Source organism: Anastrepha obliqua, chromosome 5 (genome assembly GCF_027943255.1).
Source record: "Anastrepha obliqua isolate idAnaObli1 chromosome 5, idAnaObli1_1.0, whole genome shotgun sequence".
NCBI lineage: Eukaryota > Metazoa > Arthropoda > Insecta > Diptera > Tephritidae > Anastrepha > Anastrepha obliqua.
The window spans coordinates 3,344,930-3,488,587 of record NC_072896.1 but is presented as its reverse complement, the minus strand read 5'-3'; the positions used below and the strand labels follow the sequence as shown (position 1 = coordinate 3,488,587).

Sequence of the window (143,658 nt, the reverse complement as noted above, 5' to 3'; positions counted from 1 at the left end):
AAGAGGAAACGAGAAAACGAAACTAGATACGATGGAGTCAAGCACTACGTAAATTACTCAAGAACTCAACGCCGGCAAGTGTACAAAATTTATATGCATGAAAGGTAATTTCGGATTGCACCCAGATAACTGTTTTTACAAGTATCATGTAACTGACTCATCAAATAACTAATAAATTTAAAAATATATAGATGTATAATATGTCACTTTATAAATAAAATGTTGATTTGAGTTCAAAACCTATGTATATATTGTAAATTTATTTTCATAGAAGTAGCTCTCCGAATACGCTTATGTATGATATATCATACGCTTTGCCACGCCCACATCTTTTGAGATATTTTTTTGAAAAAAATGGAAATGAACGGTTTAACATCAACACAAATATTTGGTGAAAATTTCAGTCATCTATCTTAACCCGTTTTCTGTGTGAGCATTAATGGGTTAAGATGTGCCACAAAAAAATTTCTCGTTAAATTCGTAATATTTTACAATTATATTAATATACAATATTATACCTATATTCATTGTAAACAAAATATTTTTTATAAATTTTACGCATTTTCACCAAGAGGTTTAAAAGCCACCTTAAGAAACTTAAACCTTCTGGATTCCTTAGTACTGTCTTAGGCAAAGTTGGTCCTCTCCCTTAATTATTAGCGTGTGTTCATATTGAATTACAACTGTTGGGGAAAAAAAATAAAAAACGTTGAAAACCTTTTACCTCACCCATTATAAGCTGATATGCATTTTGATAAAACTTCCCACAAATACTCGTATGTGTGTGTGCGCACAAGATTTTATTTAATTCATTCTCGATAGTGAAAACGGCTTAGTCGTCAATTGTTTACTTACGCGAAAGCAACAGCCCCAATAACGTGGCAAAACAAAATCTTGACGATGCATAGCTTAGTGAAAATTGTTTTCTTGTTAACAGTACTTGCCACAATAGCAACAATCGAAGTTTCGGGGTATTTGCAAGCCTGGTGCACGAGACACGAAAGTGTGGGTTCCAAATAAAAATTGGAGACTTTGAAAGTGAATGCAATAACAACAAAATTTTTACATTTTCTCCTTAGAATGGCGAAATAATCAATTTTTGTTGTCCCGGTTTCAAACATAACGGTGTCAATTGCACATTTCGCTGTCACAACGAGTGTGTCAATGGTAGATGTGTTGGACCACTCCTGTGCGAATGTAATGAAGGATTTGCTAAACTGCATGGGCACAGCTCGCCTTGTGAACCTATTCCGGATAACTTCACCAGCTCCACCCCACCAACATGCGCTGAACGCTGCAGCAATGGTACCTGTGTGGAAGAGTTGTGTATTTGTGACCAAGGTTGGATGTTGCAGAAACAAGACAAAGTAGACATTTGTGTGCCCCAGTGTGGAGAACCCTCCGCCAATGGTAGTCTCCGTTGTGTAAATGGCTTTTGCAGTGCACCGGGTATTTGCGCCTGCTACGAGGGCTTCGTGCCGCTGACTGATAATGAATTCGAGTGTGTGCGTTCGGCCAATCGGGGTCTCTGGAAACAACTGACGCAGGAATTTTGGTATTTAACTTTGGCGTGCATATTCCTGCATATTCCTGCTTATTCTCATATTATCACGACGATTTGTACAACGTCCTTTTAGAAGCATTTAAAACCTACAAACACTGGCAAGTGTGAAATGTGCAGAAATTCCTGAAAAAAATACTACTAGGAGAATAAAAGAAATACTTTTTACTTAATTTTTAAGACTAGATTAATAATTCATAACTAGAATATAGCAAAGCAAAGATGGATGTTTTATATATCGCTCTTGGTTTCACACATTCGGTAAAGAGATGACTTTTATAAATTCAGTTTCGCTAAGCGCTTATTCGAGGAAGGGATTCTAACAATATAAAAAAAAATCTAAAAATCAGTAAATAATCAGTCGGTTTTTGAAAAAGTCTTGCATTTTCGGCCAGAAGGATGATCGCACTCAATCTAAAAAGCTAAACGTAGCAAGTTGCTTCATGCCATTTTTGCTGCCCGCCAAAATAACTTTAGAGAGAACAGGGTACAGCAATTGGAAGGTGAGTAATGTAAACATAGCACGAAAAACTCGTAGTAGGACGGAAGCGTTGGCGGAGGAGTGTTATGCGTGGAGCTCCCGATAAACTCAAAGGCTACCAGACCACTGTAGGGTTTTCCAACCGTAAGTAACCGCAATCAAAGAAGCAGTGAATTGGTTACTTAGTTGTGTAACTACTTTCTGGCAGGTTAAATTTACTCCAACAGCCAATCGACAATTAAAGGCTTGAGCTCGATGTTTGTGCGCTCGAAATGAGTTGAGGAATGCCTGACATCTCTCCCGACTGTACCCAAATGCTTCCATATTAGGCTCAATAGAATTGCTGGTCACAGGAGCATACTGGAAAGCTGCTGGGTGAACGAGCTGGCTAGAAGTTGTTCTTAGTGTGAGAAAAATCGTTTATATTTGAATACTGATAAATGCTTTCAAATATTTTTTTTCCAGAAAAGTTAATACCATATCACAATTCCGGCTCTAAACTGAAAACTGTAGACGAAATCTAACTGGTTTTTTTCGACTCCCAACTCACATTCAGTAAACCTATAGATTAGTAAATTCCATATGCGTACGCTATGTTAGTTTTAGTATGGCGTAAAATCACACATTTCGCAGATCCCTGTGCTCTCAAAAAGTTGTGCATGGCATTTGTTAGGGGAGGCTTAGAATATGCCGCTTTTATTTGGAGACCCTTCCAAGAAACTCACATAAAAAGCCTTGAACGCATAAAATGCTACAAGTAAATTTGAACGTACTGATATTTTTAGATACTAAATAACTCTTTATATACATATCTGCCAGGAACTTGCGGAATTTTGACACCTTTCACTGGCAACTGAACAAATTTAATTATGCTACGAATGCAATCATTGCGCCAAACTTGAGTGTTTTTGGACAATTTTTTCATTTGCTGAAGGTGCTACCCATTTTTATACATAAAAAAATATTGAACTTACTTTCTGAGCCGAAACTGCGTGGTTGAATCATTTAAAAATTTCAAACATTGCAAATTGCTTGCTTTAAAATAAAAGCCTTGACGTATATTATACACCCCACACAGCCTCTGTTACTTTTACAGTCTCTGGTAATAAGCACGACTGCTGTCGGGCACATATCAATTTACCCTCTACACAAACTTCAAAAGCGCCTAAAAAAGTTTTCACTGGAAAAATGTTGAATAGACATTATCGGCAAGGCTTCCAAAAATTATGTGATTATACGCAAGCACTTTGCAAAATATTTATGAAACATAAGTTTATTAAAAATTTGTGATAACTTATTTGACAACTTAAATTTTAAAAGTATCATTACTTAGCCACATTGCACGAAAATATTTATTTAATAGACCAATATCTGACTCCGATCCATATAGTAGGGTGTGCTGCAGAAGATCCTCGCATTTTCAGCTAAAAAAGCAAATAGCGGAAAAGAATTTTTTAGTAGAAAATGTAATTATGGGCTATGGAAAATAAACCAATTCAAATATAAAGCCAGAAATTGAAGAAAATAATTGTATATAAGTTGGCAATAAGTTAAGACACAAAGGCACTTTTAAAATGCAATTGAGAAAACTTTTTCCATCATTTGGTGTTTCATGGCCACAGTAAGTTTTGAACTAAATGTTGATCAGGAGGAGAATTATTATTTTTCTAAATCTTTGAAAGTTTTGTAAAAACATTTGCTCATAAACGTTTTGAATAATTAAATATATATACGCCATGGAAATCTTAAGCGACTACCAATGCAGATTTCGCCGAAATAGATCTGCGATTGGATCAGTATTTCACTATCTTGCAAATTATAGAAAAACAGAATGAGTTTGAACAAGAGTTGCACTGTATATTTCTTGACTGTAAACAAACCTTCGATTGAATATACAGACACCGAATGAAAGATGATTTGTTAATGCACGGAATCTCAAAAAAAAAAAATCATAAATTTGATTATTATGACATTGTCCAACACAAATGTAAAGGTAGCTATCAATGGCGTAGCATCCAGGGAGTTCAGGATATATTCTGGAGTTAAGCAAGTTAAGCAACTTACTACTTCATGATAAAGGAGAAAAACTTGGCTGTAGGTAGAGTTGGGTTTCGGGAATTTCCCGACGGGAATTCTCGAGAAATTCTCGATATTTTTCCATCCCGAATCTCGAGAATTGAAATTTTTGGCATTTCGGGAAATCCCGAATCTCGAGAATGTTTCAAGATTTCTCGAGAAATCCATTTTTTTTTTAATTTTTGTTGTCAAATATTAAGAGAAAAAACAATTCTTTCAAAAGTAAAAGAATACACATACATACGATTAATACCTCGAAACACCAAACTGTAACGGCCATTATGTTACAAAGAATCGCACACTACATACTAATTCGCAGAATCACATACAATTCACACCATAGTTTCAATGCTATGCGAAAAGCCACAACAGTATAACTGTTCCATTTGTTTGTTTGTTTGTATTTTTTTGTTTTAGGGTGACTACAGAGTAAATGCTAGATGCGTTGTTATGCTATGTCGAGGGAAAGCACTGTAATATCAAGCTAATGAAGTTTAGTTTTATGTGTTTCTTATATGTAGCAGCAGTTAAGCAATTAGAAATGCTTTGAAAATAGTCAAGCAATTTCAATTTGTTCGCAGACTGCACAGACGACGTTTGTAAATTTATTTTTTGTAGTGAGCGGGTGCATTTCATTTTGTGGTACCTGATTAAGTATAAATTATACACCGTATAATAAAATATTTTGTGGTCCAAATATTACTTATTTTTAAGTTTTGAATCGATGTATCGTTGACTGTGAGTACCGGTTAGTTACTTCCTTTAAAAATCAAAATTTAAAACAAATTTTGAATTTTTAGCATTAAAAATCATGAGTTCAGAATACGAATACGACCAAGTGTGGCAGCTTTTCAAGCGATTTGACGACGAAGCAACATGTTTGAAATGCAATAAAATCATTACATGCAAGTCATCGTCAACATCTGGACTTCACCGTCACATGGAGAGGATACACAACATGAAGCGAAGGGAACATGAGGCTCCAAAAGAACAGCCACCAGCCAAGAAGACCCGAACTCTTCACAACTTTTTCAATACTTCTTCCTCGCCTGAATCGCTTGAACAAATTGTTGCGAAATTGGCTGCAAAAGATGGAATTCCAATAAACGCGATAACAAAAAGTGAGTTCATTCGTAATAGTATCAGCCGCTTAGGATTTCATCTTCCAAAGTGTCACAAAGCTGTTCTGGGTTTGGTTATGAAGTACTGCACGAAAATAAAAAGCGATTTGAAGATCAAAATTGAAAATTTTAAATCTGCACAGCGTAAGTTCAGCTTGAGCATCGACGAGTGGACAAGCGTGCGAAACCGACGTTACATGAACATCCATATATATTATGGCGATGGACAATCTGACAACCTTGGCCTGGTTCGCATTCAGGAATCATGTCCCGCTGAAAAAGTATATGAGCTCGTAAATGCAAAGCTTTCAGACTTCAATATAAAACTACAGTCCGACATCGTGGCTATTACAAGTGATGGGGCCAGTGTCATGATCAAATTTTGTGTCCAAAAAGCGTACGCGATTGTCAGACGAAGCCATTGACAGTCTGTGTTTTTTATAATAAAACACCATTTTGGGAAATAATGTTTACAATCACTTTTTTCCCCTATTTTAATAAGTATAATCTTGAATTATTTTTGTTTTGAATTTTTTTGTAATTATTTTTGTTTCACTTTTTTGTTTGCAATAATTGAGATAGTAAGTAATATTTTCAAATATTTTTTTATGTAATTTATACTTTAATAAAAATAAATAAAAATAATATTTTATGAAATTCATTGCTCTTACACTGGTTTTAGATTTTTTTTTTTAATTTTTTGGAATTTTTCCCGAATTTTCGAGAATTCTCGAGAAATCTCAAAAATTATTTTCGGGAAATCCCGCATCTCGAGAATTGAAATTTTCGTTATTTCGGGAAATCCCGATTCTCGAGATTGGGATTTTCTCGGGAAATACCCAACTCTAGCTGTAGGGAATCAATTTTCAACAACAAATCTCAGGTACTAGCGTATGCTGATGGCACTAACCTTATGGCACAAAGTGAAACTGAACTTAAAAGAGCATACAAAAAATGAAAAAACCAAGCATTAGATGCAGGGCTCCGCATGAACATAGAGAAAACTTAACAATGAATCCAACGCCGAGAAATTACTTAACTATAAAGAACGAATGCATCAAGAGGGTGGATTAATTCAAATACCTAAGTATAATCTTCAACAGAAATGTCGATACATCTGAGGCCGATCGAATATAGGTACTTTGCGAACAAGGCATTTACCTACATATGAAAATTTTTACGGTTGCGAGGCTTGGAGACTAAAAGCATCAGACGTTACACAAATATTAACTTTCGAAAGGAAAATACTCAGAAAAATATATGGTCCGCTCTACATTACAGATGGACGCACCATCGAGTAAGATAAAACGAAGGCCTCGATGTACTTTTAGAAAGAAAAAAAAACAGTAAGATCTATAAATAGTCAACGAAAAAGATGGCTGGGTCATATTAGCAGAATACTAAAAAATAGAGCTATAAGCATAGCTTACCAAACACCGTTGGGGGGAAAAAACAGAGCAAGACCGCAGAATGGGTGGCTAGATTCTGTCGTAAATGGTCTAAGGATAGATAAGTAAATATCAAAATCAGGTTAGGGGGAAAACGATATTCATCTATTTGGGTTAGCGATTTTGAAAAATATATGTATGTATGTGCATATGTATGTATGTGCATATGTACATATGTATTCAGCTTTAAAACGATATACACATTACGCAGCGAATAAAGATACAGTGGAAGCGTTGACTGGGTCATGTCGTCCGAAAAGATACAAACGCTCCGGCTCTGAAAGTATTCGATGCGGTAACAGTTGATGGTAGCAAAAGAATAGAAAAGCCTCCTCTGCGTCGGAAAGATCAGAGTAGAATGGCTTGGCTTCCCATGTTGTCTTTAACTGGCGCCGGTTAGCACGAGAAAGAAACGACTGGCGCGCTTTGTTAATCTCGGCCAAAATCGCGTAAGCGGTTATCGCGCCAATTAAGAAGAAGAACATAGATATTGATATCGATAGAGGTATTCACGGAAATTTTTCCAAAATATTTGCATTATATTATAGTATTTTTTTCCAACTCGTATCTTTCCTCTTTACTAAATTTGAGCAACCTATGCGCAATTTTAATTTAAAAAGATTTATTTTAGATGAGAGAGGAATATTTCTTAACGAATTCGTCTGATTAAAATCACAACCTTTCCTATACCACCTATAGCTCTCCACTACTCAAGCCCCAAATTAGGTAGCGTCATATCGAATTGTATTCTAAAAGCCAGTTATGTATATCTTTCGCTGGATATTTGACCATGCTCCTCTTCCAATTTGGGGTATGTGTCTTGATGTTGCTCCACAAATGGCTTTACCAATATTTTGTGCTCCCTCCGAACGGCAGATAGTATTTTTATGAGAAGCTCTGTGGGACTTGGTAGAAATACGCTCGAGGGCTGCATTTGCCTGCTGAGGGGGCGCTGCTTTTACTTTCAACTGGTGTTTTGGGCCCACAGTAGATTTCGAGCTGAATGTTGATAGGGCGCAGACCTACTCATCTATGAAAACTAAAGTGACAATTCCGTTTTTAGACGAATCAGTAGCAGAAGTGTATCCTTGGGACGACTGAAAGTGGCTTGCAGTTTGAAATTGAAATTGAAATCTGAATTGGTCGAGCCAAGGAGCACTAAGAGATTTGGTCAGGCTAAAAAGCCCATTGTATTTAGAGCTCTGGAAAGAGGGTAGATAGTCAAAGGGGAAAGGAGAAAAGTATCAGAGAAAGAGATAGGAAAGAAATGGCTTACAGCTTACTTGACTGCCTGGCCTATGTTTGGAGGGAAGCAAGATATGTTTCAGCAAATTTTAGTAAATGTCCGGTCTTGGATTCAGATTCTTTAAGAAATGTGGCTAGAAAGATCTTTTACTCTTCATTTGGCTTCTAGATGGCTTGCATTAAGTATGGGATGCAAAATACGTTTGGTCTTTAGAATGACTCCGAGCTTTCGATAGCCAAATACCTGTACTTTTCCTTAACTCATATGCTAAAGCATTAGTAACGGTATATTAGCGCATATATTATAATACCAACAAATCTACTTCCAACGTATACAGTGGCGATCGAAACTGAGTGCATGATATATTTTCTTATCATTAATTACAGAAGTTTTAGAAAATTGACAACTATATAGTAACCCGGCTCCTAAATTTTAATATGGCATTAAATTAAATTTTAAGTGGCTATAAAATCGTATTATTTTGAACACACTTTTTTTTCTGTTTTGTTTTTGTGACGATTTGTTTTATATAACAAAAATTTATAAAAACTTGTGTTGATTTTTTTCTATTTATCTATTTTTTGCCACGTTCTTGCGCATTTACTTCCACAAGAAACTCATTTTTAAATTAAAATAACTGGAAAAAATGTCACCAAAAAAATTATTAAAAATTTAGCAGCTTAAGCCTAAACTTGTTTTATTAAAATTCCATGAGCCATGTCACTACATACCCGATATTTTCCAAAAAATTAAATTAAAGAGGCCAAAATGTAGATAAAAATTCGTGAATTATTTCTAAATCTTTTATAAAGTTTGACTTACATGGTTTTAGTTAAGGAGCGAAAAATATAAAAAAAGTATTCTAAATAGAAAAATACTCTAAATTAAAAAGAAAATCATCACGCACGCAGTTGTGATCGTCATTGTAAATGGTGCAATCATTTCTCGTGAAATGCTTCGCCCAGTTTCTCTTTAATTCTTAGTAATCGACTTGTTGTTTCTGCACAAATCATTGAATCCATGCAGTTGATTACCACAGTCACCTTCAAATAATAAATAGCTTTTATGAGAAGCTTTTTTAGAGCACAAACACATTCAGCGGATTATAACAGTCGGTCCAAAGACTGACCGCTATTAAAAAATCGATATTTGCTAAGTTGCCGATGTCGACTAAATGACAGCCACATAAGAAAAACAAAAAAAAAAAAAACAATCAGCTACGGTGGAAATTTTTCATATAACATCGAATCGTATAGTTCAACGGGTCCACCCACAATTATCAGTAGTTTGCAAAAAAAGTAAGTATTTCATTTCTGATTAGCCCACCTTCCCATTCCTCCGCACGCCGCTCTATGTGCCGCCGCCAAATGCAGTGGCTGAGCAAGACCATCACCAGCAGCATTACAATCATGCCAAGCGCCACCAGCAAAGCATCGTAAGTATGCCACCAATTTGGCGCTGGATTATTACCGCCCTTACCCTGCGTATTGGCGTTGCCCGGTGAAGGAGTCACATCAGCGATACCAGCAATAGCATCCGTGAACTCGATGGGAGGCATTAAAATATCCAATTCGCTGGCTAAGTGATATGAGAAATATTAATTGGTTGTAGTAGTTCAGTAAATCAGTTGTTTATACCTGCAGCAGCTGAGTTGTTTGAGTTGCCATTCGTTGTGGTTGTTGTATTGTCAACCACTGCACCCGTTGCCTCAAGATAGCCAACGTCCGTTGCAGAAAGTGCAGCAATTTTTCCGCCGTTTCTATTGAAAAACGCTGGATAGCAAACAAATGTGATGGACAATAAGAGAAGTTGAATCGAAAGCATTTTAGATAGTGTCATCTAAAAGAAAAATATAGAGGACTTTTCTTTCAACACTTTACGTCGTTCTTGCAGCGATGTTGGAAACTGAATGCATTCTTGTTCCTTCCTTGCATTGTGGCTCTGCCTCAACTCGCACTTCAACTTACATCTGTATCTCTGACCATTTATCTTTCCCCTTGTCGTGTACAATTTTTGTACATTTATTTTTGTTTTCTATATGACTACTTACAGTTATAAAAACAAAAAAAAAAAACAAGTATATATTAAAAATAAAGAGCTACTACGTTGGCATAGGAAAATGAAGCAATTAAAATAAAATGAATGAAATATTCACATTGATTTTGCTATTCGCGATTACGGTTGAAGGACTGAGCCGATGCATAAACTCTTGCCTTCTTGCCATGGCTACACTGTGAAAACACTCGAAACCGATTGCAGCGCACAAGTTTATACCTTTAAATTGCTGCTAGATTTTTATTTTTATTTCTTCTCAGTAGTTTGTAATTTTCTCTTTATTTTTTTCTAATTGTTAGTATTCATCAAAGTAGTGCACCTATCGAAAATATATATGTACAATTGATGTCTCTGATCAAATCCGAGAGGCTTACAGACCATTATTTTTCCCACCTGTTTATATGCCACCTTGATTGTAAAGTTCCCGGAACAACCGCCAGTGGTAAAAGGGAGTATTGGCGTTGGATCCCACACAAACAAAAAACACTGGATACCCGGCTGGACAAAGTGCTTCGAAAATTAGTTCAAGCTAAAGCAAATTACCGTTATATGGCATGTGGGCGTGGTTATTCACCGACTTCGCCTATTTTCAATATCAACCTATCGTGGATAAAGAATAACATGAGCAGATGCGCAACCAAGATTTCTTCGAAGGGAGTTTCGAATAACATCCCATTAATTTTCAAAAACAAAAAGACTTAATATGAGAACCAAAACAAACAATTTTTATTTAAAACAATTTCAATTTAAGTTACTACGAAACAAGCAAATTTAGTCGCGCAAAAGTAGCAAACCCATACTTTTATGGCAACACGTACCTTGTTTTCAGCAAATTTTTTGAGCTTGCATAGAATGCGTTGACCGCAGCCGCATGCATTTACGGATGAATACCATTTATAATCTGGAATCATGAAACACCAATTGATAGAAACAGTTTTTTCTTATAGCGGTCCCTCCTCGTCAGGCAATGGCAAGCCTCCGAGTATACTTCTGCCTTGAAAAAACTCCACAGAAAAAGTTCCTCTATTTGCCTTTCGTAGTCGGCTTAGAACTGTAGGCCCCTCTATCATCGAGACACCCAGGAAGACCTCAGTGAAACAACCAAAAAGGTTAAGTGTGATAATTAGACTTTTAGAACTTAAAAAATAATGCAACACAGAAATATTGTTGGAATGCATTTTTTTATTATAATCTGGTAGGTAATTTCATGGCATTTATTTTTGTAATATGATGTTCGGCATGTGCCCACCACGGAAACGGGTTGCGTAGTCCATTCGATCAGTCCAATTTTTGATTAATTTTTATAATAAATCTGGCTGTATGGCTTCAATGATGGCTTGCGTATTTCAATAAATCGATTGTTAAGCGCGCTGTATGGCAAGTTGCGTCTTGTTGGGACCAATGTTTAGCTGATTAACCCATTAAATCCCAACCTTATATAAAACAATTTTTTTTAAATGTGTTTATAAAACGTTTATTGAAATAGTGTAATTAAGCTCCTTAAAAAAAAACACGAAAAAAATCAAAGAAATGCATTTTTTGGGCTGTACCCAATCGAGTACAATGGGATAGTACAGGGTGGCGCACGAATCGTGCTACAAAAACAAAACGTAATAACTTTTTTTCTAATCAATGTATTTAACTTTTTGTTTTTTTATTGTATAGATAATTCAATTTTATTTTATGTAACTAATTAGTTTTGAAAATAATAGAACGTAAATAACCTCCATGCTCATTCACGCATATGCGACACCTAATGAGAAAATTGTTCATTGCGCACTGAAGGGTTGAAGTCGGGATCGCCTCAATTATTGTTGTGATGGACTGCTTCAATTCAGTCAAATTACTTGGTTTTGTTTTATACACCTCTTGTTTGAGATAACCCCATAAAAAAAGAATCTGGTGCAGTGAGGTCAGGTGACCTTGGGGGCCAGCGGAAAGTGGAATTTCTGGATATCAATTTATTTCTAAATTTTCGTTGGAGCTCCTCCATAACCGGTCTGGCTATATGTGCAGTTGCTCCATCTTGCTGGAACCAAATGCTGTTAAAAAGGATACGTCTTCGCCGCAGTTCTGGATAAAAAAACTCCTTCAACATGTTTAAATAACGGTCCCCATTTACAGTCGCTGTTACACCGTTTTCTTCGAAGAAGTATGGCCCGACAATGCACCTTGATGAAACTGCGCACCACACTGTGACTCGTTCTGGGTGCAGTTCCATCTCATGGAGTATTTGCGGATTTGATTGACTCCATATACGGCAATTTTGCTTGTTTACATTGCCGTTTAGATCAAAATGGGCCTCATCAGACATAAACAAGCAATTTATGAAGTTGTTGTCTTCTTCGACCATTTCAATAATTTTTTGGCAAAATTCCAGGCGAATAGGCAAATCCAGAGGGTTTAATTTGCTTGTGATTTGAACTTTGTACGGAAACAAGTTTAAGTCATCATGAACTATCCGCTGCAATGACCGTCTGCTAACTCCAATTTGCGCCGACAAGTTACGAGTCGAAACTCTTGGATTTGCCTGAATTGACGATGCTACAGCCGCAATTGTGGCTTCGACCCGAACATGGAGATCTCGATGGTACGGTCTGCGTGCGATGCTTCCAGATTCAGCAAACATGTTCACCAGCCTCATAATGGTCCATCTGCTCGGGGGAGTGCCGCCAAACTCCCGCCTAAATTCCCTTTGGACGGAAATGATGGACTGCAAAGCATGGTACCGCTGCACTATCCAAATCCTCTTTTCGGTATCCCAAGCCTCCATTTTTTGTAAATCTAAATACTAATCTGCAAAATAAAAAAAAAAGCCGATTACTCACACAGAAAAAAAGTTATTACGTTTTGTTTTTGTAGCACGATTCGTGCGCCACCCTGTATGTATATACATTGCCTGTATATGAAAATATGGAGTATTAAATAAAAAGACACTTTCAAAGACTTCCTTGGTTATTAGTTCGGTTAACAGTATGGAAGTTTTTGAAACATTCTCTCTCCACGCAAAGGGCTACATTGCATAACTCGCAAATCCATCGAATTCTTTGGTGACACTCCCTGCACCTCAGCTGATTCGATATCCTTTTGGGAAAATGGTTATATGAGGAACCAGCTATTGATGCCGTTGTCGATCGTTTTGAAGATATGTCCCGGATATTATAATTGCGTAAATAAAATCGCACAATTTCACGTTGGTATTGCAACAAGTCGCATTGACTCTTACTTGCCATTTTATAAAGCTTCCATGCGTTTACTACGCACGAGCTTATCATTGTGGTGAAAAGAGGTCACCACCATTTCTTTCCTCTAAACTTTATATTGTAAGTATTCAAAGCTTGGTCGTGAAGGTCAACTCCTCCCATTCCTGAGTTGTATTCCGCTATCAACTTCGGCTGATGGGCATTCACCTTGCGCCTCTCTTGTCTTGACCATCGTTAGACGGTATGTAAAGGTTCAATTCTATCAAAGTTTGTTCCCACTGTCACAACGCTATTGTCATTCCACTTCACAAAAAGTATTCCTGAGTCAGAACATCTACAAAATTTGATACAAAACAACTATTCAAATAAATCATTATGGTAAACTTACATAAAATCAAACTCTTCCTGTTGTTTCTTTTGTAGTTCTTTGTTCGTTTTCAGAGGACATTTTTTGGTCCGCCGTTCACGAACAGTCCCAGTAGCCTTAAATCCTTGTTCTTTCAAAATTCTAAGAAGATCATATGAAGTAAAGAAGTTGTCGAAAAATACGATTCCAAGGTTGGAGTATCATCACGCAATATATAATATTATCCTCTTCAATGTCCTCCTCATCTGTGTCACAGTGGGTATTTGGCGGTATAATAGCGAAGTCGAAGTGATTACGGTCGCTTGATTCAATATAGTCGGTGGAAGCAGAAAGGTTGTGAAACCTCTTTCCGTAAAATTTTTTTACATCCATTACCAAATCTACATGAAATATGCACACAAAATATATATTAATGTTCCCACTGTACCCATGCGAGTACACTAGATTTTAAACCTACCGAAATGCACTTTTCCACAACTTTTTTCGTATTTTTGTTTTAAAGTATACAAATTATATGTAAAGGGTGTTTTTTTTAGAGGTTAGGTTTTCAAGATGAAATAAAACGTATATAATTTAATGTTATGACCAAGAATTTAGCTTTATTATAAAGATAAGGGTTTGCCATTATGTTTTAAAAATGATTTCGGGCAAGTGGCCGCCGCGGCTGGCTCGAATAAATTCCAGCCGAGAGGCCCAATTTTCGACCACTTTTTGCAGCAATTGGGGCCGTATGTCAGCAATAACGCGCCGAATATTCTCTTCCAAGACGTCAATCGTCTCGGGCTTATCTGCGTAGACAAGCGACTTCACATAGCCCCACAAGAAATAGTCCAGCGGTGTTATATCGCACGATCTTGGAGGCCACGCCACAGGTCCACGGCGCGAGATAATGCGCTCACCAAAAGTTTCCTTCAATAAATCGATTGTTGCGTTGGCTGTATGGCATGTAGCGCCGTCTTGTTGGAACCAAAGGTCGTCCACATCAACATCGTCTAATTCAGGCACGAAAAAGTCATTAATCATGGCTCTATAGCGCTCTCCATTGACTGTAACATTATGGCCGGCTTCATTTTTAAAGAAATATGGACCAATGATTCCATCTGCCCATAGAGCACACCAAACAGTGACTTTTTGAGGATGTAACGGCGTCTCAGCAATGGCTTGTGGATTATGTTCACTCCAAATGCGACAATTTTGCTTATTGACATATCCATTCAACCAAAAGTGAGCTTCATTGCTGAACAAAATTTTCTTCGATGCGTCGCGCGAACCGAACCATTATTTTCGTAATAAATTTGCACGATTTGCAAACGTTGTTCAGGTGTAAGTCTACTCATTACGAAATGGCAAACCAAACTGAGCATAAATTAAGTGACAGCTGTCAAAAAGACCATCTACGAAAAAAGTAGTGCCAACTTGAAAACCTAACCTCTAAAAGAAACACCCTTTATTATGAATATTTCAACACTGAACTTTTTCCGTGATAACTTAGATTTTGTCAAACAGAGAGCTTATTGCAAACTAAACCATGAAAAGAAGAAAAAAAGCAAACGTGCACGCAAAGACAAGTGAATAACGGATAACGGCACTCAAAAAAAAGAAGGAGAAACATGTGTATTTCTTTTCCACATTGCTCTGTATTATAAGGTGGCGAGTACATTTAAAAATTTGTAAGCGTTGGCTTTTGACGTCGTTTCGAAAAAGATGCTTTTTCTGTACTCAAGCGAGTACAATGGGATCAAATGGGTTAATGTTTGCTCTTCAAAACCAAACTTCAGTCAGCATGGCTCGATAGCGCTCGCCATTCACCGTAACGGCAGTTCCTTCCTCATTTCGAAATAAATAAGAGCCGATGATGCCACCAGTGCTCGATAAACTTTGCGAACGGAATTATTTTTTTGTAAAGTAAATTTTCTCAACTTGAAAGCGTTAATTTGACGTTAAACGGTTCATGATGGCTTGCCAAACAGAACTACTGAACAGAAATATCAACACAATTTGCCATTCTCAGCTGGCAACCTATAGTTATCGATATCGATAGCTCTCATGCAACTAAACAAAACACCCTATGTGCATAAGCGTGTATGAGTATGTGTCATCAAAGCTTCTTGCTTGTTCATAAAATGTGCGAATTTTTCCAACAGCAAAGAATTCGCATGCCGGATGTGACTACTTATTAAGGAAAAACTTAACTTAAACTTAAAACTTAGAAATTTATAAAATTCATTCTTTGAAACCGAAAAGTCAAGCGGAATAGAACTCGAGATCTCATTGAATTCTCTTAAAACGCGGGGAATGGGAGCATTACGCGCATAATTCGTGTTAAGAAATTTAAGATGAAATGGGTAAGTATTGCGTTGCGATCTAGTAGGAATATGGAAGTAAATGCAACGTAATAGGGATGAACAGTCCACTTCTCCTTTAATTACACTAAAAACAAAAGACAGTGAGAGTATGACCTTCTACTCTCTAGAGACTTTAAGTTAATTAAAATTAAACGAGAATGATAGGAAGGAATAGGATTTGAGAATTTTAACGACTTGAGAGCATATTTAAGGCACACCTTCTGTACACGTTCAATTCTCTCAATAACAAATTGGTGGCAAGGCCTCCAGATAAAAGTTGCATATTCTAATCTAGAGCGAACGAAAGAAGTGAAAGTAGTTTGTGAGTGTAAGGGTCTGAGAACATCGAGCTATTACGCCGTATAAAGCCTAAGACTGAGTAAGAAGTGGACACAATATAGTTAATGGGACTGTTGAAAGAAAAATGTGAGTCAAAGATCACCCCTAGATCTTTGAATTCAAGAACAGATTGAAGTAAAGTATTATCAATGCTGTAAGATGACTGGAAAACCTTTTGAGTTTTAGCGAAAGTGGGATGAAAACATTTCTTAATATTTAGAGAGATGCCAGAGTTACTGCAACGAGCGCATTAATTTCCGTTTGCAACATAGGAACGTCCTCATTTTTTCTAATGGCCGAAAATATTTTCAAATCATCAGCACACAAAAGAAAGTTGGCAAATGGAAAACAGCTACAAATATCATTAATAAATAGAACGAAGAGAAGAGGCCCTAAAATACTGCCTTGTGGCACCCCCGAAGGCGCAATGAAAGGTTCCGTACATTCACCCTCAATCGTTACCACACATCGTCTATCGGATAAATAAGATTTCAACCATTGAAAGAAAACGGAATGGAAACCAAGCGAGGCTAATTTACGTAAAATAATTGCATGAGAAACTCTATCAAATGCTTTAGAAAAGTCCGTGTACACACAATCGACTTGAAAACCTTCAGCAAAAGTTCCAAAGCAGTATTCACCAAAAGCAGCGAGGTTGGAAACTGTAGACCTACCCGAGATAAATCCATGCTGATTGGGCGAGATTAAGCTCTTAGTTGCAAAGTACATTTTTTCTTTTACAATTCCTTCAAAAAGTTTGGAAATAATAGAAAGCTTCGAGATCGGCCTATAGTTGCGCACATCATTCTTTTTGCCACTCTTGAAAGTAGGGGTGATAGTTGTGATTTTCCAATCGTTGATAAAAACTCCCGAAGATAGAGATTTATTAAAAACTAATTTTAGAGGAATGAAAAAAATTGTAGGAAGCGAGTATTCTTGGCCAAAACCCAAGATGAACCTTGCCGTATTACGTACCATTTCTCTTATATGTACTACTCGTATATATAAACAAAACTCAAAGTTTATTTCTTCGCTTAAACAGAATGCCTTGCATATCATCGTTCATTGGATACGCGGAAGGTTTTCATTTATTTCACAAACCAGTTCAAATATAACGAAATCAGCAGATACATTTTTTCAGCTATTTGAAACATATTAAATAAAAATTAAAAAAGACTTTTAATTAGCGAACTTTTGCAACACACCGATTTAAGGAAGCTGGCAAAATATATGAAATCGAATCATTTGAGTTCGCTTTCCTCAAGCAGAGTGAACTCATTTCCTTTTCGAAATATAACACAAAGATGCCAGAAATACTAAAAGAGCAGTGCCCGTTAACGCCACTCCGATCCATATATAAAAAGATTTGCTGTTGTCCAACTCTGTTGGCACTTCGTTCGAGTTATTCCCATCACTTGTTGTAGTGTTGCCTGCGTTATTCTCATATTTTGTTGTGGTTTTATCAACGCCCACAAAGCTCGTAGTTGTCGTATTCGATAGCTCATCTCTGAATCTGTCAACGAAGTCATCAATGCGGTTATTCATCGGAAAACACTTTGTTCGGTCGACATTGAACTTATATCCTTTTTTGCATTCACAAACCTTGGGCGAAAGTCGTACGGCGAATTCCATGCATTTTTCGGTGCTATCTGTGGCGCAGTACTTGAGACCTGGAACGAGGGTTGCCTCGTGGGTGCCTGGCAGACAATTACAAGTATCCCTGGTGCAAGTCGAATAGACAGAGTTGGCGGCAGTTGTTGTTGATGTGTAGGTGGTTGCACATAAAAATGAAAGTGCTAATTTTAGTAGAAACATGTTTTTTCTATTTTTTATATAATATTATAACTTTTTTGGAACTGGAATATTTTGATAGAGAGTGATCTAAACTCTTTGAAGGCTTAAGCTACACTGCTATATTAAAGTTTTTGCACATCATGAATCATTTCTCATAGCTACTGAGTGTGTATGTGGAATAAACTCACAACATACATACATAGATTCTTCTTTCTTATCGCTTCTCGAGGTCCCAAGCCACAGCGAGCAATTCCATATGTGCATATGCATGTGTGTATATGCATGTACACTTGAACAATTCATTTCGACTTGCAATAAAATTTAAATAAAAAGTGCACCACAATTACCCGAAACTCGCGGGAAGAAGCTCGCTAATCGTTGATATTAATTTCCAAATTCCTGAAATGTGCCATCACCGATTGATTGTTTTTGTATAAATCGTATACACCCACACATTCGCATTTTTCGCAGAATTTATAAATATTTTTTGTATAATTTCTTATCTTTTTAGCCAAATTTGTTTGCGAATTTATAAAATATTTTCATGAATTTAATATAGGAGCATTCCATGGTTCGTACGGGACAGATCGTACGAATTTTTACAGTTTACAACCTTAATTATAGACAAGCCATAACTTTTTAAAACGTGCACTAATACTCTGTGGTAGTTTCCTAAACGAAACCTATAAACGTGCTTTAAAATATTCGCATATCTTTGCAAAATCAAAAAAAAATTATATGTTCGTACGGGACAGCTTCAGTCTACCAATACTCTGAGTTATAGTGAATTAAGTGAAATTTCAGCGAAACTAATAATATTAACAAGAAAACGAAAATGACATTTGATTGTGATTGTATTAGAGTTTATTAACACAACAAACACATTTAAAACATATTTAGTTTAAATGACTTATAGTGTAAAAAAGGAAAATGTTCGTACGGGACGCGTACGAAATTCAGCTCTTAAATTTTGATTTTAACGTTCTCTAAAGGAAAAATTTGATGCTGTTGTTATCTTGAGCATGGCTTTTACATGTAACTTCGCGCCCATTTGCTAATATTTCAGGGACGAACATCCCGAATTTTGTCAGCTATTTCAGATGCAGAAATATAAAAAATGGATGTTGAAGGAACTAATCGTCCCCTTAGTATAAGAATAGCCTATGTGCTCATAGGCTATTATTTTTTTATTGAATTTTTGGATTCTCCATCGTCGATTTTATATGTGGTCAAAATTTTGTCAGATTCTAGTTCCACAAAGTGGGTCAAAATGTCAGTCAAAGAATAATAAATATTTGAAGACATAACGAGATTTGAGTGAGAGCTACTTTCGACAAAAAGTTTGAAATTCATTTTCTCAAAACATCAAAAAATTTATAGGCTATTTTAATACTAAGGGGACGTAATGTGGCAGCAACTTTTGCGAAATTATTCGCGTTTTGTATTACAGTATTGCTTCCTTGGCTACGGGCTTTTTGATTAACAAGTCTTTTTATATTGCCACCGACTCCGTCTACAACTCCCTTACCATGGGAAGTGGCAAAATACTTCCATTCAAATTGTTTGCTATATCGTTCAGAGAGATATACCAATAACGAGACCATATAAGGATTTTTGAATTCAGAAGAAGGACCATCACTCCATATAACTTCTTTAATTCTTTCGCCATGATCTGCTGCAAAAATTTTATCATACAAATATGTCACGAAGGCGAATATACTGTCTTTATCTTTTTGCTTTGGATCAAAGCATATCACAAAAGTTTTACATTGTGCCATGAAAAATGAAGCAGCGGTAAAAAGAGTAACACTTTCCCTGCTCCATAAAGCTGACCGCACCTTGTTTTGATATGCGCAAGAATAAGACATAGCAAAATCAATTTGAAGTATTCTTGCATGTTCATTATTTTTATCGCTTTTGAATGCTTGTACTCTTTTTATATTTATGTGATACATGACATATGGTAAGTCGGATATAAGGTTTTCGTGTAACTCTCCACAACTGATTTCTTCTGTCTTCAGTTTTACTCGTTGATCGTCTCCTTTTTTCCATTGTTTATAAATTATATTTTTTCCTGGGTCATAAGGTATTACTATTTTACTTCCATTTTTACATGTATCGCACACATTTCTCCAACAGCTTGAATCAAGGGCCGTATCACGTATTATTTTCAAACACTTCAATTTTAGAATAAAATTCTCGTGAATCATACATTTGCACTGTTCTGATGGCGTGTCTTTTAATAACAAAACATTTTTCGGTCGTAGTGCACAAAATCTAGAAAACTCTATTTTTATGTTCGGAACTTTCTTAAATATATAAAAAGCTTCTTTTAAAAATAAGGTGAGGTAGTGCTTTTGTATTGTAAGTTTTTTACCGTTAGTCCAACGGACCATTGTGTAGTTCATGCCCGGGCATGTATAAACAATGTCTGGACGAAAGTAAAAGTCTTTCACCATTTTGGTGGTTTCGTCATCGTTAATTGGTTCATTTATAGATTTATTCCTAACGTTATCAATACTAAGTCCAAGTTTTTTTACCACACCCGCCACAACAGCCTTTTTTTTAGTGGGTGAACTGGGTAGACTTCGCATATATTTCTGTACAGCCTTAGCATACGTTTGCTTACATTTGTATGGGAAACATTCAGATTCGCAATCACCAACAATATTTGAACCAGCCTCCCTGTTTTGCGTTTGGATTAACTTTTTGGCTCTTTGGGCTCTCTTTTTTTCTTTTTCGTACTTCTTCCTCTTCTGCATTTCTTCCTGGGTCATGGCTTCAGTTTTTCTTCTCATCCACTGTTTCACTATTTCTTTTTCGTTGTTTTTGAAATCTGGACCTTTGTTTCGTTTCTCGTCTCTCCATTTTTTATAACGTGACACTCTATGGCTGTTATTATTTTCACTAATTTTCTCCATTTTTTAGTTAAAAGAAAAACTTATATGCCGTGTTCGTACGGGACAAAATTTAATGACTGAATATTGAACTTATTCGCGATGCAAACTGAAATCAGTGCTTTACAAGTAAAAAGAGCACCAGTAGTTTGTTCTTTTAACACCAATTATCAGTTTCACGCTATCTGTCACACAAAATGAGAACTAAGCGCTTAAACTTTACCAAATTTCGATAGAAGAAAATAAAATTTTTATGAGTTGTTTTTGTTGTAAAAAAAGATACTTCAAACGGTCAAGTAAAAGTTCGATGTTTATAATGAAGATTGATATATTTTAAATACATTAACACTAATATAATCATCCAGAAATGCAATTTGTTCGGCGGTCGAAATTTACCATTTTCCATGGAATGCTCCTATATCTAACTTAAATATCTCAGTCCCTCCGTAGAAAGTTAGAGAGCACACAATATTCTTAGTCAGTTTAGGTTGGGTCCACCAGCTGTAGTGACGTGTAGAAGTGCTGACTGGCGGCAATAGATTTCAGTGCCTCAACGTGTTACTGAAGTATTCATATATATGTATGCACCTACTAGAGTGGCTCACAAAATGTCGGGTTACTAAATATGATTTGTATTTTTTGTTTCTCACTCGGTTTATTTTTAATGGCGCCGCAAAAGGAAAATAACTAAACAGGTGGAAAAAGGACGAAGAGGCTTCAACCTTCTGATGAAATTCACTAGGTGTGTAATGCTTAATCCCGGAATATCCGCAGGTATAGCAAAAAAGGGAGAGCCCAAATGTAAAGAAGAAGGTGCTGCGGTGTTTCCACCTCATCCTCCAGGCAGCTTCTGCAGAAAAAACTTGAAGCAATCCGAAGTCTTGCCGCATGGACATGGACATGGACACGCAACGGACATTATCTGGTAAGAACGCCTACCAGATAAGAGAGCTATGGCTTTGTTAGTCTTAGAAGTTCGCTCGAGCGCCCCCAATCTACCCGTGGCTAGAAGGACATCGCGAATTTGCGCGTTTGCACATTATCCCAGCGCTTGCTGAGTTGAGGCCAGGCCCTTCTTTTCAGGAGTAGACCACAGGTTCTCAAGGGAAACCTAATTCTCTCGTTTTGTGATAAACCCGTTTCCAGGATCCTCTGTCTAGCCAGCTCATCAGTCTAGCGGTTCTCCTCTATGCTGCTGCTACCAGGAACCCAGATTAGCCTAATATCGAAGTATTCGGACGCAGTCGAGATAAGAAGTCAGGCATTCTCCGACTAATTTCGAACGCCCAAAAAACGAGTTCAAGGCCCTCATTGTCGAAGTAAATATTTAAGTCCTTGACAGTAGTTGCAGAAGTAAGCAACCTACTGCTTCCTTATTCCACATTCAGTATAGCAATAAGCGTTAAAGTAAGGATGAATAGAATGTCGATGAGTAGCTCTCCGAACACTGCTCAAGCGGAGCTATATGCAGAGTCTGTGTGCAGGGGTAAATGTACAGATATACCAATGAAATGAAACACGTGGCTACTCTAAGTTACACTTAGTTTGCTTATTCGTGGTAATCGAGGTTCCAGAAACGAACAGCGAGGACAAAGAACAGCCGTTCTGTTACTAAGCCACAGTTTTTCATACTAAGTAAATTAAAAGATCGAGAAGCGTATGGAAAATATTAGTTTAAAAACCGGATAAATGCTCGTGACGACACAGACATGCGCAGCTCCTGTTAGATCGAAAACCAGATTGGTACAGGCTCACCAAAATGTTGCGCCTCAGAGAAGAGTTTATCTGAGATTGTTTTATCGGGAAGGCAGAATATTTCTTTTGGCAGAGGGGATAACCTGCACTGGATTTCCTAATTGGAATAGCCTTAGCCATCTCCTAACAACTGGGAATGATAGATGTGCTCAAATGTTATTTAGTACAAACTACTTGATTAACTCATTCTTTGACACGAAAAAAATATTTGATCCAAATTGAAGTACCAAGTTTTATCATCGTATACCCACCAATCGGGTATTTTTTCGATGCGAATCACTTCCACGAAGTCCACCTTCCAAATGCATCTCTACACACAGCAATCACTTTTGAGGTTATTACCGGCTGTTTTGTTTCACTAAAGTCAAAGGGGCCTCGTTAGAGTTTAATATTTTTTATTACAATTTTTTTATATTTGTACCCCGTCCTATACCTATTTCATATGATGCCCTGCTAGCACTCTTCACATCCGATATTTGCCATACAAATAAGTCTGGTGGTTATTGCATATTTCGGAAATAGAAAACCATTTCGAGTTCTCGGGATTGTATTGCATAAAAAATATTCGATATACTTTACATTTATCTGCATTCCAGTTTCAGCAAAAAAAAATGAACTCTTTGTTAATTTGATATAATTTTTTTTAATTCCATAATACGCTTACTCATAAGTCTTTGATATATTTTAACACATTAAAGGCCTCTTTTTAAAGCAAATTTAGTCACACAGTAATTCGTTATAAGCTTCTTCGGTTTCATCGCACGTCAACGTTGGTTTTCGATTACCTAAACAAAACTAATTTCATATCAAAAAATGTTTTTTTTTTTGTTATTATTTACATTAAAATTTCATATTTACGTTTTTGCTGTGCTCCACTTTTCAGCCATATGCACCAATACCAGTAAGCGAAGACCAAAACAACGATGGCAGCTAACGCCAGTGACCACCAAATTATAAATTGAAATTCATTATCCATCTCGAATGGGTTGTTTCCACTGATTTCTTGCTGAAAAACCGTCTCCCCCGTAGACCATTCAGAGTTTAACTAATTTTCATTATATTTGAGTAATTACTACCGTGTGGGGCTCTCGGGCTCGGGGGCTCTAAGGTGCATTTACTATGGCTTTTTGCATGTTTTAAAGTTTCGCTGGAAGAAAATACATACATATATACACTTTGTGCGCTTGTATGCATCTATAATTTAATGTAAGCTTCAACTATACTAGGATTGCTATTATCAAATAAATAAATACATGCATAAATTGGGAGAGCTTTTGCGGCTCACACATACCTACTAATTTGTATTTGAACTTATACAGGGTGTCCTATATATAATCACAGTTGTACAGTGTCACAGAATTATAAAAAAACTAGTAAACAGTAACAAAAAGTTAAACAGTAAAATAAAATTTCAATGGAAATAAAAATAATTGGAATTTTCCATGTTCCAAAATATTTAGTACGGCGGCCGCCGTAGCCGAATTGGTTGGTGCGTGACTAGCATTTGGGAGTGCGTAGATCGAATTTCCATGCATGAACACCAAATAATAGAAAAAGTTTTAGCCCCTCGGCAGGCAATGGCAATCCTCCGAATATATTTCGGCCATGAAAAAGCTCCTCATAAAAATATCTGCCGTTCGGAATCGGCTTAAAACTGTAGTTCACTCCATTTGTGGAACATCATCAATACGCACACCACAAATTGCAAGTGGAGCTCGGCCAAACACCTAACAGAAGTGTACGCGTCAATTATTATTGTAATTATCTTTTTAATACTTAGTATTCTCAATAATTGTTCATCATTCAAACCTATAATTATTTTACTGAATAAAAAACTATGTTCAAAAAACGTTGCACGCCATACGGGCGGACACAGGATATTTAAGTGGTCTTTATTCTTGAATTTCATGAGCCACCTAGATTTCCACAGCCCCTAAATGGCAAGTTGTTTTCATGCGAAATAATTTCATTGGCACAAGTGTAATCTATAGTCGACGGAAGCGAATTTTCGACATGACATATTTGTTTCAGTGTTATGCTTTATAATTTAGATATAGGTATAGCAAACCTTATTGAAATGCTATTGTAATTTATGAAATAAGTCAAGCACGCCTTCTGTGCCTAGCATTCACTGAATTCTCCGATACACATTTTTGTATGATATTTCAGTCCTCAAATGTTCTATTTAAAAATAGTTTTGAACATTTCACGACAAAAGGCTCGACCCTGGAATGTAGGGTTTTGAAATATTCGACAAAAATTCGCGCCATTAAGTTCTGCTATCGAAAATTGTCAATAATATTTCTGTCCGAAATGGACTTAAACGATTTCTCGGACCAAAATGTTAAGCTTTGACACACTGGAGCGACCAAGTCAAGTGATCCAAGTATTCTCCATATTGACGTTAATTCTTCAAAAAATTAGTTTCTTTTTAGGTATGATAAGAAAACTGAAAATTTATTCTCAAACATTTAACAATTTTGGGAATTTCGTTAAGAGTAATATCTTGGGTTCTTTTTAACATTTTTAGCATTTAATAACCTTTTTTTTAGTTTAGAGAATATTATATTTTTTTGCAGGATAAAATAAATTAGGCACCAATTTCCTTTTATAGTTTTTTAGGATAAAATACATTTTTATGCTAAAGATTTTAGAAAAAAATATATCGGCGAAACCCTTTTTTCTGTAATATTTAGGATAAATTATATTTTCTTTTAGATAATATAAATTAAGAATAAATATTATATATATTTAATTTTTTTTTTTAATTTTTTTAAAGCTTAACACAAAAATATTAAATACAATGGGCTTTTTAGCCTGAGTGTTTAGGAGCCACCAAATCTCATGGTGCTCCTTGGCTCGACCTTTTTCTTCAACGCAAAAATAAGTTTTATTGTAAAAAAAATTTTTAATTTACAAAAACTAATTTAAAAATATGTGTAAGTTTAAACATAATATGTAAGTATATACATATAAAGAAAAAAAAAATTTGTTTAGAAACCAATTTAATTTTTTTGCTCAACATTTTGAACAATTTTTTTTAAATGTGTGTAAATAAATGCTCTGATTTTTTTCTTACTTTTTTATTAATATAATAACAGAGAATGTGCTTAATAAGCCCTACAAGCTTCATAATGGGAGTCCCATATTTTTGCGAATTATATTTAAATATTAGAGCTGCACGAAATTATTCCAAAATAATCTAATAAATTATAACAAAAATCTACTCAAAAAACATTATTTTGCAGTCTCCGTATTTGAAATTTTGTTGCAAGTTTTTGTATAACCTATTTTGTTATAAAGTCTTAACTGGTCCCGTTGCAACTAGTACTATACTAGTCCCGTTCGTACTAGTTCATATGGCGTTACTACATTTTATTTATAATTTTGATCGCTGGGAAAACGTCAATGCTGCAGACAAGTATCTGTCTCACATAGGAGGTATAGTGCGATTTTAACATTGATTTATGCAAACAGAACATTTCTTTGATGATTATGTACGCGTTTTTAAATTGAAGCCTTACAATGCAAAACATTCATAAAAATTATATTTAATTTACATAAAAGTGTTGATAACTTCAACACTAAAATTAATACTCTATGAATTTATTGAGGACTTAGTTTAATAGAATAGAAATAAAATTTCTTTTTCCAAGAAAACGCAGGTTTTCAATAGCACCGGAAATAGTTTATTACAAAATAAAATTTACTGAAATAACTGAAATGAAATGGTCTGCCTTCGCAGAAATTCGCTACTTTCTTTCGCTTCGGTAAATCAATAATTAACCAGAGGAGACTGTACAGATGGTATTTCAGGGTATTCACGCCATTTGACGGTTGATAGCTATTCTTTTCTTACATCAAACATGGTATCCCTATGAATTTTTGGGAAAGAACAGCTCACCGATTTTTAATATATTTAGCTGTGACAACTCGTTTTTCTGCACTTTAGTAGAAGCATGACATCATTATGCCTCCTGCCCACTAATCGCACTTTACATTTACAGTACATTTTTCATCGTCCATCTGTAACCAATGGGCCACTTGCGGATCGGTGTTTCTCTTTATTGAAAAGAGGTTTTACAACTAAAAATGATTATGAAATTGTACGAGTAGAAAGAGTAAAACGAGAATAAAAAAACCCAGGACTCAAAAGACGGACTTTGACCGATATCTTAGAAGTCTAGCGAGTTTTTGGTGGGGTGTCTGTGAAAGTTCAATTGGTAGGTGTGAGGGCCCACTTGGCTAAAAATACAACTATGTACACCCCACTGTAGAAGCTACTTATAAAGCTATTTTTATGTAATATTTAAAATTATTAATATACAGCTACTTTAAGATAATAAATACTTGTATGTATGTGCATTCTTTAAACTAAGCTTGTGGAACCACCAAAGCTAAGTTTGCTCTGGATAGCAACTTATCAGCAATTAAGCTTTTTGATTTTTTTTGTTTAAGCATAACAATTTTTAAAGCAGTGTGACTAAACAACAGAGAGGCCAGTGAAGATAAGTATGCGAATAAAGAATGAGTTTTTTTTGAGTTGTGTGCTTTAAACTCAAAAGTTATTTAATTTATTCCATATTAATCGCAATAATGAATATTTTTTTTTGTTCATAAAATACTTATTTTTAAATCTTTGGTATTCCCCTTTTAGATCTAATATAAACCCTTAGAAAGTGTGCCTACGTTACGGCCTTAATAAATCTTTTTTTTTTTTAATAATTTAACAGCAGTGAATTCCAAAGATATCTCAGCAAATACCTACAATTCGCTTATTGTTCTTTTTATCAGCAATATTAGATATTATATGTATGTATATTAGAGAGAGCAAGTTTTTTTCGGCATAGGCAGATGCGGATTCTATATAAAACTTTGAGAAAAAAAGTCCACTAGAGCATAGTTCAAATTATGAATGATATTTTTTTTATATAAACTTGTAATTGGGGATTTTTTGGTATGAAGAATTTCTTTCTGATATTTATTTTTTATTTCAAGGAACGCGAGATGGCGGTACAAAGCAAACCACTTATGTAATCTTTTAATAAAGACAGAACTTGCAAAAAGAAAGAACAAAATCTTGCAAAAATACCAAAACCAATTAAATTTTACAATATTAAAAAAAAATGTTTTTAAAATTTTTTTTCCAGTTCATATTTCATTTTTTACATATAGTTAGCAACATATTCAGAATTGTATTGATTTCAGATCCTTTTCATTTTCAACTCAAATATATTTATTCTAAAAGACAATGCATTTAGAGTTATCCGATTTTAAATTGATATCAAACAAAAAAAAATCAAATTGATTGGGCAAATGTGGGCCGCAACTGCGCCGTATTTTGGTCATCCGTAAACGCCAACTTTTAGTGACTCGCTGAAGGACTTCTGTCGGTATCTCGTTAGTAATGTTGGCTTGCAATGCCTAAATCAAAGGTGGTTCACCCACAAAGTATTTATACTTTGCATACCTTCACACATACAGATTTAAAGGTGTGATATCACACGATCTTGGTGGCCAATTACTGGTCCGAGACGAGAGATAAATTCCTCACAGTAAATCCAGTAATTCACGAGCTGTATGGCAAGAAGCGCCGTCTCGTGGGAACCAAATGTTGGAAAGACCAACCCATAGACCACACCAAATGGTTGTTTTCAATAGATGCAATGGCTGTTCTTGACGCGTTGCTCTTCAGCTCAAATATGGCAATTTCGTTTATTGACGCAGCCATTAAACCAAAAATGCGCTTCATTGCTGAACTGCTGTGTATACAATAAGTTCGCCTGAGCGCGCGATGAACACTTTTCGAAGAGCATCGATTTTGTAATACTCGTACAATTGTACGATTTGTGAACATTGTTGAAACGTAAGGTTTTCCAAAATAAAAATGTCAATGAATACTGAAAAATATTATGTGTTTAGTTTGAAAGTAGCCACATGAGATCTGTCAAAAAACCTTATTGGAAAAAGTACCTCCAATCTGATCACCCTTTACTTTCAATCTTCACTGCCAGTCGCTTTCAATCTCCACTCTCAAATTTCATACTGGCTAGATTGTTTTAAAATTCGAGTGCTTGAAATTATTTCTCTCTCTACTGGACTGTTTTTCTTAGAATTCTATTTAGAATTCAAATCTACTTATACTACAAATAGTGTGGAGGAAAACCGTTCCATACAAATTGGTTTGCATCAGATGTTTTAGCACTCTTTCTACAACCGAGTACGGTAGGCCATATACTTTCCTTAAACATTTGAAAATAATAATAGTAACAGTTATGGTGGTGCTTGTGGAGGTGTTGTCCGAGTGACACAGGCCAGGCCCAATTAGCACAAAAGATACCATTTTGATACACCACCTGTAGAACCACTACTTTTTATTAGTCGAACCATCTTTATTTGATTTTGAATCTGCCTATGTCATTCATTTTTCTTTGCTGCAAGTTTTTTCCAATTAACCCTCAAGAATTCCTCCAGTCTTCTATGTCGTAGAGTACCCAGGCTCCGACACTCACACAAATAGTCTAAGATTGTTTCCTTAGATTCTTCTTGATTGCAACTTCTACATCCCATCTTCCTGACATGGCCTTCCACATAATTTATAAATAATACTTTAACTAGTATAATATTTTTTGTAATAATAATAGTAATAATATATAACCAACCCTTTCGAGGTTTGCGTTCACTTCCTAGTGTAGTTCTTGACTTATCCCACCGATGAAGCACCGCACCATTTTGCAATTGGATACCGCGTTTTTGCTCCCTATGAGTTCCAGTCCCACAAAGAGTTTAAGTAAAACATATATATATTTGTATGTATGTATTCGTTCCCGAATGAAATGGACGTGGAATTTTATCATATGAGCTATTCCATGTCACATGATCTAAGTATTTCGGACGTGATTCTAAAACTTTTCGAAAATTATTTTAGTTGTATGAATAAAGCTTAACACATTTTTACATGAATAAAAATTAACACATTAATTAAACAATTAATAATTAAAACGAATTAAGAAATTAACACCAATTAAAAACATTTAATAATTTGAGATTCATTCAAAGTTGAATATGTTAGTATCGAGCTCTTCAAAGTGTAATACCATAATTTCGGTTCTTTCTAACAACATTTTAAATTTTTATTTGTATATCTTATTCTTTAGGATAAGATCTAAGAAAAGCTTTATTTTTTTATTAACGATTCTTGTCGATATTTTTTGTTTTTTAATATTTGTGAAACACACACCTTCTAAGATTTTTGTCATATATTTTGTATTAATAGCTGAGACTGTTTCATAATGGTACTCCCATACTCGTGTCGTGTGTGCTTCCAGTTCAAATATGCATTGATCATAAGCAATTCAAACAGGCCTGCGGCCATTGAAAATATTTGTAAATAAAAAAATACTGGATAATTCAATCAGCATGGAGTAATGCGGTCATGTCCAAGTACTTTTTTTATCTAACACGTAATCTTAACACAGTTATTTGAAACATTCCCATTTGAGTGATGAAAACACTAGCGGTAGTGTTTCTGCCCTCTATTTTATAAATCAAGCCTCACTGATAAGAATATATTTTAGTAAAACAAAAACAAAAAAAGTAAACAGAGAAAAAAATATGCAGGAAAGAAAATATGAAGTCAAAAGCAGAGAGCTCTCAACCGCAAATGCATAAAAAAGCTAAAAGTAAACAAAAAATTGCATTTAAAAAAATTCAAAGCCGAGTAGAATTTAAATTCTTAACTGCAATTACGGGAGTAAAAAAGGAATAATAAAAAAAATACCAGTCAAACGGTTAGACCCGATAAAAGTGAAACCTTCCGTAAAACAAACTGAGAGAGAATGAGACGAAAGCAGCATGAGGAGCGGGATAATTATAGGTTCATTTTAATATTGCTATAAAGTTCATATTTTATTTTCTTCATTTTATTATTATTCATCCTCAATGTTTTCAATTTCAACAAATGATACGAGTGGCTTATGATAGCTAAAATATGATACAAATGCTTTGGTTTCGATGTTGTCAACATATCTTTGAAATACCGCGTCAATTGTTGTTTTTGATCGTGTTGTCGATTCAGTGCGATTGTTACACATTTTTAAATTGAATGTTGTACTGAGAAAGTCAATTAAAGGAACCGCTGTGTCCAGTGCAAAATTTACGTTAAAATCGTCACTTAAAATCATTGGAACTTTATCGTAATCTTTTCTAAGTATCCGCGATACTTCTGGTGTATACTTTATTAAATTTTCGCTATTTATTGATTGATTCGATGAAATATAAATTAAAACTGTTTTTCCATTGCTCAATCTGGTTTCGCATGCACATATTTCTCCCACTTTAGGGAGCTGAACAGACAGTGATTCTAGTTGCTGTGCATTCGATCTATCTGTGGAGTTACAATACGAGCACCGTCATTTTGATTGTGGTATATTGCAACACCGCCTGCAATTGCGGTAAATATTTAAAAATGAAAATATTTACGAATATAAAAATACGGACGCAATACAGCACACGCGGTTGCTACTATGAGCGTCGTAACCCGTATATTAGACAGACACAGACATACTAACATACACACAAACATTCGTAGGGCGCTTGGTCTAAGCAAGTATTAGGTAGTGTAGTATAGGTATACATAATGCCTTCTTGCTCACGTCTCTCCGTAACACGCAGGCGCGCACACATACGTCCTAGCATACATACAAACATACATACGTTTGACGCTTGAACTAAACACCAAAGCAAGTAATAGGCAGTGTAGTATACATACTACAATACTCACTATACTAGCGTGGCTCAGCAGTACGCAGCCACACACATATACGTATATCAACATATAACGCTTCGTAGTGTCGCTTTTTCGTTTCATCGAGTCTCAAATCACTCCCAACGATTCTAAAGCAGTTTTCACTTCAAAAAAGAAAACGACTAAATAGTTTTTTAGCAGGTGCATGCTTTAAATTTCTGTCCCCACAGGCAAACGTTATAGGTTTTTAAATTATTTTTCCTTTCTTCATATTTCTATTACGAGAACATTGTTTCTCTAAATCCTCAGCTGAAGTGGGTTATTTAGGGCGTTGCTCCGAAAAATCATTAAGCCGCATTTGATTCTCCATTTCCGTTTGCGAACGTAGTGTATAAATATGTAGATGAATATTGATCGCGCGATATATTAATACTGACATTCTTTTCTAATAAAAGCGCGGACGCTTTTTCGGGATGTTTAATGGATGTTGCTGGAATCCTACATCTCGTGCATGCGTAGCAAGCCTTAGACTTATTACTTTGAACCTACAAACGTTTAAAACCTATCTTCATACATGGGGGAGTTAAACAAATTTTTGTTTCCTAAATTTCTTTTTCTTAAATTTTTGATAAAAGACAATTTTTTTTTAAATTGAAAATTAAAAGAACTGTCGGGGAACTTAACTTCAAAAAGGAAAAATTTAGCCATGGAGAATAATCTTTTAAGTCTAATCTTCCGATAATATTTGTGGATTTTTTTGAATTACGCTCTTATCTGTTCAGGTCGTACGATACTGCCTGGTTTTGAGCTTTCGTGGGGGCCATCAGTTTGTCATATTATGCTTTAGGGTGGTCCTGAACCATTTTTTCGTTTCAATATCAAGCAATTATTTGTAACGTTGGTAAAGTAAAACGTTCTCACACGTGCCGTTTTGTTCGATAACTTTTGTCTGGTTCAGGTTAATTTCACAATTTCACGATTGAAAAGGTCGCCGTTCCTTCAGTGAAAAACTCGACAAACCTATTGGGAACAAGCCTGTTTGTACATATTCATCCTCTGCTTCGTTCGGAGTAGAAAAGAAAGATGTTTTGCTTCAAAATACATTCTATCGAATAGATATCGGGAATTGGTCCATACAGCTCAAAATATTTATAAACTATTGCCTTCAAATAATCCTCTTCCGAAATGATACTCTTATCTAGTGATTCTTTGATACCTGCGCTTGCAAGTAAATACTCAATACTTTTTACTCGAAGCAAATAATTTCGATACTTCTTTGCAGTATTTCCCAATGTTCCCGAATTTTAAGAATAGTAATACGTTCACATATGCATTAATCACCTATAAATCCACCAAATTAATCTACCCGTTCACATATGGCAGATTACCTGCAAAATTGACAATCAGCTGAAATTGACTGCTTTGAGAGGTTTTTCTTCAAAGAAATTATTTTGGTGTAATATTTCGGTTATTTTGGTTTCTTTAATTATTATTATTAACGATATAAAGGAAATACAAGGAGAAGAAGCTAATTTAATTGCGCAATTGGCTGCTAATAATAAACAGTTGGAGGAAGTCCGTATGCGACGTTTACTGAGGTTGCAAAAAATTATGGCAGCAATACGCATTCGAATTTCGTATTACATTTTATAATAAATAATAAGAGGACAAAACGTTTATGAACACACGCTTTTTTCTGTAAAATGATTAATAATATTTAACAAACTTTTTATTAGAATTATGTCTACAGACATGTTTTCTTTGCCGGCGCATAATTTATTTAGTTTTTAGTTTGATGTTTCTCCTTACATTCTTAATAACAATTGTCGAAAACACAGAAAACACAGGGTTGTATATCAAAAAGTATCGTTATTATCTAGGATTATTTTATAATCTCAAATTTTTGGGAGCGAAATTTTGTATGGGAAATCGCGTTTTTTAATTACGGATTTTGAGTTAAGCGCGAAAAAGTAGATCATCTACTTATATGTATCTAACGTATTATAATTGTGTTACTAAACTGAAAACTTTCAGCAGCGGACTAATTAAACTTCGTACCAAAACAGGCCTCCCTAAAGTACACACTTGTCTGAACAAAGTATGGCTCCCCTCGATTGGAAGTATGAACATAGCGATCTGTTATTATCAGTTGAACTTACAATGGCGCGCGAGTGCTGATAACTCAAAAGCGTCCGAACAAAAGCAAAATATAAAAATAAACATGCAATATAAATAATAACAAAGTAAAAATATAAAAAACGCATGAATATATGCTGACAATAACAAAAGATACGCGAAGCAACATGCGAGGATTTGTCGCCTGATCAGCAACGAATGGCATTATTTACTCTGGAATGTTTAAAGCGGGCGGTACGAATAGTTCAACTCGTCCAAGTGAAAATTACGATCTTGATATTAAACAGGAAACGGACGCTGGCCAAACGAACTCAACCACTACGACGATGGTTGAATGGACATCAACACACCTGCCCGCCAGCTATCTCATTCAACTTGTAGCAATCGTTAAGGTTTACTTGCTGCTGATCAGTTGTTTGCCCAGCATAAGCGCCGTCGCACCATTACCCATTACCGGCAGATATTGCAAACAGAATGTGAGCGTCAAATATCAAGAGCCAGTGAGGCACACCTCTCAGCCGATACGACGTGCTGCAGACACAAATGAAGTTGCCTCGTCAACAAACACCGCTTTAGATGCCGTCACCGAAAACTTTATCACATACGAATCGCGCGTACGTTGGGAGACTACCAATGTCTGCTGTGCAGGCTATCGCACGTTGCTATTCGGTTTTTGCGAGCCCATCTGTGACTTGACCTGTCCAAGCTTCAGCTATTGCGCCACGCCCAATCAGTGTGAATGCCTGCCTGGCTATGAGGAACATCATCCGAATAAAAAGGATGAACTATTACTTGACTGTCGTCCCGTCTGTGTGGACGGTTGTCCGCCACATAGTTATTGTGTGGCGCGGAATCGCTGTGAATGTCGTGAAGGTTTCAGGAATGTCAACAATTGGTGGTTCATGCCGTTGAAGTGCGAACGCATACGCTGTTCAGCGGTGGACCAGCGTTACGATATCGAGCAGCGGGCATGCGTGAAGATTGAGATGAGCATGGAAGATCTAATGCGAAAGGTGGCTGCACGTCTAGCAAAGGGATTGAACGACTTCGCCGTGGAGGATGATGAAGAGGAGGGAGAAGAAGAGAAGGTAGAAGAAGGCGCGAATGAAATAAAAAAGGAGCAGAACGAATCCGTGCCAGAGACGACGTGGCAAACTCAGACGAAGAGGGATGTAAATGAGAAGACTGTCGTGTAGATATTTAAGGGTGGCTATGGAAGGGGATTGGTGTTCATATGTTCTAGTGTGAATAAATTTTTGAGAAGAAATAGTGCAAATAAATAAAACCAGCGCAAGTATTACATTGTGAAATTTTCGATGGAAGTTAATGAATCCAAGCAGTTGCGGTAAGGCCGAAATACAATGCAACCTCAGTTAAAAAAAAAATTGCGAGAAAACAGGCACGCCGGAATTTATTGCTCCTGGGTAATTAGAGTAAATGAAGAAATATCCCAAAAATACTCATTCAAATCTAGCTCAGAAAGTGTTCGTAACTACTATAATCGTAACAATCATAACTAGATTATTTTGTCGGCCCACTGTATGGTATTTTACTGCGGAATATCATTTTCTTTTTCATCGGAAGGTGAATTTATACACAAAGCTCTATACTGTGCTCTCGGCTGTATGCTGTTCAACTTGACATAGCCCTTAAACAACCTTCTATAATATCGGCACGTTCCCACACTTTGACTTTTAAATCGGGAAACAGGATCCTGCGAACCTAGGTCGTACATTTGCTTAAGGTGTTTGTGTTTCTTGAGAATGCTGATTCACCTATAACGAGGGCTGCCCCTCTGTATGAAAGAAGAAATAATTAACAAATAAACTTTCTCATGTTCCTGAAAGTTTGGTTCGCAACGATCGGCACACTATTTTTGTAAATATTTACTTAAAGTAGTAGGAACTCTTAGCCACCCAATTGAGCACTGTTGAGCCTATAAGTTCATCGACCGTTGATATCATTCTTGTTGCCACTTGACAGGGTATACAATCTACGCTTAAGCTTACGTCGCATTCTAATTGAGGCATGTCTATTAAGCGGTTATTATATTAGCGAAAAAATTATGACTTTCAATAATTTTTTTTTGCTAGTCAATTGCTTTATTTTAGAAAAATAAAAACATAGCATTAATACATCATGTTTCGACTTGATTTTAGCAAAATTTCAAAAAGCAAAATTAATAATTGTAAAACCTTTGTGTGGAGCCTGTTTTTCCAGAAGTCTCTTGCGGTGATCATCACGAGTCCTTGGAGATTCATTTAAAATTAGCCAGACAAGAGAAATTAGTTCTATTAATAGATGTTCTTGTGCCTGATCCAAGCTTTTTTCAAAATTAAATTTAAAAAATTTAAAAATTAAATTCTCAGGAAATATTTTTCAGATTTTCGAAAGAAAAACGGACAATTAATTGTCAAAAAAAATCGAAATTTAAAAAAAATCCTTCGATCAGGCACAAGTTTTTTATGTTCAAAAGCAGTAGCGGTTTTTAAGTTACAGTGATCACGCGCTCAAAAAACGTAGTTTTGAGAAAAACGCATTTCAAGTTTTTGTTTTTACTCGAGTGTCCTTTGTTAATTGTTGAATAACTCAAAAAGTGTTTGTCGGATTCACTTCAAATTTTCACACAATATTTTCAGATATTATACTTTAAGAAAATGCAAAAAAATCAAATTCTTTGGAAAATTCCGGCTACACCTTAATTGATTCAACAGACCTCATATCTGACTTCAAACAAATGAAAAACTTTTGCTATAGAGGTAATTTTAGTTTCGCAAATAGAAATAAAGTAAACTAGTAATACTTTTCCGCTTTCCTGTTCCTTTTAGAAGACATTCTGTGAAGTAATTAATAAAATATCTGCAAAATACATAAAAAAATTAGCGATATCGGCGCAGTAAAGCAAGCCAGGTTTTTGCTTGTTTAAATGCAAGAAAATTGGAAGAGCCATTTAAAAGAAAGCAACAAATTATCAAAACACACAATAGGCGTTCACTGAGTATATATCCACATATTTATTGTACACGTGTGCATGTACATATGTATAAGCATGCATTAGAATTTGAAATATGTGGTAGCGTTTTTGTTGTTTCTATGTTTGTTCTTTTTTCACTTTTTTGCTTTAACTTACACCAAAGAATAATGGCACACTTTGTATGGCTATGGCCACAATTTGTACTTACAATAATAGTTATGTAAATACATACATGCATACCAGAGATGCCAATATTAGCGGAAAATTTTGATCTCGATATTTCGGGATTTTTGAAAAGTAATTTCGCGATCCCAGTATTTCGGGATTTTTGAAAAGTAATTTCGGGATCCCGAGATTCGCCTTGGGACATAATGTTTTTAATGTGAGTAAAATTTCGTTGTCGTGAAATAAAACCATTTAAAATTTACGATAAACTGACTTTAAAAATCGCCTGTTAATTAATACAGAAAAATACTCAGAAACCCTTACAAAAAAAATAAGAATACGAGTGCAAGGTACTTTTGAAAGTAATGATTGATATAAGAAAATAAAACAAAAATATATAAAAACACAACTCCTTAGCACAATTTTTCTGGGCGTTTCGTGAGGAGCAAATCCTGCTTCTCAATATTCAATGTTGCTCAGCCTTGGTTTTTATCAGGGCAAAAAGGGGCAATTTTATATTCGAGTTCAAAAACAAATCAGACTACACAGTCCCCGACCTAACCTTCAAGAAAGGCTCACGGTACGTTTCCCACCCAAAGGGAAGGTGATTGGAAGATACGATATTGAAATCTATACCGATGGTTCTAAGATGAACTGTGGTGTGGGAGCTGACTTCCATTCGGAGCCACTCAACCCATCTCAGTCAATTCGTCTTCCTGACTATGCCAGCGTGTTCCAGGCAGAACTGTTAGCGATCAGAGAAGCATGCAAATCTACAAGGAAGTTGGTGCAAGAGTAGATCTTCTCAGACAGTCAAGCAGCTATAAAGGCCTTGGACTCCAACTCCATTTCATCCAAACTAGTCTTACAGTGTAGAGAGGAGCTGGAATTGCTCAGTCATTGGCTTGAAGTCACTTTGATATGGGTTCCCGGTCACAGGAACATACGGGGTAATGAGATAGCGGATGAGCTAGCAACTAGCAAGAAAAGGCTCGATACTAGAAATAGCAGAGGCGGTGGCAGTCTCCACCCCACTCAACACATTAAAAGCATCCATAGCTTCACACTATCATGCTTTAGCCGAAAGAAGATGGAAGCAACTAACTACATGTATTACAACAAAAAACACATGGCCGTCATACAAAATCCAAAGGACGAACGATCTGTTAGGATGCTCCCGGCCAAACATTACACGCATCAATGCAACCCCTACAGGCCATTGGAAAGTAGGGGATCATGCACCTAGACTCAACCTACCCTTAAATCCTATCTGCAGGAGCTGTCAAGCGGAAGGGGTGAAGGAAATCCTTTTCCACTACTTATGTGAATGTGCAGGGCTAGCTAGGGCACGACACTGCTTTTGGTAAGCCTTTCCTGCAGCAAATTAATGAGACCTCATACATCGAGATAAAGAATTTGGACTTCACTAAATGGATTTCACTTAGAACAAAAAAAAAAAGAAAGAAAAAAAAACAAACATCATTATACGAGGACGGTGGTAGTAAAACGGTGCTGGTCACTAATTAGGATTATTTCAGTGGAAATACTCAACCACTTCAACAACAACAACAACAACATATTCGAGTAAGTGCAATGAAACTGCTCAAGCCCACTCATTTACGCTTTCAATTGTAATATATAGGGTTACCAGCTAGAGGAGATTATTTTTGGAGCATTTCTGATTAATTTGGTTACATGACACGATGTTCAAGACCTAACTACTTTTGAGATATTCGATTTTAAACATAAAACTTTTTTTTCTTTTTTTTTGCTTAAGCGCCCACTTTCTTTTATGTTAGTTCAAGATCCAATTTTTTCCGGTTTTTAGCTCAAGGGTACACCTATTAATAAAAATCAGTAATAAAATTTGAACCAAGCCCTGACAGTTAAAGATGGCTGCTTGATAAAGCTCTGATTTTAGGATTTTTCACTAAGTGTTTTCTACTCCACACCAGGAAAAGATATAAAAATTTGTATGACAACTGTCCTGGAAAAACTGACAACTAAACTTTTAAGAATTAGTAAGTATTTTAAGCTATTCAAGGAGGTATGCTACTTAAAGTAAAGAAGTAGCCCGTAAGTCAATTCCAGGTTCAACTAGTGGAGCGTAAAATGTCATAAGGAAGGAATTGTAAAAATACTTGGGGAAAGCAAAAACTTAACAATTTAAACTTTTTTATTTATTGTAATTCGTTCTTAATATGCCCATCTCTATTTCTGATACAAATTCTCATTATTTTCATATATTTTTTTATTTATTTTTTTTTGGTAGTTTAAAGTACAGCGTTGCCCATATTCGACGGACCCGACGGAGTCCGATAACTCTTTGAGCCCATTCCAACGATGAGGCTTGTCCGCAGGCAACAATCTTTGCGTCAATTGAATCTTATACGGGAATAAATGCAAATCAATGCAGATAATTCGTTGTAAAGTGGTCCGAGCAATGCCCAACTGCTGAGAATGGCGATTTTGGGATGTCCTTGGCGACGTCTCAACACTGGCCCGTACAAGAGCAATATTCTCATCCTTGGTCGGTTTTGATTTTGGCCACGTTGAGTTTTCACAATTGACTTCTTTTGTTGAATGTAAATTTCAACAATTTGGGAGCGCTCGCGTGGTGCGTACTGTTCCATGTCATTAAGCGATCTGACGTCTCTGTCAAAAGATACAGGGTTGCCAGATGGGTCCGTCGAATATTGGCAACTCTGTATGCCATTTATTCCAACAAGCTCACTTTTTTAGCTTAATTTTTAAAAACTTTAAACGAGAAATGCTTGCTCAGCTCGACTGAATGAGTTGAGATATGGTATCAAATTCGTGGATATTAGTGATACAGTTTTCAATACAAATCAATTTAAATCATATTTTAACACGAGTATAAAAGTAAATTTAAAGACTTCTTGGAATTTGAAATACTTTTATTATAAATAAATTGTGTTAGAAACAAGTTTTTATTTCTCTATGCATTCTGCATACTTCCTTAAATTCAACGTTAAAAGGATCACGGGATCCTGGGATTAGTACCGAAATTTTTCGGTACCTGTAAAGTACATTAGCATCCCTAATACATTGATATATGCATATACATACGCATTCGAACTAAATACGAAATATAATATTTGTATTGGTGCATTTCGCTTTGCTTAAATTGCGCCTGGCGCTTGCGACTTGATGCAACTCATACAGCGATAAAGAACTAAATACTGTATTAAATTTTTATTGTGACTCAATAGTGAATAGGAATTTAAGCAGTTTCGCATTTTATTTTTAATGAAAGATTAGTTCTCTTTTTTATTTAATTTCGCAAGAGCACTTTTGCGGTTTATATGCCTAGTTTTGTGATGCAGACCCTTCAGTTCACATTAAAACTTTGATCAAACTTGTTGTAAAACGGAAAGAGGCATAAAAAACGAACGCGTTAGTAGAAAAGTTAATATATGAAAATATTTACAAAACGTCAAATATTGTGGAAAACGTCGTATTTCTTTTTCGTCTTCTTAATTATTTGTTAGTGCAATGCATTTAACTAAGTTAACAATGATAACGGCTTTGCTAGCATGGATCGGTCTTGTCTCGGGACAATGGTGTGTTCAACGTAAATATATAACGAAATCTCGTATGATGGCGGTGACAAAGCGAGAGACTTACTGGACCTATAATTGGTTAAATATTCAAGTGCAGCGAACCAGATACGGCTCGGATTTCGAACCACATGTTAGTATCTGTGCCCCACAAGTGCCCATATCTGCTGAAATACTATGATTTATAAAGCAGATATTACGGCTTCCTTAGCCGAGGGTCGGTGAATTCGCGGAATATTCGTTTCTTCCTGCATTCAGCCATAAATTCCAAAAAAAAATCTATTCTAAATATAAAAGTAAAACATGAACAGATGACTTGAATTTTCAAAGTAAATTTATTCAATTCAAATCAATTTAAATCATATTTTAACACGAGTATAAAAGTAAATTTAAAGATTTCTTGGAATTTGAAATACTTCTATTATAAATAAATTGTGTTATAAACAAGTTTTTATTTCTCTATGCATTCTGCATACTTCCTTAAATTCAACGTTAAAAGGATCTCGGGATCCTGGGATTAGTACCGAAATCTTTCGGTACCTGTAAAGTACATTAGCATCCCTAATACAGGGTGGCTGATGAATTTTGCTACATTAAGAAACTCAAATAACTTTTTTTTTAGTGCATGGAATTCATTTATTTTTTTTTCAAGTTGAAGGTCATTAAATTTTACTAAATGTAGCTTAACTAGTTTTAAAAATAATTGAATAAGGTCAGGCGACCTGGGGGGCCAACGAAATTCGGAGTTTCTTGAAATCAGATTATTGGGAAATTTTCGTCGCAACTCTGTCATAACAGTCTGGGCTATGTGAAACGTTGCCCCATCTTGTTGAAACCACACAGAGTTGAAAGAATTCTCTTTCGGCGTAGTTCTGGATAGAAAAATTCTTTCAGCATTTTCAAATAACGGTCTCCAGTAACCGTAACGGTGTGACCATTTTCTTCCAAAAAATAAGACCCGACATTACAGCGTGAAGAAACCGCACACCACACTGTCACGCGAAGAGGATGCAATTCCGTCTCGTGGAGTATCTGTGGGTTAGAAGTACTCCATATTCGACAATTTTGTTTGTTCACATTGCCGTTTAAATCGAAATGGGCCTCATCACACATGAAAAGGCAGTTTAACATGTTTTGGTCTTCTTCCACCATTTGCAGGATCTTCTGGCAAAATTCCAAGCGAATCGGCAAATCTGCTGCATTCAGTTTGTTAACCATTTGAATTTTGTAGGGAAATAAGTATAAATCTTTGTGCATTATTGTTTGCAAAGACTGTCGGCTGACACTAAGTTGAGCAGATAAGCTTCTTGTTGAAACCCTTGGATTGCTTTGTATAGCTGCAGCTACAGCAGCGATCGTTTCCTCCGTCCGAACTGGTGGGTTTCGATGATAAGGCCTTCTTGCGACTGTTCCTTGCTCAGCAAAATTATTCACCAGTCTCATTATGGTCCATCTGCTCGGGGGATCGCCATCAAACATCCGCCTGTACTCTCTCTGTACCAAAACTACGGACTCCAGTGCGTGATAGCGGCGGACTATCCAAATTCTTGTTTGCGTGTCCCAGTTATCCATTTTAATAAATTTTAAAGATCAATCTGCAAATTAAAACAAAAATGGAACAGATAACTTAAAAAGAAAAAAAGTTATTCAATTTTTTTTTGGTAGCGGCTTTTATCAGCCACCCTGTACATTGATATATACATATAGGTACATACGTATTCGAACTATATACGAAGTATTTGTACTGGTACATTTTGTTTTGCTTAAATTGCGCCTGCCGCTGGCGACTTGATGCAATTCATACAGCGATAAAGAGCTAAATACTGTATTAAATTTTTATTGTGACTTAATAGTGAATAGGAATTTAAGCAGTTTAGCATTTTATTTTTAATGATAGATTAGTTCTCGTTTTTTATTTAATTTCGCAAGAGCACTTTTTCGGTTTACATGCCTAGTTTTATGATGCAGACCCTTCAGTTCACATTAAAACGTTGATCAAACTTGTTGTAAAACGGAAAGAGGCATAAAAAACCAACGCGTTAGTAGAAAAGTTAATATATGAAAATATTTACAAAACGTCAAATATTGTGGAAAACGTCGTCTTTCTTTTTCGTCTTCTTAATTATTTGTTAGTGCAATGCATTTAACCAAGTTAACAATGATAACGGCTTTGCTAGCATGGATCGGTCTTGTCTCGGGACATTGGTGGTTTAATTTTCGAGTGCGGCGAAACAAAAGCCGCACGAATCAGGAACCAGATGTTAGTATCAGTGCCCCACAAGTGCCCATATCAGCTAAAAAACTATGATTTATAAAGCAAATACATATTACGGCTTCCTTAGCCGAGGGTCGGTGAATCCGCGGAATATTCGTTTCTTCCTGCATTCAGCCATAAATTCCAAAAAAAAAATCTATTCTTAAAATAAAAGTAAAACATGAACAGATGACTTAAATTTTCAAAGTAAAGTTATTGCTAGCTTTTGCGACTTTAGGCATTTTGACTGTTAAGTGATTGATCTCCAATTAACTCGCTGTAAATACTTGAAATACCGATATTGCTCATTCTAAAAGGGAACTAAAGAGTTTAAGACGTTCATATTATTTATGCTCTCTGGAAGAAGAAAGCCTTGCATTTTTGGAGAAGGTTCATTGGTATATCTTAAGGCTGCTCACATAAAAGCATGTAATGACTTTATAAAATGGCGGTGAAACTGATATTACTATAGGGTGTCCGCGTTTATGGACTTTCCTAAATAAAAAAATAAAAAATAAAGTAGCTGGCACGTACACTTCTGTTAGGTGTTTGGCCGAGCTCCTCCTTCTATTTGTGGTGTGCGTCCTGATGGGGTTCCACAAATAGATCACTTTTATCGCCCAGCTAAAGAAAATAAAAACGAGCTGGTCCTATTGCAATCGGCGTGGCTCCACTCAATTATTCAATTAAATTGAATATAATTTTAAACATTTTAACATCGGAAAATAAAAAACAAAGGCAGACTAATGCTGGCTCTAAATTTCTAAGAAACGACACTATGATTCCAACACAGCGGGGTGTCCAGGACACGTTAGCCCTTCAATGAAAGAAAGGGTTGTGCAATGTATATATATATTTTGTTTTTTATCGGGACAGACTAGCAGGTACAGCACTCAGACACGGTTAAGTGCATTGTTCCTTTTTTAATTTTCTTTAAATCTACCCGATCTGCCAAGAAATCTGAATAGATCTTGTGGGGCCAAGTAGCCAAGGTGGTGGTGTATAAATTGGTATTCACAGTTTGATTGATACTGAAGCGAATATTTGGGGAATTTTTGCCGCGCTGTATATACATCTTTTAAAATAAAGCCCCAAAATAAGTATGTAATTAATTAACTTCGAACAAAAGTCTAGTGTGAATAATCTTTAGACAAGCATAGATTGGCCAACAGAGTCTCCAGATCCAAACTCCATAGAGCACGTGGGCTATTTTAAAACATAAGATAAACAAACACAGCATAACAGCGCAAACAGCCTTGAAAGATGCTTTCATTCACGAGCGGAGCGACATAAGTACAGAGGATTACTGTTATTATCAAATCAGAGGGTGGATATACTAAATATTTATATTCTTATCACTAATTCCTTTTATTTCTACTGATTTATTAATAAAAGATCATTACTTCATTCTTTATAATGGAAAATTCGAGAGTAATGGGGTGTAGTACTTTTGGCCAAGCTGTACATATGTATATAATTGGCACCTACATCCTTTGCTGGAGATATGGTGAGTTCCTGCTCCAAAAATGGTGAAACATACAATTTTACGCCGCCTCCCAACGATAGCCGGTTTTCTCTTAGAAGATTTTTCAAAGCAGAAATACACTCGGCGGTCGTCATTAGAAAAATGTCCATGAATCCGGTTGCCATTGGACTAAGCGTTGTCTAATTAATTTTAACGAGTTTCGCAATTGCGTTAGGAGCTGCCAATTCATATCATTTATTCTAAATTTTTGTTCTCAGAACAAAACAAAGTCAGCTTTATTTTACATTAGTTGATGTAGCCAAAATTAAAAAATAAATAATAATAAAAAATACTTTCCTTCAAGGCTCTTTACTCCTTTTCAAAATGTTCATCACAGTTTTCATTTTTTTCTTTCAGTATTACACTGAACCCCAAATTGTGAAAGTTTGCTGCTCCGGCTACACTGAGAGGAACTCCACCTGTGTACCGATTTGCATACCGGCTTGCCCGGATAATAGTCACTGCAGTGATCCCAACCGTTGTAGTTGTAACTCCGGTTACAGCTCCACCATTTCCTATGAGGCTACCATCGTCTGCAAGCCGATATGTGATCCAGAGTGCCCGGCATATAGCACTTGCACCAAACCTTCTGAGTGCGAATGCAATGAAGGCTATCGAACTCGAAATAACACTTGTGAACCGATTTGTATCACTCCCTGTCCAAATCATGCCAACTGCACCGCCCCACAGACTTGTAGCTGCTTACCGGGCTACAGACTCACCGCCGATGGGCAAGAATGTGCGCCTGTATGTAAAAATGGTTGTCCTTTGAACACTTACTGCCAATCGCCAGGTCTATGCGCTTGCCGCACTGGCTACACTTTGAAATCAACACAGACGGGTGGCGTTGAGCTGACCACAGAGGTTAGCAGTGAAGAGTGCGTGCCAGTTTGCAGTGACGGTTGCCCAGCACAAAGCAGTTGCGTGGCACCTGAAGTGTGTCGCTGTGAAGAGGGCTACACTATGCTCACTCTCGGGGTGGAATCAACCAATATTAGCACTTGTGTACCAGTGTGCGAGGAGCATTGTCCATTGCACGCTAGTTGCATGCGTCCGAACGAATGCGAGTGCGCGCCAGGCTATGAAATGAGTCATCTGTCGCAACATCGTCCCTACTGCCAAGCGCAATGCCAGCAGAATTGCAGTATCAATGGTAAATGTGTGGCGCCGAACGTGTGCGAATGTTTTGATGGCTACGAGCACGTGAATGGCACACACACCAACAATGAGCCAACGATCTCACAACAGCCTTACTGTCAGCCCAAATGTACGAATGGCTGTCTGCATGGCATCTGCTTTGCACCGGAAGTTTGCGTCTGCCAGCCCGGTTACTTAATGGGCGCTCAAGGTGTGTGTGAACCCGTCTGCACAAAAAGTTGCCAGCACGGACGCTGCATTGAGCCAGAAATTTGTGCCTGCGATGAAGGCTACCGCCTATCGGCGGCTGACTACAGCAAATGCGAACCTATCTGCACGAAAGCCTGCATCAACGCGGAGTGCGCTGCACCAGGAATTTGTCTCTGCCGTGACAAATACAAACCTAAGCACAATGCGAGCAGCGATGCGCTCAGTGCACACGAATGCGAGCCGATGTGCATACCCGAGTGTGTACACGCCGATTGCGTTGCGCCGGACCAGTGCCGCTGCCATGAAGGTTACGTGCCACATGATAATGCAACGCTAGCGCACATGTGCCAGCCACACTGTGAACGCAGCTGTAAACAGGGCAAATGCATAGCACCGGGTTCATGCTTGTGCGAAGAGGGCTTTGAGTTGGAATCCACGGCAGAAATGGATGAATGTGTACCAATTACGACAAGTAGAACAACAACGGAAACTCCATTTACAACTCCAGAAACAACTACAATAAATATACAAACAACTACGTCATTAATAACTTCTACCGCCTACATCGTGGACTGGTTCACTAAAAGTCTAACCGCAGAGTCTTTAACAACAACCAATGAAGAGACGCCGGTGCCACAAGATAGCTTGGCGGGGTGTACAGAAGTGTGTTATTGTTGGAAAAAGGAGGGTTCGGATCTGTGCTTTGAAATATGTGGCTTGGACAATGATACGTGCATTGATGCCAAATTTTCTCATTGTAATGAAGCAGACAAACAGATAGCATACACAGATGGCGAGGCAATAACAACCTTTACATGCGGATTAAACAGGACCACCTCAATTCACTATAGAGCCGACGGCAATGAAGAGCCTCTGTGGTTGCTCATTGCCGGCTCAATATTCATCGCAATAATGCTAATGGCAATTGTTTACCTGTGCGTTCGTATATACCAAACGCGACACGAAACAGGTGGGTGAAGCGGCCGAGAGGTTGCTACTACTACACATTCAAGGCTTATCTGATTAGGAAGACTATAATTTAAAAAAATTTAATTTTTAACAAAAAAAGTCCGTTTAAGACCTTTTCCACTTTTCACGCCACTTTTAAAAAAATATTTTATTGTAGTAAAATGCTTGTATGTTTTTTTTCGCAAATAATTAATTAATATAAAAAGTGGCATTGAATTAAGTATTAAAGCTATATTTCTTGTGAAATATTCAGGAAAACTGCTGAGCGAATTTGTTTTGGGTCAACTTTTATGCCAAGTGGTGACGTCAAAATGATTTTAAAATGAGTTGAATTTGTATGGCTGTGGTAAAGTTGGTAGTTCTGGGTTATGTAAAAAAATATTTCAATTGAATAAAAATATTTCGAGTGTAAAAAAATGTTTTTCTGCTTTACTTCGATTCGCCACTTCTCTGCTCACAAGAGAATTCTGCTGCCTGCCAAGCGCAGAGCAACCACAGTGTAGCGTTGTTTAAGATGCGTTGTCTATAGTCGCTTAGTCATGCTTTCAGTCCAGTGCTTCCTATTAGATTTTGCATACTTTCAGGCGAGATAACTAGAAAAGTAATGGGATTACATAGCAGTTCATCAAAGCGAAAGTTAAGCAATGCTGTCAAATTATATGCAACGCTGTGTTCGAGAGAAAATTTTTATTTTATTCATTTACTCGCTAGGCGATTGGTGGATCGATATCAATTCAATCAATTACAAATTTTAAAGCTTGGAGCAGGCCAACACAGCATGCGGCTTTAGGAGTTTTTTGATATAAACGAACTAAAATTTTCTGCAATATTGTTCATGTACCTTTTACTTGCACTTACAGCTTACATAAAAAGGAGGTTAATATAGAAAAAATCCTCATCACAAAAAAAAGCAATAAAAATTCTATATTAAAAGTATGTTTTAAATTTATTTTCAGGCGCACACGATATTCCCCTACGCTTACTTATGAAATTGTAATGGTCTAATTTTTGGCGATCTCTGCATTCCTCCAGAGAAGGATCGTACTAAACCAGATATTGATGAGATTTCTTGTATTGTAAGCTTTGTTATGCCTAGAAGAGATATTGTGGATTCTAAATTAAATGAATTATTTATGTCGTGCCATAAACTAAGCATTGAGCAGTATTTTAATAGTAAAATTAAAAAAAGTAATGATGTTTAACATATGGATTTTAATATCTGAGGTAAGCATAATGGGGAAAATACAATTTAGTGCTTTATTTAGTTATAAAGCTGTTGCAGAGATTTAATTTTAGGTCAAAAGAGCGAATTCATCAAGCACTAAGCACTGATATGTCCAAGTGGATCTAAAATCTGTTTAAATATTGTAACAAAATAGTAAAAAAAAGTAAAACTACACAGATTTGGGTCCGACTTCTCACCTAATAACAAAATTATTTCAACAGTAATTGTTCTCCTGTAGGTTCCTATTATTTGCAGAGGTGTAATGTGAATTTTGAGAGTTAAAGTTAAGTTAAGTTATGTACTTGTAAATCGTATTGAAGAATGCGGAAGAGTCATAGAAACGAAAAGCGAATCGAAAAAGGACTGGACGACTAGGAAAATCCGTAGAACTGAAGAAATATATATTGACAAAAGAAAAATTGCCTCAAAACTGTGTAGGAAGAGGAAAGGAGGAGCTGAGGTACATACTTTTTCTTCCATGCAAAGTGCAATCTCGATTTTTTTATATGGAAGAAAAAGCCTGGCACCTGCATTTGCGGGTGGATATAAGAAGAAATTGAACGAATGCGAAATAGTAGTGGTTACGGCAAGTGCATGTGCATTAGGTACTTTACTAATCTTACTCGTTACTCGTTGAAACTGTTGCATTGAGTTCAACAGCACTCCCTAGAAATATGCAAGGTTTCACAGCATTCAACCACTGTAAGTTCACAGAATTAGCTTAACGCTCTTGCTGTTAACTAAAGGTAATGTTATGGCATTCTCTGCCTATCGTGTATAAGTAGAAAACTAATGTGCGAACTAACATATACTTCTAAGTATTTTTGCTCCCAAATAGGTAGATAAATATAACACTTAGAAGCACATATGCATTGGTAACTGGCACATAGTAAGCAGTGAAGAGCGTAAGTAATTTTAAATATTCTAAAAAACTACATTTTTTCTATTTTTTTTTTAAATCATTTAGGCTCTTATTCTAAATGCAGAAGAACTATTTAGATCCATTTAATCAGGTTTAATTCACAAAACTATTTTAATTAAATCACATAAGTTAATTTTTTTTATAATTATTATCACAATACAATTATGATTATCACACATACTTTTATTTTTACTTTATTAATATAGATTCACCTACAGAAATATATAAAATTAAAACTAATTCGGCACACACTGCGTTGAACGTTCGTGATATGTGTAACCAGGATTACAGATACAACGATTATTGCTGTAGCAAATGCCATTGTCACATTTTCTACAAAGAAAATACATAGTTTTAGCAGAAATATTCCATGCAATTGCAAGGCATTTATGTATAGCAAACACTCACTGATAACATTCGCGCTGACAAACGCCATCCTTGAGCTCATAGCCTGGCGCACAGTCACATTCGTTGGGCTCTCGGCACTCACCGCCCTCACCACAGCCCGGCTCGCATACTGGCTGACAGCCATCATCCGTTAACTGATATCCTTTCGCACAGCCACATACTTCTGGTTCGGTGCAATTGTGTCGGGGATTCATGCCACAGCCGCTGCTACAAATGGGCCGACAAAACTTTCGCGTCTCATCCAACTTAAAGCCGGGATCACATTGACAGGTGCCGTCGAGAAAGCAGCGACCGTTCAGACAACTCACCGGACAAGTGAACACACAATCGCCATTATCAGTAGCCGTGAAGTTCTCGAAGCATTCACATTCATTAGGTGCGACGCAGCGGCCATTGCGGCAATTCTCACACACCGGCCGGCAAATGGTATTACCACGCCAACGCATTGGTGTATATCCAGTGCAGCAGACTTCAATCTTTTGTTGCTGGTTCTGTTGATCGAGTTGGATGCGTTCGGCGTATGGATACTTCTGAACGAGCTCGGCACTGCAAGGGGTAATGAATGGAAGAATTAGTAGAATTTGTCAGCATAATTTGAAGTGAATGTAAAAAACCAAAATTAAACACTAATCATATGACGGGGTTGATGATGATGATGATGATCACGATGATTAAATATGTGGACTACTCAACATCTCGGCACGCAATTGTTAGTTTTATAACGTGTAGCAAATTTGACTGAAAGCAATGGTAGTATTTTATGTGAGGGATTTGTTGTTGTTGTTGTTGTTGTAGCAGTATCTTTGCCCTGTCAGTGTAGTGTAATCACCGTTCGTCTTCGTCTAGCTCATCTAACGGTAGGCCCAGGAAACTAGCTGTTTCGACGGGTTGGGTCCAGAGGGAGAGAGGTGTTAGATGAGTGGGTTTGATGGGGCATGTGAAAAGGTGGTTAGTGTCGTGCGGGGTGCCTTCACATGCCGGACATATGTTTAGTATGCCGGCGTCGATTCTGGATAAGTAGGAGTTTAACCTGTTACAGTATCCAGAACGTAATTGTGCCAAGGTTACGCGGGACTCTCGGGGAACCTGGAGCTCTTCGTCTGCAATTGGTGGTGGTTGGACTCCGATAGCGGCATTCGGTGGTAGGGAGCTTAAGAAGGGGTAAGGGTCTCCCGATGAATGTCGTTTATGGCCTGTCTGTACACTGTCCGATCCTGGAGTATTCTGTCTCTTTTGTCCAGGATCTCGTCCACGTAGTTGAGGAAGTGCCTCCTGATGTGCCTGGGAGGTGGCTCAGGCTCAAGCAGGTGTCTGCATGGGTGAGGCCTACGGTGACACCCTAGCAGAAACTATTTGCTGAGCAGTTTGTTATGCGCCTTCACAGGAAGCATGTGAGCCTCGTCGTGCAGGTATTGTATGGGGGACATCAGGAGACATCCTGTCGCGGTCTTAATTGCAGTATTTTGTCAGGTCTGGAGCTTCGTCCACTGCGTATCACTGGTTCCAGGGGACCAGACAGGCGCAGCATAGTTAAGAACCGGTCGGCCTATTGCTTTGAAAGTCGACAGCAACATTTCTTTTTCTTTGCCCTAAGTGCTGCCGGCAAACGACTTGAGGAAGCACCCCCGAAAATGGCACCAGCCACTGCAAGAATTGCGTTGGACAGTTGTCAAGTTCCGAGGAACTACGGTCTGTGCGGGGAGCAGACTGTGCGGGGGACCAAGAGCTGCTGGTTTGTCCCCGCACTGGGATAGGAGCAGGAGGGTTGTGGGTCAGTGAGGGAGTTGTGTTGCACGTGGGGGCTCCTTACCGTTGAGGTGTTGTTGGTGGCGGCAGTTTGACGTGCCGACACTGAGGACAGTATCGCCGTTGAGGCAGGGGCCGCCTGAGGGCGGGAGCAAGACATGGCCACATACCTTGTGGATCACTCCCTGTGAGTCTTAAGGCCTGAGCAGGTCTTAAGATGACACCACCCGTTGCACTTGTTACACCTAACCGAGGTGGAGTTCGGGTGGAGCCGTTTGTGCCAAATGCAGCAGTAAAATATTTCTGGTCCGGGGTTGGGTTCGACGCCAGCCCGGAAGAGAAGTATTTGGAGCAAACGTGCTGCAATGAGTTGCTCCTGTGACGAAAGATTGGGGGGTGGGATACGGCGGCAGCCCTTAGTCGGGAAAAACCCGAGTCATTCCGGTAACGTAGAACCGGCTGCCATGGGAATGCATTTGTTATGTTATCCACATTTTGAAAATGTCGTCAAGTAAGCCCGTACGTTGAGCTCGCGCTCTCGATTGATTGAAAAAATGCGATTGATCTATACGATGAAAAAGAAAGAAGAATGTCGAGATTATGGGTGAATCCTTTTTTCGAAAGAAATGCAAAGTCTGAAAAACTAAAATTATAAAAAATGCGTTCATACATGCAAAATTTAAAGAAAACAAAAGAAATGTTGGTATAAACTCTGATAAGATACGAAACTCTTGAAAAGTACAAACTACAAGGGTCGTTTAAAAAGTTCGTGCTAAAATAAAACTTCGTAATTGTTTTGGCGGGCGGAGCCAAATGGGTTGGTGCGTGACTACCATTCGAAACTCGGAGAAAACGTAGGTTAGAGTCTGCGTGAAACACCAAAATGAAGAAAAGGTTTTTCTTCGGCAAGCAATGCAAAATCTCCGAGCGTGTTTCTGCCATGATAAAGCGCCTCATAAAGAAACCATTGCCGTTCGGAGACGATTTAAAACTGTAGGTCCCTCCATTTGAGGAACAACATCAAAACGCACGCTACAAATAGGAGGAGGAGCTCATTATAAATATATATATATAGTTCTTTGGGATAAACCTTTTTCACTTTTCGACATAGTCTACTTTTAGGCTTATACACTTCGTCCAACGCCGTTTTAGTTTGTTCATTTCAAATAGGATTTGTCCAAGTCTGAAAGCGCAATTCGTTACTGCAGCTACCTCGTTTCAATAAAATCTTTTTTCCACCAGTAATTTTTCCAAATTGGTGAACAAATAATAGTCCGAGATATCCGAGGGAGAATATGAGGGATATGAAACTAGTTGGAAGCCTATTTCCATTATTACTGAGATGTAAGCTGGTGCATTATCGTGATGAAAAATGAAAAATCACTCGACTTCTACTCGCATATGATAGACATATCTGGATTTTGCAACAATACTTGTACTTATGTACTAGGCTTTTGACTATTTATCGTCATCGTGAGCGTACGTTAATATGAGCCAAAATGATTCACGCGTCCATCCCAGGTTTCTATTTCAACTCAAATTGATAATAGAAATAACAGGTTGATCCTTCACCATGAACCACATTTTTTAGTTCGATGTACGGTGAATCGCGGAAAAGAAGCCGATCACATACTTGCTCTGTATACACACTTTCATACTATTTTCATACAGACTAAATCGAAATTATGAAAGCTTGTCTGCACCAGCGCTTTATAGCGCACTCCTGAATAGATATGTGCGTCTAAAAAGCGACAGTACGGAGTTCAATGTCAGCACTCGTATCAAACAACTTTATAACCGAGTTGAGTGATCTCGTGAGCCTCTTATCGCTTGCCAAATCGTATTAGCCAGCATCAGTTAAAAAATGAGTTAAGCAATCGGAAATAATATAAATTACACAGAAACGCAAACGTAAAAATCAGCCTCCCTCACTCTCACTCCCACCCACACACTTACGGCACCCAAATGTGGCACTTGTTTCCATCCGTCTGCATTTCACCGTTCCGCATTTGACCTCTTGCCTGCTTCTGCTGCCGCTGTTGTTGTTTACGTAGTTGGCGAGGCGTCAGTTGCAGTGAACCCGATGTTGCCAACTGACGATTATTGAACTGATAATTTGCATCATCCGCATGCCGCTGACGTCCATCTCTCCGACGCTGGGAAAATCGCTGATTTGGAGTCACCTCATTTGATTCATCATCGATATCAGCGGGGTCAACAGCATCAGCAACGGCGTATGATTGACGTTGTCGACGATGTTGCTGCGGCTCTGCTTTGACAATAATTACAACAAAGTGTAGATACAGCAACAACAGCACACAAAATGTGAATGGCTTAAGTGCTAAATTTGTTGCCATGCTAACGTGAAAAAGGGGCGGATGCTGGACAAACTCTTTCTTTTTACTTAATTTGAAACACGAAAACTTTTGTAGGATGTTTGTAGAAACTTTTTTAATTAAATTTTTTTTAACGTTTTAAATAAATGTATTTCTTCTATTTTTCACTTCTTGCTTTATTTTTTTTTTTAAATTAATTTTCGTTTTTCACTCTTGCCTCGCAATTAATATATTAAATTTCTGTCGTTTTCACGCAAATCTTTTACTTCCGAAATGTTTACTTCGCTTTCAAACGTTCGAAGGTCATACCCGTTCCATTAAACTCTCTATTTCGCAACTGAAATGAGTCCTATGTGCTCGCTTGTCATGCTAAATCTATACTGAAAATAAGTTGAGTAGATTTTGTGCGAATTGGCAGTCCGAACAAGCCGTAGTGCTCATAAATAGTGTTGCCATTCAACCGTCTCTGCCCCCATGTCTGCCGATCGGCCAATCCCCTCTCCCACGCCGCAGTGATACGTGAAGCTTTTTTTGTAGGAAGTAACCGTCCGTGCGCTGCCTTTGGCCCTCTCAAAGGTCTTTCACAGCGTCGCTTATCAGTGTCGAGAGCCTATTTTTATTTGTGTTGTTTATGAATTCTTTTTCTTTATATTTTTAATCGAACATTAACATTGAATATTTTGCTGAGGTTTTAATGAAAAAAAGTAATAAAAAAACAGAAAATTCCCAGTACTCGATCATATTTTTTTTAATATGAGAGTGTCAGTTTTATATGTACTTTCATTTTTTATACAGAGCATGGAAAACTTAAGAATAAGTTTCTAAAAATAATATGAAATTTTCGAATTTGCATAAGCTTTTAAGAGTAGAAGTGAATTTTAAGAAGCAGTAAAAGTATTTTGTGAAACGATCTTAATCTCAAAAAATCTACATTTCAATTTTCTTTTGAATTGAGTGCTTTCTTATCTTTTTTGAAATTACCAGGTGGCGCAAAATTATTCACTCTATCGGAAAGATTTATAATTTTTACAAATGGCGTTCTACGTTAATCCTATTTGACACTTGTGAACTAAATAGCTGCTGTATGCAAACAGATAAGTAATAGAGCGCGCAAAGGTAAATGTAAATATTTTCATCACTTAAAATAGTTTTTTTTTAATTTAGTAAAAAGGTTATTCAAGAAAAAAATTGGATGATTAATTTTGCGCCACCTTGTGTTAGTGTGTACAGGCTAAAAACTATAATAATCCCCAAAAATTTCTTTTATCTATAAATTCAATGCAAGTATTAAATTTCAGATATTTTTAAATTTTTGGAACAATTTTCTTGGTAAGACATTCTTTTGAATGGTAAACAAATAAACTATATTATTTTACTGTTGTATTTGAATTATTTACTTAAAAAAACTAGGAAAAAGCCTCCGAATATAAAAATTTTGCAATTTTTTTAATAGAAAACACTATTTTAATAATGCAAAAATTGATTATTTAAAAAAAAATTGTGCCTCGGGCATTTTCTCAAAAAAAATTACAAGCCAGAAAGTTTTTAGCAATTTTAAAATTTCTTGCAAAAAATTTGTATATGTTTTTTTTACATTGAAAGAATTTTTAATTTTATGAAATTAGCAAAGAAGGACAACTTCCAAAATGGAAATAAATTAATTTTGAACTAAGACGTTTCAGGCGTCGATAGACGAGCGAGAATGGAGAGTAAAATTTCAAGGCTATGCAACGTTTTGGGAATTTTCGTTCCGCGAGAGAGAAAAAAACAAATATCGTAGAGGAAAAGGAGAGAGAGAGCTATACCTTATATAATCTTAGATACACTTTAGGCTATTTTCCCCGAGTTTTTGCTTGTGGTTGCTAATTTCTAGTGAGAAATAACAATGCCCACTTTTTGGCGCTTGTTTGTTGGTGCAAACTTCTAGGAAATATATTTTTGGTGCCTACTGTTTGGGGCGTTTTTTGGTCCCAATTTTTTGGCGTTTGTGTTTTTTTTTTGTGCCTATTTCCTGGCACTTATTTCCGTTTCCTGGCTAGTGCTTGTGGGTACTATAAAGTGCTATCCATTCCGGCGTCGGATTTATTGGTATTGCCTTGTGGTAATATGTGCCGTTGCTGCGGTCCTGGAATTGCTGCGTTTGTGCGGGTGATAAACGCGCGTTGTTGCCACGGTTTGTGTCCGGCGTTTACCTACACCGGTCGACCCTTCCCCGTTTTTTGTAAATTTTGTCTATTTGTATTCTCTGCAAATGTTGTGAATTTATTTAGATATATATTCCTTCTCTCTCTCATTCTCTCTCGGGTCTCTCCCTCTTTCTTTGTCTGCCTTGAACGTATCACTTCTGTTATATGTACTACGCTAGACGCACTTTTTTTAATTTAAAGACTTGTACATTTTTTTAATAAATTAGCTTTTCAGTTCCTACATTTGAATTATTTACCTGCTACATTGCTTAAAAAATTACCAATCAAACTTTTTCGAAATTTTGCTTTTTTATTTTTTGATATTAGAATGGTTTCCGACCTACGCTAAATACGATTCCTTGTTTTTACGAGTTGTTAGCCCCCACTTTTCTCAAAATCATGATGCGATAGGCACTTCTGGTGCCAGAATCATTTTTAGCGCAAAAACACGGTACGGAGACCACTGTCTTATCAAGAATAAACCATGTGGATCTGTGTAACTGATATCCTTTTCTCTTTCTATCTATCTGAAAGTTCAATCGGTCCAAGAAAGTCGCCCCGAAAGCAATAGATCGCCCATGTCCCTCTTTGTATCTATTCACGAACGTATTCTCAAACGTCGACTAATACACTTAACAGTGTTTTACTGGATTAAAGCGCATGTTGGAATCGATAGCAATAAGTTTGCTGGCAACTACGCTAAAAGAGCAGAGGGATCTTTATCCGATATGACATTCACTCAATGCGCGTTTACTCTAAGGGCAAATACATCCGAAAGAGCATCAGCCTGACTGCAGGAATACCTTAGTAGGTCCAATAGTTTTTTTCAAACCCCGAACGCTTTCTCCCAAGCCCTGGAGGAAGGAAAAAAATGGGGGTACAATGTTGCTTTTGAAATTACTGTTTCTGGTGTTTCCTTCAACTGATCATGTCATACTCAAAACGTTTCAACATCGTGAATAAGGAAGACTGTTTATTTGACAGCAACACACTTTAAACACTCAATCCCCTGCTTAAGCAATGCTCTTCTCTGGGACCCATTTAAACCACACCATTCTCTGTGATGAACGCCAGATACGAGGCTTGGGCTTCAGGCTTGACGTCACTTGACAGCCACTCTAGTATCTTTAGAAACTTTGGGTTTATCCCCTTGGCGACTAATCAATGCACACCCTCGCTTATTCCACTCACATTCCTCCAGGGGAGAATGGGTGGGGTGCAGCATTTAGAGGCAGGGCCTGGTAAATCTGTACAAGGAAGGCTCGAAGCTGGATGGAAAGGTTGGCGGAGGAGTATTCTCAGGACTCAAGTTCAGGTTACCAAAGTACGGCAGTTTATTCGAAATAGAGGTAGAAGCAATTCAAAAATATCTGAATGGCTTTCCACTTGTGCAATAATTGTGATAAAGGTAAATATCAAATTCTACAGCCAAGCGACAAAAGGGCTCTGAGTTCGATGATGCTGCACTTGAACTGACTTTACTTTTGTGTGAAGTGTGCCTGTGTGCCTGGTCATAGCGTCATTGCTTCAAACTGCGAGGCGGATGAGCTGACCAGTCAAAGGACCTGTGAGGTAGTTTCCGCGCGAAATGAGAGGATTGGGATCCCGTTGTCTACCTGCAGTCTGCTCCTAGAAACGTGGCCTTCGCATCAACTCAGCGAGTGCTGGGCAGGTACAGAAACGTGTAAGGTCACGAAATCTTTCTGGATCGGAGACGCTTGAGGGAGCTTCTGAGGTTAACAAAAGCTTAGTTTTCGAATTTCGTGGGTGCCCTTACAGGGCATTATCCGCCAAGTGTGCGTGCTGTGAGACACGGCATTACTTCGAATCCTTTTTGCATTATCGGTATGGAGGATGAGGCGGAATCATCTCAACATCTTGTCTTTAGCTGCCCTACTTTCGCGGGGCTAAGATTTAAATAGCTTGGCTTTCATCTCTTTGCTATGCCTGCTGAAAATTTCTTGATATTTACTGATTTTTTTTTGAAATATTTGGAACTTTGTATTTGTGGTACAGATTGACCTGCCTTTCCATTGAAAATTATTTAAAATGAAATTAAAAAAAAAATGTTATGTCAATATTCATAAACACAAGAAGTGCAGCGTTTTTTTTTCGACGAGTGTATTAATCAGACATTCAAGAATTTATCAAACGGAATTTGGAAACGGAATAATTATTATCACCTTTATTTTTTCATTATTTTTGCAGTGTTTATCTCTTTTCCTACATATTAATGAATTTGGTACTTCAGAGCCTATTTAAGAACGTTGTCTCTGTCGAAATTGACGAACATTCGCTTATCGGTTATTGCAAAGAATTCAGCACAGTCCATTCTATCACCCCAAAGTGTAGAGAACAAACCAAATAAAATTTTCCTCAACAATTAATTTTAATAAACATTTGTGCTATGAGAGCTCATTTAATCCTTGCACTGTGGTAAATTTGACAGAGTAAAAAGTGTTAACAAGAAATTCATGTGAATTCTGATTTTTTGCAGTTTGCATTTGTGCAGCAAAGCAGCGACCGAGAAATGCCAACTAAAACACAAAGGTGGAAATAGGGAGTTTCCAGCGAATTTCTCCTTTGGCGCCTCAACCGCGGCCTACCAGATAGAAGGCGCTTGGAACGAAGATGGCAAGGGGCTCTCTATTTGGGACACATACACACACACGAATCCGGAGAGGATACGCGATCGCACAAATGGCGATGCAGCGGCAGAGTCGTATCATCGTTTCGAGCAGGATTTGGTGGCACTGAAGGAACTCAAGGTACATTGAAACGTTTATCACAAAAGCAGTGATAAGACAAAACAAAAGAAAAACAAAAAGAAATCATAATTTCATTTCACGCACGTACTGTGTGGCATTTCAGGTCAACTTCTATCGCTTCTCGTTTTCCTGGCCACGCCTGCTGCCAAACGCCGACACGACGGTGATTAATCAAAAGGGCATTGACTATTACAATATGATGATTGATAAGTTGTTGGCAAATAACATTGAACCCATGGTGACAATGTTCCACTGTGACTTGCCAGATGCGCTCAACAAGTTCGGTGGCTTCACCAATGACATCATAATTAAATACTTCCACTACTATGCAGAATTCTTGTACGAAACATTTGGAGATCGCGTCAAGAAATGGATTACCTTCAATGAACCCTTCGACTACTGCGTACTGGGCTATGGCCGAGCGTATTTCCCGCCCTTGGTACATTCACCCGGCGTGGCCGATTACCTCTGCATGGATAATACACTGCGCGCTCACGCCGCTGCCTATCGCGCTTACAAAGCGAAATATTTCAGTGCGCAAGGCGGCAAAATAGGCATCACCATCAGCAGTCGTTTCTACTACAATCAGCAGAATGGTGGAGATGAGAGCATCGTCGAACGCGCTATGCAGTATTCGGTGAGAAACGAAAATGCTTTTGTTTTGGTTTTTTACTAGCAAATATCTCTTGTAGCTCGGTTGGCTGGCTAATCCGATTTTTGGAAAAACCGGCAACTATCCGCAACTCATTTTAGATGATATTAGGAATAACAGTATGCGCGAGGGCTTGTCTTGGTCGCGTTTACCCGCCTTTGATGAATTCTGGTCGAAAATAATTAAAGGTTCTGGTGATTTTTTGGGTCTCAATTACTATACCTCGCGGTATGCAGAGTTGGCAGATCCGGCTGATGGTGAGATACCTTCTTGGGAGTATGATTCACAATTGCAATATTCGGTAGACGAGAAGTGGAAACAGGGTAATTCAGACTGGCTATACTGCGTGCCGCAGGGATTGGAGGATATTCTGAAGTGAGTACCTTGAAAGGTATATGGAAATGATGAATGGTATATTCCGAAAACATATAAAAGACTCTAAACAATGCCTGAAAGTATTTATAATAGAATTAATATTTTTATAGTATCAAATATGTTCGAGTACGATTCACGTATCAGTAGCACTACTATATAAAGTGTTCCAAAAAAACAAAACAAAAAAAAAAAAAAACTCAAATATTTCTTTTCAAGTATTTGCGGTTGAATTTATAACCCCTTATATTTTCTTTTGCTCTTCAGATGGATTCGTGATCACTATGACAATGTCGAAGTCTTTGTGACGGAAAATGGTTGGTCGGATAATGGACAGTTGGAGGACTCCGAACGGGTGGATTATTTGCAGGTAGGATAAAGTTCGAAGTTTGAGCGAGTTTGAATAGCGGTTTGCTTTTGATGAAATATCACACTCATAGTCATATTAGGCTTATATTTTTAACCTTCAAATCCTTTCAAATGCAATATTACAATAATATGTATTCATATAGGGTTTTTGCATTTCAATTATAAAACATGCCAAGAAGTAACCGAGTGTAATAAGTGGTTATAGTTGGAGGAATAAGTCTAGGTAATACATACTTCGTCCGCCGTAGCCGAATGGGTTGGTGCGTGACTATCATTCCGAATTCACAGAGAGAACGTTGGTTCTAATCTCGGTGAAACACGAAAATTAAGAAAAACATTTTTCTAATAGCGGTCGCCCCTCGGCAGGCAATGGCAAGCCTCCGAGTGTATTCCTGCCATGAAAAAGCTCCTCATAAAAATATCTGCCGTTCGGAGTCGGCTTGAAACTGTAGGTTCCTCCATTTGTGGAACAACATGAAGACGCACACCACAAATAGGAGGAGGTGCTCGGCCAAACACCCAAAAAGGGTGTACGCGCCAGTTATATATACATACTTAAAGCCAGAAGTAAGTAGTGCTACTCCTCATAACCAAAAAGGTATTTTCATTCTTAAAATCATTCCTATCATCAGCCGTATGATTCAGAAGATGAGTTCAGGCTAAAAACCAAATATTGAGGAAATGAATAAAGCAATAAAACAGCATTGTATTTGCGATGGTTGTAGCGGTTCATTTCAACAATGAACCAACTTTGTGCAAAATAGACTAGTATAACAGACGTTCTCAAAACTTTTCCTCAAGCTTTCTCATTTCAACTTCTACACGAGCGTTGTGCATACCGGCGAACAAACGAAAGCCAAAATGTCTGTTATATGGCAAGTGCTCGGCCGGAGTAACTATCAAAGTAATGCTTGGACAATAATAATATAATATATTTATAAATATTTCTTTATAGCACTTTCGACTCTATGAACTACTTCCTTTGCTTTGCCCCTAATCTTAATCTTTAATTACTAAATCGTCAATTTTTGTATCCACTTTCCAGGCTCATTTGCAAGCAGTACTCAATGCAGTGAACGACGGCTGTAATGTCACTCACTATTCCCACTGGAGCTTAATCGATAATTTCGAATGGAATATGGGCTACACGTAAGTGGAATTAGAAATTTTTCACTTCTGAATAGTTTTTCTACAAAAAAAATTAATTTTTCTCAATTAAATTACAGCCAGAAGTTTGGTCTCTTTTATTTGAATCTGACGAGCCCGAATAAGGAACGGATTGCCAAAAAGTCCGCGCGTTACTATAGCAGCGTCATTGAAACCGGAAAAATAATTTTAAGCTAAAAATTTAATTAAAAAAGTGGCTATTCATGCAAAATTATTTGTTAGATAAATTAAAATAAATTATTGAAGGCATCAAAGTCTTCTCGTATTAATAAAAATAAAAACATTTTTCAAATGAGTTTTTTTTTGTACTGAATAAACTGAATTCCTAACTGTATAGAAATAACCGCCGTAGACGAATGGATTAGTGCAGGACTACCATTCGAAACTCCGTATATGAAAAACGAAAATGATAGAAGAAGTCTTTTATAAAGCGATCGCCCCTCTGAGTGCATTTCTGCCATGAAAAAAACTTCTCATAAAGTGCATTTGGCGTTCGGAGTCGGCTTAAAACTGTTGGAGGGATCATTTGTGGACCACATGACCAAACACCTAACAGAAGTGTACGCGCCAATTATTTAACTATTTCTAGATATAAATTTGTATTTTTTTATTTTTATAGGGAGTGACCTTTTCTCTTTCTCTCTGCCTTTTCTGAATAGTAGAAAATCATGTAGGTCACTTAGGAAACATAAAGGAAAAGTTACACAAAGGCGAGGCTTACTTATGTATACTTTGCGCCCAATAATGAAAGCCCAGTAAAATAATAATGGAAATGACTTTAGTGATTTTTGAAATATTCTCCTTGGAAGTCAATTCTCTTCTGCACTCGCTTCAAGCTATTTTCACACCCTTTAGCCACAGAAGCTCAACAGCTTCTTTAGATGTGGAAGAACGTTGACCTCAAGCTTTATTTTTGATGTTCAGGAATAAAAAGAAATTAGGCACCAACTAAGGGCTGTAAGGCTGATGACCTGGGAAAAAGTAGAGAAGTAAAAATCGCTGAAAATAGCTAGACTTGTCATCGTTGAGCGGTTGGCTACGAAGCCATGTTGACTTGTAGAAATGGGGTTTTTAACGGCAAAGGCAATTTACAATTTATGGCAATCTTAAATAGTTTAGAAACTGAAGATAACTTTGATATGGGCCTGTAAGTGCGGGTATCAATTTTATTGCCACTTTTAAGGACAGGGGCTTCAGAAGTTTGTTTGCAATCGTCAAGAAGTATACCGGAGGCCAGAGAGCAATTGAAGATAAAGGTAAGAGGCTCAGCTAGGCACAAGCAGTTTTTTAACAAAAAAGCTGAGGGACTATCTACGTCGGTTTCGGACGAGGGCCTAAGATCACCGATGCCCTTAATTACATACTCAGTTCAACTGGTTAATGACCAATAGTTTAGTGCGGATTTACTAGGGGCAGCAGAACCGCCTAAATCGCTATTTTGGTCATTGACAAAATTGGTGCAGAAAGATTTAAAATTGAAATTTGAGAAACAGAAAATAAGGATATAATAGTTACGGTCCCCGGTTTAAATCCCAAAGGTCTGCTCATAAGAGAAAATTTTTTATATTGAGGGTAAACACATACTGGCGTTTGGCTTGTGAATCAGCTTTGATTTCACATCGCTGGTTCATCATCAACTGATTTATAAAATCTGCGCACACACATATTTACGCCAGGGCATTTATTGTACAAACATTATACTAAACTTAAATTGAAAATCAAAAGCACAAATCTTTAGCTTTTTAAGATTATTGATTCGCTATTCTCTTAGTACAGCCAGTTAATTTTTGTTTTCTGTTCGTTTGTACTAAAATTGATGCTGAATGCCCTCTAAGCTTTCAGTATGGCAGAGTTACTCAGTTGCTGAGGACGTCCATTTGAAAATAATATAATTGTGAAATATACAACTTTTCTTCATTTGTGTTTTCATTTCAATATTTTGTTATTGTAATTCTTAGTAGTTTCGCTTTGTGAAAACTATGTCACTTTTGCGCGCTTTAGCTGTCAATTCGCTCTTATCATTTGCTTTTCTGTTTTGCTTTGTCTGCTGTGTACATTTTGAAAAGTATTGGACCACCACAACAACCACCGTCAAGCCGTGGCACGTACGTCAGCCGGGCCTATCACTGCCATTGCCCAACAGCCATCCGTCCAAGTGTTGGCGCGAAGTGCCGTAAGTGCGAGAAACATCCGAAAATATTAATACTTATTTACAATTCACTCACATCTTTGACGTCCCTACAGCGCCGTGTTTTTCCAATTCGAGAAGGGCGTGCAAGTCGTAGGAAATAGCACACTCAGTCCCTACTTCAATCTCATTGAGGTCTGTTGTAAAGGTTACAAACGCTATGATTTCGACTGGAACCGCTGTGTGCCGGATTGTGGCAACAAATGCCAAGCCAATGGCTTTTGCTTAGATGGCGGCATCTGTCGGTGCTTCGACGAATTTGTGCTCAATCACCGTAACGTCTGCATACCGACTTGTCCGCTGGGCTGTCCGCATGGTCAGTGCTACTTAAATGGCACCTGCATTTGCCAGGAGGGCTATGAGTTGGATCCAACGCGCAAATTTTGCATGCCCCACTGCGAGTTTAGTTGTGCGCACAATGAGATATGCGTCGCGCCGAATAAATGCGAATGCGCCGAGGGCTATACACCTGCACTGCCGCCCAGCACCATGGGCTGCCAACCCATTTGCATACCGGACTGTGGATTTGGACATTGCGTGGCGCCGAATCAGTGCGAGTGTTTCCACGGCTATCAGAAGCGCTTGAATGGCAGCAGTTGCGAGAGTAATTGCTACATGTAAGTGAGGGGATGGGATGTAAGATTTTAAGTATTCAGATTTTCGAGATATGAGCACAATTTCGTAATGATTTTTTCCAAACTCCATCTGCTACTAGGCGCTGCGAGAACGGCTTTTGTGCTAATCGCACCACCTGTGTTTGTCAGAATGGCTATCGTTTCGACCAGAATACGACCTCGTGTCTGCCAGTGTGTGACGAGGATTGTGAAAACGGCATTTGCCTTTCACCGGGCGTGTGTCGTTGTTTCAACGGTTATGTGCGTCGTGGACCTAAGTGTGAAGGCGTATGCGAGAGGTAGGTGAACAATATTCTAATGGCAATATCTACTAATACAGATACAACATTTTTCGTATGTCTGGCAGTGGCTGTGGGTTCTATGGCAAGTGCATTGCTCCGAATGCTTGCGGCTGTTCTATCGTTGAAGGACCGGTCCGCATCTATCAACGCTGCGCTAATGGAAATTGCAATGCCAAGGGACGTTGTCGCTGCAAGGAGGGCTATGTGCGTTTCATTGATCAATGTATGGAGCCAGACAAGGTGACCACTTATGCCTCCACGTGGCCCAGCAAATTGAATGAGACTTTAATGCAGGAGTTCAATATGCTGATCGGTAGACATTTCATGTTTAATTATCCAATTTTACCTTTCTACTATTAGGGCCAGTTGTAGTTGTATAGAAAAATAGTAAAAAGTAAATGGTTTGGTTAATCTAAGAATACCTACAAATTTCTTTGGATTGAACTTTTTTTCTTTGATGTGAACCACAAATGCTCTAGTTGTCCAAGGACGCATCTCTCACCTTCTAAGTGGCATACAAAACGTTGCACGTTCTATAAGACTGCGCACACTAGCATTGTTTTTTTTTTTTACCTATGAGTCTGATTTACGCAAGTGGGCTACCCTAACTTGGCTTTTCGTGTTTTCTTTTATGCCATTGGCCGATTTTGTTTGCGTTAATTTTAGTTTTTTCACGAGTATCTACAAATGTTCGTGTAGCCACAATACTTCAGCAACAATTCATCCGAATATTAGGATTTTTTAACAGCCAATAGATAGACATTTCGAAACAATTTTTATAATTTTTACTTGGAAGAAAACTATAAAGCAGTAAATGCGCTAAACTTCCTATTTTATTTTCATGGAAAGAATTACTTCTCCTTTGAACAACAAAATAGTCACATCGTTTACAGTGTGGAAGTGTGAGTGTAGATGAGTAAAAATGCCAACTCCCTTAAGAGCATTCTAATTAGGTCCGTGCGCAGAAATATGATAAACGTTTAAAGTGCCGGTATGAACAAGAAAGTTCAAATTGAAACAAAAATATGGCTACTAATGAATTTTGCGTTTATGTATTTTTGTGTGTGTTAACCACTTGTAATGTGTCTGAGAAAATTTTGAACATAAAATTGGTAACCAGGTTCGAGGTTAATATTGACATCATCGCCCTTAACAACCGCGCTGTTAGTTCTGCCTTCTCCAAACTGGATAAAAAGGCAAAGCGCATGGGTCTGGTGGTGAACGAGGACAAAACGAAGTACCTCCTGTCTTCAAACAAACAGTCGGCGCACTCGCGTATCGGCACCCACGTCACTGTTGACAGTTATAATTTCGAGGTTGTAAAGGACTTCGTTTATTTAGGAACCAGCATTAACACCGATAACAATGTCAGCCTTGAAATCCAAGGCAGAATCTCTCTTTCCAACAAGTGCTACTTTGGACTAAATAGACAACTGAGCAGTAAAGTCCTCTCTCGACGAACAAAACTAACACTCTACAAGACTCTCATCATTCCTAACGTATGGCGCAGAAGCTTGGGCGATGACAACATCCGATGAAGCGACGCTTGGAGTGTTTGAGAAAAAGATTCTGCGTACGATTTTTTGACCGTTGACGTTGCCAACGGCGAATATCGCAGACGATGGAACGATGAGCTGTATGAGTTTTACGACGACATAGACATAGCGCAGCGAATAAAGATCCAGCGGCTACGTTGGCTGGGTCATGTCATCCGAATGGATACAAACGCTCCGGCTCTGAAAGTATTCGATGCGGTAGCAGCTGATGGTAGTAGAGGAAGAGAAAGGTCTCCTCTGCGTTGGAAAGATCAGGTGGAGAAGGACTTGGCTTCACTTGGTGTGTCCAACTGGCGCCGGTTAGCAAGAGAAAGCAACGACTGGCGCGCTTTGTTAAACTCGGCAAAAATCGCGTAAGCGGTTTTCGCGCCAATTAAGAAGAAGAAGAATCAGGTTCGACCTAACCGTTGGTGTGATTGCTGAGTACACCGAGATCGACAAATTGGCTGTCAAAAGGCTTCTAGCCAAGTATAGTAGCACAGAAACCCATCGAATATTCAAATATATTGGCCAAATATTCAGATGTACGTTTTAATCTGTTTCTTAAGGTGAATTTTGTCTTAGGTAGGCAGGTAGATGTATCAGTCGGTCCTGAAACCAACGTACTTAGACCATTGCCGATCCATTGTGTTAGCACAGTAACAGTTTATCGCTACTTCTCGTTAAACCATTTCATTTTGAGTGCAAACAGATTGTTCTGGCTTACACTTATATCCCTAAGAACATCAGTATTATTCAAGAAAGATGAGCCGAAGTGCTTAAACATAATGGCATGCCACGCAGGACAGTGACAGAGAAGATGTCTGGCCGACTCTCCCTCCTCCTCATTCTTGTAGCGTGTACAATTGTCGACCGGAGGTACGTTCAATATCTGAGCATATCGACCTAGGAGACAATGGTCTGTGATCAAAGCAACCATCATAGAGAAGTTCTTCCTTGACCGATTAGGTAGTGCCTCTGAGCGCCTGACATCCCATTTCGGCCAAATTCTCACACAAAAGGAATATGATTTGGGTCCTTTGAAGCCAGGAAAGCCAAAGCAATACGCGTCATGATGGAGCTGATGAAAAAATATTACGACGCGTATCACTTTCTCTTCTCCAGCGTCAACGAACTCAATTGTTTTTTTTTTTTGTTTGAAAGCAGAATTCACTTACGGAAGCGGCTTGAAAACGTACGGCGAATATCACGTGAATAGAGGAGCTTTCCAATACTGGGTTGCACTATTTCGAAATATTAAAGATTCGCATGGAACGTTGCAGGAAGAGAGCAGAATTATTCAAAATCATATTATTGAGTACATTTGTGGGAAATTAAATTAAAATACTAAGAGCTTCCGTTTTATTATTTTAAAAATAATAAATTTTATTAAGGGTTGGATTTCGTTTTTACGAAAAAAACAGCAGGTAAAATCTATTGATTAGCTTAAGGCCACGGCAACCATAGCTTTAATATTTGCTGTAATTAAGTTTTAAGTTACGCCGCCACTCCAAAATCGTTAATTACCGTAAGATTTTGATTTCTCTACAATTCAACATTCAGCTCTGAGTGCCATTTCGTAGGACTTGTAAATCACGATCATCCACAAAGGTGTTTGTAACTGAAATAACAAAACTACCCTGCAAACCAACTACCTGCTATTTACACTGCTAACTTGTGGGTATCGTTCACCTGTGAAGTTGTGAGCTTTGTAGTAATTTTATATTCTACGCCGTGCACTTTCTACCTACTTCCAGTCTATACGTGTGATGATTTTATTCGCTCGCACTAACAGAAATTTCTCAATACTGCTGTGCTGCTCTAATTGACATTCAAGTTGTGAAAGATGTGGGTAACATGTAGTGAATAAAACCTTCTGAACTCATGAATGTTGTTGTTAACATGTAGTGAACAGAATTTCATGAACTAGTGAATTTCGTTGTTAACATGTAGTGAACAGAATCTTTTGGGCCGGTGAATATTATTGTGAACATGTAGTTAACAGAATTTCATAAACTAGTGAATTTCGTTGTTAACATGTAGCTAACAGAATCTGATGAATAAGTGAATTTCGTTGTTAACATGTAGTTAACAGAATCTCTTCAACTGGGTAATTTTGTAGGTAATAATTACTTACGGATCCTATATACAATAATCCTTCAAAATTACTGAAACAAATGGTTATTTATTGAATATTATTTATTTAATGAATCATTTTAATATTTATTTAGTTAATTTTTAGTTTCTAAAGAAAATTAATACAATATATAATAATTTTTTTAGTATGTTCTATTTATGTACAGCTATTTATATTAATTTACTATTTACATTATAAAATTACGTTAAGTTGTAGTTATTTATTTTAATATTTACATTAATATATAAAATTAGGTTTGGTGTTAGACAAATTTTAGTTTTAGTTATTTATATACATTAATTAGTTTAGTTATTAGAAAAGTTTACGTTTTAGTTTTTATGTACATAAATTAGTATAATATTTACATTTGATTACTCTTTTCTAATAAAATTTTATTTAATACCTGAAGAATAGTTTTGGCTAAAATGGTAATAGTTTGCTTTTATGCCGGTATTTAAAATATCTATTTTACAGAAATTTAAATTGATGCCTAATTAAATAAATAGCAATTTCATGTTTTTTTCTATTTTCGCATAAAGTTTAAAATTGTTCGCATTTTACTTCTAACTCCTCTACGGGGTTTCTCGCACTTTTTTGTTCAATTGTGGCCGCTTCGCTTTGAATGTTGGTGTGAGTAGTCCATTTTGTACCGAAAACGGATCGGGATGCAAATATATATCCTTGACCTGGTATATAAATACAAAATTTGTAATTATTATTAATTTTAAATTATGATATTATTACCACGTCATACGTTACTAGTATAAGCAGATATGCACTGGGCTACTTACCTGTTCGAAGGATTTCAGTCCGCTCTGATTACCCCAATTCAGCATATCGCTCCTGATGAGTTCTTTTACTTGTGGATTGTTGCATAGCACCGAAAGTGTGCCCTTGACGCGATTGTCGTTCGCCCACTGCTTGAGATCATCCACATCAGGCACGACGACGGCTATGATGCAGCTCTAAATGGGCGTTAAGGGTTGTATGTAAATATGGCGTGAACATGAAAAGCTAGAAATTATGTCAAAAAATGGAATTACCTTAAGGCTCTCTCCGTAAACGTACACCTGATTTACATATTGGCTCAGAGTGTAAATATTCTCAATTTTCTCCGGTACAATATATTCGCCCTGGCTTAGCTTGAAAATGTGTTTGCGACGATTGATTATGCGCAGCGTGCCATTTGGAAGCCACATGCCCACATCGCCCGTGTTGTGCCAGCCTTCAGAGTCAACAGCCTCAGCAGTTTTCTCGGGATCTTTGTAATAACTGCGACGCAAAGGCAGAGAAAGAAATTATCATTCAAGTTAGTTTTAGTCACAGAAATCAAGTTCGCACAGGAAGAAACCATTATTTGCTTAAATTATCAACACCTACCCGTGGAATACGTTAGTCCGCGCACGCACACCTCCCCAGTGTTTTGACTGGCGAAATACTCCATCTCCGGCACATCCACTAGCTGCAAAGGATTTGTGAATACGTTTTTCTGAAAATAAAAATACATTTTATTGGTTTAAATAGATATATAATAGCAAAATTTACTAAAAATTGTTCAACTTACCTTTTCGCTTGGAGATTTTCACAGAATTAAACGCGATTCATTTTTGTATTTGACATTTGCAACTTGTTTTTGCTGTCACTTTCGCACTCACTATAGTTAAATTTAATAAGTATTTACGAAAATTATGAGATAAATATATGTATAACCCATCAAAAATGACAAAAGAATTAAATGTGATTGTGTGGGTATTATTGGAAAAATTGAGTGAATGTGTTGGTAAAATTGGAAAAACTGGTGAACGTTGGTTTGCAGGGTACACACACACAGTTCGCGTTCAGCACTTTTTCTGTCAATACAATACTCTCTTACACCAATGCAACTGCCATTTTTAAGATCTACATTTAGGCTACAGTAAATAAAGTAACAACAAAAGCTGTGATGAGTGTGTTTTAGGCTGATGATCTGAACTTGTTGCGCATACATTTACATATGTACGCATATTACTGCATGCATGTTTGATTACTAATAATAAATGCATGAGAGTAAGAGAGCGCATACGTATGTATGTAAATATTACGCGGATTATGCTTCGAGGGGTTTTCTATTCTTAAGTAAGTGACCTACAATGAGTATGACAACAATGGTTCAGTGCATAAAAATAGCTCTGTGCACATATATATAGAATTATCAACTTTAACACATGAACTCCGTGGCAGCATCGCGTGAACCAAAATTAGGTTAGTCGGGCGAATGATTTTATGCTCAATTATGCTTTCAAGTTTGTAAGATTTTAATTATTTCCAGCATTCTTCTTTGCACAGCGCACTCTCTCAACAGCTGAGGCACTAATATGTATAATATGTACGGATGTCATTTTCCATAAGCACAGTCGAATAGAGAAATTTTATATCAGCTTCTGTCTTATCAGTTCGTCGTTTAAGCGAGACCAACAACAGTGTATAGACTTTCTTTGCAACAACAATACAAATTATGCAAAGAAAAAAAGGAAAGGAAAATCAAAATAAAAGGTAAGCGTAGAAAGATTTAAAGAAAAGGAAGTGAAGAAAGGGAAATATGGCAAGCGTCTACAATCTACAGGAGACATGAGACAAAAACGCTTCGGCCTTTCAGTTGTAAAAAGTGCGCCACGCGCAACGGATTATCGAAATTATTTATAGAAAATTTGCATTGTTGTAGAAGTTTTATAACTAAAGTGCAATATTCAAATATGCGTATCGTTTCCCATTTAATGTCGGTGCTTCTGGCTTTGTGCATTGGGTTAAATTTGAATGCGGTAAATGGCCAGTTTTGGAAACTGAATAGCCCAAGTGAGCGAGACCTGTTCATTTTGGAGACGAAATCTTTGATGCCATCCGGGATATGCTATAAAGAAGTGCTGTAAGTGAATATCGAATGTGTGGGCTTTTAAGAAATTGATTGTTAGATTTTTCTTTTTTGTTTTGAATTTTTATTAAAAAAATATATTTGCATCTGCTGAAAATTTAATACAAGATTTAAATACCTTTAATTTCGTTGAATTAACTTATATTATTTTTTTTAAGTTATATTTAAATTTGTCTATTACTCCATCACTTAAATTATTTCCCGAAACGTTTGTCATTCATTGAACTAATTGCCTTAAAAATTCTAAAAATATAAAATTTTTCCACTTTGCAGCAGCGAAGCCAACGAACCCACTTTAAAAATGCAAACCATCTCGTATTGTTGCCCTGGTTATCGACGTAACGCTCACTCCTCGTCGGTGCACTGTGAGCCGATTTGCACGGAGGATTGCTCCAATGGGATTTGTACGGCGCCAGATGTGTGTGAATGTTACCCCGGATATACGCGCGCCGGTGGACGCTGTGAGGAATTGTAGACGTAGAGGCATTGACTTTGAACAATAAAAGAGGAATTTTTAAAATAGTAAAATTTATTTTGATTTGCAAAGGGCGCACGCCACTTATTCTTAGGGTATTAAAGTGGAAGGAGAGTCGCTAAATACACTTTGAATTGAAGCTGCGTGGCATCAGAAAATAGGTACATTATTATGGCAGTAATGTAAAAAAGAAATTTGGAAAGTGTATCGATCTTCTTTTTATTACATAATTTCTTCCTCTGGTTAGAATGCGGAAGGCTCCAGGACCGAGCACGGCTCTGGCTCTGGGGTCTACGTGGAGTCCAGCAGGAAAAAACTGCACTTTGCTCTTAGAATGCATGCATTTGTGTTTCAAGCGGAGGTGCATGCAGTTCGAGAAGCGATGAACTTTGTTGTGGAAAACAGATGGAGAGGCAGATCTATATGTGTCTGCAGGGACAGCCAAGCTAAGCTCATGGCCTCAGACAGCCCCTTAACCACATCAGGGTAGTCGATGCCCGTAAATCCAGGCTAAACTATGTCGTTAGACATAATAGCCAGATGCTAACAAGGGTCCCGAGACACGTGGGTATCGTGGGTGAGACCTCTAACTCCTTAGCTAAGCTTCTTTGGCCCAGAGCCCGTTTTGCCACTCCCTTCTGCGGCCATCAAAGCCACGGTTAGCAAATGGGTAACTACCACCCACAAGCGAGCTCGGCAGACTGAGAGAGGCTGCAAATGACCTAAACTGATGCTACCTGTCATGTCCGAACGACTGTCGCAAACCCTTCTGCCATTAAGCAGAGGGGAGTGCAGACGGCTAGTTGGACTGATGATGGGCCACTTTCTGTGGACGAAGCTCGTGGAAAGGTTGGGCATCTCAGACAGTGTACTCTGCCCAGCTTGTGAAGAGGAGGATGAGACGGCGGACCACTTCCTGTGCGTCTGCCCCGCCTTTGCTCGAATCAGGTTTGAGGTCTTTGGCACTGATGTGTTAAGTAGCGACCACCTTGGCTCCTTGGCACCACAAGATCTACTCAGATTTCTTCGGAGATCGAGTAGATTTAAAGAAAATTAAAAGGGAATCCAAGTGTAGTACAATGGACTTAATGTCTGAGTGCTGCACTTGCTAGTTGTCCCGACAAAAAAAAAATGTCGTATCATTTTATTTGAATTAAAATCTAAAATAAGAAAGTTGTCACCTGTTAAAAAATAAAATTAATTTGAAATAATAATCAAATATTGTAATACAGGTAGGAAAAGAACAAAATGTTTAAAAAGGTTAATTTCGAAAATATTTTTGATGAGGGAGAACTGAATTCTGTAAATTAAATGATTAATCATAAATAACTAAAACAATTCAGTATGGGTATTACATGCAGGAAATTTAAAAGAATTAAGGAAAAAAGAATATTTTAGAAACATTTTTGAAGATGGTAGCCACTCATTTCAAAACATTGTTAATTCAATTTAATAGATAAGGTAACTGAAATTTCATATGGGAGCCAAACGCAAGAAACGAAAAAGTCTTTATTTTGAAAATATTTTATAGTAAACATCTCAAAGTCCTCTACAGATAATGCCATTAAAATTTCATCTTCAAGTAAATATGAAAACATTTATTGGCAAATGCAGAGAAGGACCGAAGTTCGGCTCCGGTTTCGGCCTCGGTCATGTTTGGCCGCAATAGCTTAGTCTCGGTTCGGCTTCGACAAAGAAAACCCTAATTTTTTCCAAGCATTTCTCCAATTTATCTTTCAACAAATCTTTTCTTAAGTAGAATGCATAATTTTTCAAATTTATCTTTCTTCAAAAATTTTCTTTAGTTAGAATGCCTAATTTTTCAAATTAATTTTTTTTTTTAAATTGTATGAACTTTCAGTTTAAGAAATATTTTAGTGTAGCAATCAAAAACCCACATTTTCTGTTGTAAAACATTTTTTTAGTTAGAATTCATAATTTCTCAAGAATATTTTTATACTTCAAGTCGATCGGAGCAATGTTGACTAAGTTACGACTATTTGAGCGTCAGTTACTCCAGGCCGAGCTGCTGCGCTTACTCGACTCTAATGCGCGTTTCTTAAAGTTGTTAAATTTGAAGTCCGTTTACGCCATAATATAAAATTTACTGACCGCGGTGACCAAACAGTTGGTGTGAGACTACCATTCGGAGTGCCCGGGCTTGAAGACTCGGGCATGAACAGCAAATGATAGATAAAGTTTTTTCTAATAGCGGTCGCCCCACGCCAGGCAATGTAAAAAATGTCCTCATAAAAAACATTTGCTAATCGAAGTCGGCGTAAAACTGTTGCCCTCTTCATTGCACAGCTCAAGTAGATGGAGAGCCTCGGCCAAGCACGTGACAAAAGGTATAAGCACCAATTATATACATATACATATACATATACATATACATATACAAACGTTTAAACAATTCTTTATTACATAATTCAACAAGTATCCTTACGGCCTTTTTGCTGACTAATTCTTAATATTAAAATGAAAAATTAGCCGATTTTTTTTAGCGATAACCGTTTTTTCTCCCAGGAATACCAAAAGAAACAGCTCCCGTAAATATGTGTTTTGATTTTAATTTAGTTGAGTTTCAATTGGGTTTCGACCGAATTTCGCCGAGGTTAGGTTTGGCCTTAAAAATCGATTTGTTTCGAGCCAGCTCAAAAAGGAGTTTAAGTGATGAACATATGGGCTACGTTCAAAATATAAATTCTTGCGAAAAAAAAATTTAGATTTTTTGGAAATTCTAGAGCAGTTGACGGTCTTAATAGGGCTTTAGATGCTGTAAGCCACTTTACAGCATCCTTCTTTAAAAACCCCACAAAATATATGGCTCACATTCAGTTAATAGTTTTTTTTTCGGGTTTTTAATTAACTTTTTTACAGATCACCAGAAACACATGTTATACGTCGAATAGCTTATCATCATAACAACCCAAAACCACATAAACATGTCGGAGGTTTTTTAGCTACATGTTAACTATTGATATCGATAACTATGACAGCTGGGAATGGGGCACCAAATAGTGAAAATTTACTTTGAAAAAAGAAAAAACATCTTTTTGCGAAGTTCATGGAGCACTGGTGGCATTATCGGTTCTTACTTCTTTCGAAAGGAGGAAGGAGCTATTGTTACCGTGAACGACGAGCGTATCAAGCCATGCCGACTGAATTTTTGTTTCCAAAAATTAATCACTAAAAAGCGACGACATTTGGTTCCAACTTGATTAATTAACAATAAATTTATTAGACTAATCGAATGGGCCAAGTAAGGCGTAGCCATGGCAGACATATGCAGGATACCATATTCAAAAAATAAACGCCATGAAACTATCTACCAAATTATAATAAAAAAAATATTCATTGCAACAATACTTTTGTTTTTTATCATCATTTGAAGTTCTCAAGCACTTTTTACAATCACTTACCTGTAAAACCTACGGAATAAAAGAAGCTAAACATAGAGATGTCATAGAATATGTTTTTTGAAAAAATTGTTATGCGTGTGTCGGTTGTTGAGTTTGCAAATCATTGGCGACAAAAGCAAACGAATCGCTGTCTCTTATGTTTACTTCCACTGTTTGATCTCATGGAAATAAATTTGTGCCAGCAAACGAGTTGAATATTGAACATTTTTTTGTCATACGAGACAAGCTCAAACACTCAGGCACTGTAAGAAAAGTTTATTATGCATATAGACAATTACAGTTGCAAACACAAAAATACGGACAACAAAACCTCGCAGTTCTCAAACTAATCTTGGGACAAACAAATGCGATTTTTTTATAACTTAAAGTTCATAATGCAACATATTTTGAATTTACTTAATTTAATTTTAAATATTCATCATCTTAGATGTACATATAATTATAATTGTGGCGCATTCGCGGGTTTTCTGAGCAAAATTGATACATTTCTCTCTTTTTTCTTTCATAATGGTCTGTTTACATATCCACATTCCCCTTTTACCCATTTTGATTATACTTTACTTACAAATAAGATCATCCTGTAGCGCCACGTAACCATCAAATACAGGGTAGGCCATTTAAAGCGGGCCCATCGGGCAACCCTATAACTTTTGACAGGAACGTCAGATCGACTAATGACATAGCGCGTTGGAAGCGTCAGTCCAAGACAATTTTTACCATGGAGCAGTACACTCCAAAAGAACGCGCTGAAATAATTCAGCTTTACATCCAAAATAACTTCTCAATTGTGAAAACTCAACGTGCGTTTAAAAAAAAAAATAAAGTTAAAAGTGCGCCATCCAAAAGCACTTTACAGCGTTTATACGCAAAATTTATTAACCACGGTAGTCTCAGCAATACCAGCCACGCATCCAGACAACATACACGACGTTCTGCTGAAAATATCGAGGCTGTACGAGCCAGTGTTGAGGAGGCTCCGCGAACATCGAGTTATCCCAATGTTTATGCCAATCATCGAAGAAAATGACATGGAAGGCTACTGGTTCCAACAGGACGGGGCTACATGCCACACTTCACGCGCTACAATCGATTTTTTGAAGCCATTGTTCCCTGGAAGGTTGATTTCGAAAAATGGTGATTTTCCGTGGCCACCGAGATCACCAGATTTGACGCCACCGGACTTTTATTTGTGGGGTTATCTGAAATCCAAGGTATACATCAACAAGCCAAGGACTCTAACTCAACTTAAAAACAATATCCGACGCGAAATCGCCGCCATACCGGCCGAAATATTGGCCAAAACGATGGAAAACGCCGAAAAAAGGACACATTTGGCCATCAAGGCCAGAGGCAAACATTTGAAGGATGTCATTTTCAAAAACTAGCTGGAACAAATCTCCTTGAATCAAAATAAATGATTTTTCATATCAACACAAAAAAAAATGTTTTTTTCAATGTTTTTTTTCAGAAACAAATGGGCCCGCTTTAAATGGCCTACCCTGTACTTAAGTGAGTACTGAATAATGGTGCTGCAAAACGTGCAGCCATTGGGCGCACAATCGTTTTAAAAACGAAGCTAATTTGTCTGAATGAAGTTCTCTTCAATCAATGGGATCGACCTTTCTTTCTTTCTCCTTAATAGGAAAATTACCATTACACCTTGCCGTACTCTACTCGAGTCGTACGCGAATCCATCCATTCTTGCTTCTTTTGCAAGGGCTACCGTTACAACGAACTAAGAACTTCAATTAATGTTATTTTTTCAATAAATTTAACGGATCTGCTGTTTCTTAGGTCGGTGAATACGTCTTTAAAGCATTTTCGTGATCAAAAGTTATTTTTCAGCAGAATGCCGAGCGGTTAAATCAGCATCTTGAAACCTTCGATGAACTGCTCTCGTTGAAATTTCAGCGTCGCGCTCTTCTACGAATTCTTTGTAGACTCACGCATTCCAGCTAAACGTTTCAGGCTAATATTTCTCAAACTTTTTAAATGAAATATTAACACGCGTTTCCTTTTATTATTGTAGAGGTGTCATGAAGTATTGAAGGCCAAAAGTGTGGAACTTGCCTTAGGTAAGATAGTATTTTGCCATGGAGCAAAAATCGGTTCAACTTTCTATTAATTAAAGCATATCAAATACCAGATTTTCTACATTTAAAAGCTTTTTTACCTTACTACTTAAGGAGTTCATTTAATTTCCAAACTGTATGCTGAAAAAGAAACAATATTCGATATCATTTACAATAACTCCATGACCCGTCAGTATTTGGGTCAGGTCCACGTCTTTTTCGAAGAAATCAGACGATGTGTTCAACGACCACTAAGTGTGCGGTCCCACCGCTCTTACCATAACATGCAAAATCTCTGCATCATCTGATCTTAGCTTGTCTTGCATACTGTTGCGCTTACCAATATGTCAATGGCGCAAAGCCCCCGATCACTAGTTCTGTTTCTTTTAAGATTGCTTGGAACGTGCTGCATACTTTAACAGCACGTAGTCGGTGCAGACCAGATTTGCGCTACATATAGGAAGGCGCTGTATACTTAAAGTTGCCTAAGTGGTTTTTTGGAATCTTCAGGACATTCAGTACCACCCTTATCAGGGCCTCCGCAACTTTATTGGCTGTCTTGACTGTATATTTCATGCATCTTTTAAGGGGGTAAACATGTTTAGGAGGCCGAAATTTTGGTGTTTTTCGTGAATTTTTTTTAGAGGATACTACTGTGAGCAAAAAGTAAGGTGAATTTATTTGTCAAACTTCGCGGGATTAAAATTTCGCTCTATTTATTTTTTTCATGAGTTGGCAGCACTATTAATAACATCTGGGCCAACTTTCATGTGAATGTCATTATCAGTAATATATTTACGCTTGTGTTTACCAAACGACCAAGAGTGCATTTTTCGATTTTTACAATGTCTGATTTGATTGAGCAGAGAAGTGCCATCAAATTTTGTTTGCGGAATGAAATTTCGGCTGCGGAAACATTTAGCATGTTGCAGAAGGCATTTGGTGATTCGACCATGTCGCAGAAAAATGTTTATAAGTTGTACAAAGACTTCAAAGAGGGTCGAGAATGTGTTGATGACTTGGAGCGCTCCGAACGACCATCGACGTCAACAGGTGACCAACACGTCAATAAAGTGAAGGAGTTAGTGCTCAAAAATCATCGGTTGACTGTGAAAGACCTTACTGATATGATCGGAATATCAGAAGAATCTGTGAAAACCATTTTGAAAGACCATTTGGGCCTACGAAAAGTCAAATCTCGTTTGGTACCGAAAACTCTCAATTTCTTGGAAAAAAGTCGTCGCGTTGATGTGTGTGAAACAATGCTTTCAGACTATCAGAACAAGCTCAAATGCATCATTACGGCAGATAAGACTTGGATTTATGCTTACGACCCTGAAACAATCGACCAATCAAGTGAATATCGTGTAAAAGGCGAGGCCAGACCGAAAAGTGCACGTCAAAGTCGTTCAAATATAAAGGGCATGATGACAGTTTTTTTCGGTTTTCGTGGTGTGGTGCACTATGAATTCCTTCCACCTGGCCAAACTGTTAATAAGGAATATTATTTGAGCGTTATGCGTCGTTTACGTGAAGCAATTCGGGCCAACAACTCTTGGTTTTTGCATCACGGTAATGCACCGTCTCACACTGCACTCGTTCTTCGTGACCATTTCGCCAAAAATTCCACGCATATCGTTCCGCAACCACCGTATTCGCCTGATTTGGCGCCTTGTGACTTCTGGCTATTCCCAAAACTCAAGAGACCACTCCGAGGAACGTGTTTCGAGTCGATTGAGGAGATAAAAGCTGAATCGAAGAAGGTGCTGATGGCTATACCGGAAATGGACTATTTGGCATGTTTCGGGGATTGGAAAAATCGTTGGCATAAGTGTATTTCATCGAGAGGGGATTATTTTGAAGGGGATGAAATTGATTTACAAGAATAAATAAAGATTTTTCATTTTACAACCAAATTCACCTTATTTTTTGCCCACATTATATTTTATTAATATTTTTAGGTACACTTTTAAATTTTTTTGAAACTATTTCCGCGGGAGATAGTGGCGTTAGAGCGTGCTGTTCATGGACGATCGCCATCCGAGTGTCTTGCTGGTGGGAATTCCTGAAGTTGCAATTTTTCTCTGAAATCAACAGCAATTTTTTTTTTATTAACAACGCATTTCCTAAGAATATGAACCTAATTGTAGTAAAAAAGATATTGAAAATTGCATGCTTGTGAGGCGCTTGAACATAAAGTAGTTTTTTTATACCATATTTTTTCATCTAATAGGACTATGAATAAGTTCGTGCGGTTTTTTTCGAAATTTGAAACTTTATTGACGTAAAATGGTTACAAATTTAATATTCAAAGTATTGTCCATCGCTTACTACTACTTTTTCCCATCTTTCTGGCAATTCACGGATTCCCTTTGTGAAAAATTCGGTCGGTTTTGCCGCAATCCACGAATCGATCCATTTTTTGACTTCATCGTAATTACGGAAGTGCTGGTCAGCCAGGCCATGTTGCATCGATCGGAAGAGATAGTAATCGGATGGCGCAAGGTCTGGACTATACGGCGGGTGGGGTAGGACATCCCATTTGAGCGTTTCTAAGTATGTTTTGACCACTTGTGCAACATGTGGCCGAGCATTGTCATGTTGCAAAATAACTTTGTCGTGTCTATCGGCGTATTGCGGCCGTTTTTCTCGCAGTGCTCGGCTCAAACGCATCAATTGTCGTCGGTAGACATCCCCCGTAATCGTTTCATTCGGTTTCAGTAGCTCATAATACACAACACCCAGCTGGTCCCACCAGATACACAGCATAACCTTCAGGCCATGAATATTCTGCGCCGACGTCGATGTTGAAGCATGGCCAGGGTATCCATACGTTGCCCGACGTTTTGGATTGTCGTAATGGACCCACTTTTCATCGCCAGTCACAATTCGATGCAAAAAACCCTTTCTTTTGTGCCGTTGAAGCAGTTGTTCGCATGCCATAAAACGGCGTTCAACGTCTCTTGGCTTCAATTCATACGGCACCCAATGGCCTACCTTTCGGATCATTCCCATGGCTTTTAAACGTTTGGAAATGGTTGATTGATCAACTCCCAAAGTTTTTGCAACCTCTTCTTGCGTTTGAGCCGGATCTTGATCGAGCAATTCCTCCAATTCGGTATCCATGAACTTTGGCGGCGCACCCTCGCGTTCTTCGTCTTCCAAGCCAAAATCACCACTTTTAAAGCGTGCAAACCACTTCTGGCACGTTCGCTCAGCTAGAGCATGCTCACCATAAACTTCCACCAAGATACGATGACTTTCGGCTGCTTTTTGCTTCATATTAAAATAATGAAGAAGAATTCCCCGCAAAAACACATTATTTGGCACGAAATTCGACATTTTCAAGTGTGGTAAAAATATTGTTGTTTACGCTTCAAATAAAAAACTTATACTGACGTTTGTGCCTTACGACAGGAGCTCTCCAATGAATGTTTGGAAATGTGGATCGATGGAATAATAATCAAGTTACGCCATCTGTTGTAAAACCGCACGAACTTATTCATAGTCCTATTATTTTGCTTAAAAAACCCATATTTTAAATAATAACATAATCCCAGAATTAGGTTCATATAGATTAGAAGTGAATAAAGAAAAAATTTCAAAAAATTTTAGAACGATTGGTCCATAACTTTTTAAGCTAGAATGCCCACCAGTTGAAAAAAAGTAGTTTCGAAAAAAACGTGCTCACTTAAGTGCTTATAGAATTGGGGATAATGCGAATTTCGCTTTAAAATTTTTACCACATATTCTTGAGTAGTTATACTAACGATTTTTTGATCGATTTAAACCGGTTTCTCCGCTTAAATGCCAGCCTAAATGAGCCAGTTTGAATATGCTTTTTCCAGCCATAGTTGTATACTTCAAATTGAATTATGTATTTGTTATTTTAGCCATTTCTCTTTTGTATTTGGCCACCACGGCTAGCGCTATATAATCTGCAGATCCAATAAGCCTCGCCCCTTAGGTAACCGCAGTCGAAGTGCACCATCATACATAGAGTTTCAGAGCATCCCTGCAGTACTTCTCCAGAGATTTTATGTTCTCTACCTGCAACTACTGTGTCCTACAATAATGTTCTACTACTAGCACTCGTCCTTATTTGCATATCCGCAACTGTATCCACAATGTAGATGTGCTTAAAACAATATGCCCAACTTAGGGTTAACGAGATAAGAGTTAAAGAACGTATTAACAACAACAAATATATATATTATATATTAAACAATAATAATAACAATGAGAACATATTGTGCTCGGTAATTGTTGTTGGTCAATAATGGAAATCAACAACAAGGCGAGGTTCATACAGAGGCTAAATATGGCAGCAAATGTCTGTGTGCGTGTGTACATCCATATGTACGTGCACTGTACGCGTTGTGGCCAAGACCGGTGTTGAGTCAAATTTCAAAAATGACGTTATCAATATTTCGTAGAAGAATAAGCAAACGCAAAAACAAAAACAAAAACAAAACGCAAACAACTCAGACAGATTTACAGCCTCATAAAATATATTAGTAATGCTGAGTGATTGCGCACCTGACAAGAGCGAGATGTGAGAAGAATTCTCCTACACCCAAAGCGAGTATTGAATTGAAAGCGAAAATTTGGAAGAGAAAATGCAACAAAGTGTCAATAGTAAAAATGGTATTATTTGCAATAAAAATATTATTATTATTAATGTTATTATGACTATTATACTATAATTCCATAAACATTGTTATTTCACAAAAAGAAAAATAAGGTAAGAACTTCGATTGCAAAACAAAAAGAAACAAAACGGGAATCAAGCGACGAGTGATTTCACCTAATACATACTTCCAGCTTCTGATGTTTCTTTCGATAGATGTAAGCTCATTAAAGAATTTTCTCGTCTCATCACTGACAGTGCGACGACAGGTATTTCTCGGCCTGCTCCTTCCTCGTTTGTTTTGGGGATTCTAATATAGCGCAGCATGCGGAATCCAACAACATTGCGACAGCTTTAGAAAAAACGTCGTCTATTATTTGATGTTCATGCACGGATATTCGAATCTACGCACTCTCGAATGGTAGTCACGCACCAACTCATTTGGCTATGGCGGCCGCCACACATTAGACAATTTATTAATTACTTAAAATTTGTATTAAAATCATAGAACATCTGTTTTTTAATATTTACGAAAAACTCAAATTTCAAGGAGTTGAAGTCATCGCTTAAATGTTTTTAATGCATTTTGTATGTTTGTTTTTTTGTGGTCTTACATAACAAAAACATTAATCGCAAATTTTATATACTTTGTATAGAAAATGAAAATAATAAAAAATAATAAAAAGTAATTAAACTCATATTCATCAGTGTGTGAGTGAATTTGATATTCGCAACTAAGCTCAGAAGCAGAAATATTCCGTAGGCGCATGCAAGCAAATCTTTTCAAACAGGCGATTTAAATATTTCTGCACTACTCAAATAATTTTGCGGCGATTCAAAGCTCAGTTGAAGCATAGCTTTTGCCACCGACAGACGTGTCTTGTTCGAATAAGTACCCAGTAATAACAAAAAAAAAAACGAAGAAAACATTTTAAAAACCACAAACAAAGTGACCTCATCACCAACTATCACATCCAATGCATCCGCTTGGCGTTTTTTCAAGCGCTCTGCTGCTACTGGCAGTCGGTGCACAGGCGCAAATCAAAACATCTGGCATCAAGACGCATTACCCGGTCGCCCCGAATTCGGGTAATTTAATATATAATGAACACAACTACACCGCACAATACAATCGCAGCTTTGTGCCAGCGGACACCTATCAGGGTGGCAATGTGGGTGTTTATAGTGTGAATACCGCGGATCAAAACAGTTCAACGAATTTGGCCGGCGGCAGTCATTTGGCTAGCGGCAGTCATTTAGCTGCCGGCGAGGAGTACCACTACTATGGCGCTGGCGGTAGCAGCAGCAGCATCAACAGTGGCAGCAGTTATGAATATGGCAGTCAGGGGTATGGCAGTCAAGGGTATGGCAGTGGTGGTTATGCCCAACAACGCGTACCTACCCGTGCGCCACAGTTTATGGACGCCACGGCGGAGTTCATCAATAAGACGCGTTCACAAATGGCATCTGGCATTTGTTACACGGAAGTGCCGTAAGTGTTGTAGAAAAGTACTCGTATTTAGAAGAGTTGAGTGAGTGTTGTGAGTGGAAAAGTTATGGGAAATTTTTAAAAATAAATGTTTGGAATTGTTGAGGAAAAATGTCAGTAGGTTATATTTTGAAAATCAACTACTGAGTGATCTGAATACTTGCAGATTAGAATAAGGCTTTAAGAAGTTCTCAGGTCAATTCACTTATCTTGAGCAGCAGTTAGCATATTTTAAGAATTAATTTCAGCGGGGTTATAAAATAAAACAAAGTTCTGAACAATGGTCTTTATTCTGATTATACAATATATGCCACGAACTATAAAAAACTCTCGAAGGCCCAGTAGGGTGACCCAAAACAAACAAAAAGCAGCCTTTTTTCTTAATGCTGTCCTGCTGTTTTTTTTATGTTCAAAAAAAAAGAGACTATTTTTTAATATTTACACGTGCCATAAAATACATTTTACTTTTTTTTAAATTTTCTCGTATTATTATAGGTATTATATACCGTGTCGTGAAAGTTACCATTGAAATCCTATGGGCAAAACAGCAATTTTCCGTAAATTTAATAAAGTTATACCTTATCCTTAGTAACAATAGGATGCCCAAACAGTTTTTGATATATACTCTGAAAGAACTACGAAACTACAAAAAAGGTCAACAATTAATATGTAAATCTTCTATCTTAATTTCTTTTTTATTGAACAAAGCATGAGGCATAACTTTTTGAACATTTGTTAAGGGAGGAGATTAAATAGCATCGCTTTGAAATAATTGTATGCCAACTTTAAGGAAAAGTGCAGTTTTCTCAGCCGAATTCAGTGGTTCGTGACGCTGGCGAATGTAAATATCTTTGTACGTATCTTTCTTTGGACATACATAAAACAAGTTCCCTAAGCAAAGGAAGCATTAAGGGAAAAATATTCTTTTTTAGGCCTCCTAAAGTAGATTTACAAGATGGCGCAAAATTAATCATCCAATTTTGGTTTTTTGATTGAATGATTTTGAACAGTGAAAATCTTTATTTTGACCTTTACGCACTTCATTGCGTGCCTGTTTGTATACTACAGGTGTCTAGTTCACAAGTGTCAATTACGACTGATGTACAGCGCCATTCGCAAAAATTATAATATGCAAATTTTGCTGTTTGTTCCCCGACAGGTCAAACGCCAGTTATGACTGCTTTGACTTTGCTAATTTTGCATTTTCATCTACAATCTGCGATTCGGTGGTATTTTAGGGAAATTGTACTCTTGACTGCATCTAATGGTGTGAATACCGATTCTGCAAGAGCGTTACTCATGGCAGATCCCCTTCTTGCCACTTTATCTGATTTTTCGTCACCTTGAATGTTCCGATGTCCCGGGTCCCAGATTAAGGTAACTTTATGGTTTTCGGTCAAGGTGGTAAGGCTAGTCCTGCTTTGTTCCACCAGCTTAGATGTTGTTGTAGCTGAATCCCGTGCATGGATTGCAGCTTGGCTATTCGAAAGAATAGCGATATTGCCCTTAAAAGAGAAGCCTGCGATTAGTAGCCTACAACTTTCTCCAATCGCCAGAACTTCCGCCTGGAAAGCACTGAAGGGATTATGAAGACGCAAACGTTTTCCAATTTTAAGTATATGAGAAAATATACCTGCCCAACACCACAATCCATTTTAGAGCCATTTGTATGGATTGTAATGTCGAAGTTGTTAAGTGAGATTCTTTTACTTCATTCCCACTGAGATGGCAAGAGAGTGGCGAAATTACTGTTAAATGTTACCGTCGGGGCGATGTTATCAGTCCACTCCAAGGTGTACTGAGTTTGTCGCAATAATAGACTGACATGACCATAAGTTTTTTCTTTCCAGAGACCCGCTTCATTTAAATTATATTTCTAAATGCCCAGCACCTAAAGATTGCCAAAAAAAAAAAAAAAATTCCGATAGGGTGATTAATTTTGCGCCACCTTGTAATAAACATATTTTTTTCGCCGAAAACAATTTGCTTGCTTTTTTGTATGATTTACGGTGTTTACAAGTTATTGAATCTTCTATTAAGGGGGTATTCTGGTCTAGACGCCTTAATTTTAGGTATTTTTAAAACTAATATAAGATAAAAAAATTAAAAACATTTTTACTATCCATTTTTTTATAGTTTTTATTAATATTGGAAAAGTATAAAAAAAATTAATAAAAAAAAATAAAAAATTCGTGGAATTACAGGCCGGCGGAGTGGGGGCTACATAAAAAACGGTGCTCCATGGGTGACATGATTCCAACCCTTGTAGTGATCTAAAACAAACAAATTAAAAACATTCTTCATTAGTTAGGATGTCGCTATCGGATTACGCCAAATCAATGAAAACATAATTCACAAAATGGCGACAACTTGAAAAAAAACCTTTTTTTACCCTCTTTTTTACCTTTTCAAATTTTTTAAAAATACTTCAAACTTAAATTTTTCAAAATCCGAGGCAAGCGCGATAGACAGATGTATAATAAAAAATTCTTATCAAACTTCACAGCGATCGGTCAAGTAGAACTTGAGATATCATGACGACCATCTCCAAAAAAGAAGTTTTGAGACAATCGCGTTTGAAGTTTGAGCAACAATTCCAATAGAATAACTTAGATCATAATATTTACTACTCACTCTGGATTGATCGGCGATATATTTCCAGGAATATATTATAGAAGTATAAAGTATATATGTATGTATAGAATAAATAAAGGTTGTGTGGGAAAGAACGAGTCCTCAAGTCGTCCGGTAACATCTGTCGTTCATTGTGCGCTCCACTCGGCCGGCATAGACGCCACGTCACAAAATCCGGTGTATCTCCGAAAATAATTCGAATTTTGAAAAATCCGATGAAGGGCATATTTTTGAAGGTCACAAATTTGAAAATATGCAAAAAAAATCGATTTTTTCATATTGATAGACCAGAATACCCCCGTAAATCTTAAACCTCTAGAAAGTAGGAGATCTGTTCGCTCCGCAATTTTTGTATACCTACGTACCTATATAGAGTGATATTGAGTGCTGCACTTCTGGAAAAAATAAATTGTATTTTTCCATGAGAAGAGCTGCGCAATTTCTACCCTTTTTAATGAAGTAATAAAAAATAAGAATCAGAAAATTTGGATAATATTTGGTTCTGCCTGTTTTAAGAACAACATATTTTTCAACTTCTCGCGATAATTTTGTGCCAAATGTTTTTTTGGTAATAAGAAATAAGTAAACAAAAAGTAGTCTGTGAACTCATTTTCTACCACAATCAAAACAATTTTTATTTTAAATAAATAGAATTTAGAAAATCCCATCTGCTCATCTGCTTAGAGAAACGCAAACGCAGGTCTTAATATTTAATGGGTATGCATTGTATTTTTAAAGCTTTAAGTAATATTGAACTGTTGACACCAGCATCCTCATTGTGGTGATAAGACAATCGAAAACTATTTAGAATTTCACTGACATGCTTTGTTTTTTGATTTATATTTTGTTTCATTCCAAATTTCACAGCACAAAAGTACTAAAAGAGAATGTGAACTAATACGATTGAAATTAAATATATGGAAAGTACATTTGTTATATAAAAGAGTGAAATTATATTAGTTTAAAATACTCGTGAGGAAATATTATTTTTACTACAATTGCAATTTTTTCAATTCATATCGATAAATCTCGAAATTCAATACACTAAATTGCGAAATTAATAATTCATTAGCATCACACACTACAGTCTTTAATATATATGTATGTGTGTATGTATGTATGTATGTATGTATGTATGTAGATTTGTACGCAATGATAAATGTATTTAGTCGGCCGGACTTGTTAACTTTATTCATTCAGTCACTTATGCAAACAAGTCACGACGACATTATCTACTTAGTTCCTTCTTTAAATTTATTATGAGACATTTCAATTGAGTCATAGCTTCATCTGTTGAGGAATTTTATAAATGTATTTTTGTTTTTGTTTTGTTTCTTTAGGTTATTACTGGCTTCGCAAAACAGGTTTCTAAAATATGTGTGTGATAAATACTTTTTTATTTACATATTTTACTGTTAGAAAATTTGTATACAAAAAAATCTGTTAGGATTTTAATAAAGGCGTGAGAAATCGACAGCCGTCTTAGGTTTGATACTAATTAAATTTTAATAGTATCGCCCAGTAGTCGGAAATAGACCGCCAGTAATTTTATACAGGGCCATCGAGATAAATCCAGATAAATCGTATAAATATTTACTCAAAAAAATTGTATTAAGTTGGAGAAAAAGAAATCCATTATTTTTGCGTGCAATTTTTGCACAAATGGTTTAAGTCTCTTTCATGCTCAATTTTTAGCTCCTAGGCGATGCTGCGACTACTAATATGCCGGTCAGCTTCGATTATTTCAGTGATTTTATCGACATTTTCGACGACGGGCTTGATTGTGCGAGGTACATCCTTCACATTAATTATGTCTGAACGGAATCGCGCACAAAATTGCGCATAATTAGCTGTTACAGTATCGGCCCCTTAAACAACATTCACAATTTCAGCGGTCTGGCTTGCATTTTCGCCTTTATCAACGAAAAACGGTAAAATTTACCGAATTTTCTCTTTGTTCAGTTCCATTGTAAGCAGTCTGGATGGGCCTCACAACGTAGTGGAACAAACAAAAAACAGCCATCGATTTTTTTTAGTGTGAAATGTTACCTTGACAACGAGCAAAAACTTGAAATTGTTGTGAGTACAATCATCTACCGAGGAAATAATGGATTTCTTTGTTCTTTATAGTTTGCGCCAAATTTCTCCGTGAACGCAATTAAATTTCTGCGTTCGCTTCCACCAATTTTCAAAGCACCTTGGCCACTCAGAGTAACGAACTGTTTATAGGCGTCAACATCTTCTTCAGGCGTTGCAAAACGTTTACCCGCATTTTATTTTTATGTTCGGTAACAAAAAGAAATCATTAAGTGTCAAATGAGAGCTGTAAGGCAGATGACCTATTAGTTCGATCTTTTGAGTGCTCAAAAAAACTCTTGTGTGAGCTGATATGTGAGAGATCTCATTGCCTTGGTGAAGAATGATTCGTCTTCTACGGTTGGTTTTCCTTAATTCTTCGAAAACTTCTGACAAACAAATGGTTGTGTACCCCTCAGAATTGATTGTTTTATGTTTATTTAGTGCTATAGTCGTGGCATGATCAGATTTTCGAAAAAAGGCAGGCGACAAGACAGCATTTCCGTTGAGGTGCTTCTTCCGGGAACAACTTTTGTTGAATTAAGTTTGTCTTGAAACACCCATTGGGGTTTTGTTTCCAGCTCATATCCATAGATCTAAAATTCGTCAGCTATTAGCTATCACAGACGTGCTTTGAACCATCGCAACTGAATTTCTTCAACATTTCTTTACTCCTGTCCTGTTTTGGACAATTGGAAATTATTGGATATCCAAGTCTTCTTGACGACCAATTTTTCATGCAACATAGATTGAAAGCTGATCCAATAATGTCCAAAGATACATATCACGCGATATGTCACATGATGGTCTTGTATTACTCGCGTCAATAGGCGCACAACATCGATTGCTTTTGCTACATCAACCGTTTTTGGACGGCCTTGACGAAATTCATCCTGCAAGGATCGACGACCTTGTTGGAACTCGTTGTATCACCGTTTCACATTGGCTTCAACGCCAAACAAGGAAATAAGTTGATCAATGCACTTCTGTCTCGATAACCCATGTCGAATCGTAGTAAATCATCGCACGAGAATTTTCACAAGTTAATTCTACCTTTTGGGTGATATAAATTTTTCAACTTACTGAAACTTACTTACGTTAAAAGATACCAAACTTTTCGATAAAAATATTTAATTACATCAACTTTCTCGTCACACATTTTTTGGTTCCAAATATGGCTCAACTCCCCCGAAATAGATACTATACGCGCATGTCGTACTGATATATTTTTGCTTTAGTGCGAGCAGCAGGCACTGAGAATCATATGGATGTGGCCTGCAAGCTCTTTTAGGGATGCAATAATTTTGACAAAGGGAAATTGAAAAAAAAAAAAAAAAATTTGCTTTCGGTTTGTTAAAAAGTGCTTCAGAAATACATTGCGTTAGTAATTAGTAAATTTAAGAGCTAAAATATATATGAGAAATTCGCATATATTCTATTATCATTTATGCTATTTCATTAACCTAAATTAATCATTAACCTCCTAAATTTTTTCTTAAACATTTATTTCGGCTTTTCCAAACTCTACATTAAATGAGATATTATTTAAACAGTATTTCATATTTTTATAGGAAACATCTGATTTCCTCATACTGCTAATACTACTAATTCTCAACTATTTTTCCGTTTCTCTGCAGCACCTTATCACTGGTGCGCGACAAAACGATGCTACCAGCTGGCAATGGCACCAGCTCAGACAAGAGCAAAATCCAAATCTGCTGTGAAGGCTATGTACGCAATCCACACGTCTACTCACGCTGCGATCCGATCTGTCTCGACGACTGCCCGAATGGCATTTGCACGGCGCCCAACACCTGCGTCTGTATTCCCGGCCACGTGCGCAATCACGAGGACAAATGCATCTCGACCTGCCCCATCGGTTGCGGCAATGGCGTTTGCGATGCCCAGAATCAATGCCAATGCAAAACAGGCTTCACGCTTGAACCCACCACCCGCCAATATTGCATACCGCACTGTGATAAACCCTGCGAATACGGCAAGTGTGTGGCGCCCAACAAGTGCGATTGTTTCGACGGGTATCGCTTGACGGCTGGTGGAGTGTGTGAGCCAAAATGTGACAACTGTGAGAATGGCCAGTGTACGGCACCTGGTTTGTGCACCTGCAAAAAGGGTTATCTGAAGGTGGGCGGTGTTTGCGAGCCCGTTTGTACACTGTGAGTACCAGCGAGAGGTGAACGCAGAAAACGCTCTCGCTCGTTCTTGTTTGCGCTTATGTAGACTGTTAACTTATATTTATTTATCTGCTTCACAGTGGCTGCGATAAGGGACGTTGCGTTGCACCGGATATCTGTGAATGTTCCAAAGGTTTCGAGCTGGACCGCACCGGCACCAAGTGTGTACCACACTGTGATCAACCCTGCCTTAATGGTGTCTGCGATGGCGCCAACAGCTGCACGTGCAACCCAGGCTATGTGTTGGATCCAATACAGAAGAATATTTGTCAGCCCCACTGTCCGCAAGGCTGCCCCAATGGCTATTGTACCTCACCAAACTTTTGTGTCTGCAAACCGGGTTACCGCAAATCCGGCATCAAGGGACGTCAAACCTGCACGGCTTTCTAGGTTTTTATATGAATTTATTTAAAAATTGTGTTTACGAATTATTCTCAATAAAAAGTATCAACGAATTTATAAATAGGGATTAATAAAAAGATTCAATTTTTATTTTGCTTGTTGCATAAAGTGGAAACTGCCGCCAATCAGTGTCTCAAATTCACGTTTCAGCTGTCGATTAAAATACTCTCTTTGCTGATTGCTATTCAAAAGCTCGTTCAGTTGCGTCGCCTTGATGCATCTATCGATGAAATGCGTCATTTCAATTGGACACACACAGCGCCCATTTCGGTCGCAGAGTCCTGTCCTACAGAGCTGTTTTGTTAGTTTGCAGCCGCATGCGCCCGGTTCCAAGCACTGGCCATATAAGCCGCAGTCCCTGATAAAACATTCAATAGTTAAAAGCGGTATATAAGAAAATCGTTAACGGAATAAAGGTGAATGTGAAAAATCAGTATAGTTTGTTAGGATTAAATATGCCTTTAAAAAGAGTTTAGAAAATAGTTTAAAAAAAAAATGTTTTTAAATAATTAATTTTGTGGAAATACATTTTTTTAGGAAATTATTCTTTAGAAATGTTTTTTTTTGCTAACATATAATATATTTTCTTGTCGACAGCCGCCATAGCCGAATGGGTTGGTGCGTGATTACCGTTCGGAATTCACAGAGAGGTCGTTGGTTCGAATCTCGATGAAAGCAAAATTAATAAAAACATTTTTCTAATAGCGGTCGCCCCTCGGCAGGCAATGGCAAGCCTCCGAGTGCATTTGAAAATGAAAAAGCTCCTCATAAAACACCATTCACCCTTCAGAGTTGGCCTAAACCTCTAGGTTCCTCCATTGTGAAACAACACAAATAGGAAGAAGAGTTCGGCCAAGTCCCTAACAGAAGTGTACGCTCCACTTATATACTTTTTTATTTTATACCAAAATTCTAAGCATTGAGTATTGTACATCTAACATTTTTCAGTTTGCTTCTCATTAAGTCAAAGTAAAAAAGCTTGTTTACATCACCTTAACCCATAAATGATCACAGCAGCAATGAGACTCAATAAAAATCTGCATAAGCTTTTAAGGCATAATTTATAATTTTTTTACTTATTAACGGTTTCACATGTCTGCTGGAATTTGAGTTACTTCGTCTAGAACTCTTTCAAAAACAATTCCTGATTTCCCCCATCAAAGGTATATTTCGCCTTTTCACTAAAATATATTCACTTAAATTGGGAATGTTTATCTAAACATAAAGTTTATATAATTTTAATTGTTTTAAAACAGCCCAATCCAATTGATCGAGCCAATTCCATGTAGTTGCATTTGAAATTTGGTTACTTAAGTGACGAGAGTCGTTTCAAAATCCGTGCAAAGTTAGAGAGATGGCACTACTGGTGCACACCGAGGTTATGTTTAGTTAGTGGCATCTCTTGGAAGAACAAACTCCATGTTTCAGCCAGATCGGTATATTTTTTTGTGTTTGACTTTCGTTTAAATCGAGGAAGTTAAGTGATTTCCTTTTCCATCGGACAACGCACCAGTTTGCGACCCACCAGTTGTGGCCGCGCATCCCCCCTATTCTCCAGACTTGGCTCCCTCGGATCCCCAGGACTACTTTTTGTTAGCCAATTTAAAGAAATGGCTGGCAGGAAAAAGGTTTTATTCAAACTTGAACAAACCGTATTTCGTAAAGTATCAACAAAGTAGAGCAGCGTTGGTCGAAGTGTGTAAACATAAGCGGAGATTATGTCGAAAAATGAAAAAGGTTACCCCAAACAATTGATCCTCGTAATTTGTTTATGATTAAATCCTGCCAAATATTCTAAATCGTCTCTTGAAGTGTCTTCACTTCCAAAATAGTTAAATCATTTGACACGATTTCGCTCATTCTGATTCATTTTTCTAATCGTATTCATCTTTATATTCGTATTTGCGCTCACGGTCCAAGGCGCAATGCCGTCCAAGTCATATGCTCGCTTCACGTTTTGTCATTTGCAGAAAATTCCCGCGCCTCCTTAACTACCTCTTAGTTGATTTGACGCTTCATTTCGCTTTGCTGAAGCAAACTGCGAGTAACTTCATATTTTAGACACAAGTTCTATCACTTGGGCTAATGGCCCAACTTGAAAACCTTCTACAAAAAACAATTTTTTAGTCATCGGTACAATGGGAAGAGGTATTTTCCTCACTTTGCGTGTACTGCAGATTCTCGAAAGGTATGCAGTTCACTTAGGAGGCTTATACAGTCGATTTGCAACCCATGGCCTGATAGACAATTATAGTAGCTAAGAACGTATAATAATACTTGATCTTGGGGCCAGTGGGCAGTTCAGATAAGAAACAAGATCTTCAGTAGGAAAAAAATTAAGTTTTTTGATCTCTCTATAAAACTGCTCTAATCAAAGCTCTTGCTTAGATTCACATATAGATGATATTTGCTCTTCAATTAATTTGTATCACCATTAAAAATCCATTTGATTTACTAACCTGTTACATTTCGGCTCACAATTTGACTCCCTGTACTCATAGCCTTCGAAGCATTTACACACTCCAGATCCCACGCATATACCATCCTGACAGTTGTCGCCACAATCCGGCAAGCAGCTGGTCGTATCTGCATCGTATTTGTAGCCATTGCGACACTGACAATTAGAACGCGATTCACAGAAACCATTTTCGCAGCTTCTACAAAAGAAGCATACGAAGGTCGCTTAAAACCGAAAATTGTTCCCCTAAATTTACTCACATATAGCACTCAGCCTCGCACACATTCCGCATGGGCCGCTTAATGTAACCGTGAAAGCACTCGCACTTATTCGGACCAACACATTTGCCATGCCCACAATCGGGTATGCAAACCGGCTGACAACCCAAGTCCTGTGTCATTTTGTAACCCTCCGCACAAGCGCACTGTCCCGGCGCTATGCAATCCTGATGTGTGCCACAACCATGAGGGCATTGGGCGCGACAAAATTTTCTAGTCTCCAAATCCAAACTGTAACCAGGATCACACAGGCAGGTGCCATTCAAGTAGCAACGTCCATGTTCACAGGCAATCGGACAGGTCTGTACACATTCGCCGCGTTCATTGCGCACGAACTCCGCAAAGCACTCGCATTGATTGGGTGCGTGACAGAAACCATTGCGACAGTTATTTGGTGAGACGGCTGAACAGTCTGGTACGCACTGATCGCTATCGTAACGGGATCGCACGTAACCCTCACAACAGACTTCGATGCGCTGCCAGTGAATGGTGGAGCCATTACCGCGTATAGGAGCATCTGGAGCGGTTTTAAAGAAGCGCGCGCTGTTGCAGAGAGGGAAAGGAAGATCGTTAGTGACTGAGGTAGAATTTATATGATGGAATTGAATGTCATTACTTACGGCACTTCACGCTGGCACTTGTTGCCACTGACACTTGGATCGCTATGCCGGAAGGAGAAGCTGCCGATCTCGTAGTAAATATCGCCAAATAATTGCTCGGTATTCTGGTCCTGAGTAGCAGCGCAGCTAATTGTTGCAAGTACTAACGCGGTGAGTGCACTGGCGGAGCGTAAAGACATGACGAGCAGATATTTTTCAAACTTTTAAGAAGCCAATGTTAAAATATTTACAACAAATTCAAAACGCTGCAGTTCTATTTTAGTTTAAGGAGATCTAATAGATGTTGTTTATTTTGATGCACTGAGCGAAATGTCAAAGCTGTTTGAATAGTGTGAGTGTCAGTCCATCAATTGTCATTAAAGAGAACTCTTATCAGTAATCGAATAGTGTCAGTTTGTGCATCAGTCCTCTAAAATATTAAATACAGAGTGCCGTCTGCAAATAGTTTCAAGCTTTCAGTTCCCGGTGCGTCACATGCTACACATTTTTTTGTGCTAGTAAATAACTTTGTAAAGTGCTGGTTATAATAAAGTCAAGAAAAGTAGTACAATGGACCGGGAAAACGACGTGTCAGTTTTAGTAGAACGTTCCGAAAGAAGCAGAATAAATAAAAGCACATTAAATGTGTTGACCTAATGAATAATTTTTACTGAAGTTAAAAGTCCATGTTTTAGTTTTAACCTTACTATAACTATTTTTTTCTTACTCAAATTTTAATCCAGTTTAATATATCATTTTTGAAGACCAACAATTGCCCCAAAAAAGAACACACTGAGTCCCAAACAGGTGACGAGAGTATAAAAAGTTATTCTTTAATCTCAAGACAATTTAAAGAAGCAAAGAAGAAGAACACCAATTTTTTAATAGACAAGTATAAATTTTTCTTATCCGTTAAATTTTAATCAAAAAAAGGTGGTGCCAAAATTTCTTTGAGTGAGTATTTTCTCTGTAAACATCGAAAAAAGTGACCACTTAGTAAATCATTGTGTTTGTTTTTGTCATTATTTAAAAAAAAGTTAACGTGTAAATAAAACTTTAATGCAATTAAAGGTTATTTCTAACAAAATTTTGTAGAAAAAATTATATAAATAAAAATTATAAAAATAAATAAAATTCTGTAGAAAAAATTATGTAAATAAATTTTTTTCAATTTCTTATTATATTTAGCTACCATCAAATTTACAAGGAACTAAATTAAAAAAAAATAAAATATCAACTCAATTTGGATCTAGGATCTGATCACTAAGGTCAGCCTGGAGCCTAAGCACACCCTTTGGCTTTCGTTTTGAGGCAAACCTTTTCAAGTCTTCTGCATATAAAAGGAGTCTGGCAAATGAAAAGCACCTATGATACTTATACCATTAATAAATAGGACGAAAAGTGAGAGACCCGAAACATTACCTTGCGGCACTGAGGGGGGCAAAAGATTCACCCTCAATTGTAACAAGACAACTAGTTTCACTTAGATAAGATTTTAACCACAGAAGCAAAGCCAAGTGAAAGCCAAGAGAGCCTAGTTTACACAAAAGAATTCTATGAGGCACAGTGTCGAAGGCTGTGGAGAAATCAGTGTAGATACAATCAACGTGAAGTCCAGATGTAATTCATGCAATACAATATTCACTGATTGGAAACAGTGGACCTATCTATTAGAAAGCCATGTTGGTTGGAAGAAATTAGACATTTCGTAGCTGAGTATAATTTTCCTTTCTTTCCTTCTTCTGTTTGTTAGAATATTACAGATTGCATAGAAATATTGAAAGTAAAAGAGTCACAGAATAGAAACGTGTCATAGATTTATAAACGAATGTAGCAAAATCTAATTCGGGTACATTGGAACCGGCCGATAGACCGAGGGTTAAGGTCAAGGTCATTCATGCCGCGAATTGTGCTAAAAGGCATATCCCTATATGTATGTATGTGTACCAAATTTACTCTGTTTGACCGTACATACAGGCATACGTATTTCGAATCTTTGCTACACACACAACCACAATTTTACGAATAAAAACCTTCCAACAGCCATGCATACGTGAGCGATAAAAAATTCGCAGGCATTGCAAAGCAAAAATGACCGCAAACTTTTACTTACGATGCAACAAAAAATATTTACAGCAATTCAAAGTAAATTCCAAAAACAAAAAAATGTATTAGAATCCATTATCACCATTGGTCTTTTTATTTTATGATTAAAAAATTTATAAAAATATATATTTCTACTTTGCAATGTCAAATGGACCACACATTTCCACCAACGATCCTACTTCGGCTGTTACTACCCACTTTTAGTTCCACAAAATTTAATGAAAAAAAATGAGTAGGCGTAATATGCAAGTGTAATACAAATTTAAAATTTGTTTCATACAAATATAGGTCTTACTGCTGATAAAACTCTACAATTGCACCAATACATATGGGGTAAATTTATTTGCATATCTGCATACATACATTGTTATTAATATAAATGCATTCTTACTAAGAATAAAAAGAACTAAGGAGCTGCTACAAACGACCCGATTCAATGGCCCACTCTTTGGTGTTGCTAAATATTAAATAAGATTTCCCTACTTTCAATTTTTTTCATGAAAGCATTTATAAAATATATATTTCACTTGTATTGAAAAAGTTAAATGAATGAAAACTTGGTCTGAGAATTTTCAACTACTTCAAATCTTTCCTAAGTATCAGGTCAATCCATAAGTTCGTGCGCATTTTACCCATAATTTCACTTTTGTACGATTTTCGCATACAAAAAATTATTCTCGGAATATAACGGAACTATTTATATTTTCTTTGATATATTGAAAGCATTTATAAAATATATATTTCACTTGTATTGAAAAAGTTAAATGAATGAAAACTTGGTCTGAGAATTTTCAACTACTTGAAATCTTTCCTAAGTATCAGGTCAATCCATAAGTTCGTGCGCATTTTACCCATAATTTCACTTTTGTACGATTTTTGCATACAAAAAATTATTCTCGGAATATAACGGAACTATTTATATTTTCTTTGATATATTGTGCATTCTACAAGTGATTTTAATCGCGGATAAAAGCACGTGTTGTTAAAAAATCAAATGGAATCTTCGAACGCGTATAAGAGGCATATTTTGTATTTTTTTTATAAAAATGGTAAAAATGCAACAACTGCTATTGCAGAAATAAACACTGTTCACGGAGAGGATGCCGAGAGTGTAAGGACTGCGCAAAAGTGGTTTTCAAAATTCCGAAGTGGTAACTGCGACGTGAAGGATGCCCCGCGCGCTGGTCGTCCTGAAGTCTTTAACTACGGCGCCTTGCTCGAACTCGTGGAAGCAGAGCAAATTTGACAGTCATCATATCGACTCCGAGGTTAAATTCATCGCATGGAACAGTTCACAGGCACCTGGTTCAGTTGGGAAAGGCTTCACAGCTGGGAAAATGGGTTCCGCATAGACTTTCCGTCGCCAACCTTCAGCAGAGAGTGAATGTGTGTTCTCAGCTGCTGCAACGGCTTGAAAATGAAAGTGTTTTGAACCGTATCGTTACTGGTGATGAAAGACGGGTCCTTTACAATAATCCTGTTCGCAAACGCCAATGGTTAGATAAAGATGAAACACCAGAACCGACCTCTGGAGTGGCCTTCACCCAAGAAGATTATTCTGTCTATTTGGTGGGATATGGCCGGTATTGTTTGTTATGAACTTCTGGAACCAAACCAACCGATAACTGCTGATTATTATTTCCATCAGCTATCAAACCTGAATGAGGCACTTAACAAAAATCGACCGTCTTTAGTGAATAGACACAAAGTTTTGTTTCACCACGACAACGCAAGGCCTCATACCGCAAGGCAAACATTAGGCAAGCTGAACGAGCTCGGATGGGAGCTAATGCCGCATCCACCATACTTTCCGGATATTGCACTTTGTGATTATCACCTTTTCCGTGGACTTCAATCCCATATGAGTAACAAGAACTACTCCTCCAAAGAAGTTATAAAAAGGAATATCGAAGCGTATTTTGGCTCCAAGGACAAAAAATTTGTTGGGCAGGGAATTAAAAATTTTCCTAAACGTTGGGAAGACATTGTAAATAATGAAGGAAAATATATAATTGATTAATAAATACTTGAAACATCTTTTTTATTAATTTTAAAACCACCTTTAAAAAACGCACGAACTTGTGGACTGACCGATATTTTATCACTAATTGAACGTTAAATTAGAGCAACGTGGAATGAAAATGAATAATTAAAATAACATTTGAATTACAAGAAATGGCGTTGAAACCTTGCTAATTTTTTGCTGTTTCCACAAATTTTAAATTCTGGTTTTCTATAGTTTTTGCAGCCGCAGCCATAGTCGAATAGGTTGGTGCATGACTACCATTGGTTGGTTGGAATCTCCGTGCATCAAACACCAATTGATAGAAAAGGTTGTCAAGCAATGGCCAACTTCTGAGGATATTTCAGTCATAAAGAAGCTTCTCATAAAAAATATCTGCCGTTCGAAGTCGGCTTGAAACTGTAGGTCCCTCCATTTGTGGAACAACATCAAGACGCACACCACAAATAGGAAGAGGAGCTCGGCTAGCATCGAAAAAAAGGTATGTATAAGCGCAGTATACTACATATGTATATATGATATGTATGTAATAATATATATATATACGGTTGTTTTATGTGATGAGCCATACTTTTATAAAGCAAATTATTTAACTTTAAACTGATCAAAATAAAATAATCGATATTTGTCAAAATGTTGAGGTGCTATATTATTATTTCGACAAACGCTTTATATTTCATTCACGTTGCTTATGCATATATTCATTAAAATAAGACTAATATAGGGTGGGCCAAGTAAAATTTTCTTTTTGAATAGGCTATAAAAAACAAAAAAACGAATCAATATTTTTTCAAACTTTTTTTTTATTTTGAAGATTGAACATTGTCATTTATGAATGAAAAATAATATCGTTCAAATGACTGCCACGACTGGCTTTACAATTTTTAAGCACATTTTCGATTGTTTGGGCTCCAATTTCATGAATGGCAACTTCGATTTCGTGTTTTAAAACATCAATCGTCTCTGGGTGGTTTGAATAGCATTTGTCCTTAACGGCTCCCCACAAAAAATAGTCCAACGGACTTAAATCACAGCTCCGAGACGGCCAATTGATATCGGAATTCAAAAACGGTAGCCAAAAGTTCGAGTGAAACTTTGGCAGTGTGACAAGTTGCACCGTCCTGTTGTCCATGTCATCCTCTTCAATTTTTGGAAACAACTCATTGACCAAGTCACGGTAACGCTCGCCATTTACTGTAACCGGGGTCCTCGCTCATTTTCGAAAAAAAATGGCCCGATGATGCCGCCAGACCAAAAACCGCACCAAACAGTGACTCGTTGTGGATGCATTTGCTTCTCTACAGTAACGTGTCGATTTTCTGAGCCCCAAATCCGACAATTTTGCTTATTGACGGAGGCACCGATGTGAAAATCAGAAAAGAATAAGAAGACTCACCACTTTGAAAATAGGTTTTCAATATTTCCCAATTTTGTTCAAGCGTATAGCGTCCTATTTCGTAAATGTCAAACTTTTAAAAAAATTATTAACACATTTGACAAATCATTTGTGTTACCATTTTCAAAAAAAAATGTGGTTCAAAAAGCAAACGCTATATGGCCGACCCTGTACTATTGAAGAAAATATTATTTATATTTTAAGTCTAAACTACATGAAGAAATATATGCATTTTTTATTATGTAAATATATAGCTACTATTTGAAAAATGAAAGACTAAGTAAGCATGCATCATTCTTTCTTGTACCCGTTGTATGTCATAGCATTCGAAAATAAAGGTTACAAAATAGAAAATGTACACATTCTTCAGCACCACTGAAACCGAGATGAATTTTTTTTATTTTTTAAAGGTGCAACAAAGCATCGAATGCAAGAGAAAACCGTGATTTCAGCACTTGCGCTCTGGTAATATGGATGTCGAAGACGAAGCCCACTCTAATAGCCGCCAATAACCGAAAATGTCAATAGAATCAAAAAAAGTAGAGCAAAAATGGCATTTCATCACTTGAGCAATGGTTTCGTTGGCACAGAAGATAGCTAGAAAACCATCTGAAACTATTTGCATAGGGCAGGACTTAAGAAAAGTTCGATGTATGGATACCACAGCAATCTTTTCGACCAAATTGATGTCTGCACTCTGTGCTAAAGCATAAAAAAGCTGACTTATTTGAGATGTGCATGAAAAATGAGCAGCGGCCGGAAATGATCGCGCTGAGCCGGCCACAATGATTATTATACACAGAGAAACAGTTAAGCAGTACCCTAAGTGGGATTGCAAGTGGTCATGCGCTAGAGCTACTTCTAGGCAAGCACTCAATTTGGACCTATACCGAATTACACCGACATCAAAATAAAGGGTGGTTAAAATTCAAGGGCCGATGTTGAATGTGAACCACACCTAAACGTCAAGTTTTTTCTTGCATTTCATTTGACATTTTCCAATTTCAGACTAATTCAATTTCACCTATTGGGGTTATTTGAAAGAAAAGGTGTACGTCGATAAGCCAGTAACAATTCAAGAGCTAAAGGATGAGATAATTCGGCACATTAACGGCATAGAACCTCAATTATGCCTCAGCGTCATCGAAAATTTGGGGTCGAGGAAGCTAGCACCGCCACAACGTCAAAATCAAAAACTTTTTGTGCCCAATTTATGGGCTATTTATGGGCTAATTTTGGGCCGCGACAAAAATTTTTGGGCTCTTCTCAATCTAGAATCATTGACACTTCAAAGTGGCGGTGCCAGCTGTAAAATAGCCAGCACCGCCACAATGATAACTCGAGAACGGTTGGTCGTAGAAAAATCTCAAGGATATCAGAAATTTGGGCTATTTATGGGCTTTCAAATCCATATAAACAAATTTTTAAAAAGTCACCCTCTCTGCATAAACTGACACCCCCACATGCATATGTCCTGTAAATAATAATGAAAACGACAAACTAAAATTTTTTCACAGCACTATTATCAAAGTTACTTGCTACTCAACACTATTCAGTTGCAAAAAAAAAATTTTTATATTTTTTTGTCATTTTTATTCACGCAAGTTGAGGAGGGGGGTGTTAGTGTACACAGAAAGGGTGGTTTTTTTTTGTTTTGTTTGTATGCATTTGAAAGCCCATAAATAGCCCAAAATTTTGATATGCTTGAGATTTTTCTACGACCAATCGTTCTCGAGTTATCATTGTGGCGGTGCTGGTTGTTTTACAGCTGATTTGCAAAACTGGCAATTACTTGAGAGCTAAACGAGTCTAAAAAATTTTGTTGTATCCCATCATCAGCCTATAATGCAGACAATATTGAATAAATACGATAATTTCTTCAATACCTTTAATGTATCAAATATTTAAACATAAAATTTTTTTATGGGTAAACTAAATGATATATACATAACTAGCGTACCCTCGCCCGCTTCGCTAGGCGAAAAATTCAATGATTTGCTGAAAGAGAATAAAATTAATACGAAACAAAGCATATTTTTTGATACAATTTCATTCGAACTTTATTGTAACACTTTTTGGTAGACAACGTTTTTGGTTTTTTCATCTTTCACGTGAATAATGACGATGGTTTGCCAACTCGTGAGCAAGCTACATACAATTGTCCATGAGAAAAAATTGGGTATTCTAAATTAATACCGCACATTTGTAGAGACTGTCCTTGCGCCTTATTAATTCTCATAGCGAAGGCAAGGCGAATAGGGAACTGCAAACGTTTGAAATCGAATGGTAAATCCGCCGGAATCAGTGGAATTCAGGGTATCAAAATGTATTCTCCTTCTTTGTACTTCCCTTTCAAAATTGTTGCTTCGAAAACGTTACCCATTAGCTTCTTCACAGCGAGTTTGGCACCGTTGCAAAGTCGGGGCACATTACTATTGCGCAGCATAATAATCGGTGCTCCAATTTTTAATCGTAAATTATGAGGTGGTAGACCTGGCAAATCGAGTGAGTTTAAGAATTCAGTTGGATAATTTACGACCTCATCTTGATCAGTAATAGTGTTCATTGACTTATACGCAACTATGTCACCAGGTATTTGATCTAAAATAGCTGAATTTATATCATTGACGTCCTTATTTTTCCCAGCTAAAATTGCTCTTTCGCTGAGCCAATCATGGTTTTTGTAATGTTGAACTATGTTTGGAAATACACTCTGTATCAATGCCTCTTTAGACTGTGCAAAAGTGCAGAAATTGTTAGGCAATGTTATCATTCCTGTTGTTTTTGAAAAAAGGTTTATTTTTTTTGGTTAAAAAGTGTTTTTTGAAGTTTTGAAAAACACTTCGCTCTAACAAATTTCTTCTCAGTTAATTGCTGAAAATTAAATATTTTGAAAAAAGGTTTATTTTTTTTGGTTAAAAAGTGTTTTTTGAAGTTTTGAAAAACACTTAGCTCTAACAAATTTCTTCTCAGTTAATTGCTGAAAATTAAATGTTTTGAAAAAACTATTTTTTTTAATATAACGTTTTTGAGAAAATTTTGTTCTTGAAAAAATTTCATACTTTTGTAAAAGTTTAAATTGATTTGTTAAAAAAGATTTTTTCCGCTTTGAAAAACACCCCCTCGAAAAAATGTATTCTCTATTAATAGTGGAATATGAAATGCTTTGAAAACACCTTTTTTTTTTTAAATTTTGTTTGGTTTTCAGAAAATTTTGTTTTGAAAAAATTTCATACCTTTGAAAAAGTTTTATTTTATTTTATTTGTTTAAAATTTTTGAATTTTTTTTTTTTGTATTTTTAGAAAAACACCTCTTCGAAGAAATTTCTTTTATCTTTTTGAGGAAAATTTGGTTTTGAAAAAATTTCATGCTTTCGAAATTTTTTTATTTTACTTTATTTCTTCAAAATTTTTGAAAACAATTTTTTTTATAATTTTCGAAAAACACCCCTTTGAAAAAATGTTTTCCATGTGTCATAGTGGTATTCCATTAACTTTTAGGATTATAGTCAAATACTTACAAATATCTACGCTTTCACAAATAGCAACAATAAACAAATTTCCTAAAAACCAAAAAATTTACTTTTTTCTAAAAAATTCTAAACAAACAACGTAATAAATTTAGAATTTTGTGTTCACGAAAAAACAGTATTGTTTTTATTGTATTAACTGAAAACCAAAATGTTGCAAAAAATCAAAACAAAACTAAATTATTTTTTTGTGTTCATTTGGTCCATATGTTCCATAAAAAGTTGATATGGTAAATAATATGCAGAGTCTGATACACGCAAATTTCCATTGACCATTATAATGACAAAATTATCGACCACCAATTCCAACAGGATTTCAAAATCAGAGTTGGAATGAGTTGTTGTGTGGTGTACTTCTGAAAAAATGAGAAATAAACAAAATAAATCTAAAAATACGAATTCTAACTTTATCTTGTGTATGTTCTTATTACCTTTGAATTTTTCCAATGAAGCACCATTCATTTTAAATTTTCCAAGAATTTTTTTTATCATTTCGCGTTTCTTTCCTTTTTCATTCGATTCCAACATTTGTTCATAGCCGAAAACATCGTTTGCAAACGCATTCATTTCCATATAGAATTGGTCAAAGAAAGCATTGCTCAATTGAATTGAAACATTATTTTCATAAATACTTAGGACCTTAACTAATGCACCTTGGTACATACCTAACGCAGATATTCATCGCGACTTTGACATCGATACTATTGATGAAACAATACAAAGCGCTAGCAGAAGACACATAAATAGACTATTAACGCATACAAATCCTATGATGAGAAGACTACCAAATAAAGAAAAATCTACCCAAAGTCGGCTTAACCGTCAAACACCAACAGATCTTGCAAAATCCTTGTAATCAATTGTCAACTAATCGTATATATCATTGTTTGTTAACCACTTGTTTTTAAATAATATGTATATATTTCTTCTAAATGAGCTTGGGGGCATTGGCCCTTCAATATCACTCTCATTCCATCTTTTTGTAAATCAAATTACTTATTGTCTAACGACAGGTGTAATATTTTATGGAAGAAATAAAAAAAAAAAAAAAATTTCATTCGAATCATTTGAAATTTCTGTATACAATACATTTCTGTATCACAATACAAATACAAAAAATTCAAAAAAAGTTGTACACATAAAATTACACATAAAATGAATGTCGATTCGAAACTTACTTTAATCTAACAATCGAGCAAGTTTTGTTTTGGACAATATTTTGATTTTTTCTTTTTTTTATATGAAGAAAATATTTAAAAGAAATTTTTTTTTGCTAAAAACCTTCCCCTAGTGGATCCCTATAATATGAAAAAAGAACGAATAAAATTGGCCTCGTATCGGCCCAAAAAAATGCGGACAAACGAACATCATTTCATTTTTATATATATAGATTCAGTCAAAAGGCCATACTTCGATTTTGCTCTGGCATAACCTTTCATCATTCACAGATTTTTGCATGCTGAATCGAACGATATAAACATTTTTTCTTACATTTTTTTGAGAATTTAGAGAGTGGCAAGGAAAGATTGAGAGAGCGAAAGAGATAGCAATATTATCTTTCTCTCACTCTCTCTCTCTCTCTCTCTCTCTCTCTCTCTCTCTCTCCCTCTCTCTCATACACATTGTGTAAGCGCAAGGCGCCAGGGGTGTTCAACGACCATGTTTCCATTGTCACAAGCATTCATGATTATTAGGTGTCAGTCTCAAATTATTTTTGAACTTGCAATTTTTTAATTTTATCAAGCAAATTGTGAAATTGTTTTTTGTATAAAACAGTATTTTTACGAAATTTTCTTATACTTCTCGACCAAAGTATACTAACTGTATCATTCAGTAACGCATTCATTTTTTTTTGTTGTTTGAACGATTGTTCCGAGAATACTAGAAAAAAATTTTTTTCGTTGTTGTTATGACGTCAACGCCCAGAGATTACATGGATAATATAACACGAAAGTAAACACAGTAAACGATGTAAACACAGACAATACGGCGTGTCGGATAACCAATCATATCGTTCTTTAATAACAGAAAGACGTACACACAATTTGAACAGTCAGTTGAGTTAGAGAAATTGTCAGCGAAAGTATCAATGTTCTAGGCTCCTTCGATACATCTTGCATTGTTTCTAACTAAAGTAACAATCCATTTTTCATCGTGTGTGTATATGTTATTAAAGTGTATATATATTATTTTAGTGTGTATATATATTATTTAAGTGTGTATATATATCATAATATAATATTATACGTAGACACATAAAATTTTTGACAATTTTTCACGTGGACGTAATTTTTATAGACAATGAGTGTCAAACGCGGTAGGCCTCGTGATCTTGACAAATGTCAAAAAATTAACACATGTATATTATCATTTAAGGATGATATAGTTTGCGGTGATTCAGTTGCATCTAAATCGAACAATGTGTGGCAAACATTATCCGCTCAAACAGGGTTATCCGCATCGGCCCTTTATAGCTGAGTGATCTGTAATCGGTATGGCATCCGAGACGAACTCTTCGGATTATCAGACGAAAAACATGAGGACGACCACCCTATTGACGATACAATTGACTCGGTTAATTCATCTTGCCCTGATAGAAGCAACAATTTATTAATTTGCTTCGGACCGGATGAATTTAACCAAATGACGGAGAGAAATACATATTCTTCAAAAGACGCAAGACGACGCAACAAGAAGCGAGAAGTGCTGCACTTCAAACCCGGTGTATGGGAGGTTGCAGTGAATGATCGCCTGTATGCGATGTACAAAATTTCATGTGGATTTCACTTCAGGAAACACCACCTGTCATCAGAACGAGGAGCCGGCTCGTTCTCGGGGTATTGTAAGTGTGGCAGTGAAATCGAGGGAATAATAAGTGATATCGGAAAAAGTACAGTTAATGTGAGCTGTCTGATAACGCGGGGTACTGGCAAATGTGGCAAACGATATTGTCGCGCCCCTGAGCGAGAAGGTAAATATCATTTAAATTTTTTTTAAGATTCGACCTGTTATCTGACACTTGATGTTAAATTTTTTTTTTAACAAATTAAAATAGACGAATAAAAACTATTTCAATGAATTTTTGAAGCATAAACCCTTTATTGTATCAATTCTAGTCAAAGTAGTTGACACACTATTTCACCAAGAATTGATGAATAATAAAGATCTTTGAGAGATTTGAAATCATTTTTAAAAAAATTACGAAAAACCATAAGACGTCAAATGACTGAGTTGATCGAATCATAAAGTATAATTTCAAAATAAAAAATGAAAATCAAAAGGTCGCAGGTGATCGCTAACTTTTTATGTTTCGTTTCTAGATATTGGGAATGAGTTACATGCAAAAAATATTGCTCCGTCAACATTTCGAGCTCTCCGTGCGAAGGAAAAAATGGTAAAATGCAGTGATCCTGAACCGGGCACTCTTTACAGTGCATCGGTATTGAGAAGAATAAAAAGTGAAAAAACTCAAAAACTCTATGTTCATAAAGATGTAATCACTGCACTTAACATCTTGCAGGCTGAGAAATTGAGGGGGACTATTAAATTTCTCTCGATAGAGCCATTTTTCGTGCATTACTCGACGTCCTACCAAATCCAAAGGTATAAAGTCTTTGCAATGCATGAAGCTCACCCACAAATATCTTTTGATGGCAGTGGAAAATATGTACCACGCATCAAATTTCCAAATGGGAATCAATCAGGCCCAGTATTCCTCTACCAGATGGTTGCCCGGAGATCCGATGGTAGCGCATTTGAAGTAAATCAAATGTTCTCAGCGACTCATAACACCAACATTATTCATTATTGGCTTTTGGAATTTAAAAGCTATGGCGTTCCGTTGCCAAAAGAGATAGTCACTGATGGCGGATTGGCATTACTCAATGCGGCGATTCGAAGTTTTACTTCATATCAAAATGTTAACGAGTATGCTGACATATGCCTAACGAGTACACGAGAGAATTTACATCCTCCAACATGCTACATAAGGATGGATGTCGCCCATGTTATAAAAAATTGGAGGGATATACTCGCAAATTCAAAAATGCGCTTATTGCCAAACGTAAAAAAATTTTACATGGCAGTATTTGGCCTTCTCATTATGAGTCGCAGTCTTGAAGACTTTCGTGAAATCTTGCGATCTATGATGATTGTCAGTATGTGTGAGAAAGACGGTAATGTTACGTCATCGAATCAGCCGACTATGTGCAAATTTTATAAAAACAAATTGCTTCAGATGATCACCAAAATTCCAGGCGATTTGCTTTCTGAAGAGGCGTTAACCGAGGAAACTGGTGAGTACAAGACATTTACATACACGTATATATAAATGATATAATTCGTAATTGTGCATTTCAGATGATATATGGAACGAAACACGTCGAGGTGACGATGTCGACATCAACGATTCCGGAAAACAAAGTAAATGTTTGATGTTTGCCCAAACCATCCACGATGAAATTGTTCCACGGTGCATCACCAATGACGAAGACAATACAGATTCAGATAATGCCCATTATTGCCCGGACATCACTAATCATATTTTAAGGAAATCTAAAACATTTCCGTTATGGTCGTGTGTTTGTCGTGATACTTTCAATTATGGCAGAGTTCCGGCGACGAGCAGCTGCAGTGAGTCAATGTTCAATAACATCAGAAACCGATATTTTGGAAACATGACATTTCCAATTCGTGTGGATGATTTTATTGTAAAGCATACAGACATCATTGATGGGAAAATGCATATGAGTGGAATAGATATGACACCGACGATGTCTTCACAACAATCGCCAACAGATGTGAATTCTCCACGATCGTTCTGCAAGGAACCACTTCATCGTGATTCCTCAGTTACTTGCAAAATTTGCACGTCCTCGTTTGCTGCAACGATTCCTGAAGATGAGCCACTGGACAAGCATCTGTGTCAATTGTGTCTGCGGATGTCAAAAGAGGAAATTGAGAACATTCTGGCCTCCAGAACTTATGAAAATTGGTACGGGCTAGTGGCAAAAGAGGAAAAAAAGAAAATAGCCGTAGAAAAAAAACGAAAAGTTGAAACACAATCACTATACTTGCAGCCGAATTTTACCGAAAATCAGCTTTTACTGCATCAATCACTTAAACGCTTTCCAGTATTAAAAAATGGAAATAGTTGCACTGCACCTGTACCAGTCGATGGAAAAGCCACAGTTTTATCAAACACTTGTGCATTTGATTCCATTGCTCAGGTAATATATACACGCATCATAGCGAAGTTTCCAATAAAAACAATTAATATGATAATTTTGTTATTGTATTGTTATGCAATCGTTACATTTTATTTCAGATCTTCACGGTTGCATGTTTTGACGATGCCGATTTTATGGAGTGCTGCAAAAAATCAAAACTGATTTTCTTCGATCTTATTGCAAGCATGAGTACCCACCAACTGAATTACGGCATGTACATTACGCGAGCAAAATTATTAAAATCGTTGATGCCATTTCAAGAAGGAGAGGAAATCGACGCAGTGAAATGCCAAATTAACGCTGGAGAATTATGCGCAAAACTGTTTTCAAAAATTCCCAGCTTTACAACGATCAAAACTTGTAGTACTGGCTGCGCTCCCATAGAAAAGGATTGGCCAACAGTTTTAGTGCCACTCAACGAAATAAAACAAATTCCTCAGTATTTGGAGGAATCTGTATTTATTAGACATGCAAAGCCATGTCGAAACTGCAAAATAACAACAAATATTGATTTTCGAATTGGTGTGTATCAATTTATAAATTTATTTTCTTATATTTGTAATATTTTACTTTATTTAATTAAAAAAATTTTATTTTAGGGCCCTTTGCAATAGTCGAGATATACCCTGTAGACGATAATAACTGCAATATACAACTGAAGGATATTCAAAAATGTATTGAATTTAAGAATAAAAATAAACTGCAGCTACTTGGTGTCGTCAAATTTAGAGAATTTATTTCTCGAAAAAATACAAGAAATCAAGAAATGAAAAAATTAAAAACCGCCATTGAGAATAAAGAAAATATTCTTTCAAAAAACGAAGGTAATGAATCGCTAACACCAAAAATTGCCATGAAAGTATTAAAAATTATGATTCTTTTTCAGTTCCGGTAAATGGCCATTACACGGGTCTTGTTTTGTGTGGAGATAACTCATGGATAGAGTTTGATGATTTTAATCCCCAACAAAAGCCAAAAAAAATAAAAGACTGTACGTGGCTTCAGCCACATGTAGCCATCTATAAGCTTAAAAAATAAATATTTATTTTAATGAATAGTTTGTTTTTATATTTACTGTATGAAATTATAAAACCTATATGATAATATAGTTTAATTAAAGATATTTAATTTTTTTTTGGATCTCAAAATCAATAAAAAAAACTATATATTTTCGTGTGATTGCGATTTTTTTCTTATCACTATATGACACATCTGTTAGTTTGCCTACAAAAAAGGTTCAATCATCAAATATTAACTCTATTAAATAGGACACTAAAAAAATTACTTCTCCATACAATATTGTCTACTTTATGCGCTGCAACAAAATTTTTTGGACTTGTATAGTTTTCGATTAATTTTCAGTTTTGCATATCAGCTGTGAAATAGCCAACATTGGTACAGCGATAACTCGAGAACGGTTGATCGTTCACTCAACCTTCATTTATAAAAAATTTAAAAAATTTATTAAAAATTATTTTGCAGCTGAATACTATTAAGAAGCATGTAACTGTAATGATACTGCTGTAAAAATTATTTAGTTTGCCATTTTCATTATTATTTACGCGAAAATTGAGTGTGGGTGTTAGTGTACACAGAGGGGGTGGTTTTTTTTTGTTTTGTTTGTATGCATTTGAAAATTTTGATATGCTTGAGATTTTTCTACGACCAACCGTTCTCGAGTTATCATTGTGGCGGTGCTGGCTATTTTACAGCTGGCACCGCCACTTTGAAGTGTCAATGATTCTAGATTGAGAAGAGCCCAAAAATTTTTGTTGCGGCCCAAAATTAGCCCATAAATAGCCCATAAATTGGGCACAAAAAGTTTTTGATTTTGACGTTGTGGCGGTGCTAGCTTCCTCGACCCGAAAATTTGGACTATCGGGTGGACGTGTGCCGCCGATGCCATAGCGGCCGTTTGGCCGATATTTTGTTCCATACGTAATTGAACTATACCAATATTATCATAATAAAGACAAAAGATAATGATTTCCTAAAAAAATTTTATTCCAAATCAACACCGGCCCTTGAAACTTAACCACCATTTATAAGCAAATTAATGGGGTACCTAATCACGGTGATCGCCCGCTCTTTTTGTCTTTTTCTGAAACTTTTCGAGGAATACACATGTTTGTGGAACATTTGAACCCTTGCTTAATGTAATATTTTTAAACATAAAAGTCAAAATGAGCCATGAGGGTAAGAAATGTTGGGTTAAAAGGTTCCACAAAAATGTGTGCCATTAAATTTTATTATACGAGTAGAACCTTAAAGACTATGAGTGGTAAATATGGTGCAGGACAATTTTTTTTACTATGACAGCATAAATAACATCAATGAGTAAGAAATTTTGTTCCTGATTAGATATTTCTACGAAAGTTAGTATATACAGATGGGCCCGTTTAGCGCTTGGAATTTGAACTAAATTTTATTTAACAGAGGCAGCTAAAATAACATCAATGCGTTCGAAATTTAGTTCATAGGAGTTTTTTTTTCAAATAATTAGATCAACTTGAGACTGGATTAGAAAAATTGTAATAAGCTGTAAAAAATGTGAGGTTGAAAGACAAAACGGCAGGAGGCCCCACTCCAACGGCTTTTCCTGTTTTATAATTGGTGTAACCCATCATGGTCCTTTTCTTCAACCCATTGTGCGACAAGTGCGACGATGTTCAAAAAAGTTCAAATTTCAAAAATTCTGTTTTTTATTTATTCTTCATAACAAATAGAGTATACAAATACAGATGTATGCATTTTAAGAATATTTTACAAAAATAAAATGAATGACATGATGACGATTATAGAAAAAAATATTTGGTGCATTTACAATACTTTTATAAAAAACTGCAAAACGTACAAGTACACGAAGATCCCTCAAATTTTAAATGAGCGCAACTTTTCGTGCAACACTGTTGTTGGTAGAATTTGTATTGGCGACAACCGATGATGGCACTTGAAGGAAATTGGCATTCTGCGGTGGAATAAGCAGGTGGGTGATGTGATGCTGCTGGTGAGGAGTGGCGGCAGTGGTCAAAGGCTGCTGGACGATATAAGCAGCCAGTTGAGGATGTTGTACTGGTTTTGGCGGTTGTTGCGTATGTGGTGGTATTGGTGGCGCCACAGTATGAGCTTTAAGAATGTGTTGTTGTTGGTGGCTGTGTAGTTGCTGCTGTGGCTGATTGTGTTGCTGTTGTTTTTGTTGAGTGTTAAAGATGTGTTGCTGTTGCTGGTGCTGATGTGCCGAGGGATAGCGAATCTCGTCGTAAAGATGGGAATCTGGACTGCCTTTGCGCGACTTTGGCGACACCACTGAATAGAGCGAAAGTTTGCGTGCGTAATCATAAGCGGTGGTATTGACGGATGAATTGTTGCTGGGCGCATCATAGAATTCGGGTCCTGCGGATGAAGAAAATTAAACTGAATTAGTACAGCACCTCGGCTTTATTTATGCGACCTGGACACTTACATACCCTCGATTTTGTTGCGCACCATTTGCGTGAAGGCCGGCAAGTCGGGCAATGGTTTGAGAAAACTCTTGCCGCCCACGCCAGCCATTGCCGTAGCATCCCCCGCGCTGCCACTGCCAACACCCATTTCCGCCGACTGCCCGCCGAAACTGGCATTGCGTGCCGCCAACGCTGCTTCGGCGCGCTGCTTTTGCCAATGATAGCGCCTGTATATGTAGAGCCAACTGATCCCAATGGCAATAATAATGATGAGCAGTATGATGAGCAGCGTGCTGAGCAAGTTGGCGTCATGTTCAGCTGCGGTGGGTGTGGGTGTGGGCGCCAAGGTGTGCATGGGCAGCTCAGCCATTCCCCCAATGCCGGCCAAACTCAATTTAGCATCATGTGCCGCACCCATAAGTGAACCATTTGGATGCATTGGCCAATCGGCACCTGCTGCGGCAGCGGTGATTACATGTATCACCTCTGGTGTCTTCCCTACCGCGCCATGTAAGTCGCCCAACAAGCCACCGGCGACGCCTGGTTGATGTACAATAATTTTCGGCGCATGCTGATCCTCTTGCTTGATGACAATTACCTCAGGTGCGGCGGTGAGATGCGGTGGTACAGTGGTGCTGGTTGCTATGGTTACAATTTTTTTCGCTATACGATCGAGTTTGTGCGTTATGTTGGCGATGGTGGAGTTGAGTGTTTGGATCATGACATGCGTGACGTTGGGCATCACGGCGCTTGCCACATCTCCACAGGCACCCGTTTGCGGGTGACAACGCTTGTCCGCGCATTCGCACTCCTTGTGGCACATGACGCCATACGTACCGCTAGGACAAGGTAACTCACAGCTGCATGGAAGGAAAAAGATGAAAAAAATGTTGATAAAGAACAAGTAAAAGCCTGGCTTCAGTTTGGATGCTTACAACTCTCCAGTCCAGCCAGTGGTGCAGTGGCAAATGCCCGATTTATTGTCACAAACGGCGCCATTTTGGCATTTGCACTTTTGCTTGCACTCGTCACCCCAGTGGTCGTGGTCACATCCTGAAAAAAAATTGAAAAAAATTTTAAATAATAAAAAAATTTCAAATTTTAAATTAAGACAAAATTCCTTGCAATTTTACTAAAAAATGTTGAACTAAGTAAGAAATATTTATCAAAATTGCTATAAACCAACTCACTTTGCGTGCAATGCGTTCCTGTATATCCCGCCTCACAGCTGCACACATCCGGCGTCTGACAGTAGCCGCGTCCACAACCGCCACGGCAGACGGGCTTGCAAACTGTGTCATTAATGGAGATGTTGCCCTCATATCCAACGCAGCAGAAACGAATCGTGCGAGTTTTTGTGACATTCTGTGAAGTATATTAGAAAAACTAGCCGTTAAACTTGAGTGCCTAGAGGTATGCAACGAATTTCGTTTGGTTTAAGTAGCAAAGCACAGTGAGACATGAAACTAAAAGCACAAAATACGGAAAATAAATGAAAATCCCAGCGAACTACGAAATCTGCTATCAAACCACTTAAATAGCATTAAAATAATGCACACCAGCGGTGTTTTTGTTGCTATTTTTTCATTTGAGTAAAGATTATTTCAATTGATTTAAACGTTTAAATCATATAATTTTCGGCGAATAAGAATTATTTTTATTTCACAGTCTATTTTTCTCAATATATCAGAAAAAATTAACTTAGTTTTCATGCTTAAAATAATATTATCCATAATTTTTCGCTTGTTTTATATTCTTTAACATTTATTTGCCACAAAAATTGTTTGTTGTCATCATTTCATTTAAATGAATTTATGTATTTTTCCGAAACTCATGCACGATAAACACCTGTGTTCACATATCAGAGTTACACATTCCAAATTATTTTATTTATTATTTTTTTATTTACTTATTTCTTATTTGTTTTTATAAAAATATAACATTGAATGTCGAAATTTTTGCTATACAAAGAAAATGTACAAGACTGCCAGCGAAAAAAAATGTCGAAAATCAAAGCGATTTTTAAGCTACTTAAACTTGAACTTTAACGCTCGAAAATTCAACGGGCTATGAAACTGTATACTCGACATTTTTCTTAAAATTCTGACTAATGAATTTTAAATTTTTTGAATTTTTCCAAATTTTGTAAAAAGCTTAAAATATGGTTTTTGGCGGCCTCGGTAGTCTAGCGTAAGTGCACTAGCCTGTCATCCCAGAAGTTGTGGGTTCGAATCCTACGCAAAGCACGGTTCTCGTACTTTTCCAAACTCACCTACTTTCCTAGTTTCTATAAAAAAATAACAATGAATTCCTCAACCGCAACAACCTTATCCTTTCAATCCTTACTCCCACACAACAAGTCACTGCATTACTTGCATTGTGCCTGCTAAAACAAGCAGAAAAATAAAGAAAAACACACAGTTACACATTGCATCAGAGGCGCCAGCAAGAGGAAGCAGGCAATCACGGTAATAGCGCAGACACACGAAATTTAGCAAAGTCCTCAACCATCTGGGTGATCCTTCGGCCAGAAAAATGTGGCACACAGATGGCGCTTCAAGCAGTAAGAAGGCGTTGTTACTAAGCTACGACAGGTGTCCATTCCTACTACTTAGAACTGGTAGCGGCAGGCAAATCACCTACCCTGTCAGAAAGCAAAAATAGATTAACGAAACCAACGCAAGACTGAGTCTTGTCGAGGCGCTATGCTCCTGAGCGGAGTGAACAAGGAAAAAAAAATAGTTTTTGGTATAAAACCAAATTAAAATATTTATATTACAAGAAAATAGTGAGTTAACTTTGTTGTTGCTTTTACATTCAAATTTTTGGTCAACCGGGCAGAGCAGTGGTGAATCGAAGGCGCCTCTAATAAAAACTCACAGATGGTCATTAAAAGTGTCTGAGCCCGGCATCTGAGTTTGCTCTATTTTCTACACAATTCGCCTATTATTTGCTATACATATCGTATATACAAATTCATCTTTCTCTCTATATTCGATAGTTTAAACACAATCAAATTACTGAGCGAACTCCGTCTTGCGGAGCGATGCTGTTGGGTAATATTTGTCGCAACTTCTCGCCCAGTTAAACAGACCCAAAACGTAATTCGCTTCAAAAATGAATTAAAAAATGAAACCAAAATTTTCGATTAATTTAATTCATCAAAGTTCCTAAATCATGTTTATAATAGGCAAAACATTTCGGCAAATGAGGCAACTTTGTTTACAGTTTTTCACCGATAATTGGTGACAGCGCAAAAATGGAAAAAAAATGTACATCAAATTCCCAATCGCTTTGGTTGCGTGCAATCTCATGTACTGTCTTAATTTTGATAGCGAAATTGCACCTGACGAAGTTCGCTCAGAGACTTGATTATGTTTATACTATCAAGAAAGTTTAGAAAATCTTTTCAAAGCTCAGTAAGAACACGGAGAGAATTCTAAGAGAATGTGAATTGATGAAAAACAGTCAAAGGAAAAGCCACTATAAATGCAACAAAAGGAATAACTGAGATACGAGCCCTGATAAGATAGGCACCAACGGCGATCTGGTGTATCTATCTTGTTTGGGAGATGACGATAGTACAAAATATTTGCCATGCCGTTGAGCGGCCTTTATCATACTTAGATGTTATATAATATAGTTCCAACTAAGAAGAAGGGGATGCTATATCTTTGGGTCGGATTTATTGAGAATAGGCCAACTACGTTTCTTCCTCTCCAAAAACTGCTGTAATTTAAAAAGGAGTCTGGGAAATATGCAAAGGAGCAATGAATTCTCATGCTACCTATCCGTCCCTGAGCCTCCACTTCGTGGGCAGTGGAGGGCTTGGAACAATCCGACTGCCCACAATACCATTTCTTTCTAGTCCATGCTTTTATTTTCAAATATATAAGCAAACATTTGTGCGCTACTACGCTCGTATTTCTTTATCTTTCCAGATCACTGGTTCTTTTCGTGAAGCTATCAATAGAAAAAAGTTGTATTGACTGACTTTGGATTTGTTTCATATGCATTACCGTAACAGCAATCACCGTAACCAGTGACTCACACACATTTAGTGAAAGACTAAGAAATTTATGTATTATTTAATTAAATTCCATCAGCAAACAATCCGCAAGTGCAACAAAAATGCAACAGTATAATATAATTATGAAAAACGTCAGCCACCCCAACAACCCAGTCAAGAGATATGTTTGTATTTCGGAGTTAGTGTCCGTCCGCGCATGCCATTCATGTGTCTCCATTGAAATTTCCTGCTTTTATTAATTCAATACAATCAACGCCACTCTCTCGAATAACCACCACCATCACCGTTGCACGACGCCACCAGTGCCCTGCTATCCACCGGTAGCCACTGCCTTCCCTCGTTGCTTGTGGCTGCTCAATTAACGTCGCGACGTCACCGCCAGCTCCACCCGCTGTTTCTACATTGTCTGTCGTGCATCTCCACATTCTTCACTAAATTATGTATGAGTATGCAGCGAATTTTCAGGTTGTTTTTTTCGACTTTTTTCCGTCACTTTTGTGAGCTGTTGTTCATTGTTGTTGCTGGTTTGTTTTGCGTGGCCAGCCAAAGTGACGACCCAGTGTTGTCTGACTTTTCGATGCCTTTAGCTGTAGTTTTTTTATAGTTGTTGTCGTTCTGCTGAGAAATACTGATGTTAGTTATCCGTAGACGCGAATTGCTTAATATTTTCTTATTTTTGAGCTTCTGTTGATTTAAATGGGAATGTATGAGTTGCATCAATTGTAAAAGCAATGAACTTTAACTGCTGGTAGCTCTGTACTCGCGCATCTTTGTAAAGAATGATTTACATGGAGTTCTAGTGCATATCTGTGACCTCCTGTGCATTCATTGCTGTATTATTGCCATGCGTGAGAGGTTTGCGTGAGAATGTTTCAGGTTTTAAGGAACTTTTAGAATAAAATACATTTTATTTGGCTTGAATTTGATTGATGAACTTGTGATATTATTGATTTAGAACCACTAAGGCATCAGTGGAAAATTTTTAAGTTTTGTGTGCAAAAATTGATTCAAGCAAGCTTCTGCTGAATTTAAATGTACTCCATTCATGTACTCCAAATGTTATGTAGAATACATCCACAAACCTCTACACAAATGTATTTTCCATGAAATGAGATAAAGAATATGAATCCGGAATACATTCCCTAGAACAATTCTTGTGGAAGAATCCAAATAATTGTTTAAGACTCTTCATACTAAAAATACTAAAAAAGTAGAAGTTCTGAAGCAGTGTTGCCAACACCCATCAAATTGATCCGGATCGTTCCAGTGGGAATTAGTAGTGATACTGAGCTGGAAAACCGAACCTGGGGAGTTGTGACTATAGTAAAACATTTTTCTTGAATGAAACGTTGGATGTGATTTGGTAGCACTGTGTCTCAATGCATCCCGTCTGGAAATATGCAACAATAAAAAAAATATCCTTGATTCTACTTACAACCGCTGGCCCAAGCATGTCGCTTTTAAGCTAAGCGGCTAAAAACAAAGGCGCTTCAACGTTGCTTAACTGTTGTTGTATTCAAATAAAAAATTCTAGCTTAGCGAGCAGCAGAATCCTCTAACGAGCAGAAATTTGGTCAATCGAAAGCAGCTAAAATTACAACCCCGATATGACATAGGAAGTAAACCTCTATAGTGTCAACAGTGCCATTAATCTCTCTATCGTCTAGCACTGTCATAATAAAACAGTATACGCTTTTTGCCTCGGTTTTGAATATCTGTATTGTGAATATCTGGTCCATCGTAGATTTCCAGGTCTAAAGCCACAATGATAAGGGCCAAACAGTTGGTTGACGGTGGGCTTCAGCCTTTCACACAATACGCTCGGTAGAACCTTATAGGCGATATTTAGAAGACTAATCCCGCGGTAATTGGCACAGATTGCAGTATTGCCCTTCTTGTGGATTGCGCAGAGCAGACTTATGTAAATTCCACTCGGCAGGCATGCTTACATCCGACCATATTTTGCATAGAAGCTGATGCATGCCCCTTACCAGCTCCTCGCCGACATGTTTGAATAGCTCAGCCGGCAGTCCGTCGGCGCCCGCGGCTTTGTTGTTCTTTAACCGCGTTATCGCTATTCTCACCTCGTCATGATCGAGTAGCGGAATGACAATTCCGTCTTCAACGATTGGGGTATCGGGATCTTCACATTCTCTGTGACATGCGCAGCTGTCACCGTTTTGCAGGTTTGAGAAGGGTTTTCTCCATAATTTAAGTATGCTCTGGATGTCAGTCACTAGATCGCCGTCTTTGTTCTTACAGGAAAATGCCCCGGTGTTGAAACCTTATGTAAGCCGCCGAACCTTCTGATAGAATTTTCGGGCGTTTTTCTTACTGACCAGCATCTCAAGTTCCCCGCACTCCCATTTCTTCCTTCTGCTAATACATCTCTCTTCCTTTCTCAGCTCCCGCTACTGATCGCAAATGACTCGCGTTGCGCCCGATTGCAGCGTGGCCCTGTAGACAGTATTCTGGTCTTCCTCGGCAGTGTGGCATTCCTCGGTGTAACAATTGTTTTTACGGGCTCCCCGAAATCCGATTTCTTCTTGGGTGGCGTTACGTAAAGGACAAACAATGTTGTTCCGTTGCACATGCACGAGCCGTATTGTTGGGTAATATTTTCTGAGAGCAGGAGTGAGTCGATAAAACGATATTTCAGAGACCTTGGAATGTGTTACTCATACGACATGTTATTATTATAAGAATTGCTTGCTTCCTATAATTTTTAATCAATCAGTACCAACGGGCACATAATTGTCGAATGCCTCGTTCTGCTAGGCTTCTGGGTATGTTTGTCCGCTGAATTGTGACTTCTACGAATGACAGCTGGTTTTTACGATAAGTTTTTTATAACAGAAATGCGCTCCCAGATTCGCGTTACCTGCCGTAGGGTGACCGACCCCTCTCGGCATGGCAAAGCAAGATCGTATTCATAGTCTCTGCCAGCGGCATGCCAATAAACATGTGTAGGTCCAGTGCCCCCTGAACTGAAAGCGCAATAGATTTTCATCAACGCCCGGTTTTTTATTGTAGTTTTATTGGTACAATTTTTCTTTCAACGACTACTGACTGATTCGCTGTGGTTGTGCAAACGAAAATATCCAACTCTTTCATTATTCCAATGCGGAAAACTGCATTATATCTCTTCATGTGATAAGATATGTAACGGAAGTGTTCATGGACACTTGCAAACTATTCCTCAATCCAAGTAAAATCCAATCCATTCGGCTCCTAATATCGTCTCGAATTCCCAGCGGTTTAATAACGCAAATGCTATGAACTATCAAACTTCAAATATCGTCAATGTTTACCAAGTCGAGTAATTCAAGTCAATACTAGCGTACAACCATACTGCAAATATGTATGTATATGCACTATAACGAGCTCAAATTTGATAGGCAATAACAGTCAAGCATTCACCTGTAAAAATGTAGTTAAAGGGTTTCGATTACAAGGCACTGTTGCAGCTGAAACGAATTTTTCTATGGAATTCCGCATTAGCTCATCCCCAGATACAAATTTATACATCTGCATGTATGTATGCATATACCCACTCTATCAGGATTGCATTTCATTACAAATATAGCGCAGAAAATGAAATTGAACTTTCGAAAAAGTTGCAAGCGAGTTGAAAAAAAAAACAGTGGAAAGGTATGTATTTTGCAAGGTTTTTAATTTCCAAGTTTCAGGAAAAATTTGCAATACCGTTAAGTGCGTACATGCGTACTCTCTTTTACACATCTTTCTTTGCAATGCGTTGTTGCAACACTTGAAAGTGGAGTAGGGAATAGAAATGCGCATACATTTACTTATAGATGCATGTCAGACTCTGGAGATACGTGCATATGTGTGGGTGTGTAGGTGTTAAGTAAAAGGTGAATGCTGTTTATTTGTTAATGATTTTGTAATATTTTCCACGCATTGCTTTCTTTTTCTTTGTCTTTCTCTAGTTTACTGTGCTTTATTTTGTGATGTCACCACCTCTGCTATTTGATATCTCATCTGCGAATCAACTCGCAACACTGCGAACGAAAGTGTTGCTGGAGTTATGAAATTGAAGAACTGAGTTATGTAGATATTGGAGCAGTGCGAGTGCATGCGTAATAAGGAAAGCGATGTAGTGGAGAAGGAAATGCAAATAAATATAATTATGTATATGAATCGCCCAGAAAAGTATGCCTCGTTTCATTGAAAGCTTTGATGGCAGATAATTAAGGAGCGATAAGCTTAAAAACTACTCACTTTAGCAAAGTCCTTAGAAAATATTTATTATGGTGTGCTAATTAACATAGGGTTATGTTGTGTAAGTATATAACCCCTACAAATAATAATAATAATTTTGTATGAAATACTTATTTGAATGAATATACATATGCTACAAAAGAAATGCATGAATATTTTACAAAAAAATTATTTTCAGAAGTATTTAGTATAAAGTTCCTAATCGATTTTCTTAGTTAGGAAATACGTAAAACTTAACACGTATTAATATTTAGCTAATTTGATACCTTCCATGCGAGAGCTAACAAAAGAAAATTCAGGCTCGGGGATAGGAACAGATTTTTTTTAATTTTGTATACATTGGTCCCATGATCACTTTATGACCAGTTTTGACAAATTATTTGTGCCTTATTAATACAAGGCGCAATATATACGATAGTTCGTTTTCATATAAAGTCCATATAAATGAAATTATCAAACTTTATGCAAATTACAAAAAAAAACTCAACTAATTTGCATCAAAATACTTAAAACATTCTGAAGAAATTTGGGCAAGAATTATTAATAAAAAATAAGTACAGCTTTAGAAAAATTTAATTTTTTTAATAGAGAAATCACACTACTTATTATTATTATTAGCATAAGCAATTCAAGAGAATCAACTAAGTACAGCCCGCAAAAAGCTAGAATATCTCAAACATTTGACCTGTTTTGAAAATGTTTCTCTCTGTTTGCATACTAATTATTTTTTCTAAAAGTAAAATTTAAGGGGTTATATACCTTGTGTTGGACTAAAAAATTGAACATTTTTATGGCACATTCTAACAGCACATCATCTCAAAAATATAAACTCAAAAAATCATAGAGATCAGAGCACTAGAACGAAAGTTACAGACCGTGGAAGCGCGCAACCTTTCTTGGAACGAGAAGTGCATGCAAACCTTTAGACGCGATTATCTCGAAGACATATTTTTTTGAAAATTATCATTATCAATGATCATTATTTACCAAAAACTATTTGACCGATTTGCATAAACTTTTTTTAAATTATTCGAAGTTACAACCTCCTGAATCTGAACGAAACTCGTGAATCGTTCGAATTATTTTTTTTTTAATTTTTCAATCCTTCAAAACTCGTTTTTTTGGTGCAAAGTGGTTTTATATCGAAAAAAATTTTCTTTGGGTAAATAAAGCGTTCAGATTTACTAAAAAACATTTTCTACAATAATCATTTGATTTTTTGGATTTCAGTTGAGCTGCTCATGCGCTACTGTGATCACCGCAAGCCTATTCTAAAAAACGGCGTTTCGGGGGAGGGGCGATATCAACAATAAATAGTAACATTTCTTAAAATAAAAACACCAAAATGTATTTTTCGAGAGTTACCCTTCATTTGAATAAAAGTTCTAAAACATATTTAAAAAAAATTATGACAACCGTCCATTTTTTCGAGCTCACAAGGTATACAACCTCTTAATACAAAATTATAAACATTTCACAAACTTTTCATCATAATTTCAGAGATATTTATTAGATTTTCTGGAAACATTTCAGGCATGCAGTTTTAAAGTTCATTGGATTTTGGTATAATAAAAAACAAGATCAAGATTTGTAGTTTATTTTTGACATTTTTTCTGCTGGCGATTTTTGTAGTATATAACGAATGATCGAATATTTTTCTTTCTTTAAAAAGCATGGGAAAAACACTAAATACCGTCAATTACAGTTGAATTGCATATTTCTCATTAGAAAACTAAGAAAATCAAATATTTTTATTTTGTATCAATAATTCTTACACAAATTTCCATAAAATGTATTCAATTATGATACCACAAAAAATTATTTCATGGGCACTAGAAAACCTAGAATTTTCTGTAAAATTTGTGCACCTTCAAAAACTCTAGTTGGCAGCACCACTGACTCTACTCTCTCTTCGGGTCTACTCATTACTGCTCTGCTAGGCAAGTCTGCCTACTCACCCCACTTCGAAATCACTCCACTTAAGATTTCCTTGGAATTTTATATCTGAAGCACTCAACCTTCTACAAGGTGAATTAGTTGACCCATTTTCTGCTATACAACTTTTTTCCCCCATACAAGTCGTTACTTCTCTGCTTTAGGCAGCTAACGAATCGTTTGATGCTCTATGCTCCACTATGAGTTAAAGGAAAGCATATATAAGGAGGTCCAGTATAAAGGTTTGGAGTACAATTCATGCTGAACTCTTTCCAATCCCTTCAGCATCAGATATTGGTTCAATGCAGATACCCCTGGAAGGTTTTAAGTTAAGGATATGGGTTAATATCATTCTGCAATTGTTGGTGTTTGGTACTTGGGAAGACCTTGCTTGGGAAGAAATGAAAATTGTGGCTTTTAATATCTGCTGTAGTTTGCTGTTCAATTTGGAGCACTTTATATGTAACGGGTGATCAATTAAGAGGAGTTTTTTTCATTTGCGTTTTTTTTACAGATCGCGCGCGAGTTGTGGCAAACTGTCATCGTGGATTTGTTGAACAGCGTTTGGCATTTCATCATGGAAAGACTCACACCGCAACAACGTCTACAAATTGTTCAACTGTATTATGAAAATCAGCGTTCTGTGACAAATGTTTTTCGTGCGCTTAGACCGCATTATGGTCAACATAATCGGCCTGCCTTAAACACTATTCTACATACCATCAACAAATTTGAATCCGAATATTCATTGGTGGATAATTCTCGACCGAATAGACCACGTCCAGCAAGAAGCATTGAGAATATAGCGGCAGTAGCAAAGAGTGTACGTGAAAACCGCGATGAATCGGTTCGGCACCGTTCTCAGCACTTTGGACTGTCGTATGGAACAACTTGGTCAATTTTACGGAAGGATCTTCATTTAAAAGCATACAAAATACAGCTCGTACAAGAACTAAAGCCAAATGGCCTTTCTGCACGTCACCGTTTTGCTGATTGGGCTCTTGAAAAGATTGAAGAAGATCCGCTGTTTTCGAGCAAAATTTTGTTCAGCGATGAGGCGCATTTCTGGCTCAATGGTTACGTCAATAAGCAAAATTACCGTATTTGGGATGAAGAGCAACCAGAACAGGTTCAAGAGCTACCTTTACACCCAGAAAAAACAACGGTCTGGTGTGGTTTATGGGCTGGTGGAATCATCGGTCCATATTTTTTCAAAAATGATGATGGCCGCAACGTAACTGTGAATGGTGCTCGCTACCGTACCATGATATCGGACTTTTTGCTACCTGAAATTGAATCTAATGATCTCTACGACATTTGGTTTCAACAAGACGGAGCCACTTGCCATACAGCTCGTGAAACAATGACTTTATTGAGAAGTCATTTCGGAGAGCAGCTGATCTCACGTTTGGGACCTGTGAGTTGGCCACCAAGATCTTGTGATATCACACCTTTGGACTTTTTTCTTTGGGGATTCGTGAAGTCCAAGGTCTATGCTGATAAACCAGCTACGATTGAAGCTCTGGAAGCCAACATTACGCGTGTTATTCACGACATACCAGTCGAAATGCTCGAACGAGTGATTGAAAATTGGACCTTCAGAATGGACCACCTTAAGCGTAGTTGCGGCCAACATTTGAAAGAAGTCATATTCAAAAAGTAAATGTCAAAGAATGTCCTTTCAAATGATAAATAAAGGTTTTGAACATAATTTACATTTTTGTTTTTTTTTTAACTATTGAAAAAAGCACCTCATGATTGATCACCCGTTATTTTTATTTTTATATTTATATTTATTTGAAATGTGTGTCAGGCCAGGTTTGGGGATCATCTGGTTACTTCTGAGCTAAAGCTGGAGGCCGTTCTTAGACTTTCAGCGACCAAATAAGACCTTCTATCCTGAAACTTAGTACATCGCTCAGAGAAAATGATCTACTCTCAAGCGATCTGAGGCTACAGTTTAAGCCTCCTTTTATGTACCGTGAAGCTATCTCTTAACCATTTTCCTACATCGCATTTTAGCCACATCAAATGGAATTGTAAGTCAGTGCAAACTCAATGTAGCCATCAAGCAGATGTGTAACTACCTACACACAAACATTCATATTACTTGAATATGTACATATTTAAGTAGTAGTTTATTGAGTGTCAGTTATTATATCAAACTATCCTATCTGAAATAAAATTATTAAAATTAGCGGATATCTCAAGCACGTGAATTGGTATCATTCGCATTGAGCAGTTTGAGTTAACGCACAGGCGAATTCTACCTATTGCTATGCAAACACTTTAGTACAACTCTCTTCCCAATTAATACCAAGCAGCGAGTAGTAAAACATGTGATGGTACGAGTGTATGTAAATGTGCGTGGTATGCTGGCATTATGACATAATTAACACTTTCGACCCGTCACAAACACAAATTTCTGATTACGGTAGCGATTACGTTTTCACTGAGAGTGACCAAGGCGAAAGTGATTAGTGAGTATGAGAAGGTGAGTGCGAGTAAAGTCTACGGTAATGGTTATGCAGGCACTTACGCAGATAAACAACTAATTCACCAACACCAAAATATAGTCTGTCAAGCAGTCAAGAAAGATGTTAATCCCACTCGAAACGGATTTAACTGATTTGTATGAGTATTTTAATGCTTCTACGTGTATGTGAGTGTGCACGTATGTGGTACTTTCGGTTCACGCGAATTTCTCTCTGCAACTGATTAAAAGTGAAGTAGGGGAAGTTGTTTGGCACATAAATTGAAATAAGCTCATCTGTTGCGGGGATACGTAAGTAGTTCCAACACTTTGCACATTTTTTCAAATTCGCTTGTCTTCGTTTGTTTAATTCTATTTAAATCGGATTCTGACGTAATCCAAATCTTTTTATTAAAATTTACATGAATTAGTTTAATTTATAAATTAGAGTTTTGGTGGTAATAAATCTTTTTGACTTTTACAAAAATTAAAAATTATAAACGCCGTCCCCTCCTACCCTTGTTAGTTGTTATTGACCCTAAGGAAAGGTAAGCTAAGGTTAAAGGTAAGATCCTTGGTGGCCAGGCGCATTTTTTACACTAAAATTAATAATTTAATGACTTCAGCTCACTATTAGTGGCAAGCTCCGGCGGGTTCCATTGCAGGTTTTTTTTGCTATTACACACTTTATGAAATAATTATGAAATACTCCTAAACAGCTTTGAAAGTAAAGCTCCAGAAGTTTCGCAAAATATTTTTCAGAATTAAAAAAAAAAATCCGTTAATTTTAATTAAGTAAGATCACCAATTTTACCAAGAAAATATTTTTTAAAATATAACTTCAAAATGAGCAAAGAGGAGAGGCATACATTCGCTTCACAATTTTTGGAATTTTTTGAATTGTAATGATGATAACTTGAAAGTGATAAAAAACTATTGGTGCCCACAAATCAGCAATAAATTATTATTGCAGAATCCGATTGGGATGATGCAGAGAAAATGATTTTTTTACTATTATTGAAGTAAAATAATATCATGAGATTTTTTTTAAGTACTGCTCGTTCACAGTACAACGCCTTCTCGTTGCTAAACGCATTTTTAGGTGTAAAAAAAGAATATTTTTTTTTTTGTGTTACTTTACCTTATCCTTATCCCTTAGCCTATTATCCACGAGGAGATCACGAAAGCAGTACATACATAAGTAAGTAAGTAAAATGGTAAACTCATCGGCTGATATCTAAGTGACAAACAAAAACTTTAAAGATTTGTACCTCGATATATTGTTACAACACGAACAAAAAAAGAATTACTAATTATGCTACATAACCTCAAATACAGCGACAGATCGTCATTATAGCACATTTCACGTAACGAAGCTACTCGAAGTTGAAATTCAGATTAAGTTCATCAAAAACACTCGGAGAAATTGAATCTGGTTAAAAATGTATGTCATCCCGTATTAATGTACATTCACTCTCAGTATGAAAAAAAAACAAAAAAAAATGTGTACTTTTTTCCCCGGGTTGAAGATTCCGAGGATTAGTGGACCATATTCCTAACCTTTGCAGGTGGCTGCGCAATCTGTAGTAACCTGTAAGAATCCCAGTAAGCATAGTTTTTTGCCAGCTTACCTTTCTTAAGATCTGTTCAATAATAAGCTCTGTTTCTTAAGCTCACATTAACAACGAGACTGCAGCCTCCCTAGCCAATGCATTGGCTCCTTCGTTCCCAGGTATATTTCCCTTCACCGACACCCATATAAGTCGGATACGACTCTGCATTCCTACCAAGTTCAATTTCTGGGTACACTCAAGGTCTAATTAGTACTCAACCTCAAAGGGGACAAGGCCTTGAGTGCAGTCCGACTGTCGCTTGGAATGGCAATTCGTTCATTCTGGAGGTTCTTCTCTAAGTTGATCTCTGCATGAGGATAGATGGCATACAATTCCGCCTGGAGGCAGCGAATACCACCCATCGGCACACACCGCTTTGTTTTGAGGTCATATATGGGACCAGCCCCTATGCCATATGGTGCTCTTGAGCAATCTATATACCAGCACATGTCATTTACGTCACAACGTTTACACACATTTCTTCCAAAATGACGCTGGTGACACCGTCTCTGTTAATGAAGAGTGGCGTAGATCGCTAAGAATCAATTTTTTAGTAACGAAATTAAGAGAAACAAATTTTGAAGTCGTGTGATTTTAACAAGTTGGGGTTTCGTGCCATATAACAGGTGAAACAGTCCAATTAATGCGCGAAAAGTTTGACTATCGATTATTTAAAGAAATCCTGACATTAAAGGGGCAATTTAATTTAAGCAATTTTAAAACGAACATAAGAAAAATGTCACATTTTCTAGACATGAATCTAATCTTATTAAATCTTTTTTTATTATTGTAGAAAAACATCTTAGTGGTAACTGTATCTTCAAAATTAAAATTTGTTAAAATGCATAAAATGTATTGCTTCCTCTTATTTTATCTTTCCTTCTTTTTATACCTTCAAACATCTCACGCAACTCATTAAATTCATCAATAGCTTGAACTTTTTCTCGTGTCATATTTTTTTATTATTTTTTATTTTATTTTTTACTATACAACTTTAATTTTGTGTATCACAATTAATTCGATAATTCACTGTTATTTTGCAGTTCCAGTTTTCACTTCAGCCGGTAGTTCTCACAACTGCCTACTTTTACCGCTCATAGCTCCTAACTCTCTTAATACTAACACCCACCATCTCATTTCCTTACAAGGCTGCCTATATTTTCTTAATTAGTTTCCTTAATCGAGACAAAATGTACAAGAAGTAAGGCAAAGACAAAGTGATATCCTCTTGTCAGCTTTGTACTTCCTCAACCACATTGCAACATGTAACGCTGACCCACAGACTCGATGCCATCGATTGACAGTCCGTTCGTTTGTAGAGCATACAAAATTGCACTGGTATGCTGAGCGAGTGTTAATTAAAATACTGATCTTTGATGCATTATGGCCAATAAAATTTTACAAACTTGTATCTGCAATAAAGTACTCGTATGTAGTACAGCAATAAATTACAGTTTGGTGTGAGTTTAATTTCGTGGTTCGCATTGATTTAGCGCGGCCTACTTTTTCGGTCAAAACGGCTTGTTGTACAAACATTTTATAATGTGCAATTAGAAAAATTAATTAATTCAAGCAAACTCAATTAAGTGATATCGCGCATTAAAACACAGCGCAACAAGGACAAAATGGTAGGTGGTTTCCAATTGTAACCCAGCAAGCACCCTGGTGGAATATTTTTTTCCTTTTTGTAAAAAAATGTTTTTTTTTTTCTTAGATTATCACTGCAGTTACTTATTAGTTTATTTAATTTCTCATTCATTTGCTCATTTGGTGCGTACACTTCTTTTGGTTTAGGAGAGCAGCTGTAATGAGGCACCATTTTTAACGCAAAACTCAAACTAAAAAGTCTATCGGAATCGTGTAACCGCAAACTGGTTATGTTTTTCACTTCCAAAAGAGTTGTTTTGGCATTCCTGTGATTTTTGTATATTTGCGAAATGATGGTTTAATTTATTTTTCTATTTTTTTTTTTTTTTGTTTGGTGGAACATTTAAAAAGCTTTGCTGCACAAAGTAACGCATTTATTGAATTGCACAGCAGTGTAGTGGCTTATCTGCCGATTGGTAGCAAAAACTGTCTATATTCGTTGAATTGGTAACACTTTTCGTTGCTGATTTTAATCAATTTTGATAATTTTTTTTGGCGTCGACGAGGCAGCCAACCTTAAGCGTACTTTTGTGCACCGCGCATGTCATGCGGCTGCCAAGCTGTCAGTTATTCTACGCATCGCCAAAAATTCATTTAAAACGCGATTAAAAGTGCCACATTTAAAGCGCTTACATAATTGCATTTTAGCACTACTTCAGCTGCCAGTAAGTACTTTGCTGCAGATATTTTCAATGGAGCATTAATACATTTATTGAACTCAGTTTAAGTACCAAGCCACTCTATGTTTGACATAGAATTTTAATTTTATGACATGTTGTGAAATGCGTAATCAAAATAAGCTACCCAGTGGTATGGAGGATAACATAAAAACTGATTTTCATACTTTTCGATACCGACTAACTCACTTAGTTGAGACAATGTCTATAAAAAGTATAAAAATAATGGGCAAACTAAAATGTTAAGGTTATGTTGTGTGACTGACAGACCTGATTCTTAAGAAGCTTTCGCTATGTTGTTACAATAATCCTTACTCTTCTCTTCTCTTCTCCTTTTTCCTTATTGGTGCGACAACCGCTTACGCGATTTTGGCCGAGTTTAACAAAGCGCGCCAGTCGTTTCTTTCTCGTGCTAACCGGCGCCAGTTGGACACTTCCCCAACTGATCTTTCCAACGCAGAGGAGGCCTTCCTCTGTTACCACCAGCTGGTACAGCATCGAATACTTTCAGAGTCGGAGCGTTTGTATCCATTCGGACGACATGACCCAGCTAACGTAGCCGCTGGATCTTTATTCGCTGCGCTATGTCTATGTCGTCGCAAAGCTCATACAGCTCATCGTTCCATCGCCTGCGATATTCGCCGTTGCCAACGTGCAAAGGTCCAAAACTCTTCCGCAAAATCTTCTCCCAAACCCTCCAAGCGTCGCCTCATCGGATGTTGTCATCGTCCACGCTTCTGCGCCATACGTTAGGACGGGTATGATGAAAGTCTTGTAGAGTATTAGTTTTGTTTACTGTTCAATTGCATACTTAGTCCAAAGTAGCACTTGTTGGCAAGAGAGATTCTCCGTTGGATATCAAGGCTGACATTGTTATCGGTGTTAATGTTGGTTCCTAAATAAACGAAGTCTAAACCTCAAAATTATAACTGCCAACAGTGACGTGGGTGCCGATACGCGAGTGCGCCGACTGTTTGTATGATGACAGGCTGAAATATGTGAGTGCGAGGAGCTTGAGATGCTGGCTAATAGGAACAACGCCCGAAAATTCTACCAGAAGGTTTTAAGACCGGGGCGTTTTCCTGTAAGAACAAAGACGGAGACCTGTGGACTGACATCCAGATCATTCATAAATTATGGAGGGAACACTTCTCGAACCTATTAAATAGTGACAGCTGCGCATGTCAAAGAGAATGTGAAGATCCCGATACCCCAAACGTTGACGATGGAATTCTCGTTCCGCTACCCGACCATCACGAGGTGAGAATAGCGATAACACGGTTAAAGAACAACAAAGCCGCGGGTGCCGACGGATTGCAGGCTGAGCTATTCAAACATGTCGCCGAGGAGCATCAGCTTCAATGCAAAATATGGTCGGATGAAAGCATGCCTGCCGATTGGAATTTAAGTGTGCTCTGCTCCATCTACAAAAAGGGTGATACTGTAATCTGTGCCAATTACCGCGGGATTAGTCTTCTAAATATCGCCTATAAGGTTCTAGCGAGCGTATTGTGTGAAACGCTGAAGCCCACCCTCAACCAACTGATTGGACCTTATCAGTGTGGCTTTAAACCTGGAAAGTCTACCATCGAAAAAATATTCACAATACGCCAAATCTAGGAAAAGACCCATGAAAGGAGAATCTACACACACCAACCCTTTCTTTTTCATAAAAAAAATTTTCTCTATCCCCATATATTTGAGCTATTCCATGTCAAGTGAACCAAGTATTTTGGACATTGCAGTTAATTTTTCTAAAAATTAGTTTATTTGTAGGCTGAAGTATAAGAACTAAAGTGAAAAAAATTAAACAAAACTATAATCTTCAGACTTATCAAATTTATGAAAAACTTTGGTATGAATTTTTTTAAGTGTTGTATCCACGGTCCTTTTTAACAGTTAAAATATTTTTTTTGTTTAATTTATAAGACAAATTACACGGAAAAATTTTTGTCACACAAATTTTAAAATTTCGACAAGAAAAAAAGTTCCGAAAAAATTTTAGTTAAAAATTTCGAAACCAGATTTATTGTCATGAAAAAAAATTAAAAAAAAGAAAAACTAAAAAAAAATAAAAAAAAAAACTTTTAGTTAAAAATTTTTGTGAACATTACACCAATGGACATCTCGCGCAAGGCTAGGGATAAACGCCGGAAAAACGGACATGGTACTTTTTACCAGGAAGTACAAGGTCCCGAAGTGGAACCTCCCGAAGCTACGCAACAACGAACTACTTCTCAAAGATCATGAAAGGTACCTCGGAGTAATACGAGACAGTAAATTGCTGGGGAAGCACAATGTTGAGGAAAGGGTGAAAAGGCCAGTAATGCGTTGTACGCATGTAAAAGAATGCTGGGCATTATTTGGGGTCTTTCACCCTCTCTGATGCATTGGTGCTACACGGCAGTAGTTAGACCGATATTGCTGTATGGGGCCTTAGTATGGTGGACTGTGACACGAAAACTGACATACTTAATGCCACTGGAAAGGACTCAGCGACTCGCTGTTCTGTGCATAACAGGAGCGATAAAAACCACTCCAACGGGGCGCTGAAAATGATACGCAGCATGTCACCTATTGACCTTATGGCGAAAAACCTGGCAACGAAATCCGCGAGGAGGTTGGTGGCTGCTGGAGTATTCACCTACATAACCTTCGGTCACAGCTCAATAGGAAAATGGAGCTCAGGTTGCACAGACTACATGACTCCGTACTTTAATTGGGAGAGAAGGTTTCGCATTACAATTGAAGAGGAGGGATGGCACAAAGGCATGAAGCCTGGCTATAGAACTTTTCACATCCCTACAGACGGCTCTAAAACTTTAGACGGAATGGGAGCGGGCATTTACTGCTCAAAAGTAGGGATAAGGCAGCCTATCAAGCTGCCAGACCACAGCAGTATTTTCCAAGCGGAAGTTTTTGTTGTGGGGAAGGCCTCGGAGCTAGCCTACACTAGAACAAGAAGGAACTCAACAATTAATATATACGTGGACAGTCAAGCAGCAATAAAAGCAATAAACTCATATTGTATTAAGTCCAAAAATGTTCGACGGAGCAGGCAGGCCATGGAAAGGCTAGCCGCAAACAGAATGCTACATATCTACTAGGTACCTGGTCACAAAGGCATTATGAGGAACGAAATAGTAGATGAGATAGCAAAAAGTGCTGTTAGACTACCACTTGAAAAATATACAATATCCAATGAAATGGACGACTACATGTAAAAACTAGTAGAAGCTAGATGGGCTAATTTGACCGCAAGCAAACAGCAGAAGTTATGTGTAGATCTAACGACAAGAAACTGACTCAATTTGTACTTATGTATTATGCTAACTGGCCATAAACTATTGGCTGTACGTGCGTACAAGATAGGGATTGCTAACACGGACAAATGTTGGAAATGCAGAGTGGATGTTGAGGAAACTTTAGAACACCTTTTGTGCGTCTGTCCTCATTCCGCGCTTAAAAGTTAGAGGAGATACGTTTTTATGGCTGAAATGTCTGTAGTCGCTTCTTTCTCTTTGGCACCCGGACCCAGTAAAGCAAAGTTGAATGGGTCACTGAGCATGTAAAGTGGGTGAAAGGTAAGCCTATTAAATATCTGGCAAAGCTATTCGAGTGTAAGAACTCGTTCGTCAGAATTCTAGCTAAATTTAGGAGACTCGCAGTAGAGATTTCCAACTATACAAACTTTTGAAACAAACTGTGAATTCTTTTACGAATTCAATTACAATTTCAATGATTTGGTGAATGCAAATATATGTAGGTATTTTGTGCGGCTCACCCTTCACATCGCTGCATGCAATTCTGTTACTTCATTTGAAAAGTTATGACACTTGAAAAGTTATGATACCAATCGTTGGTTGCCACATGCACGCATACATAAATATTGCTTCATATTTATTAACCATAAAAGTCTTATATTTGATTTCGGTATTAATAACGCCGCCAGTGTCACCAAACAACTTTTCGCAATTGACGAGCAAACGAGCAAACAAGCTAGCGAGTAACTGTCAATAGTGGCTGTGTATGAGTTGAAAAAAAGAACAACTAATTCAAACCACATTCAACAATCAGAAATGTGGTGTTTAATTACGCTTTTGATACATTTTGTTTATTTTTTATTTGGAGCTTATTTTGCAACACAACTACTACCGTTATGTGTTGCACTTATAAGTTCTATTGTCACATACGAAAAAGTTGCATGCGATTCTCTTACACTTGCCACTTCCGTTTCGGCAACTCAATGGCTCAACGTTAACGGTGCTGGCGGCACTTGTGCAAAGATCTGCGGTCAGAAACCTCAAGTGCTATTGTGGCAACAAATAATATGCGCAACTATTCTAACAAAATACCAACTCTTTGAAATTCAATAATTTGAAGAGTCAAGTCTACAAAGCTGCGCTGTGTCAACCGTTTCGTAGTCGGCGTTGTCACCCGCAAGAAAAAAAAAGAAACGAAAATATAACTCAGATACAAGATTCTTTGTAACTACAAATTCAAAAAAAAACAAAAAAATGAAAGTAGAACACATGAGACATTTCAAGATATAAACAACAACAACACTTCAAAGCATGCAAAGCGATCGGGTGACGCGCAGTTGCCGCCAGTAGCCACCACCTGTGAGCTTTTTTTCCTTTACGTAATTCCATCGCAGCCAAAGGCGATTTCCGTTGCAAGCGTGCAGGTGATGAAATTTCCTTATAATTTATGTTTATAGCAGGGTAAGCCACATACTCGTGTATGCCTCGGTGTTAAGTAAATAAGTCATTTGCTAGTTGAATGTTGAACGGAAGCTGCCAGTCGTTATTGTTTGTTCACATAAAAAAAGAAACATAAAGCCATTATGAAAAACAAATTGGCAGACTCTTGACCAGCATTGAGCCAATAAAATTCCAAGGAGCTGCAAAGTATTTAGCACTTATTAATGGTTTTGTGTTTTTTCCCCCAAAGCTTGAATATTCGCACGGTCTGATTTGGTTACAATTTTTGTCTGTGGCCTACAGGCGCGCAGAAAGAGGTGTAATTACAAGAGTACGGCCTCAGAATGGCTGATGGTTTTTGCGAGTACATTTTCACAGAAGTCCATTGCACAGCACTAAGTGGTTTGCCATTGCCTGCCAAGGGGCGATCGCTGTTAAAGAGAAACGTCTTATTGATGTTTTATTTCCACAGTGTGTCCGCCTGGGGGCATTTTTATGTCAATAAATTTTGTTGTGTTCTTTATACGTCAGTTTTTTATATCAGAAAAATCTTGAAAATAATAAATGATTCAATGAAACCGCAGATTTTCTGTTGCAAATAAAATATTTTTGTGCAAAATACCATCTCCAATAAATGGCCATCAAGACTACTGTGGCAACACGGCACGCGCATATGAAACTTGTACAAGACTTTTTGGCATAGTTCAGCCATTTGCAACGCACAACATTTAATTTTGTTTCTCAGCCCTGGAATCATCTCGGACTTATTGGCATTAACAATATTTTTCACGTGGCCCTAGAAAAAGATGTGCAATACTACCAAACCGCAAGATCTTGTCGGCCATTTTTTCATGGAACCATACATTATTTCCTACCCTACCCGTTTCACGTGAAAAAAATCCTTTTTTTTAGTTTTTCCAATAAATAGATAAAATAAGAAACAATATTTTTTTTTTCTAAATCTGCTACCCACCATAGGAACATATCTCCTGATGAATAATCGACTGAAATTTGTTTTCCAAACGTACCTGAGTAGCCCAATCAGTTATGCCAGTGGCATGTGTTACGTCAGGGGAAGCAATTTTTTTATTATTGTGATTGAAAAAAGATTTTTTTTTTTGTAAATAAAGAACTGATCTAATGAAGAATTGATCTTCAATTTTCACGTCTCCACACCAGGAAAGTGCCCAAAAGACTTACTTGTTTGTGCAGTAGTTTGCAAAGTAGTGTCCATAGGAAAAAAATTTTTTTAATGGTGAGAAGAACGAAACCCTTTGTGAAAAATTTTAATTTATAAACTTTATTAAGCAGTCATTTTTAACTATTAAAGCTTGGATTAGTTGGTGATTTACTGATAATTCTTATTAACTGGCATGCTCTTTAACTGAAGATAGAAAAAAAAAATCGAACACCCGAATTAACATTTGAAAGAACGAAATAAACAAATGAATATAACGAAAATTCGTTTCGGACATCATGTCACATAATGAATTAATTGGAAATTACCTTGATAATATGTGATGCCCTCAAGTATCTACGACTTTCTGTGTAACTTTGTATGTGGACATTTATGATATTCTTTAAGTATGTTCCCATAAAAAAATTTGGAGCATTCGTTATGTACGAAAAAATCCAATACCGTTACCAAAAAAAATTGGCAAAAATTAACACGATTTTTAAGGCACTTCAAGCTTGCACTTTATTATACCAAAATTTAATGAACTATAAAACTCCACACTTGAAAATTTTTGAGAGCCCTATTAAAAAGTTTGAAATATTTATTAGAATTGGTTAATTGTTTTTAATTTATATAAAGTTTGAAACTTGGATTTACATGGAGTTCGTAGTAGAATGAGCTATGTTTCCATATAAAAGTTTTTGAAGTTGAATAAGAAACAAATAAACTAAATAAAGCAGGCCAATAAATTCCTGTGATCTGATCATAAAACGCATTTTATGTATATATAACATACATACATACATATAAGGAGACTTGAGGAGAGGTGAATTGAGATGAGTTAACATGAGTTTAGGTGAGCATTTTGGGGGTTTGATCTGCCAAAAAGAATTCAGATTATTATACAATAGCTAATTTTCTTCAGAGTTCTAAAGAACAGATTCTTGCAGTAGAATAGAAATTACCAGAAAAACTTATAATACTTGAGACGGTTACACAAGAAATGCCACTAAAATGCTGCAGTTCAGAAATTTCCTTAAAATTTGTAAACTGTGCAGTTTTACGCACCCAGAAAAGCTGTTAGCATCGTTGAGTGTTGACACGCAAGTGAAGACAGTTTAAGCCACTAAGTAAATTATTAAAAAACAATTAATAAATAAATTACCCAGAATCTATTTTACTCCAGTTTACGTACTGAATATTAATTATCAATTCAAAAGCACAAATTAAAAATGTTTATGCAACATAAAATACCAGAAATTAGTTCATATCTCATTCATACTTATTCGCCTCGGTCTTAGTGCACACACACATACACAAACGCACACCAAAATAAAGCCATGCCGTAAAAGCTAAAGCAATCAAATTTTCATTATTGCAAATTTTCACCTACAATTCCACTTTCTGATGTTATTAACCTCAACCAACCCAGCGGTGGGCGCGCATGTAACCCGAGCCGGAGATTGTCTTTAGCATAACAACAATGCACACATACACGCACATCACATATAAAATACATAAACATAAACAGCGCACGCCTAAATGCAATTGTTTTTGTTATTGAAGTTGGTCTTTGGACGCAACCAGCTGCTGGACATTGCACTGGATTAGCAAGCAAACTGTGCCACATGCGATTGCTAAGAAGCTGGCCAATGGAAGGCAGTGCCTTGCGCTTACGTCATAATGGCACAGCGTCGTTGACAGACACACAGACAGACGAACAGACAGAGAGACGAAGAAATAGACAAGGCATTAACTACTGCCCATTTAAACGGTTTAGTTTGTTCGTCGTTGCGTGGCATCCTGAAAGTTTGCTCTACTCCAGTGAAGCAGCTTTGCACAGCCAACGTTGATCAGCGGCGCATGCGCAAATTCGATTGTGGTGCACCAATTGAGTTGCATTTGGCTTTTTTTAGTTGTGCTTTTGTTTTTCTAAAAACATTTTCATTTTCGTTTTTATTTTCATTTCAGCCACTTTTACTACTGCCAAAAGTCTTACAACTTAGCTGTTAGCAGACAAATGTTACGTATATAATATAAATCTTGTAATGTTTTCGCGTATTTAATGCGCATAAATGTTTGACTTTTTTATTTGTGTTTCTATTTTTCAGCAAGTTTTGCAACAAAATACAAATTAAACTGGTTCTACGGGTGTGTGCTGGTCAGCAACCAATTCCACGGATCCCAGCTAATATTTATTGAATGTGCTTGTCCACATGTACACACATACATACATATGTATGTATATAGATGCAAGCATACAAGTATATATGTGCGAAATGAAGTGCATATGTAATAATGCAGCGCAATTGAAAGCAGGAAATGCCCAAGCATCTGTGCAGTCGCCTGACTTTTGTAAATAGAAAATTACATTTGGAGCGCGTGAAATAAGTGCGTCCACTATTACAGCCACAAATAGATTTCATTTCTGTTTTTAACATTTTGAACTATGACGAATATGAGTAAAATTTACGCGGAGAAATGGGAATTTGCCGTTTGCACTCAGTAGGAAATATTAAGTTTAATCAGGGCTACGTTGTGAATGAATTTTCTCAGCTTTTTAGTAAGAAACGAGTAATTATTTTTGCGAAATTCAGTAGTTCTTTGTAAAGAAGTGTTTATTGTAAGAAAATATAGGTATCTCGAGCTGTATTCAATTATTGGTGCAGTGATATGCGGTGTATATATACAGGGTGCGTACGGTATCTGATGATGGCTTGAAAGTAAAACTAATGAGCTTTTATTCTCAATCAAATTTAATGAAACTTCAAGAATTAACTTATTATATATGTATGAAATTCTTTAATAAAATTTGCATTAGCTGCAATAACCTCCAACCCCCCACAAATCTAATCTAGTCTAATCTAACCTCCTCGAACCGGGTCCGGAAACGATTGCATGTCCGAATCAAATACTCCATATTGACCATAACGGTATTAATTGCAGCCTTCAGAGAAGATTATGAGGACGCTTTTTGGACTCCCCCTAAGGAGTTGGGCGGCCATAAGTTCATTATTGTGTGGTCATGGAAATTTTCAGCCACTCAATTTTGTGTCGGCATCGCTTTGTGTGTAGGAGCAGAGTCTTACTGAAAGATAACTAGGTTGCCACCGCTGCGTACACTATCAATTCAGGGTTACATTACTGTTCCTAGAACCCGAAAAAACCATAACATCTCAGACACTTCAGGGTGTTTATGTAATTTTGTTTAGAAAGAGTTTTGATCCAATAACTCGCTGTTGTCGATTTTGGTCCGACATAAACTGTTGAATCATTTGATGTTTCATGCTCAGAGACTCGAACCTGGGCCCTTTCGAACGGTAGTCAAGAACCAACCAACACCAAAATAAAGAAACAGTTTTTTTAATGGCTGTTGCCCCTCGGCAGGCAATGGCAAACCTCCGGGCGTATTTCTGCTATAAAAAACTTCCTCATAAAAAATATCTGCCATTCGTAGTCGGCTTAAAACTGTAGGTCCCGCCATTTGTGGACCTACCCTATCCTACCACGTCACGATGTTGTTGAGGTCTGATTGAAGATTGTATGAATCAGACAGACTTAATGCAGTTTCATAAATGTTGAAGTCGTCCTCATATAAAAGAAACTCAGGGAAATGAAAAGATTCAGATGTGCCATTAAAAAAAATTACAAAGAACAAAGGGTCTAAACTGCTGCCCTGAGGGACACCATAAGATGATACGTTACCGACAACGACTACATATTCACGATTGAAAAGGTACGACTTTATCCATTTAAGGAAAGTTGAGTGAAACTCAAAACTTATTAGTTTGGCGATTAAGGGGGGAGCCTGGTTTATGATTTCTAAAAATTGTATCTCTTAGCGATTTTTTTTTTTTTTTTTGAAGGAAAAAATTAATTTAGCACTGCAAAGTTTTTTCTATCTTTTAATGAACATTTAAAAAGTATAAAAAATGTTTGTACTGGTTAAAATAAGTTGAAAAAATGTTTGACATAGAAATTAGTGTAGCGCTGCAACGCTGGAGTTTCCAACTGGCGTACAAGATACAGCTCGTAATTATTATCTAAAGCAAAAAATTCAAATGGATTTCTAATTATCATGATTTTTTATTCTAGATGAACTAAGAAAACTGGGACAAATTCCAAAATTTCAACTTTTTGGAGGTTTTAAAGAAAAAATGCCTTTCTATATAAAAAAAAATTCACTTCAACTTGGTATAAAAATCTTGAAAAATTTTGTTTATCCATTTTGTTAGTTCAAATATAAGAGAATTTAATACTGAAGGGAACAAGCTATGATTCATTTCAAAAGGTTCATTAGTTTTTTTTCATTCATGTATGCCAATTCAAAGAAATCATAAAAATGAAAAGTCGAGAAAAGAATATAAAGTTTGTACTATAGCTGTCCGGTCACAGCGTAGCTACCTAACGCTCGCCTACCTTTGGCTTTGTATCTACGGAAATATTGAGAATTAGGCTCTGTAACTTTGTGTGAATATTCTGAAATATATTAGGAATCGCTTAAAACGAAAAAAGAAATATTGATTTTTTTGACCTTATAAACCAGGCTCCCCCCTTAAGGTTGAGTGGTAGTCTTTATCGAAAACCTTGCAAACATCCGTATAAGCCGCATCAATTTCAAGATTATTATTAAAGGCGACGTACTTCTTAAAGTAAGGCTTAGGAGGAAAAATTTTTAGTCCAGCATATCTCAGTTTTCGAACGGTGGTCCAAAGATTCCAAAGTTTCGAATAGGTTTCGTTATTTTATTTTATATTATTTTATTTTATTTTATTTTATTTTATTTTATTTTATTTTATTTTATTTTATTTTATTTTATTTTATTTTATTTTATTTTATTTTATTTTATTTTATTTTATTTTATTTTATTTTATTTTATTTTATTTTATTTTATTTTATTTTATTTTATTTTATTTTATTTTATTTTATTTTATTTTATTTTATTTTATTTTATTTTATTTTATTTTATTTTATTTTATTTTATTTTATTTTATTTTATTTTATTTTATTTTATTTTATTTTATTTTATTTTATTTTATTTTATTTTATTTTATTTTAATTTATTTTATTTTATTTTATTTTATTTTATTTTATTTTATTTTATTTTATTTTATTTTATTTTTTATTTGAGCTTAATCCATCTCGGCTATTGCCGGAGATTACACATCCCGGATAAAATTTTCAAGGGATTGTGCTCTGGTGGAGCGTAGTCCAAGTTCCAATATTGCCTTTGGTTCATATTTAAAATACAAGACTTCTGCTTGTAAGAGACCGTGTTTTATCGCAAGTTGTTGGTGGAGGATCTTTGCTATATTGTTATGTCTCATGACATATTCACGGGGGGCAAGTACGCTACATCCAGCAATTACATGGTCGATTGTTTCGCCGTAAATGCCGCACCTTCGGCATCTATCTTCTATTGCCTCGCCATGTATCGACCTTCGGAAATTCCTTGTTGGAATAACTCGGTCTTGGATAGCGATTGCGAAACCTTCTGTTTCAGAAAATGGCTTTCCTTTTTTCAACCATAAATTGGATGATTGTGCGTCTATCCATTCCATTTCGAGATCATGCGGATGGGCACCGTGTATTGTTTTTGCCTTCCATGCTGAGATCATTTCTGCGGGGGATTTAACCCCCTCAGGTACTGGGAAATTCTGCTCCATCAAACTGAGCGGGGTAAAGCCATTATCTGCCCTAGCGATAGCTTTAAATAGATAGGACTCGCTGCTTAGAAAATATGTACGTAGCTTTAAAGTTTGCGAGAAGTGTAGGCGCGCTATATTGATGATTCCTCTCCCACCAACGTTTCGAGGAAGGGATATTCTTTCCACAGCGCTTTGAGGGTAATGGCTTTGGAACTTTGTAAAAGTGGTGCGTATCAGCGTTTCAATCCGAAGGATGTCTGTCTGAGACCATTTTATTACTCCAAACGAGTATGTCAAAAGAGGTATGGCCCAGGTATTAATTGCTTTGCATTTATTTCCACTGTTCAGACTAGTTTTTAATACAGCTTTCAGTCGTGCCTCAAATTTGTTAATGAGGTTTTGTTTTACTAGCGTGTGGTTGATTCCTTTAAGTTGCAGAAATCCTAAATATTTATAAGATTCGCTGCTATGCAAGTTGTCTATAATAATATTTTGATCTACTGCGTAGTTTTCTTCGGTTTCATCAAGCTGACCTCTAATTAGATGTATTATTTTGCACTTATCTGTCCCGAATTCCATTCCTGCGTCATCACTGAAAGCTTTAGTGACATCTATCAGCTCATGAAGCTTATGCTTTTTGTTTGCGTAAAGTTTCAAGTCATCAACAAATAGAAGATGGTTGAACGTATGCTCTCTTATTTCTGTTTTAAGTGTAAAGCCGTTTTGCTTATGTGTAAGAAGCCTGCTAAGCGGGTTGAGGCCAATGCAGAACCATAGGGGGCTTAAGGCATCCCCTTGGAATATACCACGTTTGATTGAGATTAGTTTTGAAACAGTTCCATTTAATACCAGTTTAGTATTCCACTTGCTGATTATGCGACCCAAAAGGGCAACAGTGGCAGCATCGATTTTGTAAATTCTTAATATTTCTAATAGGTAATCATGCGGCATTGAATCAAAAGCTTTTTTGTAGTCAATAAAAGCAACGCTTAGGTTCCGCCTTCTTCTCAGAGCTACTCCTGTGATTACAGTGTCTATAATAAGCTGATCTTTACAGCCCATTGTGCGCTTCCTGCAACCTTTCTGTTCTTCACATAAAATGCCGTTAATTTCACAATGTTCGTATATTCGATTAGCAATAATTTTTGTCAAGAGCTTGTATGTGGTACTTAAGCAAGTAATTGGGCGATATTTTATTTTATTTTATTTTATTTTATTTTATTTTATTTTATTTTATTTTATTTTATTTTATTTTATTTTATTTTATTTCATCTTATTTTATTTTATTTTATTTTATTTTATTTTATTTTATTTTATTTTATTTTATTTTATTTTATTTTATTTTATTTTATTTTATTTTATTTTATTTTATTTTATTTTATTTTATTTTATTTTATTTTATTTTATTTTATTTTATTTTATTTTATTTTATTTTATTTTATTTTATTTTATTTTATTTTATTTTATTTTATTTTATTTTATTTTATTTTATTTTATTTTATTTTATTTTATTTTATTTTATCTTATTTTATTTTATTTTATTTTATTTTATTTTATTTTATTTTATTTTATTTTATTTTATTTTATTTTATTTTATTTTATTTTATTTTATTTTATTTTATTTTATTTTATTTTATTTTATTTTATTTTATTTTATTTTATTTTATTTTATTTTATTTTATTTTATTTTATTTTATTTTATTTTATTTTATTTTATTTTATTTCATTGTTTTGTTTGTTTTAGATTTCTTTTTAATTTTATTGTTTATTGTCACTTTAGCTTCTTTCCTTTATGTTAATTTCACCACTTTTAGAAGAAAAACCCATAAAGTTCTTTAAAACAGAACATTGATGACTAAAATTTTTAACGAAAATTGTTGTAAGAAATTTCAATGGCGGTTTTCGACGGCACAAATGCCGTAAATTTAAGTGCTTACTTATAATTGATAGGAACTCACTTTTGGACAGCGTAATTTAAAGAAATATTTATACAATTTGCAAGTCAGTAAGACATGTAAAGGCAGAAGTGTGTCTAGCCAGATCAGACGTCTGGAAGTGTAAAGCAGTTTCAGAACAGAATAAAAGCAACAGGTCTTCAACCGCTTCATTTTGTTGATCCCTAACCATCTTAAAAAGCTTGCTGCTTGTTGATAAATCTGAACTCTCTCTCTCTAAAGAAATAAATACACCACATACAGGCACTCTTAAAACTGTAAAAACTATACTACGGAACAATGTAAAGAACGCTGCGAAAATGTGGAAACTTGCCACAGCTATTATCTGGGAGATATTGTGGAAACTGAGCAGCATATTCATTGCAAATGTCCGCAGTTTGGTGAGAGATGACTTTAGGTAATTTTACTGGGAAGCCTCAAGTTAGTGGAAGTGGAGTATTATCCATGAGACACATGGATTGGCTCCTGAGTAGTCACTCGGTAATCGGTAATAATTAACAAACTATTCGCTCTACATTTTCTATTTATTTGCATACATATGCATATTGCATATGCCTAAACGAAATGCATATTTATTTGACAGCTTTCACTCACCTTAATCTGCACTACCTCACGCATTTCAGTCTTGTAGTTGGAGCAGCGTGGCGGAAATTCCAAACACCATTGAGAGCTGCGTACGCGCACTGGCTGCATCGAGGGCAGCTTCAGCTGTTCCACATACGTTTCTTCACGCACACAGATATGCGAATCGCCATCCGAAACGGCACTTTGTTTACTCGCATCACTAGAAGGGGAAGAAGTAGCGCTACTGCCCAGCCAAGATGCAGTGGAGGACGCCGTTAAGTCGGTATTGATACGCAGCAGCTTTTCTTGTGCGCCGGCGCAGATGTGTATGGAAATAATAATGAAAAGGAGCAAAGGATTGCAACATAGAATGTTAGTTTTGGGTATTTTGAATTTCACACGCTTCATTTTATTGCTTTAGCCTTTTGTTTAGGCGCACGTACAAAGCATTAGGGTGTGTGAAGTGGAAACCAAAATATTTATATTCTCTTTATTTTTTCGTGTGCGAACTAAACAGAATTGTTTTTATGGGTTTTTTTTTGTATTTATTATTTTTATTTTTGTTTTTTTGAATATTTTTTCAGATTTTTTCGCTTTAGGCTCAGCTATGCTGGTTTTTTGTTTTTAAATATTTATACCGAAGTAGCGTCTTTACTGGCTTATTTTTGCACTTTTTCAAAGATACGTGAAATTTTCCACTTGCATCTTATATTCGTATATTATCACTTTCATCACTTTCATTTTAATTCACTGCCATATCGCTCACCTTTTCGCTCGCAGACACTCGGTGTGTTCGTTCTAAACGCGATGTAACGACTGTCGCCAACTTGCACGGAAATAATTCTAGAAGCTTATGTAAAACAACAAAAACCAAATATTATTTCATTGTAACATCGTACAAAACGGTGAAATTCACAAATAAAGCAAAAACAATAATAAGTTGAATTCTCCAACATCAAATAAATTGAAAGTCTCCGTGCATAAGCATACACACACACACACACAGACGCACGCACTTGCGTAAACAAATTGCAATTGAATTATCGCATTGCGAACGCACTGAAATCAAACAACAACGTCAGACGAACAACAAGTCAAATTGTCAGCCAGCAACAACAAGAAATGCTCAACATAAATCAGTAGAAAATTATTTAATTGAACTGATGATGTCCTTAGCTCGCTTTGTTTTTGTGCTGGTGTGTGCGTTGTCACATGCGTACAAACCTACTCACTCGTCACATACAGCTGGCGAAAAAACTGTAGCACCTCTTCAGCACGTTTTAATCAGGTTTAACTTTTTGTTGTTGTTGTAATTCTTACAAATTTTTTTAACTAAGCTCATTGTCTACAAATAAAACATAGTTCCAAATTTCACAATTAAATAAAAACTCAAAAAAATTTCATAAAAATTCGAAAAACTTTCATAATTTGTAGAAAAAGAAACTGGATACCCAGTTTTATAGCCCATTCAATTCTAATATAAGGGTGGTTAAATTTCAAGGGTCGATGTTGAATGTGAACCACACGTAAACGTCAACGACACCATTAGACTTCTTTCTTTGAGGTTATTTGAAAGAAAAGGTGTACGTCGATAAGCCAACAACAATTCAAGGGCTATAGGATGAGATAATTCGGCACATTAACGGCATAGGACCTCAATTATGCCTCAACGTCATTGAAAATTTGGGCTATCGGATAGAGGTGTGCCGCCGAGACCGCGGCGGCCATTTGACCAATATTTTGTTCTATACGTAATTGAGCCATACCAATATTATCATAATAAAGAGAAATGACAATAATTTCCTAAAAAAATTATATTTTATTCCAAATCAATACCGGCTCTTGAAACTTAACCACCCTTTAATTAGGTGAGGTTTGAAGTCACTAAAAAATCTTGCTAATTTTTTATAATTTTTTCCTTGATGCTGTTGGGCATTTTATCCGTATAACAAAGGCTGGGCATATTTTTTTATATGAAGGAAGTACGTTAAGGAAAACATTTTAACAAAAATCAACGAGATATTCACTTGTGGTACTCAAATTTAATGGGCTATAAAACTGCGAATCCAATTCTTTTCTTCAATTCTGATAAACATTTTTTTTCGAATTCTCATAAAACTTGAAGCAAACTTTGAAGCTTGGATTAATATGATTCTTGTCGTAGAATGAACTATATTTTGATTTAAAAAAAAATGTTTAATGAAACAAAAAGTAAGTACAATAAGTAAGATTTTACTTGTGAAAGCGTTGAGATACTATATTTATTCCGCCAGCTGTATTTTTACTCTACTCAATATTTTTACTATTGCGCTTGTTGTTAT

At 36.8% G+C, this 143,658-nt stretch overlaps 12 protein-coding genes and 1 long non-coding RNA gene across 13 annotated transcripts; 7 read left to right on the top strand and 6 right to left on the bottom strand.

Annotated features, from left to right (window-relative positions):
- Positions 1-849: 849 nt before the first annotated feature.
- On the top strand, positions 850-1,795 carry LOC129248061 (epidermal growth factor-like protein). The gene is made up of 2 exons (XM_054887486.1): positions 850-1,005; positions 1,080-1,795. Exons 1-2 carry the CDS (start codon positions 901-903, stop codon positions 1,635-1,637), a joined length of 663 nt encoding a protein of 220 aa, XP_054743461.1. The 5' UTR covers positions 850-900; the 3' UTR covers positions 1,638-1,795.
- Positions 1,796-3,329: 1,534 nt separating this feature from the next.
- LOC129249148 (uncharacterized) lies at positions 3,330-9,757 on the bottom strand. The gene is made up of 3 exons (XM_054888802.1): positions 9,571-9,757; positions 9,260-9,511; positions 3,330-3,466 (listed from the first exon to the last, which is right to left on the bottom strand). Exons 1-3 carry the CDS (start codon positions 9,755-9,757, stop codon positions 3,399-3,401), a joined length of 507 nt encoding a protein of 168 aa, XP_054744777.1. The 3' UTR covers positions 3,330-3,398.
- A 13,550-nt stretch (positions 9,758-23,307) lies between these two features.
- On the bottom strand, positions 23,308-23,782 carry LOC129248333 (uncharacterized). The gene is made up of 2 exons (XR_008582611.1): positions 23,547-23,782; positions 23,308-23,473 (listed from the first exon to the last, which is right to left on the bottom strand). It is a non-coding gene; the product is annotated as an uncharacterized LOC129248333 (long non-coding RNA).
- A 10,006-nt stretch (positions 23,783-33,788) lies between these two features.
- Positions 33,789-34,854, top strand: LOC129248200 (uncharacterized). The gene has a single exon (XM_054887662.1). The coding sequence runs from the start codon at positions 33,789-33,791 to the stop codon at positions 34,764-34,766; it is 978 nt and encodes a 325-aa protein (XP_054743637.1). The 3' UTR covers positions 34,767-34,854.
- A 5,392-nt stretch (positions 34,855-40,246) lies between these two features.
- On the top strand, positions 40,247-47,587 carry LOC129247275 (multiple epidermal growth factor-like domains protein 11). The gene is made up of 3 exons (XM_054886335.1): positions 40,247-40,423; positions 44,427-46,386; positions 47,342-47,587. Exons 1-3 carry the CDS (start codon positions 40,247-40,249, stop codon positions 47,380-47,382), a joined length of 2,178 nt encoding a protein of 725 aa, XP_054742310.1. The 3' UTR covers positions 47,383-47,587.
- Positions 47,588-48,694: 1,107 nt separating this feature from the next.
- Positions 48,695-53,657, bottom strand: LOC129249427 (von Willebrand factor D and EGF domain-containing protein). Its single transcript, XM_054889238.1, has 3 exons — positions 52,643-53,657; positions 48,941-49,486; positions 48,695-48,865 (listed from the first exon to the last, which is right to left on the bottom strand). The coding sequence occupies exons 1-3, from the start codon at positions 53,041-53,043 to the stop codon at positions 48,769-48,771; spliced, it is 1,044 nt and encodes a 347-aa protein (XP_054745213.1). The 5' UTR covers positions 53,044-53,657; the 3' UTR covers positions 48,695-48,768.
- A 3,958-nt stretch (positions 53,658-57,615) lies between these two features.
- Positions 57,616-60,713, top strand: LOC129247274 (myrosinase 1-like). The gene is made up of 7 exons (XM_054886334.1): positions 57,616-57,644; positions 57,706-57,976; positions 58,080-58,613; positions 58,669-59,003; positions 59,268-59,370; positions 60,415-60,518; positions 60,596-60,713. The coding sequence occupies exons 1-7, from the start codon at positions 57,616-57,618 to the stop codon at positions 60,711-60,713; spliced, it is 1,494 nt and encodes a 497-aa protein (XP_054742309.1).
- A 1,680-nt stretch (positions 60,714-62,393) lies between these two features.
- LOC129249426 (epidermal growth factor-like protein) lies at positions 62,394-64,059 on the top strand. Its single transcript, XM_054889237.1, has 4 exons — positions 62,394-62,709; positions 62,781-63,341; positions 63,440-63,637; positions 63,706-64,059. Exons 1-4 carry the CDS (start codon positions 62,516-62,518, stop codon positions 63,998-64,000), a joined length of 1,248 nt encoding a protein of 415 aa, XP_054745212.1. The 5' UTR covers positions 62,394-62,515; the 3' UTR covers positions 64,001-64,059.
- A 3,663-nt stretch (positions 64,060-67,722) lies between these two features.
- On the bottom strand, positions 67,723-68,902 carry LOC129249428 (long-chain-fatty-acid--CoA ligase 1-like). The gene is made up of 5 exons (XM_054889239.1): positions 68,877-68,902; positions 68,693-68,801; positions 68,356-68,584; positions 68,104-68,277; positions 67,723-67,998 (listed from the first exon to the last, which is right to left on the bottom strand). Exons 3-5 carry the CDS (start codon positions 68,509-68,511, stop codon positions 67,885-67,887), a joined length of 444 nt encoding a protein of 147 aa, XP_054745214.1. The 5' UTR covers positions 68,512-68,584; positions 68,693-68,801; positions 68,877-68,902; the 3' UTR covers positions 67,723-67,884.
- Positions 68,903-69,943: 1,041 nt separating this feature from the next.
- On the top strand, positions 69,944-70,736 carry LOC129249429 (platelet endothelial aggregation receptor 1). The gene is made up of 2 exons (XM_054889240.1): positions 69,944-70,214; positions 70,494-70,736. The coding sequence occupies exons 1-2, from the start codon at positions 70,045-70,047 to the stop codon at positions 70,693-70,695; spliced, it is 372 nt and encodes a 123-aa protein (XP_054745215.1). The 5' UTR covers positions 69,944-70,044; the 3' UTR covers positions 70,696-70,736.
- A 10,918-nt stretch (positions 70,737-81,654) lies between these two features.
- Positions 81,655-89,673, top strand: LOC129249425 (epidermal growth factor-like protein). The gene is made up of 3 exons (XM_054889236.1): positions 81,655-82,311; positions 88,656-89,192; positions 89,291-89,673. Exons 1-3 carry the CDS (start codon positions 81,797-81,799, stop codon positions 89,598-89,600), a joined length of 1,362 nt encoding a protein of 453 aa, XP_054745211.1. The 5' UTR covers positions 81,655-81,796; the 3' UTR covers positions 89,601-89,673.
- LOC129249431 (epidermal growth factor-like protein) lies at positions 89,664-93,259 on the bottom strand. The gene is made up of 4 exons (XM_054889241.1): positions 92,969-93,259; positions 92,331-92,891; positions 92,072-92,269; positions 89,664-89,970 (listed from the first exon to the last, which is right to left on the bottom strand). The coding sequence occupies exons 1-4, from the start codon at positions 93,145-93,147 to the stop codon at positions 89,700-89,702; spliced, it is 1,209 nt and encodes a 402-aa protein (XP_054745216.1). The 5' UTR covers positions 93,148-93,259; the 3' UTR covers positions 89,664-89,699.
- Positions 93,260-110,025: 16,766 nt separating this feature from the next.
- Positions 110,026-141,852, bottom strand: LOC129247877 (uncharacterized). The gene is made up of 5 exons (XM_054887238.1): positions 141,368-141,852; positions 111,864-112,038; positions 111,609-111,726; positions 110,698-111,533; positions 110,026-110,623 (listed from the first exon to the last, which is right to left on the bottom strand). Exons 1-5 carry the CDS (start codon positions 141,743-141,745, stop codon positions 110,109-110,111), a joined length of 2,022 nt encoding a protein of 673 aa, XP_054743213.1. The 5' UTR covers positions 141,746-141,852; the 3' UTR covers positions 110,026-110,108.
- Between the last annotated feature and the right edge of the window lie 1,806 nt (positions 141,853-143,658).

Coding starts and splice junctions, on each gene's coding strand:
- LOC129248061 (XM_054887486.1), top strand. CDS start 901: ATGCATAGCTTAGTGAAAATTGTTTTCTTGTTAACAGTACTTGCCACA. Junction 1,006..1,079: donor GGTGCACGAGACACGAAAGT/GTGGGTTCCAAA, acceptor TTTTCTCCTTAG/AATGGCGAAATAATCAATTT.
- LOC129249148 (XM_054888802.1), bottom strand. CDS start 9,757: ATGCTTTCGATTCAACTTCTCTTATTGTCCATCACATTTGTTTGCTAT. Junction 9,512..9,570: donor AAACAACTCAGCTGCTGCAG/GTATAAACAACT, acceptor CATATCACTTAG/CCAGCGAATTGGATATTTTA. Junction 3,467..9,259: donor GCGTGCGGAGGAATGGGAAG/GTGGGCTAATCA, acceptor TTGCTTTTTTAG/CTGAAAATGCGAGGATCTTC.
- LOC129248200 (XM_054887662.1), top strand. CDS start 33,789: ATGTTTAAAGCGGGCGGTACGAATAGTTCAACTCGTCCAAGTGAAAAT.
- LOC129247275 (XM_054886335.1), top strand. CDS start 40,247: ATGATAACGGCTTTGCTAGCATGGATCGGTCTTGTCTCGGGACAATGG. Junction 40,424..44,426: donor GCTCGGATTTCGAACCACAT/GTTAGTATCTGT, acceptor TTTTTCTTTCAG/TATTACACTGAACCCCAAAT. Junction 46,387..47,341: donor CCAAACGCGACACGAAACAG/GTGGGTGAAGCG, acceptor ATTTATTTTCAG/GCGCACACGATATTCCCCTA.
- LOC129249427 (XM_054889238.1), bottom strand. CDS start 53,043: ATGGCAACAAATTTAGCACTTAAGCCATTCACATTTTGTGTGCTGTTG. Junction 49,487..52,642: donor AAGTGCCACATTTGGGTGCC/GTAAGTGTGTGG, acceptor TACCCCTTGCAG/TGCCGAGCTCGTTCAGAAGT. Junction 48,866..48,940: donor TGTCAGCGCGAATGTTATCA/GTGAGTGTTTGC, acceptor TTTTCTTTGTAG/AAAATGTGACAATGGCATTT.
- LOC129247274 (XM_054886334.1), top strand. CDS start 57,616: ATGAGAGCTCATTTAATCCTTGCACTGTG. Junction 57,977..58,079: donor TGGCACTGAAGGAACTCAAG/GTACATTGAAAC, acceptor GTGGCATTTCAG/GTCAACTTCTATCGCTTCTC. Junction 59,371..60,414: donor AACGGGTGGATTATTTGCAG/GTAGGATAAAGT, acceptor TCCACTTTCCAG/GCTCATTTGCAAGCAGTACT.
- LOC129249426 (XM_054889237.1), top strand. CDS start 62,516: ATGTCACTTTTGCGCGCTTTAGCTGTCAATTCGCTCTTATCATTTGCT. Junction 62,710..62,780: donor AAGTGTTGGCGCGAAGTGCC/GTAAGTGCGAGA, acceptor ACGTCCCTACAG/CGCCGTGTTTTTCCAATTCG. Junction 63,342..63,439: donor TGCGAGAGTAATTGCTACAT/GTAAGTGAGGGG, acceptor ATCTGCTACTAG/GCGCTGCGAGAACGGCTTTT.
- LOC129249428 (XM_054889239.1), bottom strand. CDS start 68,511: ATGTGGCTTCCAAATGGCACGCTGCGCATAATCAATCGTCGCAAACAC. Junction 68,278..68,355: donor TTTACGGAGAGAGCCTTAAG/GTAATTCCATTT, acceptor ACGCCCATTTAG/AGCTGCATCATAGCCGTCGT. Junction 67,999..68,103: donor GACTGAAATCCTTCGAACAG/GTAAGTAGCCCA, acceptor TTTATATACCAG/GTCAAGGATATATATTTGCA.
- LOC129249429 (XM_054889240.1), top strand. CDS start 70,045: ATGCGTATCGTTTCCCATTTAATGTCGGTGCTTCTGGCTTTGTGCATT. Junction 70,215..70,493: donor ATATGCTATAAAGAAGTGCT/GTAAGTGAATAT, acceptor TCCACTTTGCAG/CAGCGAAGCCAACGAACCCA.
- LOC129249425 (XM_054889236.1), top strand. CDS start 81,797: ATGCATCCGCTTGGCGTTTTTTCAAGCGCTCTGCTGCTACTGGCAGTC. Junction 82,312..88,655: donor ATTTGTTACACGGAAGTGCC/GTAAGTGTTGTA, acceptor GTTTCTCTGCAG/CACCTTATCACTGGTGCGCG. Junction 89,193..89,290: donor TGCGAGCCCGTTTGTACACT/GTGAGTACCAGC, acceptor TCTGCTTCACAG/TGGCTGCGATAAGGGACGTT.
- LOC129249431 (XM_054889241.1), bottom strand. CDS start 93,147: ATGTCTTTACGCTCCGCCAGTGCACTCACCGCGTTAGTACTTGCAACA. Junction 92,270..92,330: donor TGCGAGGCTGAGTGCTATAT/GTGAGTAAATTT, acceptor CTTCTTTTGTAG/AAGCTGCGAAAATGGTTTCT. Junction 89,971..92,071: donor TGTGAGCCGAAATGTAACAG/GTTAGTAAATCA, acceptor ATGTTTTATCAG/GGACTGCGGCTTATATGGCC.
- LOC129247877 (XM_054887238.1), bottom strand. CDS start 141,745: ATGAAGCGTGTGAAATTCAAAATACCCAAAACTAACATTCTATGTTGC. Junction 111,727..111,863: donor AGGAACGCATTGCACGCAAA/GTGAGTTGGTTT, acceptor ATTTTTTTTCAG/GATGTGACCACGACCACTGG. Junction 110,624..110,697: donor GGTGCGCAACAAAATCGAGG/GTATGTAAGTGT, acceptor CTTCATCCGCAG/GACCCGAATTCTATGATGCG.